Source organism: Ochotona curzoniae, unplaced genomic scaffold (genome assembly GCF_017591425.1).
Source record: "Ochotona curzoniae isolate NIBS_2020 unplaced genomic scaffold, NIBS_Ocur_1.0 contig_3819, whole genome shotgun sequence".
Lineage (NCBI taxonomy): Eukaryota > Metazoa > Chordata > Mammalia > Lagomorpha > Ochotonidae > Ochotona > Ochotona curzoniae.
Genome location: NW_024466004.1, coordinates 11,328,925 through 11,473,103, shown reverse-complemented (window position 1 = coordinate 11,473,103; position 144,179 = coordinate 11,328,925). Strand labels below are relative to the sequence as shown.

General features: G+C 40.9%; 2 protein-coding genes across 2 annotated transcripts; one reads left to right on the top strand and one right to left on the bottom strand.

Moving 5' to 3' along the window:
* The first annotated feature begins 42,310 nt into the window (after positions 1–42,310).
* ADGRF5 (adhesion G protein-coupled receptor F5) lies at positions 42,311–96,704 on the top strand. Its single transcript, XM_040983507.1, has 20 exons — positions 42,311–42,406; positions 49,972–50,026; positions 60,852–61,022; positions 64,037–64,213; positions 64,339–64,445; positions 65,799–65,857; positions 66,708–66,850; positions 69,660–69,881; positions 70,930–71,133; positions 74,155–74,325; positions 76,430–76,639; positions 78,779–78,991; positions 81,116–81,271; positions 83,208–83,413; positions 84,914–85,093; positions 87,545–88,939; positions 90,167–90,208; positions 90,298–90,357; positions 91,234–91,318; positions 93,207–96,704. The coding sequence occupies exons 1-20, from the start codon at positions 42,311–42,313 to the stop codon at positions 93,284–93,286; spliced, it is 4,032 nt and encodes a 1,343-aa protein (XP_040839441.1). The 3' UTR covers positions 93,287–96,704.
* Positions 96,705–108,785: 12,081 nt separating this feature from the next.
* MEP1A (meprin A subunit alpha) lies at positions 108,786–137,207 on the bottom strand. The gene is made up of 14 exons (XM_040983101.1): positions 137,139–137,207; positions 137,029–137,053; positions 136,892–136,939; positions 131,259–131,299; positions 130,737–130,812; positions 126,121–126,238; positions 123,084–123,259; positions 118,540–118,761; positions 117,320–117,473; positions 114,230–114,441; positions 113,136–113,609; positions 112,271–112,444; positions 111,573–111,873; positions 108,786–108,942 (listed from the first exon to the last, which is right to left on the bottom strand). The coding sequence occupies exons 1-14, from the start codon at positions 137,205–137,207 to the stop codon at positions 108,786–108,788; spliced, it is 2,247 nt and encodes a 748-aa protein (XP_040839035.1).
* Between the last annotated feature and the right edge of the window lie 6,972 nt (positions 137,208–144,179).

Sequence of the window (144,179 nt, the reverse complement as noted above, 5' to 3'; positions counted from 1 at the left end):
TATGTTACATGCTCAGTGAACAAACAAAACCAGAAAAAGTATTTAGTGAAGCATTTCTGCACCTGCAAATTCTTGGTTGAATTTACTGTATGCACTGCTTATCTGCTGATTACTAGAAAAAATTATGACTCTTTACAAATGGGAAATAATGAGTATGTGTCAGAGATTTTCCATAGCTCATCAATTAATGAATCAATAAGAACTTAAAACCTGTTTAAAGGAAAATCTCAGAAACATATGTATCTACATAGAACTAATCAGGAATGCTGAAGTGATTTTGCTTATAGATACAAAGCAGACCAATATCCTACCACCCTAAAATATAACATTTGGAAAAATAATTTCTGTAGGGTGAAAATTAGTTATATCTCTGCTAGATGAAATTGATATTCTATACATAAAAGTCATTTTCAGCTAACCAAAAGTAATCAAAGACAACAGCTTCTGCAGCTTCTGTTTCTACAAAAGGTATGCTAAGGGACAGTATCAATATTCTGTTGACAGGATACCCAGTAATCTTTTCCATTTTGAAGTCTTTCATGTTTTTCTTTGATGCTATTGATTCATTATGAGGCTTCACAGGTCATCCAAATGATTGGATTAATAGATATATTCAGGTTGTGATAGAGATACACATACATTAAATTTTGATTACTTGCACACAGCTAGTTTTTAGAATCTTGCATATTTTGGTCATAATGTAAGTGTGTTGTGCTGTCTGTTACACTGGCTTCATCTCCAATCAGGCAGCTTCACCTGGGGATTTTTCAGTCAGTGTCACAATTGGAAACAAGAGTGTCTCCTTGGGCCCAGCACGATAGCATAGTGGTTAAAGTTCTTGCCTTGAGCGTGATGGGATCCCATATGATCGCCGGTTCTAATCACCATCCAGCTCCCTGCTTGTAGCCTGGAAAAGCAGGTGAGGATGGCCCAAAGCCTTGGGACCCTGCATCCGGGTGGGAGACCTGGAAGAGACTCTGGGCTCCTGGCTATAGATTGGCTCAGCTCCAGCCATTGTGGCCACTTGGGGAGTGAACCCTCAGATGGAAGATCTTCTTTTCTGTCTCTCCTCCTTTCTGTACATCTGCCTTTCCAATAAAAATAAATAAATCTTTTTTTTTTTTAAAGAGTGTCCCCTTGATTCCGGGGAACCGTAAGTAGAAATCAGAACCTAGTTGCTAACATTGTCATGGAAGTGTTGAAAGCCGTGAAATAAAAAATGAGTATATGGTTTTAAAACCATTTTAAAGTCTGGGCAAAACCCAGAAGCAACTGTCCATGTTGTAGCAACAGCAGAGCAGAACATCCCTGAGCTCCCCTCTGCCTTTTGGCTTCTGGAAAACACAAATGTGACTCATCGGGGAGTGTAGAGTACCGAAGGACAGGCTGCCCCCGGCCCTCTTCCTCTCGCTGAAATCCTGCCCTGGGCCGGTGCTTTTCCTCCCACTCCCACCCACTCCGCTCTCTCACCTTCTCCCATCCTCCCACTTCTTCTGAAGCCTCCCAGCCTCCCCTTTGTTCTTCCCAGAGGTCTCCCTCCTCTTCCTCTTTCCTTTTTACTCCCCCACTTGTCATTTTCTTCTCACTCTGTCTCCTCTTCTCCAACAACTTCCCATTTTCTTCGCTAGTTTTTAAGTTTTCTTTCTTGTGAGTGTATCTCAGGCATCATTCTCTCAGTAGAGATCATTGTTGACTGAAAATACTAATGGACTTCAAAAAGGTCATGAAAAAACTGGAATAAAAACATATGTGTATTTAGATACAAACATTTCTTTGAAACCCAGGTACAGTATTCTCATGAACAGGGTCTTCAAGAACTTTCTGAAACCTTCAGCTATACAGTTGTGGGAGCAGGGATGACAGCACATCGCAATGACTATTTAGTAAGAATGAAGCACCAGTGCTGTAAGCTCACTTGCTGAGTTGTTTCAATTTGTTTAAACAGTAAACCCCAACAACCTGTACTTTCCTGAAGCAAATCGTCTCCCCTTTTCCCAGAAAGAGGCTGTGTAACTGTAATTAATACTGTTCCTCCTATTACCCATGAAATTGACAAATCATGCACTTTTGATTCCTGGGTCTTGAAGGGAAATGCTTAAACGCAAAATCCATATGGCTTTCTTGATAGACAGGAGTAGGACAACTAAGCAGACCTCCTGTCTTACAGGGCTGTGAAACAGCTAAGCATGGTTTACTGAGAAGGAATTACGTCAAAGGAACCCAGGAATAGAAGAAAAATCATTTTCTGGAGAAAATGTAATTCAAAAAATTAGGAAATGAAGGGTGGGGGAAGAGTATTCTTCATGTGCAGTTCCTGTACATGGAGAGAGGTGGGAAGGAAGGAGTGAAAAGCAGAACAAGGAGAGAGCAGGTCATGGTAGCCCTGGAGCGGGGCTTAGCCTGTGCCCTCGGAGAGTGTGTGGTTTGATCCCTATGCTCCTGAAATATTTTCAGCCTAAAGATCTCACTCTTTCACCTCCTGAAGATTGTGCTTGAAACAATCACTCTGGCTGCAGGGAAGAGAATGGATTGGGGGTGGGACAAAAGTCAGCCAGGAGGCCACTGATGGGACTTGATTAATGATGTCTTCGTGATCTACGTCTGCTCTCGCCCAACGTCTTCCCATTGCACCAGCTCCGGAGTGTACTGTTGTTGAAGGACTGGCACCTCCCTGAATAGAGCAGAGATGTCTTCGGCCTGTTGACAATTCTGCTTGTTCAAGTCAACGCTGCTCAGAGCTCTCCTCAGGCGTGTACAAGCTACACAGCTGAGTAGAGCCCTGTGTTCAGCAGAGTCCCTACATGTGGCTAGACACTTTCTTGTCACCGTATTGAAATTCCAAATTTTCAAACAAATGGTCTCCTATTTTCATTTACAATTTTTTTTTTAATGTACAAAACATGTAGAGAATCCTACTTTGGAAAATCTACAGACAAAAGCCTTCTAATAATTCTTTAAGTCCCAGCACAAAATGGCCTGAGACATTAAGGAATAATTCCAACATTAGGGAAATCATGCCACCAGCCTTTCTAGACAGGGCAGAGGGTGTCTGTCCCAAGGCTGAGAACAGGGTCTTCTTGGTGAGGACAAATTCCAACCTGCTTCTCACCAGCTGCTCTGTAACACAAAGTCTCGACCAGAGCCAGAGCATGCTCCAGCTCAGAGGTACAGGATGCAGACATTCTTGACTTTTGCAGAGTTAAACACTTGTAGAACGGCAGGAAGAAAGCACTCGATGAAGGATGAGGAAAGCTGATCCATCAGCTCCCTGCCTACTGCCCTGCTCATTCTCATTTTCAAGGTTCTCAGCGTGTTTATCCTCTTCTTCCCAGTGGCCAAAGGAAAAGTTTAAATTTCTTATTTCCTCTAGGGAGCCAGGAGGGAGGCATGAGGCACCAAATACAGGAAATCATGTGGAGAGGATCTCTTATTTATTGCAGTTCCCATATTACTTCCCTTCCCCCTGCCTCCACCCACATCTCCAGCCACGCAGTGTCTCAGAGCTCTTTCCCGCAGCAGAGGAAGGAGGCAGCCAGCTCACCTTTGCTCTTCAAAAGTCTGGAAGCCACCGATTCCCAAGCATCTGAAGTCTGGGCTGGAGAAACCCCACCCCTCTCTCTCTCCTGTGACTGAATGGGGAGCCCTTAGGTTTCACCTCACCGAACAAGTCACTGGGAAGATCTTGAATACAGGCGTACTCTCAGGAGTTTGCTAGGCACAGAGGAGAAAGGTAGGTACCTGGGTTATTTTGCTTTGTCTTGTTGAAAATGGATCAAGCTATTCTGAAGGAGATGTGTTTGTTCAGCAGGCTCATCCAGTAGGCTGTGTGTTCTCTAGCTGTGTGGCTTAGGGCAGATTTACTGATTATAGAACTCAGACTTACAAAGGAGTGAGAAAGGGAATGTGTATCTGTTTAATTTTTTTTATTTATTTATTTATATCTGTCTATCTACCTATTTATTTGAGTCTGTCTCTGACTAAAGAGTGTCAACCAGCAGAGTATACAGAGCTTAGAACTGTTTTGTACTTTGTTTGGAGGACCGAGCTTATAGAAGTTGTAATTTTTGGCTTCTGCACAAAGGGAGAAAAGTTGATCACCTGTCTTTTCTTTTCAATGTCCTAGACCCTGGCTATAGGGACAAATGCTTCTAAGTTAGGGTACTGTGGTTTGTAAGTAAAAGAACAGTTCGTTCCAGGGTCAGGTAAATGTTCATACAGTTTTCTAGAACTGGCTGCATATCCGTGATTCTGCCTGAATTTCCTGAAACTCAGTGCTGAGTGGTGACGGTGTGTGCCTGTGAAGGCTGCGGCTGTTACCCTGGGTGTGACCACCTTTAGGATCAGTGTTCAGTCCTGGATTGCTCTGCTTGGTCACCGTTGGGGCTCAAGAGGATGTGTACACTGAGACACACAGAGGGGTCTATGCTTATTCAAAAGCAACACATATTCCTCTGGAAGTTTCTCCCATGCTTTGTTTCTGTTACTTCATTTTCTACTCATTCTTCTGGGAGAACTATATCATTCTGATTTCATAGCGTGCCAAGCATTACATACACTGTGGCATAGTGAGTAAAGCCACGGCCTGTCATGCTAGCATGCTATATAGTGGCCAGTTCCTGTCCCTGTTGCTGTGCTTCTAATTCAGCTCCTGGCCAAGGCTTGGAAAAAAGCAATGGAAGGTGGGGTCCATGTACTTGGGCCCCTGCAGCCCTTGGATGATACCTGAGAAAAGCTCTGAGCTCTAACTTGGGCTTGGTACAGCTCTGGCTGTTGTGGCCAACTGCGGGAATGAATAAGCAAATGGAAGGTTTCTCTGTCTCTTTCCCTCTCTGTGCCCCTCTCCTTCCCACTCTGCCTTTCAAACACCTTAAAGAGTCAGTAGTGAAAAGGATTTATAATTTGGAGATTTCCCAGGAGATTGTCAATGTCTATAACACTTTGTACACTGTCTTTTCGGAAACTTTTCTAGACTCATTAAATTACAAAATCTATATTTTTTTAATTTAAAAAAAATTTTAAAAATTATTTTTATTGAAACGGCAGATATACAGAAAGGAGGAGAGACAGAGAGGAAGATCTTCAATCTGTTGATTCACTCCCCAAGTGGGGAGTGGCCACAATGACCAGAGCTGCACCAATCCAAAGCCCTAGGAGCTAGGAGCTCTTGCAGGTCTCCCATGCAGGTTCAGGGTCCCAAGGCTTTGGGCTATCCTCAACTGCTTTCCCAGGCCACAAGCAGGGAGCTGGATGGGAAGCGGGGCTCGCCGGGATTAGAACTGGCATCCATAAAGGATCCTGACATGTGTAATGCTAGGACTTCAGCTGCTAGACCACATGGCAGGTCCAAATCATAAAATATATTTTGAGAACAAGCCAAATGCTATACCTTTTAGAATCTATTTCTTTGTCGTTGGATAGGCTATCTCATTTGGTGCTTCCCTCCCAGTGGCCCTCGTTCACAAGCCTAAGTTAGGGTCTCTTTATTTTTATGTTTTTACCAAATATATATTGAACAGCTTCTGGATCCCAGGTGGCATGCCTCATGCTTGGGGAACAAATGGAAAATGATGTGAATCTTGCCTCTATGCAGCTCCTGGTCAGGAGGATGTGTATTTCATCTCCTCTATCCTTCTCCCTGGAAGAGCACTAAGGAAAGCAGAAGGATGCCTGATTTCTAATCAGCATTTTCACTTTCAAGTAAATGTCCAGGAGCTTGAACATAATGTGGTTCAGCTGGACAGTGATTTAGGAATCTGAATTTATTCCTGCACCTGCAACTTTCTTTCCATGTGACCTTGAATGACTTTCCCACACTTTGTTGAACCTTGATTGTGTAAGTGGTGAACAAGATAGCTACCTGGGACAGAAGTCCCTGATTTCACAGGAAGTACAGAGGAAACTGTAATCAAGGGCACTCTTCACCAACATTTTTTATATTATTTTAAATTTTTTCAATTATTTTTTATATGATGTTTACATAGTTGATTAGGTGGGAAGGATTCAGGTTTAAGGAAAAGTAAAAGATTTACTTATTTTTGTTGGAAGGCAGGTTTAAGAGAGAAGGGGAGACAGAGAGAAAGATCTTCCATCAGCTGGTTCACTGCCTAAGTGGCTACAACGGCCGGAGCTGAGCCAATTGAAAACCAGGAGTTAGGATCTTCTTCCCGGTCTCCTATGTGGGTGAAGGATCCCAAGGCTTCGGGCCATCCTCGACTGCTTTCCCAGGCAATCAGCTGAAAGCTGATGGAAAGTGGAACAACTGGGACACAAATCAGTACCTATATGGGATCCTGGCAGTTGCAAGACAAAGACTTAGTCAGTAGGCTATTGCACTGGGCCCACTAACATTCTTGCCTAAGGTTGCAGGGCTGTGCCTTGTAGTTTCTTCAATGAAGTAAACTGACAGAGATCTTTATGGCGTCATGTCATAACTATGCCTGGTCTTTTGCTCAGTCATAGATGTTATCATTGATCTTTGGTTCCTTTCCTAGGGTGCAATGTAGCAATGGCTCCCAGGGAGTAGTGCAAGGAGTTTAGAGGACTCCACCAATAACCATTAGTTATTCAAGGCTGAGGAACGAACAATATCATCCTTAAGTAATCTCTACTTTGCAAAAACAGTCAAAAGATCGATAGAAGGTAGCCCTGTGAAGCAGTGAAGTGAAAGATATCTAGACACTTGTAGGGATTTAGCCTACACTGACTTCGTCTAGCACTCCTGCAAGGATTCCTTTCTAAGTGGCAGATTTTCCTTTCTCCAAGTAGAGATTACAGTCTGCCCGATTTCACATAGAATCAAGTGTTGGGGCCAGGGACAGTGTCATCTGTTTTACAATATGGATTCTCATGCAGTGTATGAACAACCAGGAAAAATAATATTTGTATTTGCTCTCCCACCAGGTTTAGACTGAAGAAAAATAACATTTGTATTTGCATAGTCACCAGGCTTGGACGAAATAAAACTGTATATGCATGCTGAAAACTCTTCCTGTCTTTAAGCTTCTTATCTTGCTCTCCCATCATCAGTGTTTCCAAAGAGCCGCCCCCTGGACATCTGGAGGCCTTCATGCTTGCTGCTGTTCCCCCTTCACTATCTTCTTGCCTGCATATTTCCTGCACAGGTATCTTATCTACAGCTGCCTTTCAGCCACTCAAGTGTTTTCTGCTCATCATTTCTGTACTGCCAAAATTCACATTCATTGGATAAACTCAAGTTATAGCAACCAAAGGGATATTAATCTGCATAGGAAGTTATTAGAGGCCTGGTAAAGACCTCCAATTGTATCTGAGACTAATCTTGGCTTAATCTGGCTCAATTCTTGGCTTTTAATCAGAAGCATGTGTTGGGCTCAAAAGAGGTTGAAACACCTTTAGCTCTCCCATCAAATATCTCATTAAGTAATGACCAAGTTTTACTTTTGTTTCTGAAAATATGTGCTACTATTTTGCATTCAAGGTCATAGAGAAGAATGATTTACCAAACTGTCTAATCTTGCTTCAAGAAATATACCAGATTTCAAAACAGAGGGCTAGTTAAGATGGTAAAAATTACCATTTTTAGAAAAACAGAAGGAATTCAGGGGATATTATAATAAAGTAGAAAGTAAAGAGCTTAGCATGCAAGGAGTCCCCTTAAAATAATTAAAGATTAAAATAAAAATTTAAAAAGAAGAAATAAATCAAAAGCTACTTTGTGTAGGAAAAGAGGCCAAAAGAAAGTCATTGAATGGAAATTTTAGGATGATAGATTTCATCTCAACGTATGGACGCATTTGCCCACCAGGCAAATTATCCGAAAGTAGATGAGCTTGTGGTGTGGTGAACGCTCTGTCCCAGGCAATGTTCCAGCGTCCTGGAAGACCAGTGACCTGGTGTTCCCAAAGGGATTCCCATACTGGGTGGAGAACCGGGGATGACTTCGAAGGTCCCTTCCCGCTCAGAACTACCAAGAGTCTCATGATGTCAGTGCCCTAATCTAAGCCACCAAGGAAAGATCTGCAAAAACAAAAAACAAAACAAAGCCAAAAAAAAAAACAAAAAAAACATCAGGTTAGAAGGACAAGAGCTGCTCACTTCCTTGCTAGCCCTACATATCTGCTGCAGTAGATTTAAAATGGAGGTCTTTGTCACAACAATGGAGTAGGCTGGACTTCCAGGAAAACACAGACCAGAACTGAAAACAATGAGGAGGGAAAAGTTCACTCCCAACTGCTCCTCTTGGGTTACTCTTTAACTACAGCTGTGGGTTGCTTCTTGTGCTGCAAGTACATTCTCATTTGATGGAAAATGTTCACATTTCTGTATATTTTCCACCAAAAATAAGTAGCAGCAGGGCTCCGAGCTCTGACCTGTTATCTTCTTTATTCATCCAAGGGAAACGCTCTCTTTACCATTCAGAGATCTAGTTTCCTAGGTTAAAAAACACGTGGTTCTACCAATCGATTCAACTGCACGTCTACGTGTGATGTATTTGACTTTAGGGAGGGAAGGGAGCTGCGGCTTGCAGCTGGCTGCCTGCTCTGCAGCAGGTTCATCAGCATGGCCTTTCACCCATCTTTCTTTTCCTGCTAAATGAGCTTCACTGACAACAACCGTTATGCCAGATAAGGACTGGAGATGTGAAAATTAAACTAGCCCTATTTACAGCCTTGAAACCTCTAGGCTGTGTTATCTTTCAAGGACCCAAAAAACCTGGCTGGTTTTAGGATTTTTTGGACCCACACATCATTTCGGAGATGCTTCAGGAACATTTCAGTACGTCTCCCTGTTCTTTAATCTTGTTTTGAAATGTCTGAAGAAAAAGCCGCAGTATCAACAGACATGGGTATCAGCACATGCCAGTCGGTCAAATCAAAACAAAGCCATGGTGTATTTTATTCTCAAGGTTTACCTGTGTTTGCATTCTTAAAAACAACAACATGAAAAAGGAAAAAAAAAAGTCCCCTTTCAAATATAATCAACTGTGCAGGGCAAAAAATCATAGAAACCCTTGCAGACGAGAGCAGTGTGTTTATTTTTAGATGCGCATCAGCCTACCCAGCATAGCAAAGCAGCTGTCTAATGTCCAAAGTATGGCCCTGGGAATTTCCTCTGACAAGCCTGAGTTTCCGTCCATTGTTATAGCACAAAGGACAGAAGGCGGCCTGAATGGAAGCCTCATGCTAGCCCCACCTAGAATGCAACTGGTCATCCTTTTTGTCCATTTGGGCCTGAGTCCTGGGGTCAGTGCTCTGGGCAGATGCAAATGAGGAGATACTTATGCAGATTTCATCCAAAAATAGCACAGTGAAGGCATTTCAAAAATAAAGACCCAGCTGCCTATAGCCCAGGAGGATGTTACCCTTACTCATGCTATGAAGTATACGTTTGTGCAGCTCCGTAACAGGGAACCCACGAGAGTATCCTGGTTTGATTGCAATTCAAAAAGTGATAAGAAGTATGTTTTAATGGAATAAGTGTAACTTCATGTACATAGCCAAGTGTACACACACACACACACACACACACACACACACACACACACACACTTGTGAAAGCAACTCTGACATCTCAATCACCCAGAATTTAGCAACTATCCTAGGACAGTTTTTCGCTTGATTTATTAATCTACCAAATGCATGCAGCAGATCTCACATCCTGCTGGTGAGGGTAATTTTTTTGTTTTTTGTTTTTGCAGATCTTTCCTTGGTGGCTTAGATTAGGGCGCTGACATCATGAGACTCTTGGTAGTTCTGAGTGGGAAGGGACCTTTGAAGTCATCCCCGGTTCTCCACCCAGTATGGGAATCCCTTTGGGAACACCAGGTCACTGGTCTTCCAGGATGCTGGAAGTACAATATCACAAGCAATCTGATCCGAATTAGGATTTTGATTAACATTTTGCATTTTGATTCTAATAGGCATTGAGCTCCCTAAAAGAGATTTTTGTGAAAGTATTTACCATCAAACTATCAGCCCAATTTGTTACCTAATTGGCACATTTTGCTAGTAGAAATTTTTATGCCTTTGTCAAGGTGTCCTCTCACCTGGAGATCATTACATTATTTTTTCAAGTTGCAATGCTCAAGCCTGTGTCTGGGGTTTCTTTAAAGATGAAGAGTTGGGTCTAAAGTCTGCACATAGCGGTCAGTCCACACCCATCTGTCCCTTTATTGAGTTTGTAGTCTGCATCCCAGCAGCCTCATCTCCATCAGTGCACAATCAAAGGCTCAAGAAGCAAAGGGACCCTGCACGTACAAACATCAGCAGGTGGATGTCCAACCCCCCTCCAGGTCTGCAGATGCAGGAAAACGTGTTCTAGCTCTCTGGTGAGAATGCAAGAATGTTAGTAAAAATGCCTTTATGGATTGTTTTGTTTGAAAGTGTTTATTATCAGACACCCCTCAGGGGTTCACAGGGCAGGGTGCGAATGTCCGAAGTGGAGCCTGGGAATTTCCTTCCACAAAGGCTGCGCTTCCTCTCTTTGTTACACCTCAAAGAACAAGCTGAAGCGCTACTAGGGATCCTTATTTAACCCATTCTTCTTCCTTGTGGCACAATGCGGCACAATCATGAAGCCAGCCGTCTAAGAACAAAAAAGGAATCTGCATTTCAATTGTGTATGTGCACCTGCAGATGTGTGTATACATTTGAATGTGTTGTGTGTGTGTGTGTGTCTGGGTGAGTGCTGGTGTACGTTAATGAAGAAGCAGCAAATAAATCGTAAGACTTTTCATCTTAGCTTTTCCACTCAGTGACATGCATGCATCCAACCATTGTCAGATCAAAGGAAACCTCTACATTCTTTGACATAATGTGCATCCCTACTAAGTATGTTGACTTGATTTCATTTCTGTGCTGGGCACCAAGGAGAACTGAAAATCTTACCTGTATGCAAATTCTGGTGTGCATGATGTGTTTATAGACATATGTGGACACACACTCTCAAGCAGGGTAAAGAAGCCAAATAATGATATGAATCAAGTCTAAGAAAAATTTCGAAAGTGGTGGAGAAAGAGATATGAGCGCTAACCCAGACAGAAACCTTTCAATTATACCCAGATGTGTCCATGTTGTCTCTACTGTTCTCTAAAGGTTCTAAAGTACCAGTAAGTACACACACACACACACACACACACACACACACACACACACACACACACACACTCACACTTCCGTCTCAAGAGACAGCTTTACCCTGGCTGTGTCACCGTTATCTGCACACAGGTATCAGCAGCAACACCTGCCTCCTTCTCCTTCTCTCTTTTATGGCATCCTGAGCTCCCCTTTCAGGTTTCCTGCCCTCCCAGTAGTCTGGGTGTACTCTTCTCTTACAGATGCTCTGCCACAATAACTTAATGTTGCTTAGGTCATTCTCATCTTAGAACAATAGGAGCAGAGGTCCCTCCCATTTCATATTCTCCTTCAGCTGCTTTTCTAGTTTTCTCTCCTTCACCAACATTTTTGAAAAAATGACAGAAGTTCCCATCTTCATATCACTCACTCCTTTGTCTTCCTTGCTCCCTGTGCACCTTAGCAGATGCTCTTGGCAAGATTCCTGTGATCGCTTCTTTATCCTCAGCTGCATCTCATTCATTGCCAACATCATTGACACCTTTGATAGCTACCTCCTCTAGTCATGCATTCTCCTTCTGGGACACCCTATCTGATTTTTCTGTTTTATAGATTCCTTTCCTTCTGTGGTTGCTTCACTTCCTGATGTTGTGATCCTTTTTGTCTTTCCTTCTCCACTCTGCTGTTTCCCCGCTGTAGTTCATCTTTCAGACTTAGGGTCTCTCTATTCCCTTCTCTCTCAAGTAAAGTAATCCTTCTCTAAAGTCTGTCTTAAGGGTCAACCCATTTTTTATTTTTTGCATCTTTCCTCATCCCTGATGTCTGTTCTTGCTGCTTCACAGCATCTAAGACAAGCCTCCTTTTTAGTGCCTTTGGAACTTATGTTGTCAGTGATCAGTCACATGAGTTTCTTTGCTAGTATGTCGGGATGTCATTTGATTTATCTGTATATTCCTACCCTCAACACAATGTTTGATAAAGGGTTAGCAATGCAGAACTATTATTCATAAATGGTCTACATCTGTTTTGAATTTGAAATAACAGGTTATACTCATTTTAACATACTCTTGAAGATCTTAAAGTACTCAATTTTAGGCTGCTAACCTATTCCATCTCTTATTTTATTTTATTTTTTATGATGATTACATGGTGGATCAGAGTCGGAAGGATCAAGGTTTAGGGAAAATTGGGTGTATTCATTGTTTCCAAATTTGCTATTTCTTGTTGTTGTTTTTTGGGGTAAGGGAGAGACAAAGGGTGAAACCATTCACAACTTTCCACTGGTCCAAGTACCCAGGGATGAAGAACCACCACCTCATACCAACCCAGAGTCTCATTGTGTACATATTCTGAAGGTTCTGTCCAAGTGGTTTGGATAGCTCTGAAATGCTACAGATTTCACCTATCTGAGGATGATGGTACCCTCCCAATGTCCATTGGTTCCACTCACTATACCTTTTATCAAAATTGAAGTCTTAAGTCTTAACCATTTCTACTTGAGTTTTCCAGCCTGTTTAAATGCAGTCATCAGCAGAAAAGCAGATTACCTGGGCTTTGTACTGTGTTTAGATTTTCACTAATGGAGAATCTCTTAATGTGTCATGGATGGTCCTGTACTTGAAGTGCAGTTGCCATGGTGTAACAAAATTAATGTTTTATCAAGGTTGCCATTTCACTGTGGACACTGGAGTTGCATGAACTTTCTACAGAGGCACCCACAGAACTTGCCTACTCTTTCAAAGCCAACAGAGGTTGGTTTACTGAGTTGTTTTAAGTAGAACGGTGATGACCATGACAACACTGAATCAGTACAGAGTCCACCCAACCTCCTGTCTCTTAAGATAAAATATGTCAGGGATAGGTGGGACAGAAACTCACCTGGCTCTTGGTGAAAGGCAACATGCAACATCCTCAACTGGGCTATAAGGAAAACACATGCTTCATTTTTAAACATCTCATCGCTTTCAAAATTTCTATTGAGGACTTTAAAATAATGTATGTAATACATTAGTGCAAGGATATTGTAAATTGTATAAAATACTGGAGATACAAATTGAAATTTATCCATTTGTTAGCTACCAGAAGTAGACAAACTGGTGAGGAGAGCTGGTGAAAATGGATTCCCAGATACCACTAGCATCTATTCAATTAAAATCTACATGCGTAAGAAAAATGGGGACAGATGAAGGAAAGCCATAGCAGTTCTGCTGAATCCATACTGTTGACTCCAGACAGTACGTCTGAAGACTGAGGTAGAAGCTGATCCAGGATGGCTAAATATGGTGTAGCCATGCTGACTTCAGTTGCTCTGGTATACCAAAAGAACAAAGGAATGGCCGCGTTTTCAGGACTCTGACTGGTGGATATTTTCAGTGAAGTGACTATGCAAAGAAGACTACGTGGAACAAGAGGAGGGATACTGCTGCAGATAGAGATACTGCTGCTGGTCACATGGCACAGGCAGCTAAATTCTACCAACACAAGATAGGAAGAGGTGTTTCCTTTTCACCTGCAACCCATCTTAAGTAAATAATTTCATAAATGGCAATTTCCTGAAGCATACGGACTTTATTTATCATAACAGATTAACCTTCCAAAATAAAACCTCTAATTTAGGATTTATTTATTTATTTATTTGTTTCCTATTTACTATATCTTAGTTTCATTTGTAATCTCAGAAAGCAAGCCACTAAACCAAGCAATCTTTTATGTATTCAGGCACATGCACCATAACACAAGATGGTTTTGGACATGGGATTTTAGTTGTGTAATTGTAAAATTTTGCATCAAAGAGAAGATGAATGGGGAGAGAATTAATCGTAGCCAAGGGAAGAAATAAGTAGCTTTGGAGAGGAAAGAGAGAAAAAAAAAAGGAGGGAGAGAGAGAGAGAGACAGAGAATATGAATCTAAGCCTACCCAATGTGGAGATTTGTAAATACAAAAGCATCATCAGATCTTCTTGTCCTTTCTGTTGCTAACTTTAAGACCCTAATATTCACCAAAATCTGACTTAAGCACTTTATAGCAACAATCTCTGAAATATGAGATAATTGCACCACCATTATTTCCATTTTACAGACAAGAAAACCGAGGAACAAAGAGGTTAAGTAAGTTGTCTAAATGCCCATAGATCAAAAATAGTAGAGCTATTACTTCAGACTCAGTTGTCTGGTGCACATCGATGTTCCTAACCTGTTACAGCACCTCCAATAAAGTACTGCTTGAGGATGCATTCAGAACACTCATTGACATGATGCCATGCTGGGTCTAGGTGCACACAGTAGACAAACAAGGACCAGTGGAGGTGATGGTGATGCAGGGCAGGGGAAGCTCTCCTAAGGAAATGGGAGGGAGGTGCACTCACAGAGGAAGTTAATGGAGGCTTCCTGCAGGCATGACCTTGAGCTGAGCTGTGAAGAATCAGGATGCAGAGAGTGGAGAAGGGTGGCAACTCAAGGCCTGTATGAGACACGCATACTGTTTTCCAGGTGTTAGAAGATTCACAGAGGTGAGAGTAAGATGAGAAGACAGAGAAACTGGTTTGAGTGAGTTCACCATTTCAAAATATGCACGTGTTAAAATATCATATTTTACACATAAATGTAACACTTTTTATTTGTCCATTGTACCTCAAAAACGATATGTAGAAAAGCATACAGACAGGAAGTAGTGAAGTTGAATATGCAGGTAGAAACCCTAATGTCAGGTGTTACAGCTGAAGGCCACTGTGTGTGCTTTTTCTGGGTGAAAGAATGATGCCTGAGGACTAAGGCAACAGCATGTCTTCCTACCAATGTTCCTCTAAGTTTATGTGCATGCAAAGGTTCTGATTCACCTAGCCTATACAAGCCTGGGGACCAGCATAAACATAACCAATTTTCCAAAGTGGTCTATTGGGTTCCACTCCCAGATTTTTAGATTCTGGAAGTCTGAGTTGGGATCCTGAATTTTCATCTCTTGCAAGTTCCCATGTGTCTTGGGGGTCCAAACTTAAGAGCCACTGTGTTATCTACAAAGCACAACCTCTGAGTGTGAAATCAGGAATGTAGCCAAAATGACTTAAGTATCCTTTTATCATATTAAAACTTGAAATTTTATGGAAAGAATAAGAATGTCTCCTCTTTGCTGTAAATGTTTCTCATTCTTTTAATTACTTCTATAGTTCAGGAAAATCCAACCACAGTATTCTTGATGTACCTGGTTTGTTCTGGGTCCATAAATACTCAAAATACAGTGAATTGTAGGGTTCTTTGGAATCTTAAATATCAGCCCTTTGAAACTTCTATTTGCAAAACAGGAAATCACTTGTGCAGAACAAATACTTGAGTCAAGAGTTTGCCCCATTGGAGAGCCTCGAGCTGTGGCTTTTGAGCAAGTTTCTCTGTTTTAGAACAGTTTGGATTGGAGTCTTTACAGAGTGGGCTGAGTGTGGAACTATAAGATTCATGTCTCTGAGTGTGGTCAGATGGCAAAGATTAAAATAAGTCCTGAGGGTTATTTCCTCCCTGAGAGATAAGGCAGGAAGATCGGGAAAGCCTAAATCACCTCAGACAAGTGGGGCCTGGAAGGGTGGCTGAGCAGGAGGAGACCATGTGTGCTGCCTCCCTTCTCTGCTTACCAAAAAGTCCCAAAAGAGTGCTAACAACAACTGAACACAACGCCATGGTCACAAACTGAGTTTCTTACATGCATTTCTTAAAAGAAAGCTCTTCTGGAGAAAAAATAACAAGTGGTCAACACAAATGAGTAATAAATTAGAATAAGGCAGGCTCGTGGGAGCTGAAGAAGAAAGACAAAATACAAGAAAACAAGTTCTTGTGAGGATTTTTATAATCCGTTTAGCAACCTAAACTCTGTAGATTGTGACGGATGTTAGAGGATTTTGTTTTTGTTTGTTTTCAGTACTGCAAGGGCTTTCACCTTTAGTTTACTGGTGAAGCTAATTGGTTGGAACTCCATGCAGGCCATATCTTCACAAGCAAACTTCAGCCCTCGCTTTGGACTTTTCAAACAATCAACTTCAAAGGAAGTTACTAAAAATAATTGGGATTAACATTCATTGTATAAAAAGGAAATAAATGGAAATCTACTTTCATTGAGTCTGAGGAACAATAAACTTTTTTATTAACTTGCTCTTTATCCCCATTTATTCAACTTTCACATGACGATTTCAGGTGAAAGTCTCCTAAATATATCATTTGGTTGTCTTTTTGCTTCCTACATGTTTCCACAAATCTCCACAAGCTTCCCAACTCGGTTCTACTTTCCCTCCACATGTTTTTTTTTTAAAATAAGTTTTATTATTATTTTTAATAGTGATTACATGGTTGATCAGGATGGGAAGGATCAAGGGTTAGGGAAAATCGGGTGAATTCATTGCTTTTAAATTTGCTATTTCTTTTTGTTGTTCCTGGGGAAAGGGGATAAACCAAGGGGAAAACCACTCAAGACTTTCCATACGTCCCCTTACTCAGGGATGAGGAGCCATCACCTCATATCCACATGTTTTGACTATTTGAATTCCAACCCCCAATTTCAGCCAGCCCACTTTCATTCCAGTGATGCCAAGATGGATCTGCAGGACTCCCACCCCAGCAGGTAGAAGAGAAGTACTGACTCAAGGAAGAACAAAAAGATCTTGCAATGGTACTTTGATTTTTCTTTTTGATTTTACTTTTTGATTTTAGAAAAATCAAAGTACCAGTACTTTGGTACCATTAGAAAAATCAAAAGCATGGACCAACAAGGCAAGTTGTCAGGAGAAGTAAGGGCTCCCTGAGACGTATCTTGCAGTAGAGCCTATGCCTATAGCCAATTCTAATGATAAATTTCAGCTAAGAGTTAGCTGGAGAACTTGTTAATGATGAAGATTCAGGGATTCTTCCTCAAGGATCTAGGTAGAAGGTCAACGGCAGGGCCCAGAAGTCCTGCTCAGTAGGTACCTCTGATACTTACTGAATATCCCACCCATGAAAATCACCGCAGCCTAGTGCAAGAAGCCGATGTCACCCTCAAGGTACTCTTCCGTGCAGTGGGAAGAGGAGGTAAGCTCCAACTTCACCAAAGCCTTAGAAGCCAGTTCCCTTCCAGTGACCTCAGAGAACAGAACGTGCCTCCTTTTCGACAGCAACCCCAAAATTCCTAATGCTCACAGCCTTTCTAGTTGATTGAGTGAGAAAGAAAATATGAGAAACAGATGAGAGCTACTTGCTAGTCCACAATGCTTACTGAAGGCCAGAGGAAGGTCAGAGGAAGGAAGACTTCACACTTAACTCTGATTTGCTGTTTTTGGGGTGGTGAGAGGTGGGTTCCAAGGTCCGTAGAAAGGAAAGAGAGGGGGATGTACCCAGAATAGTGCAATTCTTCTAGCAAGGATCTGTAAGCACTGAAATTGTTCTGGGAATAAAGGGTTTCTTTGTTACCCAAACACATTAAATACAAACTTTTGTCCAATCACAAGCCACATGTAATACAAAACATTTCTAGTTGTCAATAACTTCTAATATTGCTACAGAGCTAGAATGGTAACTGATGGAGTGCACATTGGAATGTAGGAGCTAGCAGGGCTTTATCTGCACTGTTTATTCCAGATAGGACAATTGAAGAATCTGGGTAGGGATGGGGTGAGGGTTAGAGCAGGATTTTCAGTAACATGGAGGAAGACAGGCTTGATGTCACCCACTAACACACACACACACACACACACACACACACACACACGCACACACACACACACAATTACAGGCACACACACTCTGCATTGTCTTTAACGTAGCATTTTTGCTCATCTGATATTTAACTTACTTGCTATGTCGTGACAAGAAAGGTTAAGCATAAGGTGGGTTAAATCGTCTAGGCATCAAGCAACCTTTAATCGCCTCCACATTAGACAAAAAAGGGCAAAGTGGTGGGGTAGGGGCTGGATGGGGTGTCTGAGGAAGCTGGCAAGGTCTGTAGTGGAGAGATAGGGGATGCCCAGGATCTGAGACAGAGGGTGGAGAATCGCAGTCCCTGCCAAATCTGTAGCCTGACAGGGAGAGGTGGGAATGAGAATAAAACCTTGGCCCCTTGCCTTTTGTCAGCTTTCTCCTCCTGGGACCTCTCTTAGGTACTCTCCCATTGCCCTCCCAGGAGGCAAGCTGCTTGCTGTAGTGGGCACTGTTGGCATCTAAAGGCATCAAATAAGGCCAGTGCCCCCTCCTCCCCAGCAACTAGAATGCAAGCCTCTAGGACTCAGTGGTTAGAGCTAATGCTTATCTGCAAGATCTGGAACAATGCTTGGTATGCAGGTTCTCAATGAACATTTGGTGGTGGAGTGAATGTCTGTGTGACCTAGAAGACAAATGTTGAAATAAGATTTGAGCGGTTTCCCAGGGTAGTCAGATGTAAACCCACAAACGGCCTCTTTCCTAGTCATTTAAATTCAACCATATGCCTGATCCTTTGAAGAGATGTTTGGTGGGAGGTGGGTGCCAGGTACTGCAGGCAGATCTAGAAGAGAAAGAATGAAAAGACACCTGGTATCCTCTAGGATACATAAGTTCTATTTAATTTTGTTGTATAGATTCCCAAGTCATGCTTAAAAATGTTATTGTGAGGAGAAGAAATTCAAGCAAAATCCCTGGTGCTGTATGTCCAGTGATGCAACCAGGAATGCTGTAAGATTAGCGCTCTGGGTTCTACAGCTGCTGGATTCAGCACAGTGGCCAGCCCCAGCCAAGTACTGCCCCAGGCAGGAAGGCCTAGGATAGGAGGCAGCTCTGGGTTCCTAGCTGACCAGCCCAGCTCCTGGGAATCTGAAGTCTCTTCACTGTCACAGTAGGATATTAGTGGCCTGTCCTTCACAGTCTAAACAGTCAGCAGTAGCCTTAGGAAGAATTGTTCTTTTGCACAGTGTAGTGTGAAGTCTCTGATTTTGGAAAAGAAGTAGAAATTGCTGGTGAGGCTCCAACATCGTTGTGCTGGGCCCACTCATTCAACCAGTCTTGATTATGGAGAAGGTCAGGAGGTGATAGGACAGTCTGTCCCAGAGGACTGCTTTACCCCTGTTCCCCAGCAAGGCTTCCTGCTTCCTTCCTTCCTTTAGGGGCAAATGGAGCCAAGACTTGTTTCCCTTCTGACCCCAGGTCAGCACTACACATCACACTTCTGTTTTCTTCAGGTGGCCCAAGGGCCAGGAGGAGGTGGGTAGAAGGTGAGTGGGAGGGGCTTGGAACTGTAACTAGAGAAAGCAGTACACGTCTGTCTTCCTCTGGGTTGGGGAAATGTCTCCACAAGAAGCTGAAATCAGGAGTAGGTGGCAAGCAGAGAACTGAAGGAAGCAAGACTAGTTTCCTGTGAAGATAGGAAATGCCTTAGAGAGCCTTGGGAGCTGCCTGACCTTCCCCCTCAGCTGCTTCTGCCTGCATGGCTTCGGGGGCGTGGCAAGCTCTTCCTCTCCCCTGTCGGTGTCTGCATCTGAGGAGAACTGAAGAGAGAAGAGGGCAGGCTCCAGAGCGAAGTCTGCTTGCCTGAGAAGTCCATGGCACCGTCTAATGCCCAGATGGGGTGGTGGGACGGCCCCCACAGAGCAGGTGATAATAAAGTGGTGTGTTTAAAGAGAACATCAATAATAAACATTGTTCTTTAAAAGTTATTACTATATACATTTAGTTCCAAACAATATTGTTGATCCAACACTTGTTCTAAAAATACTTTTTGTTGGTCCGGGTTCTAAATAGCTGTGGCCATTATTGGTGAGTTTCAGGACCACAAGATCCAAGTTTAGATCATTTTTATCAGGTATCTTTTAATAAACAATGTAATCTACATAGAAGCTAATTCAGAAAGGTCTTGGTTACAGTGGCTCTTGACACAGGACTCAAAAATATGTGCATGTTTCAAGAGACCATTCCTGCCTGTTTGCACTTGTCTCTTGTGTTGCTAGCCACTGTAGTGTGTCAAATCCCTGCCTTTGCATAATATATTAAATTAAGCAGTGTTATCACAGCAGCTGTAAAGATAACAGCACTGAATAAGAGTGGCTTTGAATCTGTCACTCCCTGTGACCTTAGTCTAGCTTTAAATCGGTGAACGAGGGTGAAGACATTGAGCAATGCTGTTTTTATTGAACAAATTCATGTTTTATTCTACATTTAAAGGCTTTACCAAATTTTAAGAATATTTTTAAATGAAATGTGTTTTTGGGAATTGATTGCTTTAACTCTTAAAAACATACTATAGTTTATATTTAAAAAGTTCATATAAAAGAAGGGGAGGGTGTCAAATATGAATGTACTTCAGAAAAAGACTTGGAAGATTAATTTGGTGAAAAAAATTGAAAGCCATATTTTTTAAGAATTATTTTTATTTTTATTGAAAAGTCAGATATATAGAGAGGAGGAGAGACAGAGAGAGAGGTTTCTGTCTGTTGATTCACTCCCCAAGTGGCCACAATGGCCAGAGCTGCACCAGTCTGAAGCCAGGAGCTGGAACCACTTCCAGGTCTTCCTCACAGGTGCAGAATCCTAAGACTCTGGGCCATTCTTGACTGCTTTCCCAGGACACAGGCAAGGAGCTGGATGGGAGCAGGGCAGCTGGGATTAGAACTGGCGCCCATGTGGGATCCTAGTATGTATTTTTCTGAAGTTATTGACTGCCCCTTGGATAAATAAATTACATTTTTTTGTGTCCAAATAAGCTTATCTCTTAATACTATTTGACATGAAGTTTTTTGAAGTGTCTCATTAGCTACGTATGTCCATGACCAAGAACTGTCAAGCACAGAAGCAGGAGGAGTATGCATGTGTGTATGTGTGTATATGTGTATGTATGTGGATGTGTGAGTAGAAGTATAGATTAAGGAAGTCAGCCTTTTTCTCTTCAGATCCCAATTAAATTCTTCAGGAGCTCTTACAATTTTAAACAGAAACATACCAAATACTTGTCATGTTAGTACACACAGCTAGTTCCTGGGCAGGCATCTGACATATAATGTGAGTCTGACACTTGGGATGGATGACATGGGAACCTTCATAGGTCAGGTAGATGATCCTCGGGTTGGAGGTCATTCACAACACATTGCATTTTTAAATTGTAAAATAGAGTGTGTGTCTTAAACAGGTGTACACACTGGCATTTAAAATGTGAATTCTAGATCTAGATAAAATGAAAAAGTGAGCAGTTAGGGAAATTCCGAAAGAATTCCTATTGATTTTTCCTCCTCCAGTGTTCCAGGTCCAAGGAGGCAACTCCCAGAACTGTGGGCTTGGAATAATCACGTCATTGTTGCTATGTAGCTGTATTTTGTGTACTATGTTTCAGATTCAAAAATAGTACGGGCAGGTTCTAATAAATAGGAAGCACCCTAACTAGCAAAGATCTTGAACTCTTGGGAACCCCATTGTGCTGACATGGCCGGGGTGAGCTGTAGAGGACTGGGAAATTGTCATAAAGTAAGGTGACAATTGGTAGAGTGCTAGGACACTTCAAACAGCAACAGCTGCCACTGTGAATGCCTTTCCCTTTAATCTCTTACTTCATCTTTTTCTGAAAAACTCAAAAATCACAATTAGAACCCAGGGCAACTTGCCTTCAGGTTTAAGAGCCTGATTGAGTTAAATAGCAGTCTTCAGAGTTTGCATTAATGGTATGAAACCACCTGTGTCCCTGTACTTTTACAAGGTGCTGTGTTTCATCTTCCCCATGGGTTGAACTTCAGAAATTTTTATTTATATCCATGTGTGCTTCATTTTCCATTTTCACTGCTTCCTGCAACTCTGTGTTTCCCTCAATGAGCTTATTTTTGGCCCCTTCTTGGGTTGAATTTTGAAGCCATTGTGTTCATAGACACGGACATCAGCCAGTATTTTTAAGATTTCTGTCTCAAACAAACTTCCATTGTGTCTGATAAATTATGTACTCTTGAAAGGGCATTTAACCATGCATGCGTCATCACTCAGAGGAGTTAAGAGCAGTGTTAGTACAGGACACAACTTCTGCGCAGGAGCACTGGTGCAAAAGGGAAGTGAAATATGCTTTCCAGCATACGGATGGTCTTCTCTGCATGACCAGAAGATATTATCCTATTGATGCTAACTCTGGTACTGTAGGTATCAGAAAATTTATTGAATATCTGTTATGTATGTCTTAGATCATTCTAATTCTTCCCCAGAGATCACCTTCACTCTGGCTTAAATGGTAGACACAGTGAGAAGATCTCTGTTCCCCTATTAAAAAAGTGGGGCTTTGGGGAGTATTGATGGGCACAGAAAGTCTTGTGTGGATCTCTTAGAAATAAAAAAGGTTGTCACTTTGCTTTCAGTTCAGCATATTCTAATATGTTAGATTCACTTAGCTTTTTTCCATGAAAAATACAGGTCCTGAAAAAAGTGGGTAAATTATTTAGTCATTTCTCAGTATAATTAAATAAATCACCAGTTATAAAAACAGACTTTGCAAGTTTAACATGAGTTTAATATTGTCTCTCTGTTCAATAATTTTACTCATAGGCATTAGTTATACAGCTAACCATGTTGTCTCTACCAGAAAAAATGTCCCAATTTCAAGGTAAGAGCAAAAAAAATCTTAACAGTTTTCCTTGGGAAGGAAATACTATTTAAAAAATGTCTTGTTAAGCACCTTGGAGCAATGGAAACTCTGAGTAGAAATTAGAGACCTCCAAACATGAGCGGAATACAACCTGTTTGCTGCCCCCTGAGGGAAAAGCTGATGTTCGAGTGAAAACTGTGGGGAAGGGAATAGAGAGGTTGATGAAGTGGAGGAAGGATACCGCTGTAGAAGAGGGCCTAGAGAATTACTTCTTGATGGGTTAACCCAGTGTCTTGTGGAAATGGTACTGTCCCTTCTCTAATCATAAGGCGGTACTTTGCCCAGTGGTAATTTGTAGATTGTCTTGGCCTATCCACTCATCCTTGAATCTGTATGTTGACCTTCATAGTGTATAGGTTTTCTTGAGATGCATAAAAGAAACTGATTCTCATTTATGCAGACACAATGTAAGTGGAAAGTAGAAGTCCTGTGGGTAGAGTAGGCGGGTGAGTACAGGCATCTTTGGTAACTCTGTCTGAGGAGGGCTGTGGATTTCCACAAGTTGGGATTGCCTAGACGCTTGAGACAGTAGCCCAAGACAGCATTTAGAGTACGCTTGGTTCTGGAATGCAGTCCAACTTGGATTATTGTCCTGTTGGTGGTGAGCACCCCAATTTCCAATATCTCTATGGTTAGTCCCAGGTAAGAATCTAACAAAACATTTTAGCCAGAGGAGAGCCTATAATTCTGAGTAGGGGTGGTGGTGGTGGTGGAAATAATTAGCATAATGTGAACTTCATGCTTGCATGGGTAGGTGAAATGTGAACAAATTTCAGGGGATAAAGTTTGCTTGTTGACATCTTGATAGGGAATGTTTGCTTGAGAGCATTGCAAATTGGAAGCTTCAGGCTGTTATCATACAGTATGATACTGTTCTGAGTGTCCTATTGAAGCTGCAACCAGGACATGTGGGCGGGAGTTACGGTTGTTGTTGGAAGAAAAGTCTGCTGAAGTGGCACTGGCCAGCCCCAAGGACATTGTTGCTAACAAGGGAATCCTTTGTCTTGCAAAGGAAACATTATCTGTGTTTAGTAAACAGAGACAAGATCAACACTGACAATATTTGTTCATTCTGTTCAATGCAGATTTCAAATCTGGGCGTTTCAATGATTCTAAAATCAGGGGCATCATAGCTAGGCATTGTGGGTGACACTTGTGCCGGGCACATTAGTAAGTGCCTCCTACTATGTGGCATCATGTTGACGCTAGGCACTGAAGATAGAGTGTGAAGTCTAGTGTTGGCTCATAGGGTGCTGGGAGTCAGCCTTTCACAGGAAGTTTTCATGAAGGATTGAGAGTGGCTAGCTGCTCATTCCTCTATGGGGCCATACCTCAAATCTCCCTCTATCTGGAAGAGGCAAGGAAAGTCATGCTAGGAAGATTCCAAAATAGGGTTCCCCTTGGAGTGTGCATTGGATTTTTGGGCAAAGCTGGGACCATCAGTGGAGCCTAAGAGGTGACAGAAGGGAGCTGTCAACTGGGTCTGTTTACCTCAAAAAGATGGAAGCATTGGGATCGTCCAGAGTGAAATAGTGAAATAGTGAATTAGTGAAATCAGTGTCTAAAAGCGGCATATTCAAAAACGGTGGGTGTGATGACACTGGGGGCGCAGTCACAGTGAGTTCAAATAAGACCTGAGAGGCTGCAGCTGAGCATAAATACAACTAATTCTATTAGCAGAGGTTCTGCCAAAACATACACACCGAAGATAAGGATAAGACCATTTGCATAGTATAAAACTGCCCAATTATTTGTCAGTTCCTTCCTTGCATAAGGACAGGTCAGGGCCAGAGAAAAATTTTTTTGGCCTCTGTATAGAAATACCACAAGGAGCTGACCTTTGGCCACACTGGGTCAAAAAGGTTACCATCTGGTTGTGGATTTAAAAACAAAAACAACAGCAAACCAGGGCTCACCCTGCCAACACATGGAGTGGGAGTGCTTGGCCACTTGACCATTCATTCTGTGCTCTTCAGTAGTATTCTTCCATTGCTGTGGTCTTAACTATTTTGCATGAGCTCCACTTTCAAATTACCTTCTTAATGAATCTGTCTATCAGGAATCTTTTTCTCCTGGGATTTTGCATTTTAGGGGTACAGTGACAAATGGAGACAGCCAATACAATTTTGAAAGTAAATTAGATTGTATGGAGGTGACATGGAAAAATAATAAAGCAAGGTAGAGGACCAGAAAGACTGAGATATGTACAGTGGTGATCAGTGAGGACCTCACTTGGAAAGCAGTATTTAGACACAAGTGCAAATGAAGGAAGGATAAATCATAAGATATCTGCAGAAAGCGCCCTTGCCAGAGAAAAGAGCAGGTAAGAAGACTGTGATTAGTGTCTCTGGTGATCAAGGAAGCCAGCACCGCTGGAGAGATGTGAGTGATCAGGAGAGAGGTACGGAGACTTGGGATCAAATGTTGCAGGGCACACCAACTATTTGGAGGACTTTGGCTTGGGCTGCCTGAAATGGGAGCACTGGAGAGTTGAGCACAGGTGGACTTGATATAACCCATACATTGTAAAGATCTTTGTAACTTGAGGACGGTCTTGGACAAGAGCAGAAACGCAGACAGCACCATCACACTATCCAAACAACAATGATGGTGATTCAAATTTGGCTTAGTGGTGAAGATGGGATACCCACATACTATGTAGGAGTGTCCGGGTTTGAGTCCTACCTTAGCTCCCAGTTCCATATTTTTGATAATATGCACTCTGAGAGGCAACAGAGGATGATATGAATGCTTGAGTCTCTGCTGTCCGAGTGGGAGTCCAAAGCTGAGCCCTAGGCTCCAGGCTTTGACCTCAGCTGTCACAGATATTTAGATACTAGAAGATGGATCATCTCATTCTATCTCAGTCTATGCCCTTTAAATACCTAAATATTGGTGTCTTTAATAAAAGATGACAATGGCTTAGAATGACAGCCGTGGAAGGTGCAAGTAAGGGATAAAATGCATTTATCTAGAAAACATAGCTGAAAGGATTCGATAACAAATTAAATGTGAAGTGTGCAAAAGAGGATTTAAGAACATCTTGGATTGTGTGTCTGGATAACTAAGGGGATGGAGACACCTTTACTAATATGGGAAAGATATCCAGACTGTTTTTTGGGGGGGATTGGTATTGGACATGTTTCATTTGAGGCTGTGGAGATGTCAACTAGGCTGTTGGGTATAGAGTTAGGAGTTTATATGGGAGGCCTGTGATAGAGGTATATATTTGGAATCATTAGGATAAAATTTAAACTCAGACTAGTGGAGATCATCTAGGGAATACATGTCTACAGAGAAAAGCTCCAATGTCTTAGCCAGGGGAAACTCTAATATTAAAATGAGGAAACAGAAGTAGAAACTGAGATGAAATGTTTTTACTTGGTTTGCTTTTAATGATCACCTGTTCTATGTCAGAACTCTACTAAATCAGATTAGTCCTTGCCTTCAAAGTACTTATGGTCAATACATGAAAGCTATCATTTGAATGTAGTGTGATAACATGAAAAAGGCATGTATCTTACATCATCGTGGGACCAGAGGAAAGAAAACATTGAGCTCCTTCTGGGGGAGTTAGAAGGGTCTTTGAAATAAATGACACCTGGAACTTAGAGACAGACTAGAAATAATGTGGGTGACTTGTACTGCAATTTCTATTTGAGAGAGTCAGAGCACCGTTTCTAATGAGGTTGTTCCTTGAATACATAGGAAACACGTCACCGAGAGTATGTGAAGTAGTTACTCTGGAAACATTCGTGATCGGGTTGAAGAAGCTTGGGTTCAACTTGCCAACAAAGTCAACATTTTAGAATTTGAGAGAAAGGCTTCTAGGACAGTCACTTCCACCAGGAGCTAGGGCAGAGCAAGCTCTTTCCATCAGCAGCTAATTCTGGATTCAGCTGAGACCATATGGTGGTTCCATTTTTCATTTCTTTGTTTTCATCACAAAGTGTGTGCAACAGCACAGAATGTTCCTAGCAACAAGCAGGTCCTGTGGACGAGAGGAATTGCTCCTCAGGGAAGGAGTGGGACAGCCGCTTTGACAACGCCCTATTGCATGTCAGAGCCAGAGGCACCTGGCAAACGAAAGGCAGAGAAAAAGAGCATGCTTAAAGAAGCACTTGTTCAGGAGCTCTTTCTGAGGGTGGGATCTTTCTCAAAGGCAAGATTTTTCTAAATTCAAGCTATAGAAGAAAATTGAGAATCAGTATCTGAAGGTGCAATAATGAACTAGAATATTAATCTTTTTACCCAAATACTTGGCTTTTGTTTTGGTCCAGAGTGCTATTAATGGTGTGCCTATGGCAATGCATGACAAAGGGGGAAGGCAGGCAGGAGATACAGATGCAGTGTGCAGCAGGAAGACAGATGAGCTTGCAGGCATTGGTGATCAGGTCTCTAAATATTAACTACCATTTCAACAAAACTGATAACCCCACACTCAGTATCCTTCCACACATAGTATTTGTGAGCGACGACAAGGATGCATATGGCTACAGTTTGAATCCTTGTAGTTTGGCTCTGGGGTTGGACTTTCTGTAGGTTTCTCTCAGTACTATGTTGGGATTACCTGTATCAGATTCAATCAGAGCACTGATTTCTAATGTCGCTTCCTGGGACTCAAGCAAGGCCTCATTCAGCACACTCTTTGTGGATGGAGCTCCAAAGTAAGCACTTGAGCAGTGTTCCCCAGGCCCAAGTTCAATAATAATTAGATGATAATTTATTCCTCCCCATCTGTGCTCTGACTGTGGGCAGGTCATTTTTTTTTTCTCCCCATGTCCCAGTTTCCTCACTTATGGGCTCCAAAAACAATGGATTGAATTCCTGTTGCCATCTGCCAACTAGACTTTCCTGTTTAAAAACCAGCGTAAGCAAGATGGTATTTAAGTGTCACTGAATTTATAGCTTGATGCACAAATATTCAGTTTGCCTGGAAATCCAAGAGAACTAACGTCCCTCTAGTGTGGTGTATTTGGAATATAGCCCTCTATGTAATCCAGGATCCACGTTAAATGATTTCTTTGGGTCTCTCTTGCTTTAGGATTCTAATATTCTCTGACTTGGTTCCAAACTCACTGATCATTTTAATTCATACACAGCCAAGTTCAGTGGTGCAGCCTGCACCACTCAGCAGCTCTAACTTACTTGTGGCTTGCTTTGGTTTCATTTCTCTGAGCTTTTGTTGGGAGAAAGGAAAGCAATAACAAGAGGCATTGGCCAAGCAAGTCCCGCCACTTGGTGGAGAGCTTTCCAGATAAGAGGGACCTGAAGGACTTCCCATGGACGTCAGGGAAATCACACGCCATCCGGGGAAGGGGACCGGGAAATTGCTTCTTGTTTTCCAAACAGCAGTGAGGCTTTCGGCAATGGCTCTGTGAGGCTGGGTGGATTACAGCTCAGGGAGTGCCTGGTGAGGTTACAGTTGTGGCTCAAGCTCCCAGTTCAGCCTGCAAGTTCAGAATGAGACCCGCTTGGCAATCTGTCCACCAGGAGTGAGGCACGCCCCAGGGGACTGCAGGGCAGATGACCCTGTAGTGGAAATCAGGACACTTTCAGGTGGCTGAGCAGAAGAGGAGCCAGAGTGAGATCAACACTGCTGCACAGGTAATGGGCATATCCCATCCAGTCACTGTCTTCCTTTGTAGCTCTCAGGATACAGCGAAGTCACCCTTCCACCTCTCTTCCATTTGCCCTCCTTGCCTGATTTCCTCTTGTACAGCCGTGATGTTCTCTTAGGAATGCGAGGTGTGTTGGGCAGCTGCCTTGTGCAGACTGCACAGTCAAGTTGCTGCAACTATTTTAGGGTGTTGAGTATGAGATAACTAGCCATATCTTCCAGGATTTTTTTTTTAAAAGGAATTATTCGGTTTGGTTTTGCATTAGAAAAGTAAATTCTCCCATTCCTGAGCCAGAATGTGCTCTCAGGATCAGAGTACATGAAATACTGCACTGCTGCTCATGCTGCCGGCATGCCTGTGGACCAAGGGCTGTGATGGTGGCTGGGCTGAGGAGGGGGGAGGCTGTGTAAGGACAGCAGGAGGAGCTGGGGGTCTTCTCTTAACTCCCAGACAGTCCTCAGGCAGGGCCGGGGATGACCTCGGAAATGGAGAATAGAAGTGGCAACCTCCTACCCAGGACGGAGGGGAGAAGAGTGTATGGTCAGCCCTGGGGAGGAAGTCAGTAGAAGTGTTGTGGCTAAGAGCAGGGCAGGCTTATTGTGAGCGTTCTAAAGAGGATGGAAGGCTCTGTGAGGGTTGCCTTGCTTGCGCAGCACATTTTTACATTTGGTAGAAAGCCACGTCATGTTACTTCTGTACCTTTGCTTCGCCTGTCATGCAGGTGAAGCAGCTGATTTTCCATTTTGGAATTACGTAATTATTGCATGAATGTATTTTTACCATGAAAGAATTGTTGTCACCTTTCAAATCCTGCACTCCTAGTATATATTCTTTCCCCCCAAAAAAGGGAAGGACTTCATATGATATATTCTTCTGGGATCCCTGGGTGAACTGAGGCATGGGCATTGAGTGGGTCCCCATGGTTAAGTTCTTGTGACAACCCCTCAACAGCACCTTCCTCTCGGAGAAAGGATGAAACTTAAGGGAGGGATATGAATCTGTTCTCCAGCACTTAGAAAGGTCAAAGTTTTGCTCGTGTGTGTGTGTGTGTGTGTGTGTGTTGGTTTTGGCTTTGACAATCTCCCAAGGACTAAACTGTAGATGTGTTAACTAGTGGTTGGAAAAAAAAAAAAAAACAAGCCACAATAAACCTCAGGAGACACTGGTTTTATCTCTCTGCAAACAAACAAAAAACTAGTGGTTGGGATTTTCCCTTAAAGTTGATAAAACATAGCCTTGTTCTGGAAATGAAGAAAAAAATAAAATTAATTAAGATTAGATTTATAGATATAGATATATAGATAGATAGTAGATACAGATAAAGCACTCATCCAAAAGGCACGAGCAATTTTCTTTTTATTCAATGAGTAATAAATGTATTTAGCAGAGGGGTTTACTTTCTATTTCTTTTAATCTGAAAATCGGGGCCTTTTACATCATCCCCTCCATGTGCCACTAACACATGAGTGAATAAGAGACACAGAGTTGATATGGGTCACAGAGGAAACTTTGAAGAAGGTGCAAATACGCAATGCCAAACTCAATAATAATTACAAAATACTTTTGCAATTTTGCATTCTCTTACCTAGTTTTTTGTATTCTAAGTTGTCATTACTTCAAAATAAGAATGCCATTCTGCTCTGCCGGTTTTGGACATTCTTTAGTAGACCACACTATTAAATTGTCCGCCTTTGATAAATACACCCTGGGGTATACTAGACTAATGCTGCAAAAGTGCTTTACCCCTTTCATGAAAAATGCAACTCAAAGATAAGTTTTTTGATACAACAAATATTTTAATTGTACACATAGCATTCTTCCAAAATGCACATTTGCTGTGACATTAATTTTAAGTATTTATTCTATCTTTATCGGAAAGTTAGACATACAGAGAGGAGGAAAGACAAAGAGGAAGATCATCTAATGACTCACTCCCCAAGTGGCCGCAATGGCCAGAGCTGCACTGATTCGAAGCCAGGAGCCCAGAGCTCTTCCGGGTCCCCACTTTTATGCAGGGTCCCAGGGCTTTGTGCTGTCCTCAACTGCCCTCCCAGGCCACAAGCAAGGAACGGGATGGGAAGCTGGGCTGTCGGAATTAGAACCGGCACCTATATGGGATCCTGGTGCATGCAAGTGAGGATTCGAGCTGCTAGGCTACCGTGCCAGGCTCTCCATGATATTTTAGAAGGCCTGTCTTATTTGTCCAGCATCACACATTAAATATCCTAGGGGCACTGGCATGAGAAGAAACCTAGGTGGTTCCAGTGGTGTGATGATAAGAATGAAAGGGTTAAAGAATTGTTGTGGTTGCCTAGATTCTGTGAGCTTTGTAGCAATTTGGTGGCTGCATTGCCAGTAATCTGCACTGTCTAATCCAGATGCTAGCAGATTTTGTCACTCATTAGCTTCACCCCAGGAGCTTAACAAAAAGTAAACAATGTCCAGATACCCCCTGGAGCATCTGAATCAAAACTTCTGAGAAAGGGACCTAGGCGTGGTACTTTATTTTTAAAATCTTTAAGGTAGGTTCTATTATGTTCCTGGGATTGTGAATCCCTGAGTTTGGCTTATAAGAGATAAAGTGATTAAACTGAAATGCAGAAGCAATTGCCGTTCAGGAAGCTGAGAAGTTGGGGCCAGAAGTGACAACAGCTATAGAACTCATGTGTTGGATTCTGGCTGCTGCCATTCATCAGAGGAGCCACGCATCTGCTTATGTGGATGAAAAAATTATCCCTGGTTACAGCACTGTTTCTCCAGTTAAAATGGACACGGCTTCACTGAAGTCGGTGCTTGTGCATTGGCTCCTTGTAACCAATGGATTTTGCAAGAATCAAATTAAACATTCCAGGTAAACAGAATGTGTACTCTTTCTTCTATTGGCAGATGACTGTAGGAGTCCTACAATGACTCAAGGTCACTGACACATATTTTGTCTAATCCTAAGTTAAAGGAAAGCAAGAAGAAATACTAATTATTGAGTGCAGGAGCAACCACTTTCTGGGTCAAACTGAGAGGAAATAAATAAGTCATAATTGTTTTGTAATCACAACAGTGTGTACCTAGAGCCGTTTCCCCCTCAGTTTGGATATATTTTGCTATTATTTGTCCACATGATGTTTGATTCCTTTACTGAGAATAATAGCAGGGGCTGTTCCTGGGAGTTTCTGCCCAAAATGTGTGCTCCAAGCAGGCTGGTTGAATTAAATATGTGCATTGGCTATGGGCCCACTAGGAATTCATGAGTTGCTTATCAGCACAGCATATGAGTTCATATTGTATGACTCTGGTCATTATGATTAAAATAGTTGGAATCTTACCTATTCCCAAAAGATAATCCTCAAAATGAAAGCTTTAAAACCACATCCTTGTGCAATCACCTATGCTGGGGAGACTTGCCAAGTGCTGTGGAGTTACAAAGGCAGGAAATTATTTTTTAAGTCACTTTAGATTCTTAACAGGAGACAAGAGAGAAGCACAAAGAGTTGTAATAAAAAGTAGTGTCTATAGAGTATTAATTTATGTATCAGGCATGGTGGCTTGTATGTTAAGATTTTTAACTCAGTTATTCCAATAATTCTATGTCTTAGGTGCTATTATAGCCCCTATTTTTTAGATGATCGAATACATGAAGGTTTACGCAAATTGCTCCAGCAAGTAGTGGAACTGGAGTTCCATCTCTGTTTGATCTCCGAGTCGAAGTGCCAGTCCATGGTAGAGCCATTTGAATAGCAACAGAGGAATATTGTGCAGTTATGGAAAGCTGTATGTCCTGAGAAGACAAGAACAGACACCATATTCCTGGGAGTCAAGATTAATTGTTCAGATTGTGGTGGTAGATTTGATTGTGTGGCTTGGAATGTATAATTAAATTCATCCAAGCCCTGGTTTCCCCTTCTGTAACAGAAGGGATCTTGAGACTTCTCACAGCATAGGATTAGATGGATCCAATGTGGCTTGTGTTTGCAGAGTGCTTAATTTGGGGCCTGGCATGGAGTAAGTGCCTTGCAAAGGATAGCAGTTGTCATTACTAAATGATTAAACAGGACTTGAAATGATGAGTTAAAGGTCAGAAGGAGGAATAGAACTTCACAGGTGCCAAGAATAGTGTGAGAAACTCACAGGTAGCAAATATTCAACCAGTACCTTTTGGTAATGTATTAGTCACAAGAAAAGGCCTATTTATTTTTAAAAGATTTGTTTAATTTTATTGGAAAGGTAGATTTGCAGAAAAAGAGAAAGAGAAAGATCTTGCAACTGCTGCTTCACTCCTTAACACGTTGCAATAAGTGGAGCTGAGCCAGTCTGAAGCTAGGAGCTTCACCCAGGTCTCCCACATGGATGCAGGGTCTCAAAGCTTTGGGCCATTCTCCATTGCTTTCCCAATCCACAAGCAGGGAGCTGGATGGGAAGTGGAGCACCCAGACACGAATCAATGCTCAAATGGGATGTCAGACTGGAAGTGGAGGATTAGCCAATTAAGCCATGACACCAACCCTAAGCCTATTCAAAGTATGTGAGGGATTTAGCATGTTTTTCAGCCAAATTTTAAGGGAGAAAAATTTGACAGAGCAGTAGGTCAGTATCAGCCCTTGATAGCTGCTGCATTTGCAGCTCTGGGTTCTTCCCTTGCCGCCTGTGTCTGAGAGCACCTGCTGGACTGTGAGATGGGAACCTAGAGCATGAGGCCAGCAGTTGGGAGAGCTGGAAGGCATGGATGAGGCAAGAGGGAGAACAAAAGGTAAATTCACATCTTGTTTTACTTATTTTTGTTTAACTTCGTATTATTTGTATTACCTCATTTATTTTCAATGGATGGTGAGAGGGAGAGAATGTGTGTGTGAGAGACAGAGACAGAGAAAGAGAGAGATCTTCCAGCAACTGTTTCACTGTCCAAATGTTTACAGTGCTGGGAGAAACCAAAGCCAGGAGCCCAGAACTCCATGTGGGTCTTTCATTTGGGTGTCAGGGACCTATTTATGAAGCCATCATGGCTGCCTCTCAGGTTGCTTACTATCAACAAGCTGCAATTGGGAGCAAAACCAGGATTCCAGACCAGGCACTCCAAAAAGGGAGGCAGGCATCCCAAGTGCTGTCGTAAGTGCTGTGCCAAACTCCTGCTGAATTCACTTTTTAGGTAAGCTGAATTTAGACCCAGACAAAAATGTTATAATGAGAGAGAAGTGCTTAATATTCAGCAAATAGGCCAAAGTGAAAAATGAAGTTTTATTAATCCTCACATGAATGGATAGTTCAAACTCAAAGCAGGCAAGCTCCCTAAAAATAATGGTGTTGAGAAGGGAAGCCAACTACTAGCAAGAGGCCTGAAATGGCAGTTTATGCGAATGAAGAGAATGGAGTTGTAGAAGCAGGAGGCAAGGAACAAATGACAGGACATTGACGGGATCAGGAAAGGTAAGGGGGAGCCACAAGAGAGATGGCAATAAATACAGCTGAGGCCATAGGATGTGAGAGGCAAAGAGGACCAGTGACAAATCCTGCTTGGTTCACCTATTGTTTTTTTAAGACGTTTATTGCAAAGTCAGATATACAAAGAGAAGGAAAGACAGAGAGGAAGATCTTCTGTCTGATGATTCACTCCCCAAGTGACCTCAATGGCCTGAGCTGTGCCGATCCGAAACCAAGAACCAGGAGGTCTCCCACATGGATGCAGGAACTCAAGGCTTTGGGCCGTCCTCCATTGCCTTCCTAGGCCACAAGCAGGGACCTGGAAAGAAAGCAGGGCCACTGGGATTAGAATCAGCGTCCAGATGGGATCCCGGCATGTGCAAGGCAAGGAATTTAGCTGCTAGGCCACCACATTGGGTCTCTTGGTTCACGCTTATTAAGGACTTTTCATAATGAGGTGAAGGCTGTAGTCAATCTGTGCAAATTAGGAATGTCTTGGCATAGGTACCTTCTAAGGTATCGCATATTTGAGCATACACGCAGCCACTGTGCAGGTGCAAAGCCCTGGGCTCTCCTGCTGGGCCAGACCTTTCTTCACTAGGTAATAGGGAGGTCTAAGGATCAATGTGGAGCAGCTGGGTGGCTGAGGCCAGGGTTAAAGGGTCCATAAGGAACAATAATTATTTTTTTTTTTTTAAACTTTTTTTTTTTAGATTTTATTTTATTATTTTTTCATTGGAAAGGCAGATATACAGAGAGGAGAGACAGAGAGGAAGATCTTCCGTCCGATGATTCACTCCCCAAGTGAGCGCAACGGGCCGATACTATGCCGATCCGAAGCCAGGAGCCTCTTACGGGTCTCCCACGCGGGTGCAGGTTCCCAAAGCTTTGGGCCGTCCTCGACTGCTTTCCCAGGCCACAGGCAGGGAGCTGGAAGGGAAGCAGGGCTGCCGGGATTAGAACCGGCGCCCATATGGGATCCCGGGCGTGCAAGGCGAGGACCTTTAACCACTTGCGCCACCGCGCCGGGAGGAACAATAATTATTTTACCACATGGTTTAAAGTATCCCAAAGTTTTAATAATTAGTAGGATCACCTTTAGCTTTCGGTGAGTCCCCTTCCCCTCCTTTTATTTTATAGCTCTTGGCTACCTGAGATGACGAATTGCTTTCCTTAGCCATGATTTTATTTCTCTGAAAACTTTACCCTTCTGCCTAGGAATTGTTTTAAGGCTTTAACAATAATCAATGAGCTACTCAAAATGAAAAAAAAAAGTGCATTGCTTTTTCTCATTCAAATATAGTTTCCCATAGGGAAAAAGGTCTCTTGGCTATGTGTATCCTCTCAAAAATTCTAGGGAAAATAGTTAAAAGATATGCTTATGATAAGACAAGAAATTTTGAAATCCATATGGGGTTTTCATAATATATTTTTCTGTGGGTTCCAGTGAACTGTAGTATGGGTTACACAGGCTCTAAATTTGCTTTTGCTGGGGGGGGGGGCGGACAAGTTGGCATCAAAATAAACTTAGCTTTTCATTCCCTTCCCATAAACTTTTGAAAGTATTCTTCTACTACTGTTGTTGTTGTAGATATTCCAGTATTTTGAATCTTACCTAACAAATGGTTGGACAAGGAATTGTACAGTTTAATGCCATTCCCAGACCCTCTGGTGATCATTCCAGTACGACAGCCCCACACAGAGCTACCCTCCATCTGCAATTGGAATTCATCCCTGGCTTTGTTTTACCAGTGCTTAGGGAAACCCCTACACATGGTAAATTAAAGCGGTGAGATAGACTAGATAAGAACAGAATTAGGAACTTAATGTTTTCATACAGATGGTTATCTCTTTCTTAAATGTTAACCTCACCCGGCTCACCCCCTGTGACTTACAAGGAAAGAAGGATAAAAGGTTATCAACACTGCCCACATGTGTGGTGTGTTTTGGAAAACCTGACCCCATTGTGTACAAACAAATGTTCCTCTGTAATCTGATAGTACGGAGCCACCCTGACACAATGCTGCTGCGGGGCCTTATTTCAAAGCAATGGAAAATTAAACGGCGAATTTTTTTTTCTTCTTCAATGAAGTTCTTTAATTGGTATTGTGCTTCGTGTTCATGTTAAATAAATATTTAGCTTTTAGAGCTCTGCATGTGCAGGGGATGAATCACCTAATTAAACAAGGTCAGCAAAGATAAGTCTTATCATCTTTACAGTTGAAAACGCAGATCTGTGAAGGCTCCTAAAAGTTAGGTTTCAGGAGTTTTATCTTGCACTCCTACAATTCAGTGGTTAATTTATTGCAACCAATCCTTACGGAAACCCAGTGCTCATGGAGATTGAGCAAATGTTCCTATTCTCAGCAGAATTCCCAAGGACAGTTCTCACATTCGGTACCACCATCCACTATCAATAGGAACTCTGGTGTGCGTTATTATGGACTCATGGAATGATGTTTTTGTGTATCTACATTCTGTCTTTCACCTAGTCTCTGTTTTGACAAGGGTATATTTTATAAAGATATGCCTGATGACAGTTTGCCTAAGAACATACCCTTTATTTCCTCCCAAGAGTACAATAAAATGTGTGCTTAGGCAGTGCAAGCTAAAGTTTACTAAGAAACGTAATTTCGGGCCTGGCACTGTGGCCTAGCTGCTAAAGTCCTCACCATGCACCTGCCTGGATTCCATATGGGCACCGGATCTGGTTGAAGCGGCCCCGCTTCCCATCCAGCTTTCTGCTTGTGGCCTGGGAAAGCAGTTGAGGATGGGCCAAAGCCTTGGAACCCTGCATCCATGTGGGAGACCTGGAATAAGCTTCTGGATCCTGGCTTCAGATTGGTTCAGCTCAGGCCATTGCGACCCTAACATAAATAAATCTTAAAAGAAAACAAAGAAACATAGCTTCTGTTGATGTTATGCCAAAGGCAACATAGGCAATTCCTTTCCTAGAGAGAAAGCTTTGCATGCACCATATGCAACATGAAAGCTAGGCAGCCTACCTGGGGGAAAAACCTCTGCTCTCTGTTCTATTGCACAAACTAATTTCTTGAGTTTCATGTGCTCGCCATTTCTAAATGGACAATTCCTACCCACTCTAGAGCTTGTTCCAGGTGAGTCTCACTCGCCATTCCAGTTAGAGCCCTCTTACCAAGACCTTAGCTCATCTATAAATCCCCTAAGCTAGCTCGGTTATCCGCTGAACAACCTCTCAGCACTATTGGAACAGGTACCACACCATTTTTCTGGAACCTTGGCCTTCAGTGGTTCCATGAGTCTCTGCTAATTGTGCTTTCCTCCTTCCCCCACTGGTCTGTCTTCATCACCTTGACTTAATCATCTTTGATGGGACCTTTGATGATTGTAATTCTGTGAGGTTTGGGGATTAGGCTTTCTTCTCTACTCTCTCAGCTGCCTTCCTAACCCATGTTGCTCCACAAGGCCTGTCTGCTCTGACTCTGCTTACTGCATCAGGCCCACCTCACTTTTGCCTGGTTTTCTTGAAGGTGCTGTACTTTCTCTCCACCTCAGGACCTTTGCACGTGATCCTTTCATCTGAAACTCACTTCTTCTCTTTATTCTAACGTCTTCCTTGGTTTTTGGTCATTTCAAACCCTGCTTCTTGTTTTGCCTCAATTAAATACCTTCCTTTATAACACTTTCCACAAATTCTGACGATGAGGTCATGTTCCTCTGCTACAGAACTTTATTAGACATTGATCAAAAGGCTAGGCTCTGAAGTTAGACTTCCTTGGTTCAAATTCTGGTTAAATGCCTCTGATTTCAGGTAAGGCATTTAACCACTTTGTCATTCAGTTAATTTGACAGTAGACTATTAATAGATCTCATTCTAGAACCAGTTCGCTGCTGTGACAGTTGACTTCAGCGTCTGGTACATGGTAAGGGTTCAACAAACATTAGTATTATGATTATTCTCTTTGGTAGCACTTCTCCAGTATTAATTAAATGATAAATTGAGTAGCTGAGTCTTTAATAATGCTCTTCTACCCCATTAGACTCTAAGCTCTGTGGAGACAGGGCATGTTGTCTTGCTTACTGCTGCTTCCTCTGTACTCAGTGGAACACCAGACACTCAGCAGGATGCAACAAATGTGTGCCATGGATACATGTGTGTGTTTGCGCACGATGGTGTATTTGCGTGTGGGGGTGTCAGAGTAGATAGATTTAACCTGATGGGATAATTTATGACAGCAAATATAACTCCAGCAGGAAGGCTAAGAGGTCTACTTTAAGTGCATGTAAGCTGTCAGAGGAAGTAGGAACTATTTATAGCAGAACACATGGGGGAACCTCCATCTAAGGAGGCAGCTTTTGTCTAGACTCAGAAGGAAGGACAGAATTTTTTTAAATGCAGCTTTTTTTCCCCCTGAGGCTATGGGACAAGAAAGGATGGAGATTGACAAAGCAAATAAATAGAAATACTGTTTTGGTTTTGCCAAACTCTAAAAAATACTTATGCCAAGATCAATATCCAAAGATTGGTTTCAGAATCTTTACAAAAACCCAGTGCTTGAGCACCAGGAGCCCTCTTGTTTAAAGTTATGACAAAGCAACTGATTTCCTTAGTGGAACCAGGAGGGATGCTTTGAAGTACACTTGTTCTTAAAAAACAAAACCCAGCTCTTAAAGGACTTGGGTACTATTGAAAGTGAGCTGCCTTTACTTGAATGCAGTGAGGAACACAAAAAGTGGAGCATTTGTGAAATGAGCCCTTCAAAAAATTCAATCTTCCACCACATACAGACAGGGCAGAAGGAAAAACATGGTAGCCTTAGCTGTGATGTGTGTGTTTGAAAGGCAGGGAAGTTGTGGGCTGGCCAAATTTAAGTTGGTTACTATGAGACTCAGAAATTAAGATAAGTGAGGTTCAATCTGAGATTATGGAATTATGGGGAACAATAATGGGACCTTCAGAAGCCAGCTCTTGCATTGCAATTTTTGAAATTAATGACTTTAATCAAGTCCTTAGCTTTGCTTGATAAAAAAACCGAATCTGGTTTTTGGCATTGTGCTATAGCAGGTTGAGTCTCCTCAGGGGTTGCCAATATCACATATCAAAGTACCAGCTTGGATTCACAGCTGGTCAGGGAGCAGGGATTCCTAGGAGAGGAGTGGATCTCGATTGCTGGCTCTTTCTAAGGTGTCAGCAGGCATAGTCACTCTTCTAGGGAGCCTTTCTCCATCAAGTGCAGGGCTGCTGAGAATTCTCACCACCTATTCCTGGCATATGATGTCAGGGGATGCTCTCTTTGCTTCTCTCCCTCACTTAACTTCGCAGACAGGAAAACGGAGTCAGAGGAGACCAGGAAGTTACTCAGTGCCATAGGGTTAATACCAAGGATTAAGTCATATTTCTGAGCTTTTTCTTCAGATACAGCCAGCTCACAAAGGACAGTTAATAATGATAGATTTCAATTTCAACAGAGGACATCATTGGAAATGACACAAAATGACTTCGTAACTCTCTGTGCTTCTGGTTCTGTCTCTCAGTCTTTGTTCTTTAGGAGGTTCAGAATGAAGATGAGTGCTGATTGGTTTTATAATTAAAGTGGGGAGGCTACAGAAGACACACTGCTTAGAACTGGGGAGGCTGCTTCACAAATGTGGATTTTTTTTCCATTACCAAGAACAATGTCCACTGGTTTCTCATGGATGACACTTGGTGTGCTAAGGATTTATCCAAGATTAGTGTTGTACATAAGAAACTTCCATCTTCATATGTCTCCCACATACATTAGGAAAAACCTATGCATACATTTTAAAACTTTTTGCACCTAAATAAACTCATCTTTAACTCCATTTTAAATGATCTTGTTTTATCTAAGAAACAGAAAAAGAGAGAGAGTGAGAGAGATTCCTGCATCCATTGATCAACAAATTGATTCCACAAATGTCCAAAATCTAAGGGCTAGGCATGGGTCAAAGCCAGGAGCAGGGAACTCTACCCAGGTCTGCCATGTAGGTGGCAGGAGTTTAATCAGTTACTTGAACCACCACCCGTTCCTTGCCAGGGTCTGCATTAGCAGGAACCTTGAATCAGGAGAAGCATTTTTGCATCCAATCCAATTACTTGAATATGAGATGTTGGCATCTTAAACAGTCTTCACCTCCAGGCCAAATACCTGCCCTTCCACAATCCTTCTCTGCTGTCCGCAACAGCAGCAGCCACAAAATTGAAAACGATCACTTAGCATCACGCTTCCACTAGACCCAGAGCATACTGGCTGTCAGATATTTTGAGTATCACCTTCCAGTCTAAGGGATGGCATTCTTCTTTCTTTGTCCTCATCTTGCTGTAGAATTGAAAAACAGGTATCATTCCTCTGCATTCAGAGAATATCTTTTCCATCGTGGATCCTCCCTCCATCTCTGTCTCTTTCTACTTGTGACTTTGTAATCAACAAACACATCAACAAAGAGAAGTGGATTTGTTTTACCAGCTATCTTAAGCAAGACAAAGCTGGACAAAGATGGGAAGAATATTGGTCAATGGCTTATTCAGAAGGGCCAGGCGTGACCATATGGGAAAATTATAATTTCTACTGATTCTGATGAAGGAGGCACTGCCAATATCAGGAAACAGCAAGCCGAGATGGAGGCTAGTCCCTCTGCTCCCAAGTCTCTCCCTAGATGTCAGATACTAAGGGACGCTCACTAACTCTTCCCTTCCTCAGTCTCATCCCCTCCAATTTAGAGAAAACAAGTACAGTGCATGTTGAAGATAAAATAACTGCTTAAGCGTATGATACCCAGGAACAGTTGTTGTCAGCAGGCTAATTTACCTTGAAAAGAAACTTTCAAACTAGAAACTAGACATGCCTTGCTATGATTTCTCTATAGCATTCCGACATGGTCTTGAACATCTATTCCTGTAACTGAAATTGTGAAGTATTTTTTTAAAAACAAAACATGAAGCTGCAGAATTTTAAAAATGTATTTCACTTGCCAGATTTGCAAGTTGGGTCAGTTTTCCAGAGCCCCAGTGCTTCCCTCTTTTCCACTGGGGAAAAGGAAAAGACAGCAGTCAGCAGCTGATGATGGAAATATAATCCTGCCTGGCATGTAAACCTGGGCCGGCATCAGGCACAAGGTCTTGGCCAAGGTTGGCCAGTCCTCATGGTTGCCTTTTGCATTCCACAATAATCAGGTTACAGTCATCACAGCCTGAGTCCCTGGAGCTCCTAGATGCTTTTAGTCTCATGTGAGCCTCAGAAAACTCAGTTGGAGAATTACAAGATGTATAATTATCTGTATTTTACTGATGAGGACATTTAAACTCAGAGTCCCCAAGGATGCAGCTACTTCAGGGGAATCCTGGATGCTGGTATGGGTCTTCGGGCTCTTAGTCTTATAACAACACTTGGATCTAGAAAAATCTAACAGGAAAGAATTCCCTACAAAGTTATTATCTTGGTCCTCATACCTAGTTGAGTTGGGCTTGTTCTATGTGATACTAGAATTTTTTAATGCAATCATGATTAAACTAGCCACCATAAATCTCAGCTTTCATTAATAGCATTCTAATTAATTTTCAAAAATCAGCAATTTTAAGTCTGTTCTGTGTTATTATAACAGAAAATGTGATACTGGATGATGTTCAAAGAAAAGAGGTTCGTTTGGCTCTTGACCTTTAGTGGCTGGAAGTGCATGGGGCAAACCTGATGAGGCTCCCTGACTACAACACAACACAGTAGACGAGTTGAAGGGACTGAATATATGTAGAAGTAACCAAATATGTTGGGGTGGCCTCAGCTGAGAGTAGCCTGCTCTCTTGAGAACTAGTCCAGTTCCGAGAAACTTAACCAGATCTGAAGAGCTAAGTCTTCATCCTTCCTAGGAAGGTGCCTCTGTGATCTGATCATCTCTCACCTAAAGGTCACTACAAGGTAACTACTATTACCCTGAGGACCAACTTTGTTTTTTTTTTTGTTGTTGTTATCTCTTTTTAAATTTTATTATAATATTTATTACAAAAATGAAGAGGTTGCATGCCTACGTGGCTCTCGGTTTAGGATGGAGAGGGTCAGGGTGGGGCAGGGAGAAGGTCGGTAACATAAATGCTTCCATTTTCCTTCCTGTATCTGAGAGGTGGAAGGAATGGAAGTGTACCGCTCCTCGCTGTCAGACTACAACAAGGGGATGGAGATGGTGGGGATGATGGAATAGGAGAGAACTGAGAGAGAGAGAGAAAAAACAAAGAAAAACCACATTTAGCAAAACTAAATAGTGTTCTCTGAATTCTTTTGTGCATGTTTTACTTGCTTTGGGTCACATTGTTAAAGGCTTTTCTTGATGAGCTGTCTTTCCTTTCCTTGGCTTTCCTCTCTCTTCTTCATTCCTCCTTTCATTTCTTTTCTCTTCACCTGTGCAGAAGATGCTACCCCCTCCTCCATATACATGTGATACCCCTTACCTCCCCCCCGGACACTATTTTTCCTCCTCAGCCTTCACAGAGATCATGCTCTAAAGGTAGGGCGCCTGGGCTCCTTCCTCTCCCTACTCTATCTGAAAAGGATCTTTGTGTAGGACCCGCTGGTTCTCTCCTTTTCTAATAATCAAGTTGCTCCAGCTCTAAACTATTGTATTTCCATTTCAGGCAAAGCAAAGTTGAAGAAATGAAATCCCCAAGGAGAACCACTTTGTGCCTCATTTTTATTGTGATTTATTCTTCCAAACTTGTGCTGAACTTAGAGTCTATAGTTTATCCTTTGGTGAGTAAATCCATGTTTGCTCTATTTCTCTCTGTTTCATTTCTTTGATTTTCTGAGCATATTGTAGATGGAAAATGTTTTCAATAAACATAAGTTTATTAAACAGGGGTGTGGGAGGAGGTGTACTTTAAGAATAAGCAGGGGGTGAGGGAGGAGGTGTATTTTAAGAAAATGTTGCAAATGGGAGAAGGGTGATTGAAAATGGATGGTGGTGTGTATACTGGGCCACAACTTGCCATCCTCTGAAATAAGTCATGACACATCATCATATCTTCAAGGGAGATTTCCCAGCCTTCTCACCCTAACTCAACTGCAGTCCCCGAGTCAGAGGCTTCCACTCTGTGAAACTGACAACAGTGACAGTGAACATCTTTAGAGGATTGAGCAGAACGTATGGTCTCATGGGATTCATGCTAACTTTAGCATCAGTCTAGAGCACATTTCAAAAGACATGAATCTGTGTGTCAGGATGTCACAGTTATGGATCGATGTGTCGGAGGCCAACACAGGTACCATCTAAGATCTCTGCTGATGAGTTGTTCCGGCTAGCTTGTCTTTGGAACATTGGAGGGAGCTGCGTTTGAGTAAAAGGGGTTGATAAGTAATTCCTTTGTCCTCCCAGGAATTACTAGGTTATTCTTTATCTAGGCTTCTGCATGTGTCAGAATTAGGGTATACTGTTGATTTGAATCTTATTTGATTGATGATAACAATAGCAGTATTGACTTCTTATGCATGTTATGAAAATGAAATCAGTTAATATAAGGATACTTCAGAAAGTTTATGGAAAAATGGGTCCTAGGAAAAATGATATGTAGATTTCAAAAAAAAAATCTTTGCATTGACATAAATGTCTTCTAATTCCATTTTATTCTGAGTTTTTTACAGTGACGTCATATTTATTAAATGCCTTAGTACAATGCCTGGAACATGACAGTGCTGTATAAATGTTTTCTATTGTTATGTCTCTCCTTGCCATAGAACTTTTTCTGTTGAGGTAATTTTCCTTGTGTTAGATATTTTAGTTCTCTTTACTTCAGTCTGCCACTGTTTTTAGAATGGCTTTGCTTAATTTTATCATTGTAGATTATGTCTCTGGCCTTCCTGGTACTTTTGAATTTAAGTTTTCTCTTCTATTCCAATTGTCATTCGTGTTTTTGTCTTTGAGTTTGCCTTATTTTTGTCATTTTCCTGTTTTTGTTGAGAATCTAATATGCCATTTTTCTTCAGTTGTTATCTTTGAAAAATACGTGTGCTTGAGGTTTACCCCTTTAAACCAAATTTGAAAGAACTTAACTTGGATTAAGTGAGTGTCACTTATTTATATGGATATCGTAGCTGATATGTTTAGTCTCATTTTTAGAACTTTGCTTTATGACTTCATGCATTTTCTCCCTCTTTTGGTTGTTGGGATGCTCCTTGCTTCAGTGAGGCTTTCATTGTCTTGTCTTTATTTTTCTTGTGATTGGGGGCGGGAGGGGAGGGATGCACAGTGTGTCTCTTCCAAACTCCAGTGTGAGCGATACAACCTTTGCCATCATGTGAAGTAGCTTGCTCATATAAATTAAGGGTGGAAATCTTTGCACATTTTGCGAACTCACGAGACTGGTAGAGAGCCCTGGTTATCCAGTGTGTGTGGAGGGAACGTCCGGCCTAGAGGTGATCTTAACAGGTGGGATTCAGCTTTGTCTCTGAGCAGTTTCTCAGTATTCATGGCTGTAGCAGCACTCTCTCTGTGTGCCAGGTCTGCCCTGATAGTAGTCCTGGCAGAGTCTATCTCTTTGCCTGATGGCATACACAGTTCAGGGAATATGAAAGTAAATCTTCTGGAATTAATAGTAGCATTTGAAGTTCATTTTCCTAGGAACTCTTAACCTTTCCCAGATCCAAAGTGCTAAAGTTTCCTCCCTAGGATTGTCCTTCAAGATACAAAATCCTCATACAGAGACCAAGGACTTCCATTGGAGAGGGGCGCTTGGGTCAGCCAGATTAGTTTATGCTGCCCTAAGCTGCTACCCAGTTTCCACAGCTGACAATTTAGCACCTTAAGTGTAACATTTTGTGATAGGTTTAAGAGAAGGCATATTTCTTAAGGCAGAGTTACTGGGTATGGGGTAGGAAAAAAAGGAGGGAAAAAGAGAGGGAGAGAAGGAGAGAGAGAGCGAGAGAGCACAGTTTGTTGATGCAGGCCAAATAAGGAACCAGGAGTTTCATCTGGAACTTCCGTGTGAGTGCAGGAGCACAAACACTTGGACCATCTACCTGCTTTTCTCAGGCCATTAGCAGAGAGCTAGATTAGAGGTGGAGCAACCAGGATACAAAACAGCATCTATAGGGGATACCAGCATTGCAGGTAGTGGCTTAACCCACTAGATCACAATGCCAGCCCTCCCTCTTGTGGGCATTTTTACACTGTTTTAAAATGCACGTAAAATAAATAAAAACTGCAATCTTAGCTATTTTTACAAGCAAAATTCAGTTTTGTTAAATATATTAACATGGTTTTATATCCGGGACTCCAGGACTTTTTACATTGCAGAATGTAATACACTAGTTCCTCCTGTCTGTCCTCAGTCCTGGGCAAACATTATTTTACTCTCCATCCTATGCATTTGACTACCTATGATAGCTCGTGTAGGCGAAATCATCAAGTATTTGCATTTTTTGGGGGGTGGCTTATTTCACTAAGAATAATATCCTCAAGGTTTCTCCATGCTGCAAATTGTGTCACAATAAACTTTCTTTTTAAAGCTTGCATAATATCCCATTTTCTGCATGCACCACATTTGATTTACTCATCCACCCATCCATAGTAGCTTGGATTGTTCACTACTGTGAATAATGTTGTTACATACTCAGGTTATAAAAACAGGGTCTGAGCATCTGAAATGCAGATATGGAACCCAGAGACTCCTACAGTTTGAAAAGAACGTGAATCTGCTTAAGACTTTCTTACAATGTAGATTTTAGTAAGAATGAGATGTAGACTCAGATGTGTCCTGCTGGCAACACTTGCTCCTCTCCAACAATTACCTTAGGAGCATCGGGGCTCTATTCTCTATTTTGAGATTGGTCCTTGGGCTTAAGTCTATCTTTGATCCCTGCTAACTCTGGAAACATCATCACATTTCTCCATTGCTCCAAACCCATTTCCTCTATATAAAATGGGAATATATGCTATCTCCTTCACTGGTTGGCTGTAAGGATATTAGATTCTCGTACACATTACGCTTCAGCAGTGTAAAGAACCCAATAGGTTATTATGTTAAAGACACTTCCGTTAATGCCCTTATGAGAGGAGACATTCCAGCAAGACTCAGGCTGAGGCAATTGTCTGACGCAAACAGTAAACTGGGATTCCAGGTCAAAAATGACAGAGTGAGTCCCCAGGATCTGGCAAGGAGGGTGAGGTTGGTGTGCTGAGGTGACCATTTGGTTGCTCTACATTTTGCTCCTTCTCCACAGTCTCTTGAACTGGCTATCCATTCCTCTGTCCTGCCCACACTCTAGGCTGCCCACCCCAACACCAACAGTTATTTGGAAAGTCATCAAGTTTGACAGGTGGGGCTCTTCCTGGAATTGGTGACCTTGTCTCTTCTGGTTGAAGCTCAGCCATCAGGAAATTCCCTCTGGCCAGAGCTGGCCATTGTCACTCAGATCTGAACAACTACATAGACATGCTGGGGGCTAGGAGGCGGGGTTGGAGGTTCAGATAGGAGCTCTGTTTTCTTGTTTGGAGTGAATACACAGGTGAATCCTAGGAGCTCATGGTGAGTGCCACCCTGCACCTAAAATGTTGAGGAAAAGACAGGTGCTAGAGCTTGACAAGTTCCCCCACACTGTGATGGCATGATGGCTCTGGCAGTGTTTCTTTTTCTGGTGGGCCCCAGGTCAGGAGGACCCAGGGGCACTGCACACACCACGCTGGGGACTGCACAGAGCACTCGATGTGTCTCAGCACAGACACTTCATAATGTGGGAAATAGAAGCTTACAGAGAGTCGCTGACTTTCCCACCCAGTAAGAAGCTGAGTTGCAGGAGTGCCATCTGCAGCATGGCTCCTGTCCTTGCTCTACTCAAATCCAGATTGCCAGAATTGACAGGAAGCTCTTTGCCACTTCTCAAATCTTGGAAAACCAAGGTCATTTCCCTCCACCCCTATATCCCCCAGAAGCTTATTTGCTCTCAGGGTGCATTTCTCCCCGCTGTCCACCAACCATCTCCCACAATGATTGGATTGAAAAGAAAAAGTTATTTCCCCCAAGAAGTTGTGAATTCTCACTGGGCATCAAAAAGACTGTGAGTGACAGACTATGGAAGCCATTGTTTGCACCGGTGCCCTGAAAGCTTCAGAAGAGAACCACAGAAGATTGGCCTCACATCCAGTGATATGGAGTTTTCCAGGGGAGTATGAAGGCAACAATGGGCATTGTTGGAAAGATGTGTAAGACTGAATTAGAAAACTGAAAAGTCCTTTGATTTTCATACACAACTGACAGTAAAACTGGAAAACAGAGCAACCCCTCCTGGGAAAGCTGTCCCAAGGAGATCCATGATAGGCTCATTCTCCTGGATTGTCCAAGTCCTCGCTTCCTGGCTCTGAGAATAAGATGGAGAGATCACCAGGAGCCACTCATTCCCAGGACCCAAGGAGGGTGGAGGCAGGAATGCAGGAAGAACCTTCCTCTGCATGGGCACAAAGCCAAACAGGCTCCAGGGGGAAGCTGGATGGGAACCAGCTCTATACATTGACTTGGCACCTTCAGTTCCTGCTTAGCTTAGTTCCCTTAGAAAACCTTAAGTGCCAATGAAGCAAAATTTGTGCTTCTGAAATTACACTCCTTAGTCATCATATCTGCATTTGTTTCTTCAAGAAATTATTAGACATTCCATACAGATAAATGGTGAATCCTGTCACTTTGTTAGGCTGGCCTACCGATGTGTATTCCAATTAACTTTCATGGTTGTCTTCATCATACGTTTTGTGCATTCTTTATGAGGTTTATCCTAATGTAGTCTATGTTTTATTGTTGGGGTTGTAAATGAATGTGTATTTTTCATTACATTGTCTAATTTTTTTAATTCTTAGTTTTTGACATTCAATATGGTTTGTGGATGCAATTCTAAAAATATCATGATATTTTCTTCTTTCTTCCTCTTACCCTCCTTTCTTATTTTTTTTAAATCTCTGTAGTTTTTGAGATTGCATATTTTAAATTTGTATTATACGAAAAAGGCTTAATACTTCACCAAAACAGAACTTCAACAAGTAAAAAGTAAAAAGGCTATAGTTGAGAGAGAATATAGACAATGGCTATAAGCCACAATTAAATGACAATTTTGCCTAGATACAATGAATTTTAAAATACTCACAGAACATAAAAATACAGCAGCATAATATTCTTAAGCAGTGGTTTGACATAGATACAAAACAAATTTCACAAAATTATGTCTGCAGCAATACTGATGCACACAGATATTTCTTTTTCAAACCATGGCTCCAACAGGTAAGGTGGAACATACAGTATTTGTCTTTGCTTATTTCACTCAGCACGATGTCCTCCTGTTGCATTCATTTGCCTACAGATAGTAGAATTTCATTCTTTCTTTTATAGCTGAAAATATATCATTCTCTTTCTGTATGTGTATCACACTTTACTCATCTGATGATGGATATCTTGGTTGGGTCCATATTCTGATTATTGTGAATAGTGCATGTTTACAGCCAAGTGTTGTAACACGGTGGTGTGGGTATCTTTTTCATACGGTATATTCCTGTCTTTCAGGTATATACTTGGGTAGTGTAACTGCTGGATTATGTGGCGAGTTTATTTCCAGGATTCTTGCTTGCTTGTTTTCAAAACTCCACATTCTTTTTCGTAGTGGCTGAACTAGTTTACAGTGCCTCTAACAGTGTATAAGTATTCCACTTTCCCCACATTCTTACCAGCATTTGTTAATTTCTGTGTTTTGGGTTTTAGCTGACAGGGTGAATTGATATCACTTTGGTTTTGATTTTCATTTCCTTGTGTGCTAAGTGATATTGAACATTTTTTCATATTTCTGTTGGCCATTTGTATTTCTGAAAATATGTTTTGAAAATATTAAAGCCATTTGCCAATTTCTTAAGTGGATTGGCTATTGCTTTTTTTTTCTTTTTTTTTTTTTTTTGAGGTTGTGGTTGAGTTTCTTATGTTACTAATGTATTCTAGATATTAATCCTTTGTAAGGCACCTTACAAATTTTTTTTCACATTCTGTTGATATCTCTTCACTTTATTGACCATTTCCCTTGCTGTGTAAAAGTATCTAAGTTTCATACAATGTGATTTATTTAGTCTTACTTTTATATCTGTGCTTTGGGGGTCTTGTCCAAGTAGCCATCCCTTATGCCAATGTCTTGGAGTGTTTCCCTTATGTTTATTATCTTTTAAAAATATTTATTTATTTTCATTGGAAGGGCAGATTTACAGAGGAGAGACAGAAAAATCTTTCATCTACTCGTTCACTGTCCAAATGGTTCTAACTGCTGGAGCTGAGCCAATCTGAAGTCAGGAACTTCTTCCTTGGTCTCCTGTGTGGGTGTAGGGTCCCCACGTAGCTTTTTGGACTATCCTCCACTGCTTTCCCAGACCACAAGCAGGGAGTTGACTGGGAAGTGGAACAACAAGGACATGAACCAGTGTCCATATGGGATTCTGGCACCTAGAGGTGGAAGATTAACCAGTTGAGCCATTGTGCTAGAGCCTTTCCTATGCTCCAATTTTGTGGTCTTAGGTCTTAAATTTAGTCCTTTGATCCATCTTGAGAATAACTAAAAATTTGTAATAGCTTACTGTATGTTATGTCATGGTACACTTAGTTCTCATAGAAATCTTATGATGCTAGAACTATTTTTATTTCCGTTATACAGAAAAGAAAACTGAGGCACATTAAAGATAAGGAACTTCCCACAGGTCATAGAACTGGTATGTGGTACAGCCTTCTGCCCATAGAGCCTGACTCAACTCTGGAGGTGGCGTCTTAGCCCTTATCACAGAAACTAGCACTAAAACCATCCAGAATAAAGAGGAACAGAGGAAGGAAAAAGACAAAAACACCTCCCAAACATACACAGTGATTAAACGGCCCTTAATACAACAAAATTAGTGAGATGGGCATGGGCTAAGCTCAGAGAGGAGGTTGTGACTCTTGACTAAATGGTCACTGAAATGACTCAGGGTTCATGCCTTAGCCAGAGAGCACAGGTTTACAACATCATGATTTATGGTTCTTGACAGGACTCAAATGGCAGGAACACTGAGAAGCTCAGATATGAGGATTTCTTCCGCCCCCGGACCCACAGGCTGGTCTATAAAACATATACTTCTAGGTCACAATGCAGAATTGACTCTGCTTCCTCTCCCCACCAGTTGTCCTTTGCCTACCACCTACTGGGCACTTGGTGCTAAACCAAATCTGCAGCCTTAAGCTCAGCTCTAGCACTGAGGACTGTATGAGTAGCAGGCCCTAGTGGAAAAAAACTTTTCTAACACGAACTGATGATTTTCAACAATGTTCTTTCAGAGTCTCCATGAATATGATCCAGCTAATGAAGAGCTACTAAGGCACAAACGAGTCGGTAAGTGAAATCTTTGCTTGGCGATATCTTCTGTAAACACAGTCAAATAAGACAGGTTGCGACTTTTTGGAATCCTGTGATGCACATACTTTAATTCCCCAGTATCTTCTGGTTAAATAGTACAATTCTACTGCTAAAATAATTACAAAGCATTCCATCTTCTATTAAATGACTCTCAATGGACTATAGCAACATGCTAGACTTTCCGCTTTGTCTCCTATCACCACTGTCACTCCCCATATCACCAAGATTTCCCTAAGACTTTCTCCTCCACTGCCCTCTGCCATCACCAAAAGATGTCTTTTTCTACACTCAACTCAGCAGTCTTTCCTTTTTGCTTTCTTGCTCTCATTTTATTTTCCCAGCTACTTCTCTCACTCAGCAGTTTATTTTGTGGCTCAACTTGAGCATGAATCTCAAGTCCTAAAGGAGTTTCCCACTCCATTTTTCTCCCCTAGACCCTGAGGAAATGGTCTGGACAATGTCAACCTCTGCCCAGTGGAGGGTGGAGACAGGCAGGCAGTGATCCCTGCCAAATTGACTGTCAGCATCTCTGGCCAAGTGTAGTACCCAGCTTGTACATCTCCAGGCTGTTTTGTTTGTTTGTTTGTTTTACTTTTCTTTCACCAGGACCTGATTCTACTATTCCTAGCAATAACGACCATTGAAAATCTGCCATTACCCAGGATGAAACCAATCCTGGACTCCCCGTCACCTCGAATCTGCAAGTCAGTCTTTTCGTGCCTCATCAAGTCCCTCATGCTTTTCCCACTTCATCTCTTTCAGTCATTCTCACATGGTCGATGCCCGGCCTGCTGTTCCCTTTTATGTATGTGGGAGATTCCTGCTTAAGACTTGGGTTGCACTGGGTGCTGCAAACTCTCAGGCTGCCAGCGACTGCTTTCGTTGGGTTCCTCCACTACCCGTGATGAATTTCCCTATCCCAAGATTTGTCCCAGTGTGTATTAGTTCATTTTACTTCCTGTTGGCCTTCCCAAGTAGATGAGGACACCCTAACTACTCTTCATCTGCATAACAGCCAGTGAAGTTTCTCTTTCAATTGGTGAAAAAATGAAGATCTTCCATATTATGCCCTAGCTACCTCTTTCTGAGTTCCTATTGGTAAGGTCCTGTTGGGCTCATGGCTATGCTAAATTTTTAGGGGGTAAAGTTTCTTAACCTATCACACTAAGATTGTCTTATCTTCAGAGAGGCTGAGTCTTGATCCATATAATGATACAGTTAACAAGAGATATCAAGCTATTCCAAGAAAGCATGGTCAAAATAGAGGCATTTGTTAGAACTCATAGCAGTGCAGTAACCAGACACAGCTGCTGCTTAACACTTTAAACAGAATTTGAACACGGTGTATGCAGCTCTTAATATATTCATAGATCCCTCATTCTTTCCCCTCCCCTCCCGTCCCTTTCCAGCCCTCTCCTTCCCTCCGCACCCCTTCATAGATCCCCTTTTTACTCTTTTCTCCTCTCTTCTCCTCTGTTCCCAGCCTCTCCCCTTGCCTCCCCTCTTTTCTCTTCTCCTCTCCTCTCCTCCCCTCTCCTCCCCACTCACCTCTCCTCCTGTTCCCTCTTTATCCCTTTTTTCTTTTCTTTACTTTTCCTTCCTTGCTTCTCTTCTTCTCTTTTCTTTTCTCTTCTTTCTTTTGCCTTTAATTAATTAACCCATGACATCCCCCTTTCTGTTTCTCTTCTTTCCCTGAGTGCATGGCAGCACAACCTAGCCATGCTGTGTTCTAAAGCCAGAATCCTTCTTACCTCTGCCTCACACTGAAAACCTCTTGAACCCTCCCATACCCCATGGGGGGAAAAAAACAGAGCCAGAAATGTGCCCAGTTGGTGTTAATTCTTTTAAAGTCACAGTGTTTTCCCCAGGTTTCTGCCAATTTCTTTTAGAGCTCGGGCTCCGAACTTCCTCTGGAGCAGATGGTGACCCTACAGCTGTAAAAGTAACATCTTTCTGCCCTTCCGGACTCAATTGGTGACAGTGTGAGGAGGTAGCCTTTGGGGAGGAAACTGCTTCTACATCTAAGAATTTTTCCAGAAATTTTCCAGGCACAATTTCATTAAAAACAATTGCATCAATGACAAATCACCATGAAAACATGTTTTCCATTTATTAGACATGGTCATCTGTTCTCTTGGCCTTTTAGAAGGAAGTAAAGAATCGATCCATTATCTGCAAAACAGGGATTGGCTTTGATACCTTTACAAATCCACTGAAGTGAGGAATGTCATGTGAAGGCCCAGGAGCTAGGTCCCCAGAGATCAGGATTGTAAATTACAGTTTAGAGCATGACTTTCCAGGACAATGAAGAAACAAGGCAAAGGAATGTTATATTGGGCAGGATGCCATAGGGAGGTGTCTAGGCTCTTGGTGTGTAAACCAAGTGAGGTGTTATGGTTGGTCTCTAGTTTTCTGAGTGGTATTCCCTTTCACATACATGTTCATTGTTCTGACACCTTGATGGCACTCGGAAATGAAAGTCCAAGAGAAAAATAATTGAATCAAGAATTTCCTCTTGAGTCACTGAACTGAATCTTTAGAGTTTGAATTCAGTAATTTTAAAGTTATACTTACATTTATTCTTAGCACAATATGAATCTCCACCCAGGTCTGTTCCATAACCTTACTTGCCTATTGATACCTGATTTCTTTGGTTTGCTGTGAGATCTGCATCCACGGAATCAACTGCAGGTTGAAAATACTCAAATTTTATCTCTGCAAACTTATGGATCCTTACCATAATTTTTAAGCGGTACAGTATAAGAAATATTGATATAATACCTACATTTTGTTGTGAATTTTAAGCAATTCTGAGATTATTTAAAACACAAAGGAGAATGTGGATAGATAATACTCAAGTACTACACTGTTTTATGTAATTTGAGCATCTCCAGCAGGTCCTGAGTCCAATCTCCTGCAGGTCCTGAAGGATGACTGTACATATATTACATATTTTCCATTTGGGTATCCTGCTCACATGTCACACACATACACACATACACACATACATCTTAGAGTTGCTTCCTGACAGGTTATGGAGGGGATCAGATAATGTAATGTCCAAATTGCTTTAGAAATGGTAGTAACATTGTCTGAAGTTTATCTTCTTCTTATGACCATTTGTTAAAAAATGAAAATAAATCCCAAACCAACTGATTTCTTGGTGATTATTACATTGCCTTTGAAAGGTGTGATGCATCCTTGACACAAAGAAGAGTCTAGTTAAAGGCAAGAAGGTGGATGTCATAGAACCTGAAACACCACTGTGATGGAAATACCTGCACAAACACTCCAAGGCCCATTGCAAGCAGGAATGTGGAGCTCTCTCCTCAAGCAGAGTGGCTGCTGTGGAGCAGATGGGAAATCAGAGTGGACTAAAGATCCAGAATTAGGTTGTTAATATATCAGGTAGTGGATTGTAGGTCAATCAAGGGATTACCCACAGAGAAGTGACTGAAGAAAGTCACCCTAAGTAAAAGCAATGCAGATGATTAGGGCTGAAGGAATCAAAAGAAAAAATCAGTACCTGGGAGACTGGCTAGGAGGCTCCGTAACCTGGAGATGTCTCCATGGACATGATGTAGGATAGAAAAGATGCAGAGGAATGTTTGCCAAGGATAATTCGAAAAATGGAATGAGAGGGTGTGGACACAGACGCAGAATGAAATGAAGGAGACCGATGATCCTCAAGATTCTCTGGAAATGGATGGACCTGAGAAACTATAGGGGAAGGAGGCCACAAGTAGAGTAGGGGAAGGAAAGGCTTACACTGGGGGTTATGCATAAGCTCAAAACTTAGTTTTTAAGGGGATCTTCATAGGAAACTGGGCATATTTGGCTGCTTAGAAATAATGCTAATGTCAGGTTGCTAAGTTCTTCTCTCCAAGTTCCTGCACTTGATTGGAAAGTGTCTTGGGCCTGGCACTGGAAGTTCCATCATTTGTGTTTTGGCTTAACTGAATGATTGGTAGGAGACAAAATAGACAGGGAGGTTCAAGATGTCCAAGTCTTTCTTTAACCATGCTGCCCTTTCCACACCTATTTAGCCTGTGCAAGATTCCTGGTTGCTGGCTGCCCACATGGACATTCTGACCTGCAGACCTTTTATGAACTGTGCATTTCCCAGCCTGAGGTCACAGTTTGGGTTTTTCATAGGCATAGTAATGTCAAGATGCATTTGGTGCTCTGGGCAAGTAGTGATGATAGAGGAATGAGAGGAAGGGATCAACGCTTTCTGGCAGGGGCAAAAATTTGGTGTTAAGTTTGACACTGAGGGCTAAGTGTGCTTTGATTTAAAAAAAATATCCTGCTTAATGCTATTTTTTTCATTGAAATATTTATTCTATGTGATAGGGAGAAAGACAAGACTGAGATAGAGTGGTTCACTCCCTAAATGCCTAGAAAACAATCTGGCTCTTGTACATGGATGCAGGGACCCAAGCGCTTGAACTGTACCCTCCTGTTGATTGGGGTGTGAATTAATTAGCAGGAAGCTGGAATTAAGTGCAAAACTGAGACTCAAACTCAAGCATGTTGATGTGCGATAGACACCCAAGCTGTATGTTGACTACTCACCAAACACTCACTCCTAATGTTCTTGTTTGTTTATTTCTAATTGAGACCTTATTAGATTAGCGTTTGTTTTTATTGACTTACCTACACACAACTGCATAGACTATATTGTGGTATTTATTAGAACTGAAGATTTTACTACTGGTTGTTGTATGTCAGACACTTTGAAAGAGATTTTCATATAGGATTTCAACTCCTGCTGAGAAAGTATTACACCTAATTGACAAATGAACAAAGGGTGACTCCTGGAGTTTAAACGAACTTTCTAGGTAAGCAAGCATTCCACCCCATTGTCTCTGGCATGCTCTGAGATAAGAGTCATAGTTTTAACGTGTGTTTCTGGTTTTTGTGTATGATTCTGCATGTGCATAGAGGCACATGAAGACAGACAAGCTTGTCTTTATCTCTTGAAGGAATGAACTGTATATGTATACCAAGGTAACTAGATGAGCTGAGTATATGGACAACTATAGGAATCTGTTCTCTTCCGGCTTCATGTGCTGTGATGCAGTGCAAACCACCCACTCCTCTACCCACGCCTGTCAAGTTCTGGTGATTTTCTTCCATATGAATAAACCTCTCTAAAACCTAAAGGAAGAACATACTCAAATATATCTGCCATGTAATAGCACAGGAAGCAAGAGACAATGCTGCCAAGTTGCTACCCTTTAGAACATATGAGAAAGATAGTTTTTGAGATTTACTTGCTGTGAGAAAGAAGAGTGATAAATTATCAGTGATAATGAAGTGTTGTCCTTTTAGGTCCAGAGAAAACTACCCCAGTCCTACTCCAGCCCTATTTTCTTTGGGTGAAATTAGGAACCTCATTCTCTTGGACATGGGAGATTAATTTTATGTGTCAACTTGGGCTTGAGGCTGAGAAACCATAGTTTCCATGAATGTTGCCAGGCAAAATCATCTTGTTTGCTTAAACAGCTGTGATTAAGAGCTGGAGTTGCTTGTCAAAGTTTGTGGCCAACTTTCCAGAAATGTCTCTTTAAGATAAGTGCTGTGGGGATGGTGATGCTTGTGGGAAAGGGGAAGGGGGAAATCCTGATTGGTTTGTGCCTCCTGGGTCTGCTGATAGGATTCCAGCTATAACACTGGTGATACCTGGAATTTGGTACCTTCCATGGCAGGGTACCATTCAGCCGGAAATGTCCAAACAATCCCTGAGGTAAAGGAACTTGGGAAAAAGAAAATAGGTGTAGTCATCAGGAATCAGGTGGTACAGGGCAGCCAAGAAGGGTAGAAGGGCATCTAAAATACACTCAGACAAGTGGAGGAGTCATTCTTGTGTGTGTGTGTGTGTGTGTGTGTGTGTGTGCGCGCGCGCGCGCCTTGTAGCTTGGAGCAGGGTGAACAGCATTGCTTTCCCAGGCTCTGAAGGTTTAAATGGGAGAGGAAGGTGAGGAATGGCATTTCTAAGCCATGAGCATGAGCTTCTGACTCTACCCAAATGGATCTTATGGCACTTACATTCAACAGTCTTTCCCTTCAAGCCAGGGAATCACACTGTTTCTATGACACCATTCTAGAATCTGGAGGAGAAGGAAAGACCCTCTGGAGGGTGTCTGTTTGATGTTCCCAAAACAAGCTAGGATGGCTGCCGTCCCAGAATTTTTGTGCTTGTTAACTCTTTTTGAGTTATAATTCAGAGCTCCTCTTGGTTCACCCTTCACTTCACTCCAGACTCTGTTCAAGGTTTACCTTCTAGAAAAGTCTTCTCTGACCCTTCCATAGAAAGCAATGCCCTAGCCATCTTGTCTGTGTGCCTGTAACACAGACTTCTTGGCCCTCTCATAGTCCTTCGTGCCCTAAGAAACCACCTGATATAAAGTATAAGCTTATCATTTACCTCCAGCATAAGGATGGAAGAGACCAAAAGACTTGTCTTGGCTTCTTTGGTTGACATCCAGCACGGTTTCAGGAAATAAACAGTAAGTAGGTAAATTACAAGTTACCAGAAAAGAACAGAGTAATGATGCTAGCAAGACTTCTTGTCAAAATCGTTTGTATACAACAGAGTCGCAAAGCATTTTTCCTGAATGTGCATCTCTAAAGAATCTGTTATGCTGAATAGAAGCTTTACACAATTTTTCATTTATTAATAATAAATCAGTGAATTTGTCCTTGAGCTTGATTTCCAATTTTATTTTAGTAATTATGCATCAAATTCTAAAGACATTTGACAATCATGCTTTATATGTTTTATAATTTATAAAATGACCATTTTTGTTATCATTTTCCATTTGAATTATGGCTTGGAATTATTAATAACAAGTGAGCTTTGGAGTCAGCACTTGCTTTTAATGTGGCTTTAACTCCTGGGATATCAGTTTTTCTGTCTGCAAAAGCTAAGTGTTCACACTGTTCTCATAGCCCTAGAAATTGTTGTGTGATGAATAAATTGTAACTAATATTATATTCATCTTCCATTCATCCATTCTTTATTGAATGAAGTAAGCAAGACCAATTCATTCAATTTAAGCAAAATTCAGTTCCCCTAAAGTTGAAAGAGGGAAATGGGGGCCCCTGCATATATCTGAGAACTACAAGATTGCCCCAGTCGTTTGGGTAGGCAGTGTCTGAAACAGAAAGCAAAGCAAAAGCAACAATAAAAATGAGGCTAATGGCAGCCGTCCAAGATTGTTTCTTCATTTCTTCATTTGATTTAGACTATTAGACCCTGGGTCGACATGATGTCTCAATTGGCTAGTCCTCCATCTGAAAGCACCATCACTCCATATGAGCACCATTGCATTTCCCAACTACTGCACTTCCCAACAGGCTCCCTGCTTATGGCCTGGGAAAGCAGTGGGGAATGGTCCAAAGCCTTGGGCTTCTGCATCCCTGTGAGAGACTTGAATAAAAGTCTGGGCTCCTGGCTTTAGACTAGCTCAATTTCAGCTGTTGAGGCCACTTAGAGAATGAAACAGCACATGGAAGATATCTCTGATTCTCCTTCTCTCTGTAAATCTGCCTTTCAGGCTAAAAAAAAAAAAATCCCTTAAAGAATGTTAGATCCCAAACCTGGATGCTCATTAAATGCTCAATAGGAAATGGAAAGAAGAGAGAATACATATTTCTGGAGCTAACACACTGAGATTCTACTCAGATTTATGCACAAATGTGTATAGAATTTCCTTATGTTCCTGATCATCAGTTAAGTTTGGGGATCACTGGAGAGATAATTTTCAAGGGTAAAACCACAAATGACTAGACGACAATGGGGTTTTTGACTCTTCTTTTAGGAGCTGGCTGTTCTCAAAGGGAATACATTTCCTTCTATATCGTAGCTTCCCCATCCTTAGCAGCTTCTTGGGGAAATGATGTTCTGACTGAGGGTTTCTCTGAATCCTTTAGACATTGCTGAACAACATAGATGATAAAGAGAAAAATAAGTCATTGGAGGCCAGAGCTTAAGTTAACATTTGCATGAATCCCACAGACAAACTTGTTAAAGCCACAGGAGCCAGTACTTTGTGTTTAGGGCTCAGCTCCAAGTAAATCAGGGTAGAGTAACTGCCATGGTTTCAATGGGAAATGACGACATCCATGAAATCACCATGTGCTTTCTAGGCATTGGCTTGCTGTACGTTTACAGCTGCAAAGAACACATGGAGAGGGGCTTCAGGCCAACGAGGCTCCCCCACTCAGACAGGCACAGATATCAGTCTGGGATCAGAGCTTGGGAGGCAACCAAACAAATGATGAAATAAGAGGTTGTTACCAACCCCACCCATCTCAAAACCAGCCACTGTCCAGGAAATCCTGTTTACATTCCTGGGAGGAGAGCAGACTGGCCTCAGCCAAAAGGATCCCAGGGCCGGTGAATGCTCTGGAGGAAATAAACACTGCAACACTACTTTTTCAGGGAAAGAGAATGTGCTGTAAGACAGAGCTCACAAATACTGTGCAGCCATTCTCCTTGCGAGTGTTCCTGGGGACAAAAACAAAATGTGTGCAGAGTTAGAATTTTAAGAACTGAAATGAGCAGTTCTTCTAGGAAGTTTGTTTTCATCACAAAACCCATGTGACAACCAAAAAGAATATAGGAAAATTGAAGTAGTGTTGTAGAACCATGATAGGCTGAAATTGTGCATCAATTTTTTTTTAAATTGTTGTTATTATATTTTGACAATCTTTACCTAGTCAACCGGGGTAAAATGGTTCAAGGGCTACAGGGAAGTGGGCAACACCAAGTTTTATTTATTTATTTTTTAAATAATCTGCTATGAGCTTGTGTGTGTGTGTTTGTTTTATAGGGATAAATTTTGTTTGAAAGGCAGAGCAACAGAGAAGGAAGGAGAGACATCTTCTGTCTCCTGGTTCATTTCCTAATGAGTTTTATAGTCAGGGCTGGGCTGGATTGGAGCCATGAGCCAGAAACTCCATCTAGGTCCCAAATATTTGGGGACCAAATATTGGGTCACCTTTTGCTGCTGCCTCCCAGATGCATCAGAAGGGGCAGGATTTGGCGTGTAGCAGCCTAAACTTGAACAGGTATTCCAGTAAGGGATGGCTACATTACAGATGATGCATCTCAAGCCTCTGCAGCACAGTGCTAGCCCCACACATCGGATCAAAGAATTCACTTCCATTTCCCTGTGAAATCTCCTTATAAAGAAGAAATATACCTATACCAGTCTTAATTTTAGGAAAATATGCTCAAGATTTTGAGTTTGAGTTATTACCACCAAGTTGAATGATTCCAAAATGAAAGAATTCGCTCAGCAAAGTTGACAGCTAAAAATGACCCAATAAGATAAGCATGGTTTCTAACTCCAAATGGACAAATATCACCATTTTCTTCAAGAAACATTTAACAACTGGAGATTCCTTAAGAAATTTCATATGTTTTAATGGTTCTTGTCAACAACCCTCAGAATTTCAACAACAAATCTTGCAATTTTAGGAGAAAATTATTTGCCCTTTTAGAAAACAAACATATAACTTAAAATTTACAGTAAAATATACACATCAGACTTCCACATTTGACAGAAATTTTAGAAAAGTAGTTTTACAAGTGTCCACAGATATTTCCCTCATTTAATTAATAAAATATGATATTCTCAATGTGTCTGTATAAAATTTCTAATTATTTAAAGATTCTTCCTTAACTATTAACTTAGACTACAACTTCCATTCCGGGTATATACTCTGGCTAACACTGGCTCAAAGATTCTCTCAGTGCAAGAAGGAAATTTGCAACTTGACACAGTCACCAACTTTGTAATAAGTTGACTGGACACGTATTCTTTATGTGATGTTCTCAGTGCTTTATGAGTAAGTCTTGAGAAAGGAAGGAAGCAGTTCCTGCCCTTGGGGTGCTTACAACTATTGGTCTAGACATGATGTAATATGAGAAACCATGAGATATTAAACTGTGAAGGAACAAAGACGTGTGTGTGTGTGTGTGTGTGTGTGTGTGTGTGTGTGTGTTTCTTGAAGAAATGCAAGGCAATTGAAACTAAAGTATAAGCTTATTTTGATGCCTAAATATTGAAGTCTGTGGGGAGGCATTTATTTTATGTAGTGGTTAAGGTACTCCTTGGAAGCTTGCATCCAATATTGGAATACTTGAGATCAAGTCCTGGTTCTCCCTCCAATTTCCTACTAATGCACACCCTGGGATACAGATGATGATTCAAGTGCTTGAGTCCCAAGCACCTACAGCTGGAGATGCAGAAGAGTCCTGGAGTTTTGGTTTTGGCTGGCCCAGTCCTGGCTATGGAAGGCAATTAGGATGTGAACCAGTAAATGGAAGATCTCCCTCTTTCTTCATGCCTGTCTCTCTCTCTCTTCCTGTCTCTGTGTTCATTGTAATTCTTCCATTTAAATAAATAAATAAATGAACAAACAAACAAACAAATAAGTATTCTAAAAAGAATTTGTGTAAGTGAACTAAAACATGCAGGAAATGCTCATTCTGTGTGTCAGGACACTGTGTGTCTGAATGGTTACTGAAGTCTGCTAGTTCTTCCTGCTTTCATATTTGCTCATTATTGTCCATTTTCTACATAGCTTTCCTTGTTCTTTATGGTGGGGGACAAAAGTTGGTGGTGAATACACTAATTTTCTTTTTTGCCTTAAATGAAAGTTTTCATTAGAAATTCTTAAGGACAGATAAGCTCAACATCCACCTATATGTTTTGTTTATGAAATCGCCATGAATCCTTCTCCATCTGCTGTGGTTAAGTTCTTACCATCTTGTACTTTCATTCAGTTGCCACTAGCAGTCCTACAGCCGAAGAGTACACGGTGGATATTGAGATCAGTTTGGAAAATGCATCCTTCTTGGAGCCTATCAAAACCTACCTGAACAGCCTCAGCTTTCCAATCCCAGGGAACAGCAGTGTCCCAGCTGCTGACATTTTAAGCATGGAGGTGACAACAGGTGAGTGACATATTGCTTTGTCATGGATGACTGGGTACACCAGGAGGAAAGCTAAACTGCTTAGGGTTGGAGTATTTTATACCTAGAGGGCAGGTGAAATGATCTAACAGGTCTGTTGTGCAGTTTTGTGACTTCAAAGCCTTCCTGGATGGATTTCCTCTTTTAAATGATGAGTAAGGGATTTCTTGATAGTTTATATAATGGTTTTCATAAAATGGTTGCAACACATGTTGTTCATGTCTTCAAGACAATCCACTATATTTTCTTTCCCTGGATAATAGGTATATAAAAAACTGGTCCAAATTTTCAAAAAGAAACAAGCTCCTCTCTTTTTGGCATGATAGGTCAGAAAGTAATGAGTAGACACGTGCCTATGTTGCTAAGAGGCATTAAGCAGAAGCTCTTGGGCCACTGACCAGGCTTTCTGGTTACTGTCTCTTCTAGGTCATGCTAGTATCAGTATATTTCATTGAGTTATCACTTGAGACTGCCATGGAAGCTGTGAAGTAAGACTGCTTTTTGCAAAATGTTGCTGTTCTGTAAATTGAACAACACTAATAGATTTAGATTTTGTTATTTTTAAATGGACTAACAAATATATCTTTGTATTTGAAATTGTTTTTGAAGGATCAAATATTAGTCTATCCCGATATTAATCTACACATTTCAATTTTTGATTCTGACTATATGCTACTTGAACCTCATTCCATTTTCCATCAAATTCTATAACTAACAATTTTCTTTGGTGGTTTTCCAATTAGATATCAATGTTCACTATGAGTCTTACTATAGGTTTGAGCTAAGACTTTGTTTACCAAATGATTTTGCTTGCATAGCTCTTTCTCCACAGAGCATCTCACAAAAATGGGATACTTTGGAACATGTGGAGTAAACATCCCTCAATGTCGCACTTAGCACACACCCTCTGCCTCTGAAATCAGTTCCCCTGATTATAGAGAAAATGGATTGATCGAAAGATGGTTGATCAATTTTATTTTGTTTCTCAGTTTTTAAGGGAAGCCTTTTATGTCTGTGTGTTGCTAGAAAGAGAATCTGGTAAATAAACCAGGTCAATAAAAATGAAATGTTAACTTATTTGTTTTCCTTGAACAGATTTTGATTATGAATGCTGGAGATTGAGTTGTGAATTTATTATATTTATTCAATATAGGTATAAAAACAGTATTCAAAATATCCATGGAAAAATGCAGATTACAAAAAAATTTGTATTGCAATGCACTTTATTTTGCCCCAGAATGAACTTACATTTCATTTTATTCCTGAACAACATTTTTAAAAGTACTCTCAAGTTCACAGAAATTCCTGGATTTAATTGTGCTACTAGAGAACACACCAAGGGGCTACAGTAGGTGAGTCTTTTTAGAGACAAGGGTGAACAAGGATCTCCTGAAACATGATCAGTTTGATTCGTCCAGAAAACTCATCACTGACATGACTGAGCATGAATATTTCTGATATGAACTGTGAAAAAGGTTGGACAAAATGGATGCTTAAGCATCACAGATTAGCTCTAACTCTTATGTAACTCAGGACAAACAAGAAAAAGTGGGGAGTGTTGACCCGCAGGAGAGGATGGATGGAGTGAATATGAAATGAAGGCGGGATGTACAATGTTGCTAAGCCTGAGGACCCAAATTAGCACCTTCTCCCTCTTCTCATTCTCACACAACTCGTCCAATAGCTTACCTTATAATTTTTTCAAGAAACATATTTTTAGTAATAATTCTAAAACAAGATTTTAAAGCCAGACACTGCATGTATAGCACTGAATAACATCTGGAATATAGTAGGTGATCTCCAAATCATAGTTTCTCCCCCCCATCCTTCTAAGACATGCTTTTATTTTCTATGGGATGCAAGCATTCTTCAACTAGTCTCCTTAATTATCCCTTGCAACGAAGAAAAAAAAAACTGCTTTAGCAGTGGAAGTTCAGATGAGAAGACAGAGTTTGACAATGGAGTTTCTGTTAGCAATCCTCAAAATGACCCTGCTGGTCCTCACCACCCTGCCTGGCAGCACAGACTTCTGTCCCTAATGGTGCTTCCTCCAGCCTACAGTGGGAACATGGGTCTGCTTTTGTGTCTCAGGAATCACTGGGACTTAATTGTCCCTTCAATCTCAGAAACAACTGTTTGGTAACTTTCCATTGCAAACGCACCTTCTGAGACACCCACTTACAGGAAAAACAGTTCTCAAGGATGTGATTGGGTCCGATTGTAGAAACTGATTCAGAGCACTTAGTTTTCAGAGCACACAGGCTGTCCACATTTGACTTGAAATGTTAAAGGTACATCCTCTCACTTTGTTTGTCACATGGTCAAAGGTTCAATCAGGCTAGAAAATGGTCTTCTGAGCTCTTTCCTGTGGTTGCTGGCAGGTCTCAGCTCCTCACTAGCTGTTGGCTGCAGACCTCAGTTCCTTGCCATGTGGGCTTTTTCTGATCATCCTCATGCTGTGGCAGCCAGCCTTCCAAAAGTGAGTCAAGTGAAAAGAGAGAGACAGGAACACCTGAGGAAAGCTACAGTGTATTGCATTATTAGTCCCCAGAAATACTGTGCTGTCATTTCTGCCACATTCTATTTGTCACCTAAGACCAACCCCAATACAGCATTAGAGGTACCAACTCCAAATACAGCATAAAAGTACCAACCCCAATATAGCATAAGAGAAATACCAAAGTGTACTGGAATCCAGAAAATAGCATGGTCAGGAGCCACTTTGCTGCTAGCTATACGTATTCTGTGTCTAGGAATGTGGGAGCAGAGTAACTGGATGATTCGTCATAGACGTTGTTCAACCACGTACTGTCAGGCGTCCTCACCTAAAAGGTGACTTAACTGAAATCCCAGCAGTGATTCCTACAGTAGTGGGGTGCTTCATATATGCACACATGAATACTGACATTTGCAGAAAAGCAAAATGGACTTCAGGTAGGATGTATCACAAAGAGATGCTTGCCCATTTGCTTCCATCACTTTCTGCTTGATGATAGTCTGCAGACCTGCTGGAAATGAAGTTTGGTGCTCCTGTGAGAAAGGATATGTGTGGCCACAGGAAAGGTGCCTCCATCATCTCACCTGCCAAAAACACAGCGGTTCTGCCCCAGGACACCACTGCAGTTGCCTCAAAGAACTGCCTCCAAATGGACCTTTTTGCCAGTTCCAGGGAGGTAAGTAACTGCTCGTTAAGTGTTGAGTAGCAGTTTAACACCTGCTGAAGCAAGCGTTTTCTCTGTTCTTTGTGTGCACAAACAGTAACATGAGGTTTTCAATATGATCCTGTCATTTTCAGCAGATGTTATCCTGAGAATGTCAGTTAGGCTAAATGTGGCCTTTCAAGAAGATCTCAGGAACACGTCCTCTGCCCTCTACCGATCCTACAAGACTGACTTGGAAACAGCTGTAAGTTTTGGTCCCAAGACCCTCTTAGGGTTAATCTGAGTTCATTTCATACACCATGGAGTGTGTGCTTTGCTTGCTTGCAATTTATGAATGTGGATTTCAAACTGATTCATACCCTTCTGTGTTGGAATCAGTGTTCTGGGGAGAGTGTGAAAGCAACTTGAATTACGGATAGAACTTTCTTGGGTAGATTGGTTTGGACAAGTCAGCTGGCTTCATTCACTGAAGTCTCTACTGAGGCACATAAATCTAGAAAACCAGTTTTTTTTTCTATACGTTTTTGCATACCACATAAATAAAAACACTCATATTTTTGAGCATAGAAGGTTTAACCCACTGTGTACTGTAGGTTGATAGACACTTATGTGACATGTTTATGTTTGCATATGGGAAAGCAAAGAGTATCCCATGAGTGTAAATTGTATGCCAGACACTGGGCACTGACTCAGGCCCAGAAAAGCCTCCTACTTATCCCAGTGGGCCTACAAATATTACCACTTCCCCTAGGTGTCATGAAGAAGTGCTGGTTCAGAAATTTGTTGTGTCTACAATTGGCATATCAGCAGGGATAGCTACGCCCAGCACAAGCACCCTCCTCATACACACCACACACTAGGTTACATATTTTAAGGGAAGAGGATTACATTGGGTCCCACCCACCTAGGTACCTGGCATTCTATTTGACACATTATGGTCCCTCCTCCCCCTATAAATATAACTTGTATTAAACAGAATCATCAGGTTGTTGTTTAAAGGATCAATGTGGGATAAGAGCACCATTAAAATCCACACTGGCTCAAGTAATGCTGATGCACATCTGATGGCAAGCACATATTGTGGTGGCCATGAGAATTCTATATCTCCAACTATAGGGAATACGACGGAGCTAGGGTCCCTAGATGCTGCCTCAAATGTGCTCCTTGTCATTGACTAAAAAAACCAAAATGGCAGAAACAGGGATTCCTTGGAAGGCCTCATTGAACCTCAGCCTCATCTCACATGTTTTTATACAATCTTCCTTCTTTCTGTGCTTTATTGGGATTTGATGCTTCTCCACATCTTCCCACTGCCTCACCATTTTCTTTCTCGGACATTTCCTTGCGTAATATGTACTGTAATGCACAAAGAACTGTGCCATTTAATCTAGCATTTGCTTTTCAGGGAATGGAGACTAAACCCTATAGCTAGGAATTACTTCTTCAAAGATCTGTTAATGCCAGTGCTAATAAAATATACAGGTGGATTTTTTTCCCAGAATAAAAAAGAATATTCATTGTTCACTCTGTTTCAACTCTTTTCACATACCTCTCAATACACACTGGTACATGACAGTTATCTTGCTTTATATTCCAGTTCTGGAAGGGTTACAGAATTTTACCAGGCTTCAAAATGGTAACTGTAACAGGATTCAGGTAAGAACGTCAGAATTTGCTAATTTCTATTTAATACAAAGGAACACCAGTGAAGGCAGAAAAGCTCATTAGCATGGCATCACCTGGAATGCTCGACTGGAGGTTTTGGTAGAGTTGCACACCGAAGTGAGATTGTAGAGACATGAAGAGAGGATATAATGAGTAACTTATGCCTTACCTATGCACATCCATGCAAAAGGAAGGGGAAAATATTTGTGTTCCTTATATGCATGCAAGAGATTTTAAAAAATAAATATATGGGATAAGTTTGTACAGTAGAGGACCAATACATATAAAAATGAAACAAGTCAGGCAATGATATCTTCAAATGAGAAGACAATTGTGGCTGGAACAGAGCTGTGTGCGGCAATGTGAACAGCACCCCCTAGTGTTGAGTGCCCTGGCAGCTCAGAAAGGGTTTGCGCAGTATTTCTAACAGGTGCTTATCTTAAAAAAAAAAAAAAAAAAAAAAAAAAAAAAAAAAAAGGAATCTTGGGTATCTGCAGGGACATCCAGATTGATTTTTGGTGTCACATAATATTCAGAGTATCTGATAATCTCAGACTGACCAATGTTGCTGTGAGACAGATGTCAGTAGTTTCTGCCTATAGGAGTGGTTATTTGATTCAGTTCATTGGTCCCCATCTGCCAGCCTTTTCCAGTGATTACCTGTCCACACACACCTCAGTATTCGAGCCTTGACTTGTGTTTCCAACTAGAGCTTGGGAACAGACTTAGATCACTGAATCCAAAGGATCGTAGTACCAGGCTGTCCCTGTTTGTATTCCTATGATGCAAATAACCATAAGGTTCTAGCTTCTTACAGATTAACAGAGTGGTTTCTGTTCAGGCCTGGAAGCGTGGTTGTAAAGTATGAAGTCACAACAACAGCAGTATCACCTGAATTAATACACAAAGCCAACGAGCAAGTCCTGCAGAACCTCAGTCAGACCTACAAAATGGATTACAATTCCTTTCAAACAGTCACGAGCAGTAAGTGAAACATTGTTGCCTTTTCCTGAAAGCAAATTCTGCTTAGCTGTGGCCATGGTGTTTATCACTGTGCTTCGACCCAGGAGCGATGTCTTCACGTTCCCTGTGAAAGAGACCTCCCATTTCTGTTCCCAGTGCTATCTTCCCTAAAAAGCAATGTGTCCCAGTCTGGATAATATCATTGCATCTGGTGCACAGGAGAGAGGGTAGCAGAAGGTTCATGAGAGTGTACTGCTGTTTGGATTTGTGGAATTTCTAACTTACTTACTGAGAGTGCTGTATTCTGGCAGGGTGGGTTAAGTCACCACTTGTGATACCAGCTTTCCAGAAGCCCAATTCCAGTCTGCTTCTGATCCATTCCTTAACAAAAACAAAAACCCTAAAATTAAACACATGGCCTTCAAGTTTGGCTCACGTTGGGGGAATCAGCAATGCGACCCCTTACCAATGCCTTATGTCACCCAATAACCAGTAGATTCACTGTCTTTGAACTGAAAACTTCTTTTATTTTGGAGGCATAGAACAATATTCTTAAGAATGCTCAAACTTCGATTATGATTTATTTTTCCCCAAGATTTCAGTGTGCTGAGAATGGTAAGCTATTTAAATGAGTAGGTGTTCAGCAGTCTTATTGATAGAGCTGACTGTCAACCAGGCATGCACTGCCCACAATATATTCACAACACTGCTCCTGTCTGTGACTTGTTCTTCCAAAGAGCTGTGAGATCATTGTGACCACAGCATTTAACATCTTCGGTTGCAGATCGTCTGCACTGATATCTGCTCTCCTCTGAGGCCAGAATATGAATCTCTGATGTGCACAGGTCTAGAAAACTGAGCTTAGCTCAGGTGCAATCTTATGGAGAAAGTGTGATACCATCTTGGTCTCCCAAGGTCGGTGCTGCTAACCTGGACCACAGACATTCAAAAATACAGATGACTCAGGTTTTCCTTTAGTTTCTTGTAATTTTAATCATGCTTAGGATTGAGGAGGGCAACAGGAACATTTTGGAATGAGTCAGTTGTTACCAGGATTTCTTGTTTGTCTATCTGTATGGCATGCAAAAGGCCCATGAGTCCTCTGAATAGTGCTGTCTGATTTTTGCATATTAATCATCCGGGGACATTTAATCAATCACCATGTCCCTAAGCCACAGCACCATTTTTTTTCTCTCGTTTTACTTGTTAGATTTATGTTCAGTCCTATATAACCATGTAATACTGAAAGCTCATCTAATGTTCCTTATTAATAGCAAGAGTAATAGAAACAGTGACACACTACGTCTATTCTATATTAATCTTAGCACTTCCATACACTAGTGTTTCATTTGCGTATGTCTAGTGAGTTCGACATGCTACATTAAATACCCACAGAGGATCGTGATTTCTACTGACTTTTAGTTTTTAGAATCCTGTTTTAAGCAGGGACCTAAATGAAGTGATAGAAAATATTCATATATCTTAATGTTTAGATTAGAACATCCTACCACCACAAATTAATTTTGTAGTGTCTTATTCTCATATTTATAGTATGTGGGGCGTCTGGCCTCAGCCTAAGCTCTCCATGTACAAGAGGACAGTTTGAGCCTCCTTACACCAGTTCCTTTGATTTTTTTCAGCTCACAAAACTTCCACAAAACATCAGAGTTTAGAGAAAATACCCCCTGTATACTGTATAAGCAAATGGCATTCATTCAACAGCATAGAAATAACCAATGTCGGTTTCAGTTTTTATCTGGGAAATGATTCACTGCATTGATTCTTTGCAACCTTATTTCTAAAACAATAATAATAACTGCTTTCATCCCCAAGTCATCTCCCTAGATAGCTCTCACTGCTCCTATTTTCCAGGAAAGAAAGGTGAGATTCATTGAGGCTAAGCAGGTTCTTCAAATCTACACACAGAGAATGTCCCACCTTTAAGGAGTCATAGGTATTAGGCGTTTCAAAAAATCTTATTTCCTAGGGCTGGCATTGTGACATAGCTACTTAATCGTCTGTTTGTAGTGCCAGCATCCCATATGAATGCCGGTTCATGTCCCAGCTGTTTCACTTCCCATCTGGCTCCTTGTTAATGGTTTGGGAAAGCAGTGGAGGATGGCCCAAGGCTTTGGACCTCTGTACGCCCATAGGATATACAGAGGAAACTCAGAGGAAAACATACAGAGGAAACTATCCTCAGATAGTCTCAACTCTGCCATTGAGACCTTTTGGGAAGTGAATCAGCAAATAGAACATCTGTCTGTCTCTCCTTCTTTTTGTAACTTTGCCTTTCAAATAAAAATACAAAATAATGATTTACAACTTTTTTTCTTATTTCCCTGGAATTCTGTATTATCAGTAAGTCATTAGTGTTTTCAAGGATTTAGGTGAGATGTTTCAATGAGCAGGAGGTAGCAGTGCTTGGTAAGAGCCTGTTGACATGATTCTACTCAGTAACAAAACAACTTGCAGTTTTTATTTGCCTATGTGACTTTTTTTTTACAAACAGAGGTATAATTTTCAATCAGGTTTTCTGAAATATTGGAAATAACTTCAGGGTCCCCCATCTACCACTATTAAGTTATCTTTGGTTTCCTAAGTCATACAGTACAAATCCCGCAGCCTGGAAACTGTGTCTCTGGAGACTGACAAGTGGTCAGTGGGCTTTGGACACAGTGAAGAGGATGGAAAAAGGTAACATGTTGCCTTATCCAACACAGCTCAGGCACACTGCCCATAAACCGCTCTGTGGTGGTAGCACTCTGGGAAGAGCATAAATGTCATTTGTTTGCTTCGGTGTCCTAATATCTTTCCTTTGGTTTTCCAGATGAAACTAAGTTCTTTGTTACACCAGAAATCATCTTTGAAGGGGACACAGTAAGACTGACATGTGAAACTGAGGTTATGTCTTCCAACGTGTCTTGGCACCATGTAGAAAGGCGCTTCGACATTCAAAACAGCAGTAGATTCTCAGTGTATACCACCGTGCTCAACAACATGACCTCCGTATCTCACCTCACCATTTACAACATCTCAAGGGGTGATGCTGGTGGGTTTCCAGTCAACAACTTGTGTGAGGGGATAAGGGAAAATCTCATAAAGACACAAGTCATGTTATAGGATAGCCAGTGTGTTTTTTGTCTTCAAAAAGAAACCTCCTGGCTTATCACAATTAAAAATTAATTCCATGAAGTTAATTTTTATTATTTTACCTATACAAAGTATTCTTTAAAAAGTTCATAGATGGTACATATTACTAAAAATGAAGCATGTAAGTAAAGCAATTGCACCACAATTGTCTTCTGGTTCAGTTTTTTCAATAACGCATTGGATGTTCACTTTTGTATTATTGTTGTTATTAATTCATTTTCAATTTTCTTCTTAAAAGTTTAAAGTAGTTTTATTAAGGTAGAATTGATGTAATAAATTTTGAATACTCTGAAATACATGACTTAATAAAGTTTGACACATACACACCTATGAAGCCCTCACCAGAATCAAGGTAATGTTCTTATCCATTGCCTTCCCTCTCAGATTTTCTTACATTGCATTGTAACCCCTTCCTCTGGCTTTCCTGTCCACCTTACCATTCCAGGAGATAGCAGAATAGTATTTTGATTCTTGACCAAGGCTAATACTGAGGAAGATGCATTTTTAACTCCACAGTAGCCCCTATGTCAACAGGACCATTTCCTTTTCTCTGTATGATAAAGTGGACACTTCTGTCCCATCTTTGTTGATTCTGAGTTTTCAAAGAGTTAAATGGGACACCAAAACTGTTCATGTCCTTCTAATTCTCCAAAACTTCCTCATTTTTTCCTATCTCTTCTATTCATACACATGTTTATTCTTATTAGCTAAATTCCCAGCAATGCTGCTACTGTTTCTACTAGATCTCTACTCCTTCCCTTGTGGAACCACAAACACCCGGTGACCTCCGCACTTCCTACATGTTACTCCAGGAGAGTGTAGGTGGCATCTCAGATGACTTTGAAAATTATGCTTCATGGAACTCATTAGGAAATATGAAATGAAACTGTTATTCATCTAAAGAAATACATTTATCTAACAATAATAATTTTATGTATCCTGTGCAGGTGAATATGTCTGCAAATTGATATTGGATATTTTTGAATATGAGGCCAGGAAAAAAATAGATGTTGTACCTATTCGAATTTTGGCAAGTGAGGAAATGAAGGTGATGTGTGACAACAATCCTGTGTCGTTGAATTGCTGCAGTGAGAATAATGCTAATTGGAGCACAGTAGAATGGAAGCAGGAAGGAAAAATAAGCATTCCAGGTAAGAATGCAAGATAAGCCCTTTTGTACTTTAATATTTATGTCTTGAGCAAGTTAAAATGGGAGACCTAGTGAGTGGAGGGAAAAATGTCAAATGTCTGCTTTCCTTTGTATGGCAGACTGGGAAGTAACGTCTTGTATAATGCCAGTTCAGGAACTGGAGCACAAAAGTTCAAAATACACATGCGAGTGTTCTGCTTGGATTTCAATCCATTCCCACTAGCAGAAGACCCAAGTGGCAGTGATCCTAAAGACTTTGGTCTATAACCCCACCAGGCTGAAGAAAAGGCCATCTCCAACCTCCTTCCCACCCTGAGCAGTGAGCTGGCTTTTCAGTGCTATCTGACTTGGCACTTCTCAGTTCTGTGTTTCTTCTTTTGTTGTCTCTCCCTTTCACTTCTGTCTTTGTGATCTCACACACTTTAGTGTGTTCTGCCTCTGTCTCCTGCTTAATGTTTCTGTTTGTCTTTCAAGTGTTTCCTATCTATTTCAGATCCTGTCTTTTGTTTTAGATCTGAGATCTTAATTTTGACGTTCCCCATCATCTGCTTTATATTGATGAAGAATGGTAACAGATAAAAGAACATATTGACTCTGTGATCAGCTAGAGTCTATGATTAAACTCTTCTTTTAAAAAAGCTGTTGTTTTGAACCAAATTCAATCTTCACCTCTTATTTGCAAATAAGAAAATCAGGTGCAGAATAAATGACTTATCAAAGATTGTCACACTGTGATAAGAACTGGATTCAACTTAGCTCTTGTTTCCAGTGTTTATTGTGGTCAAATTACCATTTCTGGTGAGTCAGAGTGGAGCTATCTGAACACAATGTTTTGTATCTGGAAACCTTGAAGTACAAAGTCCACCTCTTTTGAGAATAAACAGTACTGCATGCTCACCTTTAAAGAGAAAAAACAATCTTCAAAGCAAAATATGCCTTTGTCTATGAGAAATATTAGTATTGTGAGCCTCAGTTTGCAAAGCTCTTGATATTAGACCATGCTAAATGTGAAATAGATGACCAGCTTACATGCATGTTTTCCTGAAGATACCTATTTTGCAAAGTATTTTCACCTGCATTGTCTGTAATCAGCTTCACTCAGATGAATGGAAAAAGCATCTGGCAACTGTCAAAAATATTAACATATAAGGTGTTTAGTCACTTTCCTGATTTTGGGGGAAGTGGAGGTGTATGCATCCTGAAGGAACTACCAGATGGAGAAAGACCTTGCATAATTCCCCCTGGTACTGACTTTGAAGCTTTCAACTTGAAGAGGTGAAAAAACCCTGCCCTCTGGCAGAGGAACCAGGAAGTCTAGTGCAGATGCTTAGGGACCTCTTTGGCAACCATTTCTTCGGACACTGCCAATGCCCAGTGTGTGCTGAATCCACTCTAGAACAAAGGATTTCCTGCCACCAGGCCAGCCACCTGAGGATCTGCACAGTCAGTTCTCTGATGCAATTAGCCTCTGTGTTGGCACCCTGCCCTTCTCCCTCCATTCCTCCTGGCTTGCTCTGTGCAGCTTTCTTGCTGCAAATGCCACACATTCTTTTAGTGCCTGTCCTTCCAGGTCAGAAAGAAGCAATCTAGCAGATAATTCTCCCTAAAGAATTTATACTGATTTTACAATTTATTCTGACAGTTAACATTTTTGTTTTTTTAAGATTTATTTGTTTTTATTGGAAAGGCAAATTTACAGAGAGAAGGAGAGAGAAAAATCTTCCATCTGCTGGTTTAATTCCCAAGTGGCCACAAAGGCCAGAGCTGAGCCAATCTGAAGCGAGCAGCTTCTGGATCTCCCACCTGGGTGCAGGGTCCTAAGGCTTTGGGACTTCCCCGACCGCTTTCCAAGGCCACAAGCAGGGAGCTAAGTGGGAAGTGGAGCAGCCAAGACATGAATCAGCACACATATGGTATCCTGGCACATTCAAGGCAAGGATTAAGTCACTGGATTATAGCAGTGGGCACAAGAGCTAACATTTTCAAAGTATTATGTAAAACAATAAGATTGAAAGAAAATAATTAAGAATAGTAGATTTTTAAATCATTTTTAAAGGAATAATATTTAATGAAAATTCTTGGCCACATTGCAAAAAAGCAAAAGGGGATGTTCTTTCACAGTATCATCATTAACTACAAAATAGCTGTTGTGGCAGATTCAGTGTATTCAACTCTGTTTCCTGTGCTTACTTTAATCAGTTAAATCTTTCTTTCCCAAGGTAAAAATCTTGTGAAGTACACATCATTATCATCATTTTTTTTCAGATGAAGGTCCTACTTTGGTTTTCTGAGTTTGCCATCCTTTTGGTGTCACACCTCCATTTTCATTCTGCATTTTTAAGCCCCTCATAATTATCTGTTATTTCCTGAATAAGACCTATGTGTTGTTGCTTTGTGCTTTTGCTTATACTAGTTTTCTAATTTAACTGTTCAATCTCATCTTCAAGCAAAAATATTTTCAGCAGCTGCACTGTTGACATCCTGGATTAGATTATCTTTTTATGAGCAGCTGCCTTGTGCATTATAGGATATTTAGCACCAACTCTGGCCTCTAGCCACTAAATACCAGTAGTATTTATGATTCCCAGCTCTGGCTGCTGACTCCAGCATCCTTCCAGTTAAAGTAACACCCAAACATTTTTTCCCTCTTTTATGTTTTCACATTCCAGTTTCAACCATTGAAGATCTTCGAAGGAGCCATGTCCAGGGCAGTCACTGTCCATTATCTCATGACTTGAACGTAGTCCTGGGAGCATCTACTAATTGTTTATCCCCATTTGACACCCAAAGAGATGGAGGCACAGTACAGACTGAGTGACTGTTCTGCTCATGAATAGTAGAATTTGGGAAGCCAAAACTCCTGAGTGCAGCATCTGCCAACCCATCCCCGGGACTATCCCACCTTTCCATTCGTAGAGTAGAAATCTAATTAAAACAGTAACTCTTACCGATTTGACATAGTTACCACTAAAGCCAGAGTCATTTGGGCTTGACAGCACAAGAATTGTTTTTGTCATTTCAGGAGAGTCTGAAACAGACCTGGAGTCTAGTTGCAGCAGATACACCCTCAAGGCTGATGGAACACAATGCCTGAGTGGGTACGCTGGAACAACAATCACCTACACATGTGAGTTCGTTAGTGCACATGGAGCCAGAGGCAGTATGAACATAGAAGTGACATTCATCTCTGTGGGTAAGTACCCCTTGCTACAAATCTTAATCACAGAGTTGGTTGTATTTTATAAAATATAATGCACCTCAGGTAGTTGAGATATTACACCATGGGGCATAGAAGAGGTTTCTCTCTCCAACACTTAAATCTGGAAAAATTCTTTTTACAATGAGGAAGGGGAGTGATGGGAAAGAGTGTTTACAGAGAAGAAACTGGCTCCACTGCATTGGTAAGGGAGAACATGATCTGGGAACTAGAGTTTCCCACCCAGGTTAGTCTCATTACTGTTCAATCAATGATGAGATTGGCACTCTTAATGCCCCTTTTGCTCACACAATCTTATTATCCATTTCTTGGATTCCAACGGCCTGGCTCACTCCTTATAAAATCCTCATCTGCCTCCATCCTCCCTGCCTATTCTAGAGGTTATGCTGTCTAAACTTTGATAATACGATTAATGATAATTATTTTACAGTTGAAATAGGTGTTTTTAGTCCCCTTATCTATTCAGTACAATTGGGTTCATAAATCTGCATTTCTTTTCACATCACAAAGTGTTAAAATTTCTACTCATTTGCAAAAAATGGGAAAACCAAGCTTGGTTTTCCAACTTTCTTGGAAAAATTGTTTAGGTAAATCACCAGATTTTGTTTGAACTGAGAGGAAGGACTAACATAAAAAATACCAGTTACTCTGGTTTGTATATTTGCTATTGTGATTTAGCATTTTGGAAAGGATCATTAATAGGTCTAGGTAAGCATATATTATCAACACAATTCCCAAAGAGGAAACTGGAAGCATTTAACTGCTATCTTTTTGGAAAACTTCAAATCACTCAAAAATACCTAGGATTTCTTCTAGGTCAATAACATGTCAAAGCTTGACTTTTCTCCAAATTGTGCAAAGCGGAACATATTTTAGGAAGATGGTTAGCCTTTGCTGAAAAGTCACTGGCCAAGAGAAAAAAAAAATGCATGGTTCCACAAACCTTTTCCTTTCCACTGTCAGAAACAGCTAACAATTACAAAGAACACTACATCATGTTTCAGTGACTTTTGGGCCATGTGTGACCATTTGAACTCCAGTTTCTTAAAGGATGTAATGAAAATCCTGGATTCTTTGTATTATGCTTAAAATTTCACAATGGTTTGAAAGCAGGATAGTGGAAGTGGACTTAAGGCATGAAACTGTACACCATTGAAAGTCTGAAGTTAATGACATTTTCTAATGTCATATGAAAGGAATGCTGCAGGACAAACAGAACAGCTGAATAGAGGCAAAAATGGGTGGAATTCATCTTAAGCTTTTCTATTGGTAATAATTAAGTTGATAATTTTCATGAATAATCTCTCATAAGCCTATGAGAAACTTCTCAGAAAAAAGAAGGAAATATGTAGTTGCTAATAAGAATCATTCAAAATGTATAAAGAATTAGATTACCATAGTTATATAATTATAATTGAGGCATATGCCCACCCCAGTTTGCCTAAGATGGTCTAAATGTAAATATTTGGGCAATAAACTCTGTGAGTCCCCTACCTAAAACATGGTTCTGGAACTCACTCTTTTGTTTGTTAAGTACCGAGTGTGTACTGGACCCAGCTGTAGGTGCTAAGCATGCAAAGACAAAAAAGCAAAAGGCTTATTCTGGAAGGCTCACATCTGGATGGAGAAGGAAGAAAGGAGAAAAATTAATGTACAGTATGGCATTACAACAAAGTATTTTCCAAGAGCAGAGGATGAAGTTGTGGAGAAAGCCAGTCATGTATTCTTCATTGTGGTGTCACAAAAGAGGTTGGATGGGAACTCGGTTATGTCAACACCCCTAAGTTTGCAACCTTTTGCCCTGCTAATCATCAGGAGATAATTCCAGCCACAAAAGGGAAGTGCACGAGTTCCTCGGGCATGTGATGGAAGTGAGTACAGTTCAGAGCACCACCGGGAACAGCCTAGAGACAAGTAAAGCCCAGGAGCAGCAAGGTACCAGTCCCGCGTTGACACAGCACAGTCAGGACGGCCATTTGTCTCTGTCTAAAATTTCATCTGTGTGTCAATACCTCCAGAAAGACTAAACATGGCATTTGTTGTTGGTTTTGTTTTGTCTGTTTTGTTTGCATTCTTTCAGCCAACATAACAATAACCCCGGACCCAATTTCTGTTTCTGAGGGACAAAACTTTTCTATAAAATGCATCAGTGATGTGAGTAACTATGATGAGGTATACTGGAACACTTCTGCTGGAATTAAAATATATCAAAGGTTTTATACCACGAGAAGGTTCCCCGATGGAGCAGTATCAGAACTGACAGTCAAGACGTCCACCAGGGAGTGGAATGGTGAGTGAAGCCCAGCTCTGTGCTATGCTTCCTGGTCTCTGAAAGACACAGTTCTGGGTTGCCTTTCATAGAGGGTCTGTCCAAGGACACACCTCTGCCAACTGTTTGACATTCAGTAGGATGGGGCCTCATAAAGATTGTGGAAGAATAATATTAAAGCATGTTTACCTGGGTGCAAAAAAAATGTGTACACATGCATTGCTTCTCTACAATATTATTTTTTCCCTGAACTTTTTTTGATGATCCCTTGCATGCATGCATTTGAAAGTTGTTTTATACCAAAACAAACATACCTTTAAATTTTATTTTCTGTCAAGTTTTCAGACTTCTTATGTCCTCATACTTGAAACAACAGACCTTTTGAGGAGAATGTTATTTCCATTTTCAAAAGGTGAAAATTGAGGCTCACAGAGGCAAATAAATATATATAGGTACACACAACTTATGCTGTGGACCCAGAGTTGGAACTAGTCTGAATCTTTTCTCTTTCCATTAAATTAAGAGGATATTTCTATTGGTCTCTGGGACACATTCACACAACGCTACCATAAAAGCAGAAAAACCAGGTAACCTTTTAGATGTGGAGTTTCACAGAAATAACTACTTTCATTTTCTAGTTATTTCTTAGATTTCTTTTTTGAAATGCAAAGTTACAAAGAGAAAGAGACAGAGAGAAGGAGGTCCTCCATCTGCTAGTTTACTCACCAAACTATTTGCAACAGTTAGGTCTGTGCCAGGTTGAAGCTAGGAGCCAGAAACTCTGAGTCTCCATGTGGGTGGCAGAAGTCCAGGTACCTGGGCCATCTTCTGCTGCTTTCCCAGGCACATTAGCAGGGAGCTAGATTGAAAACAGAGCAGCCAGTACTCCAACCAGTGCTTCAATATGGAATCTGACATTACAGGTGGCAATTTGACTCACTATACCATGATGCTAAACCAACTTTCAAGTTGTTTCTACACATTATTCATGTTAGAAGGAAATGCATTCCTTTGAAAGAGGAGGAAATTCTGAAGTCATAATAATAGCTACCCCCATTGCCACCTTATTATATAAAAGGCACTGTACAAGGTATTTAAATGTGCTTATTAATTAAAAACAGTATATAGAGGACAGTGCTATTATTATGCCTATTTTACACAGACAAGAACTGAGGTCCCAGGAGGTTAAGCAAATATTCCCAGGTCATTTATCTGGGAGGCAGATTCACATTGTCTGGCTCCAGGGGCCAATTCTTCCATTTTATTTAGAAGACTTTCATTAACATTAAGGTTAATCATTCCAGATTTGATGAGACCAATGGCGTTATCCTTTCATGTAAAGTTTAAGCAACACTGTGGAAATTACTAGTTACTGTTCAGCCTGGCCTTCATAATACACGATCAGGACATGGGAGCATTTTTCTCCCAAGTTAACTTCAAACCTACTCGGTTGAAATGCACTCTCCTGCTGGGGAGTCCCTAGGAAGACCTGTCTTTTCCAGTCATGGTTAAAACATTAAGAAAACCCAAGTAAGAACTGAAACCTCTAAATCTGCATTTTCATTTTATGTTAACTTAAATTCCTTCCTCTCCCAGCTAGAATCAAAAGAACTCTTTTTCTTTCCCTGTTCTACTTCTTTTCTTTCCAGAGTTGAAGAAAAGAAAGAATGTAAGGAGCATCAAGGTTCTTACTGCATGTGTCATTATAATCTTGTTGGTGGCTTGTCCTCTGGAATCTGAAGGACCAGCTCACTTACTGATGAGGAGAGAATTAATGTCATGACACTTCAGTGCTCTATCTGGGCAACATCTCTCTTTAAAAAAAAAAAGATGCAGAGCTTCATGTTCCCACACTCCCATTTGTTTTCTGCATTGGGGTATAAATAGGTAGCCTGGTTCAAAACAATTTTACCCCTAATAGGCAATGTGACCTGAATAAACCATTTAATTTGGTTTTTAAGTAAGCACATGAATCCTTCAAACAGATGGGGTCCACAGGAGGGAAGTCAGTCGAGCATTTTCTGCACCAGGATCCAGAAAGTCGTGATGTATCTTTACACACACTTGAGAGGGAGAACCATGTCCTTCTTAATGTTTATAGCAAATGGCTTTTGGGAGCAGTTATTTCATTCCATCTCATTTCTGTTTCTTTCCACTCAGGAACCTATCACTGCATATTTAGATATAAGAATTCATACAGCATTGCAACCAAGGATGTCACTGTTTACCCACTGCCTCTACAGCCAAACATCATGTTGGATCCTCTGGAAGCCAGTGTTTCATGCGGAAGTTCCCACAGTGCCAGGTGCTGTGTAGAGGACGATGAAGATTACATAGTCACTTTCCACATGGGTCCCTTATCCTTTCCTGCTGGTAAGATGCCAACTTCTGGATTATTAGAGTATACTAACTACTTCACACATGCACAGTCTAAAAGCATACTCACAAACTATGGATTATAAAGCATAGCAAATGTATCAGAAATAGAACACCAGAGCAGGACCCCATGAGCCTTAATTTCCTTCTACTGAGTGATAGACCTGGGGTTCATTGGTTTTTGGCAACACTCTGTGGGTCTAGGAGGGTATAAAGATTTTTTTTCTTTTTTCAGCAAAAACTGCAAAAGATAGTATTAAAATAAGTTTCTAGGATGTTTACTTCCTTCATATGGTGGCGTGGATATTCTCAAGTCCCCCCCACCCCCGCCATGTTATATAATAGAATGATATTAAAGTGCCACAATCACCTTCTACAGCCCTCCCTATTCATGCAAAGCAATAGGGAGAATTAACCAAGTGCCAAAAGCATAGAGGAAAGGAAACGAAATAATATTTTAGCTGAGACTTTGCTGTAGATAGTTGCCAATATTAGAAACTCAGCACTTTAGCTTTTACGTTTTGATGTGGGAGAATGAGATATAACACAAAGTACTCCCTAAGCAGTAACTGTGACACCACTATTCCCATCCGCCATCAAGACAACATCAGAACCTTTAAAGTGAGACATGTTCAGTAAGAGTTGTAGAAAAGCAAAATCCATCTCCCAGTGAAAATTTGGCCTCATCTCTGTGTAGGGGACACTTTTCCCTGAGAATTAAAACCATATTTTATTTACTTAGATTTGCGCTTAACTTTTAAATTATTTATATTTAAAGCCAAAATTACAGAAAGGAAGGAGATGTCTTCCATCCTCTACTTCACTCCCCAAATGCCCACGATAGCCAGACCTGAGCTGATACAAAGCCAGAAATCAGAAGCTTCTTCTGGGTCTCCCACATGGGTGCAGGTTCCCAAGGCCTTGGACCATCTTCTGCTGCTTTTCCAGCCATAAACAGAGGGCTGGATGGGAAGTAGAGTGACCAAGACACAAACTGGTACCCATATGGGATGCCAGTGCCACAGGCAGAGGCTTAGTCTACCAAATCCAAGAGTTGGCCCCTTGGACTTTAAGTTTTTACTGCCTAGGTGGTTTGGAATTCCAAGCTAGGAAGCAATTGGGTTAAAACGTTTCACTTTTAGCATCTGATGCCATCTGGATACACACACACACACACACACACACACACACACACACACACACACACACGTGTGTGTGTGTGTGTGAGAGAGAGAGAGTGTGTGTTTATACATATATAATTCATCCCAGTGTAGTGTACTCTCAATTCAAATATTTCAGGATTCTCAGGGATTAACATCAATAAAATGCAAGTTTACAATTCTAAATCTCAAAACACAGACACCATCACAAGGAATTTATAAGCTCATTCCTTCTTTCAATAGCTAGTCTTTGGGATTGCTTCCTGCACAGCATTATAGTAAGCAGTGAAAATGAGACAAAGGAAGTACTGTGCATATTTTAATATCTATGATGGTCTATGTCATAAAGAGCAAAACAGATAGCATTACTCAAAGTAGCAAAAAAGTAAGAACAATGAAAGTTCAGAAAAGTCTAAATTCAGTTAAGGCTGGAAATTTAGAGAGTTTCATGGTGGGTGGAATGGCATGAATCTGGATATTGAAGATTCCAGTATTCCAGTATTCAGTGTTTCCAACAGGCTTGCATTCAGTGACTTTCATGTGGCAGATTCTAAGCTAAGTTCTGGGAGATGCAAAGGTAAATAAAACCAGGTACTTTTCTCAACAGAAAGTTATGGGCAAGTGGAAAATACAGACCCAAAAGAAGGTGACCAAAGCCTAAAGTGAAGAAGGTAGTGGAATAAGCAAAATGCACAGAGCATGATGGGTTTTGGGTAGGTAGAAGATTTGGATATTGAAAAGGGATTCCACTTGTCAAAAATATGGGAGCATAGGTTTGCAATCATAAATGACAGAAGTGACATTTTGGCTAACACACATGTAAACCCTTGTTTAAAAATGATGTGAAATTTTCCTGTAAAAACTGTTTAGACAATCTTATACATATTCAGCTATGTTAGCAAAATGTATACTTTGAAAACTCAACACTGAAACATAATTATTTTAACAACTCTGTCTTTAGCAAAAGAAATCAATGGAAAGCAAGTGTGCTACAAACACGATTTGATGGCAAACTCAATTTCGCGTTGTCCAGAGAGTATCAATATGTTTTGTCGCTTTACTAATGCTGCTAATAATTCAGTCCAGAGCCAAGCTATCAAGCTGAATGTGGTCCCAGGTAAGTTGTGCTTAAAATTATTCTAAAACTTTGTAGTCATTATCAGGTATCATATATTCACATCTTCATCTATTTCATAAATAGATGTCAAACACTGCAATTTTGGCAAGCCTTGGGCTAACCATGGGAAACTAGAAAATAAATCCTTGAGCCTAAGGGTCAGGTAGCAATGATTTTAAAAATTGTTTTATCAGTTGCAATGTGGTACATTCAGAGCTAGAGATACCACGGTAGACAGAAAAAGCTGATGGTGGATGGGGAAGGAGAGATCAGGAAGGACTTGCAGATGGAATCATGGTTCTGTTAAGTCTGGAGGGCTAAGGTGAAGAGTGGGTACTATCTGTGTGCAGCTTAGATTGCTTGGAGATTTCAGCAAATTTTGTTATCATGAGCACCCTTTTCCTGAGACAGGCTACAGGAGAGTAATTGATCTAAAGATTGGCAATTGCCTTTCCCATCCCTTAGCATCTCAGGATCAATATGCCCCCTCCATAATATCTTTAAGGAAAAGGTTATGATTCATGAAGCCATTTCTGTGATCACACATGCTGAAGAGACCTCTACCATACCAGCACAGGGAAAGGGACTAAGCAAAGCCCTGCCTCATCTGAATCTTGACACTAACAGACAGGCAGGATACCTGGTTTCTCCACCCTGCGGGTCTGTTTTAGTGAGTGGTCTGTGGTCCTGCTCCTCTGTGTAAGCACAGACCCTCCAGGTGGCAGCAATGATTACTCTTTAACTGTCCATCTGATTCAGCATGTTCTGTTCACTTGATTCTGTTCTCATTCATTTTCCCAGTACACATTTCTTATTTAGTTCAAGACTGTATGCAATGGTTGAAATCTCAATTAACAATAAATAAATATGCTGGGAGTCCAGGATCTGTTCATCAGAGTCAAGGTTTTCTAGAGACTCTGCAATAGATGTCATTTGCCCATTCTTATCTAGTCATATATAACACGAAACAAATAGGACAAAGTCACACATGTGGGGAGTCAGAAGGATCAAATGCTTAAACATTTTGCTAAGATTCTTTAGGACACAGGTGCTTGGCAATGTGGGTTGGGCTTTTGGCTTAATGGGCAAGATGCTGTGTGGGATGATCATATCCAGTACTGGAGTGCTGTGGTTCAATTTCTAGTTCTGCTCCTATTTCTTAGCTGCCTGCTACTACACACCCTAGGATTCAGCAGGTTGCATATCTGCTGTCCCACATAGGAAGCATGGATTAAGTTCTTGACTCTCAGATTTTGGCCTGGGCTAGCCATTGCAGGCATTGTGGAAATCAACCAGCATATGGTATTTCTTTATCTCTGTCTTCTCTCCTCTTGCCTTCTCAAATATATACTAAGAAATATATAAAAGGAAGTATGGCAGTGCTTCTTAACCTCAGAAGTGTATTGGAATTACCAAGGAAGCTTAAAAACCTGCTGATGCCTGAATCCCATCTCTGGAAATCTTGATTTACTTGGGCTAGTATTACCTAGGATGATGGCAGATTCCAAACATCTCTCAGGTTATTCTCATATACCAAAGTTGAGAATCCCTGGATTAAGGTTTTGTGCCTACAAGATTCTTGCATAGTTGGTGTCTCTTATGTAGATGAATTCACATTTGGTGCTCACCATTTTAAAGATCTAGATTTTCTCCATAGTAGAGAGTATTTCTGGGAATTGGAGATGGAAATTGAATATAAAGAAAATAAATACTGTTAGAAAACACAATGCAGGTTGGAGAAGTTGGTTTGTGTGAAGATTCATGAAAAGTTTTGGAAAATCAGGAACAAAATTAAGAAATTACATAGCTCCAGAAAGAGCACTGAAATTGAAAGGAAATAATAATTCAAACATCAGAGTCTTACGTCTATCTGTTCCTATTTCCACTATTTTTCTTTTTTTCCATTGTCCCTTTTAATTATGTGTTTCTAATACAGGAAAGAACATCACGTGCCAAGATCCCATCATAGGTGCTGGAGAACCTGGGAAAGTTATCCAGAAACTGTGTCGGTTCACCAGTGTTTCCAACAGACCTGGCAATCTCGGCGGGGTCATCACTTACGAATGTGTAGGCTCCAAGTGGAAGATGAACAGGAACGAGTGCATCTCTGCCCCTATAAACAGTCTACTATCGTTGGCCAAGGTGACCCTCAGACATTTTACTCAGCCATGTGGCAGGAAGATCTTTCTGGCTTTCCATATTTCTCACTACTTAGGGAAATGGTCTTTGGCATAGTTTGTGTTGTTCCAAAAGATATTTTCTTTCCAAAGAAGATGCACATCAACAAATGCATAAAGAATCTGGATATTTGGCTTAAATTCAAATGTGAAGTCAATGAAACATATGTTCTGCCCTAAGAACAGGTGAACACCTGAGATCTGGCTTCTACAACTTTGTATCCAATACATTCAACGGGCATGGTGGTATTCTCTCTCTTACTGCTTTCCTTTAAATTATCTTGATGTCCAGAAAATAGCTATCCTCTTTCCAGAAATGTGAGTAATATGAAAAAATAAGGTGTATCAATCTAAAAAAGACGTGGTTGGGCTCTATGTTCTTGGAAGTCTGAGATTTCTTCAGCTTTTGAAGTTAAACTATACTAACGAAAAAGGGACAACCCTGCTGCCTGTCTTACCTAAAGGAGAGACCACAACCATGTAGCAAGGAAGTATTCCTTTCATTCTGTCAAAACAAATATCACTTGTACAGCTAATTTGTTGTAAGTTAGAGCCACTCAAAACTCAACGACTTATACTAAATAAATGCTGTTGACAGAACTGGGGGGGGTTATATCTACTAGGAGACCAGTTCCAAATTCTCTCAACCAATGGAGGAAGATTGAGAAAAGAGCTAATAATACTGACTTGTGTTTTATCAAACTATGTTCTGTCTCTCATCTTACACCACATTAATTAAAGTTTCTGCTACAGAAAAAGTATTATTCTAGGTTCTATCAAGATAGAGAGGCCAACCCAGAACTCAGACTCTGATTTGTTTCAGAATACAAACCAACTAGAGGGGTATATATACTTTCTTTTTTGCTAGGATAAACCAACAAATGTTGCTTGATCTCTTGGCATCAGTTTGACCTTGATAGATAAGGGATATAAGAATAGAGGATATAAATTAATCTATAAATAGAAAAATTATAATTTGGTCTGAATATAAGCCCTGGACCTACTCCTAGATACATTTTCAATGGAAAAGGATTATTTGATTCATCCATTCAACATAGACTTATTAGATAATATACCAAGTTATGTATCTTGCACAATGTTGGGCTTAATTGAATATGAGAAATATGTGAAGGAATATGCACATGGCTACTGAGGTGCTTCTATTTAATTGGAGAGAGTCTGCAGTTAAAACATTGAAATTCTGCTAGTAGATGTGAGGCATATTAAATTAAATAAATTTTATACATTTAGGGAAAGGTGCACTCTTACTAAGTGCACTAAGGTGCACTCTTCCTAGACAAGACAGAATTTGAGCTCATTCTTTAAAAGTATGTTGTCTCCTGGGATATACTTATGGAATAGAGTAAAGTATGGCTAAGTTAGGTTTTGTCATGTGTGGTCATTGGGGCTTGATGGGTGAACTCCATAACACATTTTTTCCTTGCTTTGGCTTTTGTTTTTCTAGGCCTTGATCAAGAGCCCTTCCCAAGATGAAAAGCTCCCCACATACCTGAAAGATCTTTCAACCAGCACAGTCAAAGCGAAACATGAAATCAGCTCATTTCCTGGGAGCCTGGGAGCCATTATTAATATTTTAGATTTGCTCTCAACAGTTCCCATTCAAGTGAATTCAGAAATGATGATGGTAAGTTTGCTTAAGACCGAACAGAAGGTGTTTGTTTTCCTTTGTTTTTAGAGTGATATTTCATTTGAAAAGTAGATTTTACAGAGAGAAGGTGAGACAGATAGAAGAGAGCCTCCATTCACTGTTTTACTCCCCACATGGCCACCACAGCAAGAGCTGAGCTGATCCAAAGCTGGGAGCCAAGAGCTTCATCTGGGTCCCCAACATGGAGGCAGGGGCCCAAAGACTTCAGTTACACTCTACTTGTTTTTCAAGCTATAGGCAGAACTGAATTGGAAGTAGAACAGCTAGATACAAACCAGTGCCCACATGGGATGGCAGCGTCACAGGGAAGAGGATTAGCCAGATGCACCACCATGCAGCTTCTTATCAGAAGTTTTAAGTCTTACTATTTCACTTCTCAGAATATTTTTTAAGAAACATAAATCCTCACTATTATTATGCACCTTTACATTATTGTCATCAAAATACCTGGGTGAAACTACTTATGAAGAAAGGAGGTTTATTCCGATTGATATTTTTAGAGGTTCAATATTGAAGGCTCAGTAGTACCATTGCCTTGGTATCTGATGAGGGTGGTGTGGGACAGGACCCAGAAAGCAGAGAGACAGGGAACAAACTCATCCATGTTATTGTGGCCTCTTATGGTAAGCAGAATAGATGGAATTGTGGTGCCTTCATTATAGTAATCCAGTTCAATTTAATCATCTTCAAAGGGACCCATTTCCAGACCCATAGTTGAATTAAATATCTACACTTAATCCATTAACACAAGGTTTGGAGGACACAAAAGTTAACACATACAGGCCTTAGAAGGCCATTCACATTAGTATCTAAACTCCCTTTTGCTCCCCTTTGAACAGTGTCTGGACACATGTGCTGTCAGCCACATGTGCTGTCAGCTATGGCTTTTAGGCTATCAGGGTTTGTTCCTAGCTTTCAGCTTTAGACCTTCAGAAGAATTTTTTAGCGAGTTTTTGCTTTAATTTTTTCATGAAAACAAAATAAATTCTTAACTATTTTCTGGGGAAATCAGGAACTAGATATTTTCAGAATATGGACATAGCAACAGTCCTCCAGGGTTAAGCACTCCAAGAACTTTGAAGCAATCTGGGTTTATTAAAGACATAAAACTCACCCAAACAAGTATTCCAATGAAAAGATGCTTACAAAAATAAATCCAGGAGTTAGAAAGAAACAAATAAAAAGGTCATGGGGCACCTTGTCACCTGCACTATTGATTAGCCATTACCTGCCTCTAAGGCAAAGAGAAAAAGTGCAGCTGGAGGCCTATGAGAGTTGAAGGTTTACAGGAGTGGCATTCAGTGGGAGGCACAGTCTTAGACAGCCAAAGCTACTTCCAGAGATGTACTAAGAACAAAGGAGATGAGAGACAGTGACAGGAACATCAAGGAGAGAATCTCAGCTTCTCTTTCATCCCTCCACATCGCTTGCGAGTGCCTCCCCAGTCAAATCTACCAAGAGGCCAACTGCTCAGGAACTTACTAACAACATGCCAAGAAGTCATATAAATATCCTATGCCTGCTGTAAAGTAAGGAGCATGTAATGTCTGAAATATGTTCTGTCACAGTTCTGAAGGGTAGAAGTATGAATTTAGGATATTAACTAGAGACACACCCTCCAGTGCTCTGAAAAAATTCTTCATCCAGCTTTGTCTAGCTTCAGGCATCCCCTGGCTCTTGGTTGTACCATTCCAATATCCTGTGGCCTCCATCAATCCTCCATTAGTGTTCTCTTCTATCTCTTATAAAAACTTGTGTCATTGGTTTTGGATTCACCCAAGGATTCCAGCATGGAACTTTGAGTAATTCTATCTACAAATACTGTTGGCCTCAATAAGATGACAATCACGGGGTTTGGGAGTTAGATATCATTTTGAGGGCTACTACTCAACCTACTTATACTTCCAGAGGGCAGTAAGGCAAAGAAAGGCACAGAAATCATTTGTGGAGAGAGTCATGTGTGAAAATAGCAAGCCCATCTTCATGTGGGAGCAAATCAAGCTGCTCCACAGAGAAGAAAGCTGTTTCTGACACTTCCTTTGATGCTCCTGATTTGAGAGAGCCTTCTAGAACTTTTTTACTCTTTCTGCTAAAATATCACCGTAAGCCTTTGCATACTTGATATTTAAAACACAATGGAGCAGACACTAAACATCTCTTCTTGCCTGCCAACTTGTCCTTCCTGACTGGTGACTAGGTGCTTCTCACCATGAGTAATACTCCGTGTTTAAGGAATCTACACAGACTAGGGTCCCATCCTTCATTAACCTTTGCCATGAGAGGCATAGCTCCTCCTTGTCTGGAATGCTCCATACTTCTCTTCCATCTTCAACTTACCAATAACCACTCCACTAGGTTCCAGGGAGGTAAAATTTATCTTTTATAATTGAAAGAATTTGATATAATGCCATTCCTTGTTATTTACAGCATGTGCTTGCCACCGTTAACGTCATCCTCAGCAGGAATGTCTTGAGCACCTGGAAGGTTTTACAAGAGCAACAGAGCCACCAAAGTTCACAGCTCCTGCATTCTGTGGAAAGATTTTCCCAAGCCCTACGGTCTAGGGATAGCACCTCTTTGTCCCTGTCCCATCCTAATGTGCAGATGAGGAGCATGGTGGTAAAATCTGGCCACCCCAAGCCCTATCAACAGAGATTTGTTTTCCCAGAGTCTGACCTCTGGGGCAATGTGGTCATTGACAAGTGCCAGCTGGAAAATATGCAGCCTGACTCATCTATTGTCACTGTGGCTTTTCCAACTCTCAAAACCATCCTTGCTCAGGATGGTCAGAGAGATGATTTTGCAAATAGTTTGGTGATGACAACTACCGTCAGCCACAATATAGCCACACCATTCAGGATTTCCATGATTTTTAAGATCAACAATCCTGCAGTGGGGAACCCGCAGTGTGTCTTCTGGAATTTCAGTCTTGCCAACAACACAGGAGGGTGGGACAGCAGTGGATGCTATGTCAAAGAAGTGGACAGGGACAGTGTCTTCTGCACCTGTGACCACCTGACATCATTCTCCATCCTCATGTCCCCAGACTTGCCAGACTCTGACTCCCTCTTGAAGATACTGCTGGATATAATTTCCTACATTGGATTGGGATTCTCCATCTTGAGCCTAGCGGCCTGTCTGGTGGTGGAGGCAATGGTGTGGAAATCAGTCACCAAGAACCGGACTTCCTACATGCGCCATATCTGCATAGTAAACATTGCTGCCTCCCTTCTGGTTGCTGACACCTGGTTCATTGTAGCCACTGCCATCCATGACTATTACTACCCACTCAACAAGACAGCCTGTGTGGCTGCAACTTTCTTCATCCACTTCTTCTACCTCAGTGTCTTCTTCTGGATGCTGGCGCTGGGCCTCATGCTCTTCTATCGCCTGGTTTTCATCCTGCATGATGCAAGCAAGTCCATTCAGAAAGCCATTGCCTTCTCTCTTGGCTATGGCTGTCCCCTTGTCATCTCAGTCATCACAGTGGGGGCCACCCAGCCACAGGAAGTCTACACGAGGAAGAATGCCTGTTGGCTCAACTGGGATGACACCAAGGCCCTGCTTGCCTTCGTCATCCCAGCCCTGATCATCGTGGTGGTCAATGTGACCATCACAGCGGTGGTCATCACCAAGATTCTAAGACCTTCCATTGGAGACAAGCCAAGCAAACAAGAAAAGAGCAGTCTATTTCAGATCAGCAAGAGCATTGGGGTCCTCACACCACTCTTGGGACTCACGTGGGGTTTTGGTCTTGCTACTGTGTTCCAAGGGAGCAATGCTGTGTTCCATATCATATTTACTCTCCTCAATGCCTTCCAGGTAAGTTCTGAAGTGCCAAGATTCTCAGAAAGCTTCTGTTTCTGTGAGACACACTAATGACAGAAACACAAACAGGAGTAGGAATGGGGAAGGACTTTAATCTAGAGGATTAGCCCTAAAAGGTGGTAATTACAAGAATTCAATGAGACAGAAACACATTCTTCTGCTCCCAGGAACCTCATGTCTCAACCGCATGCATGACTTAATTGTCTAAGCCAAGATCTTCTAAATGCCCTGGTAGTGCAAGGAAGAGGAAAGAACTATTTCTAAATTTTGTAATTTCTGTAACATTATATTGATGGAGTCTGTTATCTCCTAAGTGAAAATACCACAATCTAAACAGGCAAAATCTCTGATTAATTTCCATAGGAACTTAGTGAATGCTGTGTCATACCTACAGCGATCACATCTTTCTTACTGATTACTACACCCCAAGCACCTCGTAAAGATCATGTACCAGAGCAGACTCTCAGTAAACAAATGAATGAAATGAATGCCGTGTGTCACATAATAGGTTCTCTGGAAACATACGTTGAACAATAAATAGCAGACAGATTGTTGGATTATTTATAAACTGGAAAGAGTTCTTTTCTCTCCTGTACTACAACACATAATTAATTGCAGTGCAGGTCAATCTGTTAAAAGAATTATTACCGACATGCAGGCTGGCTGACTTTGGAATACAGGGAAGGGAGTGATTTATTCTGTTTCAGCAAGGAGTAAGATTTAAAAAAGTAATCATCCTGCCCCAGAATGTGCACTCCTCTGAGTTAATGAGGAGGCAGGAGGTCTTGAGGTGCAGTTGAGATACAACTTCCTGGTTTTTGCTCCAAGATCATATAACTCTCACTTCTTCTACTGGACCTACAGCTCCAAGCTATAAGGCTCCTATCTAATGACTTTCAAGATATCCCTGAGTAAGAAGAAAATAATCATCTCACTCTATGCCACGGTTTCTCTTCACAACCTGTAGCAATGGATGAGAAATACTGTAAGCATAAGAGCAGCCAGCAGGATCTCCTGTTCATAACTGCAATTAGAAAATGCTCTCCCAAGATTATAATATTCAGGACCATTTATTGCTTCTCCTTTAAAGTTATTATGCCCTAGATTAATTCAATAAACTCATATGGGAAGATGGGCAGCAAATACTTGTCACAAGGCTAATAATTGTACAAAACAACAGGGTATGTTTAACATGCACCTTTTTCTAATCCCTTTTCCCAGGGATTATTCATTTTGCTGTTTGGATGCCTCTGGGATCAGAAGGTAAGAACAAGTACACTTCCATATTCTTAGAAAAGTCCAAAATGTGCATGGCATGATGAATTTATGATGTTGTCTTTAAAATAATGCAGGTTCAGGAAGCTTTGCTGAATAAGTTTTCATTGTCAAGATGGTCTTCTCAACACTCAAAGGTAACACTTTTCTCTGTGGAAACTTCCTATGTCATATCCTTGCTAATTTCCCAAGTAAGAAGTGGAGGGCTTTATATTTTCTCCTTGGGATTTATCAGTGGGCTTATTTACATTGTACCCCTAATCCTTCACCCTCCATTATTAAGTTTTTCATGGGTTACCCAGAAATTTTTGCTTCTCACCTCATTATGCCTGTTAGGCACAACCACAGAGCTATCCTTAAGATGCTACTCCATGCTTTAAAATTTGAATTTAAATGGCGAAGTTTATAAACTTAAAACTAAAACTTTGCACAAGAAACTGACTACCAGCAACATTTAAGAAATTAGAGAAAACAATTTTAAGAATGGATGCAATTTTCTGCACTTAATTTTAGAGTATATATATTGCCCTTGGATATATTTGACATATATATTTGACACACACACATATATATGTCATATATATGTCAAATATATATGTAATATGCTATATGTATATGTATAATATATGTATATATGCTAAAGATGTATCAAACAATAAAACATTGAAAGGCTTATTTTTTCTTCCTTCCTCTTTCTCCCTTCATTTCTTCTCTCTTTATCTCTCTTTCATCTCTATTTCTAGTTTTACTTCCATCCCTATCTGTCTATCTCTCATCTATCCATCCATCCATCTTCTCTCTCTTCTCTCTGTCTCTTTCTCCCTCCCCCTCCATCTCTCAAGGTTATTTTTCTAATATAGATGATGGAATTCTAGAACATCAAGGAGACCTATTTGGATTGGGTTAGAGATACAGAAAGTGACCAGTAGAAGACACAATTCCAGTCTTCCTACAGCTCAAAACATTATAAATGTGCTTTATGACTGTTTTCGTTTTTCCTCCCTGTCTTCTAGACAACATCTCTAGGTTCATCCACACCTGTATTTTCTATGAGCTCTCCAATATCAAGAAGATTTAACAATTTATTTGGTAAAACAGGTAAGTAATGACCTCCAAGCGTTTCTTAATGTGGGGCCCTCAACACCCCTGCTCTTGTCCCAACTTTCTGGAATTTACTTGGAATGGTTTCATTTGGGATAAAGGTTCAATGTAAAGGTCTGCTTACATTTTCGCAAATCACCAGGATGCTATACAGGGGCAACTCTCTTCAATCAACAACTAATGGTCCCTTACAATGAATCAGATATTAAATTTAGACCAGCCTTTGGAAAATGCTTCTTAAACTATCCACTGTCAAGATGAGGGCTGTAATTGTTTTCCTCGCCGCACAGAGGCCCTTTCTGTTTATGGTGCATAGGAATAAATAAGTCACATTTCTGGCTTATGGTGCAACAATGAATATATTTTGAAACTTCTACAGCATCCAATTTGTGACTTCATCTATTATTTTTTCCATTTTCACAGATTCTAGTGTACATGTGAATGTTTATTAGCCACGTAACCCAAGTTAGCTATTTTGTTATAAATGTTCATGGGTAATATACCTCATTGATGCAAAATGAGTAGTCTTAATGACTTGGGCAAAGGCTCTCACCTATTTATTGCTGTTCACTGAATCCCCTGTCTAATATCACCATCGTCTCTGGGAAAATACACTCCTGGATGTATTTCAGCTTTCTGGAACTGAACAGAGCTCACGAGTGAAACCTGAAAATGTTCCAAACCATGCTTTTCATACAAAAGCAAACTTTGAGAGTTATTAAACCTCCAGAGAATTTGGTGTTTTCTGCTTCAGTTTGATGAATTGCACATGAAAGTAGTAGATTTTCACTTTTGATTTTGCCAACTCACTGTTTCTACCTGGTAAGAAAAGAAAAGAGGAAGGAGAAGAAGAGGAAGAAGAAGAAAAAGGAGGAGAAGAAGAAGGAGGAGGAAGAGGAGAAGAAGGAGAAGAAAACCTCAGTTGTGTTAAGACAATTACACTTCAGTAGAATGTTGCTGGAACATTTATCATTTGTTAGAGAGAATGACAAGTTGATGAAAGAATTCCATAAGTCAGAAGTATGATGTGTGAGGCCAGTAAGATGTGTTCCTTGTTTCTGAATCAGTTGGATGAATGTTGGGTGTGGACTCAGATTTCTGGCCATGGCCACTATCTCCAGGATCATGAACGCAGCTCCACTTGTACTTGTTTGGGGGGTTCGTAATACTCTCATTATTGTTTGTGTTGTCAGCCTCCCCAAAGGTCCCCCCAGGCAATGATGGAAACCTTGTTAGCAGTGGCAGTTCACCAATGTAATGGTAGGGTGGGCCCTTCAACTCTCTCCTTGCTCAGCAAGCACTACCTACTTTTTCTCTCTATGCACAATTGCCCGGCCCCCCAATCTGCCCATGCCAGCTGTGCAGTTGCTCAGAGGCTGGCCTTCTTCCTGTACTGGTTCTGTTGGTGTCCTTGACATCTGCTTCTTTCTGGTCCTGCCTTTTCTTCTCTTGCCATTTTCTCTCTCCTTTCCTTCTCCTCCCTTTATAAACCTTGACCTTCAGTGCAACCGCCAGATCCCTTCAAAGAGCTTTCCCAAATCACCCAGGGAGCTGCTCTCATGCAGATCTCCCCAGGCCTGCGCATGTGGTGGCATGTGGAGAAGCTTTCCACGTAGTGATCTTCCTGTCTTTTGTGAAAATCTGGCTGCTGGGGTGATGTGAAGTAGTTAGTGCTTGTGGGCTGCACGCATGCTTGAGAACCACAGCTCAGTGTGTTCTCTGGCACTTCCGGGTCTTGGGAGGAGGGCAGGCATGGCGGGTCTCCAGGTATGGACAAGCTTACCTGGCTCCAGGACTAGAGCGTCCTTGGTCCATGAGAAGACGCTCGTAGTTCAGGGGTCAAGAAGACTGGTCTGCAGGGCTGAACTGCTGCTCTGTTTTTCAGGAACGTATGATGTCTCCACCCCAGAAACAACCAGCTCATCTGTGGAAAACTCGTCCAGTGCTTATTCTTTGCTCAACTAAGAAGAGCAAAATCCAACCCATGTGACCTCTTCAAAGATGGATGTGTCTCTGAGAACCAGGCCTTCCTGGAGTCATGGTAAAGTGTTCTCTCGCAGGCCTCTGGGAGCAAACCCTGAAGACTTTCTTGCTAAAGAAGACACTTCCTTTTGTAAAGACAAACTAAAAGTCACTGGTATTCTCCTTTCTGCTCCCTCTTCCTGCCCCTGGTATAACCAAATGTGTATAGTATTTAAGAAAACTCAAGTCTCTCATGTCCAACTTCCTGTCTATATTGTAAAATAACATTTTAAAGAGACATTTTCACTTTTCACATGTGGAACACAAAGATAAGCTTTTATTAAAATAATAAGTAAAGAAGTAGAGGCTAGGAAATAATTCTAGTGAATTCTAGGAAGGGAGAGAAAGGTAGAGGAAGAGGAGAGAAGGAGCAGGGAAAAAAGGAAAAAGAAACAGAAAAAATAACAAAGGAAAGCAACATTAAAGATCACATGTTATGATCTAACATAAGCTCTCAGATACCAAACCATTAAGAATTTTTCAGTTGACTCAAAAATGGAAACCAGGAGTAAGTCATTGAGAATGGGTTTAATGTCATCCTAATATTTTCTTAGCCAAGAATGGGGGGAAAAGGAGGAGGAAATTACATTATCAGGATGTTTTCATGTGGATAATAATATTTCCAAGAATTGCAAGTGGAAGGAGACTTGATTCCCCTGATGCTATACAGGTGCATCTGTTCCTGTGCACATCCAGGCTTGGGCTAAGTTCACTGAGTGTGCAGAGGAAGTTAATAACAATTCCTGATCAGAACAAAGCAGGTTCAACTGTGATTAGCTGTTTTACATTTTATCAGAAAAGCTTTATGTTTTATTTTGCTCCACATTTTGAAAGCAAAATATATATATATTTTTATACCCATTAATTGCCAACTTTGATATATTGCAGTGAAAACAGATGCCAACTGTTTCATATGTAACAGCTTTAACCAGGTACTTCTCTGAGCATTATAGAATAGATTTTAATCATCTTAAAGCACTGTATATTGTTGTTGTTGTCACTTATTATTGTTGCTGTGTATATAACAGCCCCTAGTGTGTGTACAGCTCACTCTGTATTATTTCTTTCAGTGTTTAGATTCTGAGACAAATATCCATTATGCATGCTTTATAGTCTAATTTATCTTTCAGTCACTTGGAAAGCTTCCAGAAGGAATTTATAGCTGATTGCTCCGTATTCCTAGTGATACTTTATCTTGAAGTATAAGTGGCAGAGATTTTCTGAAAAATTTGATTGTGAATTATATGCATGGATGTTTTGATTGTGTGTGTGTACTTCATACAAAATGCAAATATTTATTATAATGCAACCCATAGCAGAGTTCACCATGTGCTGTAGACATGGCAACCATGCTCTCTTAATCAAACTTTGATCCAAAAAGGAGAATGAGACAGAATCAAGCTGACCCTTTGGAATGAGTGGGCTTTGTGGTCTGTGTAAGGACTGAGAAACAAAAATGGTCCACCACTAGGAAGGCAGGGACACAGGGTATGAGAGCTAGTGCCTTGTTTATTGAGGTCCAGAAGTTTCCTTTGTAATATTTCAGTCCCTTAAAACTTCTCTTCCTTTCATTATAAGATTTTATTCGACTGCCACTGCACCTTCCTTATGGAGAATGCGAGGCACGGGAAGCAGAGGTCTGAACAGTGCTTTGCATCGAGCTTCTGATTTCTGCATGTGCAAGTGACATTGATGCTAGCCTGAGAATTGACACATCCCTTTCTCTGAACGAGTCATTATGTAAAGTTACTGGAGGAAGTGATTGTTAGGATGCCTGTGTAGAGCAAATTCTCAAGGTAAATACCAAACTTATCAGAGCTCAGTACTGAGTTAGGGCATCAACCGAATTAAAACTAAAGACTCGAGGAAGAGTGGCTGTGACATAATTCCTAGGATTATATTGAGGAGGTTTGATGCAAGGTCATAACAACACAAGGGCATGTGGGCGACCTTGACATGATCAACTAAGGAGAGTCTGCTGGCTGGGACAAGGCTAAGGTCGTCATGTTCAAAAAATGCAAGACAACAAGAAACAATGACCTTCCACCCACTTCAGCAAGCATCCCTAGGGAGTCATTGTGTTGGAGGTTGTAAAGGGAATCTGGATAATGGCAGGAACCGTCAGTTGAGTTTCATAGAAATGCAAGGCTGGCCGCGTGCCCATGTTCATTAATTGAGGCACGTTCCATTACTACCCCTTCTCCCCTCCCCCAACACACACACACACACACACACACACACACACACACACACACACATTCAGGAGTGTGTGTGTTTTCCCCACTTGCAAACCTCAGCACACAAGTGGATCCAAATTTTAGTTCATGTTTCTTTTTGTAAAAAAACAAAACAAAAAAAAATGGGGGAAAGCATCTTCTGGCTGTCAGCCCATTGCCCACCACTACTCTTTGCCTAAGTAGAATTCTAAACTGTAGAAGAAAGTAGTTGAGAGGTCTGTATATGATGGAAAACAGGAGACCCATGTGGTTCTGAGATCGCCAGTTTTGAGCAGCCAGTCTCAGAGGGCAGGAGACACATGGGCTCAGACATGACCCTGGCGTAAACCTAGTGGATAGTGGTCTACTTGGCTGGGAAGTTTTTAAGCTTCCATGTTGTTGACCTCTAAGATTGTCATGGCTATGACTTTTTCTCATTCAGCTATCTTTCAGAGATTGGGAGGTTGGGCACTCACAGATGAGCAATTAATAGAAAGAGCAGGAGTGTTTTCAAGGAACAACACAGCAAAGTAGCACATTGTGTCATGAATAAGCCATGTGTCTGCCGTCTCCTGCCTTGTCTTATTGTTTAGATAAGAAAAGAGATCAATAGATGCTCGTGAATTATTCAGGGTGTAGCTTGTAAAGACCAGAAATGTAGAAACACTAAGGGGAGCCACAGCCTTCTTGTGGTTTGGGTAGAACATTTCAGAGTGGTATATATTGGAAGACTTCAGGAATGTAAGTGACATGAAGATGAGGTGAGTAGGGCAAAGTCATGTAAGAATGCACAGAAAACATTTCAGTCCTGGAAATGCTGCTTAAATGGAATGAATTTTATTTGTATCATGGGATTGTAAAGTACAAGGGGGCCTCTGTTCTGCAAAGATAAAGCTGGTCACCCATACTAGCAGAAATCTGATTCTTCTAACATCAAAAATAAAAGAGGAGCTTCTTGCGGGCATAACTGCCTTATGCATTTTTAAAAGGTAACAGGAATAGCGTCCTATCCTTTCAAGGAAGATGCCAGCTTTGAAACTGGATGCTTTGCATTTTGATAATTAAGACTTGCGATCTCTTAAATCATGTCGTAGAATATACCAGCATGCAATTATATTTCGTTTCCATGCTTGTAAAAATAAAATATCTAATACAATTTTGTGAGCCTTCTTTGTGTGAATGATCTACTCTAGGGCAAGACTGTGTGGCTAGAGCCTCGGACTTAGCCACATCCACCAGCGTTTTGTTCCATCTTCCAAACAGTGAGCAATCTTTGCTGTTTTCCAGCCATGAGAAATGCCAGAGCTTGCTGCTGAGCCCACCTGTTAACAGGGCTGGTGGCTTCTTACCCTGACCTTACCCACAGTGTGTGACGATCCAGCACATTAGCTCGATTTAAACAAGGATCCTGGAAGCCATACTCTCATTACCTAATTGCCTGGGAAACAAACGCATGCTCTGCCCAACAGTCGTGTGTGGGATCATTGGAATTTTCACTGACAGCTTAACGTAGAGTTCTTGAATCCTGTAGAGAGGGATGCTTTCCGGCACATTCAAAATAGCAACCACATTTCCTGAGTGTGTCTGTGTGTCCCCCTCAAACTTCAGGTGTTGGAAGTTTAATCTTCAAACTAATGCTAATAGTGTCTGGAGGTGAATCCTTGGGGAGGTAGTTAGAACTACATGGGGTCATGTGGCTAGCACCTTGTAGTTGGCATTTGAGGGTTTACAGGAAAAGACCCAAGCGTGCTTACTCTGCTTCACTGTAGGACGGCGAGCACCACGCAGTGATGCAGCAGGAGGCCCCTGCCAGACACAGAGCAGATGCCAGGCATGTCTGCCTCCAGTGTCACTTCTTCCTAGTTACCCAGACTCGGATATTTTGCTATAGCAACAACAAATGGGTTGACACAATAGGATTCTGACTGTCACGGAGTGTGGAAGGCACAGAGGAAGACAGAAAAAAGAGAGAAGCAACCATGCCAGTTGCAGTGCCACATACCCATTACTTGTCCCTAAATACCACTCCAGGTGTTGGGACAGGGGAGAGGACTTGGTTTGGGAGTCCTGTGGTTTAGCCACAGCCATGCCATTTTTTAAGTGGTAATTTTATATTTACCTATTCTTTTCATTTTACCTGTGAACTGTGAGATGAAAGAGCCACTGTCAGCAGTATCCATGACAAGTCCCCAGAAGGCACAAATGAGGCCTGCAGAGACACAGGGACCTGCTATGAGAAGCAGCAGCACATGTGTGTGTTTCAAAACACCATTTATTTATGTGAAAGAGAGAGGGGGAGGGAAGAAAAGAGAGAGAAAAAGATCTTTCTGCTGGCTCATGTCCCAGCATTTGGCGCCAGGTCAAGCTGAAGCCAGGAGCCCACGACTCCATTTGGGTCTCCCACATGAGTAGTATTTGGGTCTTCATCTACCACCTCCCTGGTGCACAACAGCAGGAAACTCAGAGGAGTCAGGACTCCCAATATCACTCTGATACTAGATACAGATACCCCAGGCTGGCATCTAAGGCACTAAGGAATAGCATCCTCCTTTCCTTTCCTTATCTCTAAGGTTTATTTTATTTTATTTTTAATCTGAAAGGCAGAGTCAAAGAAGCAGAGACAGAGATGTTCCAACCGACTCACTCCCCAAATGGCTGCAAAGGTCATAGCTGGGCCAATCCAAAGCCAGAAGCCAGGTGCCAGTAACTTCCTCCAGGTCTCCCACTTGGATGCAGGTTGTTTGCAAGAACTTGAGCCATCCTCCACTGCTTTCCCAGGCTGTATGGAGGGAACTAGATCAGGAGTGGAGCAGCAGTGACACAAACTGGCACCCATATAGGGTGCCAGCACCACAGCAGAGCCCCCTTCCCTTTGTTTTTTTAGTGCAGAGCCAAGTGAGGGATTTTGCTGGTAACATTTGTGGATGAAGTCCACGGGGTGGGGAAGCCACACTAACACTCCACTTCTCAAAAGGTGACAGGGGCAGGTTTGTCATGTAAGAGGAAAATTGCCCTTACTCTCCACTGCCAATTACTCCACTAACTCCACTCAGATCCAAGATCGACTTTGGATCCTGTAGCCTGTTTTGGAGTCTCTCTCCTGTCTCCTGCCAAGAGTTGGGAGGAGAGCTGTTTGATTTTGATGAACCGAGGAAAATTGTACATCCACTGACTGCTTCCTGTGTCCCAGGAGCCTCTCACAGCTGTCATTCTGATCAAAGTCTTGCCAGCAATTTCCAGCTGGGCTAATAAGCCACAGCTGGTCCCAAAAGCCTCAGAGCCTGCACTTCTGAGGTTCTATCTCCACCTAGTGGACACTGCGGGAGGCGCCTCCTTTAGGGTCCTTCCTCCTGTCCAAGATGACTGGCCTTGCTTGACCAGGGGATGAAGTGCTGGATTGGCAACATACAGGCAAGTAATTTGGGTCATAAGAACAGGGTGAACGCAGGGCATACTGCAGAAAAGCAAGCAGGAACAACGCACCACAATCACTCCCTAGCTCCTAACACTTACTTTAGGAGCATGCAGAAAGTGATGGAATACAGAGAGAAATCAGTGCAGTCACATGGTGCTTCGCAAGCAAGTGTACATTTCTGAGAGATACTAGCTGGGCTAGCTCCCTGCTTCTAGTTCTTTCTTCCATCAATGAATGAATCTTATTCATGGAAACAACAACATAGCTAAAATTGGCTCCAGAGGCATCCCAACCTACCTACTCCAGATTGACTGCTGAGAGATAACTGAAGGAAATCGCATGCATCTTTTCTGTATTTCATAGGACAATTACACCTTTTCCAGACACGCGCTGCAAAAGGATGAACTTGGACTATCCCCTTCCCTGTTTCAACTCAACTAATGGGAAACTATTGTTGGACTGGATTTTCATACTCCTGGCATCTTGCATCTGTCACTGGGCCTGGGTCTGATACCCAGCCAGCAGCTAAGACAAGGTGCTGAGTTTGATCTGAGAGAACAAACAGGCCAGCGCTGAAATGGTTGTGCTCAGAGCAGAGGACCAAGCTAAACTGGCTCTATGCCACAGGGCAGCCCGTCCCAGGGATGAGAGAAGGCCCTGTGTGATGGGATGCTGCTCAGATCCCTAGAGTCCCTACACTGTGCATTCTCAACAGAGAGGGAAAGTTGCTATGCAAATCCCTCTGGCAGAGGCACACAGCAACTCCATTGATCCTAGGATGAAAATGAAAACTATGTGAGAAACACTTCAGAGCTCATGGAAAAAAAATGAAATTAAGTTTGTTGGGGCTGGCATTGTGGTATCTCAGATAAAACCATCACCTGTAACTCGTTCATCTCACATGTGGGTGTTGGTTCATATCCTAGCTGTTCCACTTCCGATCCAGCCCTCTGGTAAAGATCTGAGAAAAGGAGAGGAAAAAGACCCCTGGTGTTTGGGACCTAGCATCTGGGCAGGAGATCCCAAAGAAGCTCCAGGACCCTGGCTTCGATCTGGCCCGGTCTGGCTTTGCAGCCTTCTGGGGTGTTAACCAACACATGGGCAATTTCTTGCTTTTTGTTTCTCCCTCCCTCTGTAGCTCTTTCAAAGTATACAAATAAATGTCTCTTAAAAATATTTCTTTTGCTGCAAACATTTTGGAAATCCCTGCAAGTTTTGTCTATAATACACATTTTCATGGAGTGTGGAAAGATGCCCCATATAATTATGCTAGCCGACGAGTATTGAGCTCTAATTGTGTACTTGGTGATTTTCTAAGATACAGAGACATAGTGTTACCAGGAAATCAGTGCAAAGGATGGAGGCTACCTTGGTTCTTGTCCCACATGAAGGAGGATTTTCTAGGTGGGCAGATCAGCGAGCAAAGCAAGGTTACTTGAGAAATCGCTTGTCACAATGTACAGGATGGGGGCCAGTAAGAGAGAAAGATCCCCAAAGCTGGTTGAGATGGAATCTTTCCAGCACTATTTTGAGGGAATGAATAAAGCAGCAATTAACAATCAGTGAGAGGGTTCAATCTTGCCCAGTTTTTGCTCAAAACAAAGCTCTGTTACAAGAACCGGGTTGACAATGTTCTATTCTGATGGGCTGAAAGCTCAAGTGAGCTGGCTCACTACTTCCTTGCTGTTCTCTTGATAAGACTGGAAACCCAGTGGAATGAAGAATCACATCCCAGGGACTCCACCGAACTGTCTTTCACCGTCGCCTGCTATTCCAGTGATAAAACTAGCAGCTCTGAACGGGACCAGCACTTCTGTCTTACTAGATGCAGCTTTTGGAGAGAAACAGCATTTTGCACCCTTGTTAAAGCGACTTTCTTACTTCCTTGCTGTTCTCCTGACAAAATTGGAAATCTCTGGGACAGAAGTAAACGTCTTGTGCACGTTTTAAAAGGGCCTAACTTATTCCCATCTCACAGCGACGCAGTCCCGTGGACTGTTACTTCTACCTCCTAACAGTATGTTCTCTTCTAGACTCCACAGCAACCCAAGGCTGAATCTTTTTCTCTCCATTTTCAGCACTCTAAGCACGGAAGGTTGAGAACTTCTCCTGGGTCACACAGCTAAGAAGCAATAGGGTCAGGTATTGAAAACCAAGTGTCTGACCTGAAACATGAAGCATATTGCTACTCTATATCAGTGACATTCTTAAAAGTTGGCTTGCCTTGCAGGGAGAGTTCTATGGGTACAAGATGAGATTAAGAGAAAAATAGTGACAGAAAGGGTAAAGGAGTTAAGACCTTTCCAAACCAAATTTCCCTTTATAATTTCATGCAGGGACAGTCTGGGATGTCCTGACCAATGTCCTGGGCACGTAGTCTCTCAAAGGGTTTCTGTTGTGTTGCCTTATTCAAGGTAAAGCAGCCACCTTGTAGATTCCCTGAGTGAAAGCGTGACTATACTTGCTATTCTCATCTTTAATTTCCATTCAAATGAGCTTCCCATGAGGTTCCAATTGTCAGTGGGGTTATTTCCATTCTAGTCACTGCTCCATCAAGAGTTCTCAGAGTGGGGAATGTCATTCAGACATTCAGGAGGAAAATATGATTTACCAAAAATAAATTATGATCTGGGAGCTGTGTTTAAGCAGATCAAGTTCCAAATTGAGACATTTGTCCTAATAAATTTGGCTGAGTCGTGCTTTTCCTTATGATGGGCAGATGGAAACAGAGTTGATCTGCTGCTGGAATTGTTTGGATTCCATTTGCATGGGTCAGGGCCCAGGGGCTGTTCTGTAACATCAAATGATGGTTGATGGGTGAGTGCAGGGTGCTGATTCAGATCATAGTTTATCTCTGGATTTTCATAATTAATCTCTGATTTTCAACTGTGGGTTCACCATTTCTTGGCTTGTCACCTTGGGTAAAGTAACTCTCTTGTGCTCCAGTTTTCACATTATAAGATAGGATTTATTTATTTACGTGAAAAGCAGAGTTTGAGAAAAAGAGATCTACTGGTTCACTCCTCATATATCTGAAATGGTTGGAGCTGAGTGAGGCCAAGGCCTGGAGTCAAAGGCTCCATCTGGGTCTCCCCTATGAATGGCAGAGGCCCAGGTACTTGTACCATCTTCTGATTCTTTTCTAAGTACAATGGCAGTGAGTTGATTTGGAAGTGGAGCAGCTGGGATTTAGCTAGTGCTTGTATGGGATACCAGTGTCACAGGCAGAAGCTTAATCCACCATGCAACACAACAAGCCACATGTTCTGAAATTCTTATCAAGGCTCACAGATTAGGACACAAATATATACTCATGAATAAAATTAGTCATTATTGGGTTCAATGTGATGGCCTAGCTGCAAAAATCCTCACCTTGCATGCACCAGGGTCCTGTATGGGCATGGATTCTAATCCTGGCAGCCCCGCTTCCCATCCAGCTCTCTGCTTGTGGCCTGGGAGAGCAGTCAAGGACGGCTCAAAGCCTTCGGACCCTGCACTCTCATGGGAGACCCGGAAGAGGCTTCTGGCTTCAGATCAGCTCAGCTCCAGCCGTTGCAGCCACTGGGGGATTGAATCAATGAATGGAAGATCTTCCTCTCTGTCTCTCCTCCTCTCTGTATATCTAACTTTCCAATAAAAAGTAAAATAAATGTTTAAAAAATCAGTGATTATTTTGTATCGTACTGTCTTTATACTGAAATTAGACATGTGCTCACACACACACACACACACACACACACATACACAAAGGAGAAGGGAGAGAGAAAATTCAAATCCAGAGACTATTCAGAATGAAAATAAACGTATCCTCCAATTTTTTGCATTTGATTCAAGTTAAGAGACTTTGAAAAAAAAACCCAAAGATATATGATCCTCTAGACAGTAACTTCACCAAGGTTTGAGTTGAAATCATGCCAGTATGAGATCAGAATGTGAGAAAAAATCATGTAACAAACCTAGTTAGATTCCATGTTTCTGCAGCTCGAGTCAGCTTTGAAGGTCTTATGGATTACATTAGTTTATTTAATCCTGCAGCTAACTCCATGGCTTGCCATCTTTATGAATGAGTTAATTGTGAGCCGCCACAGTAGTAGGTCTCCTAATTACAACTCACAGAAGCACAGCTCATACTAGAGTAAAAGTGGGCAGTTATTGGCTCCGTAACTGGGAAAGATACTAGAGAACATACCTTCAGGCACCGCTGGGTTCAGGGGCTAAAATACTGTTCTTGCTTGACCTTCAGTGGCTGTACTTCTGTTGTGTGCTTATTCACTCTAAGAAAGATTTTCCCCAGGGTTATTGTATGGTCCCAGGGAGTATGTCCCATCACCTGGTTCGACCTTCCTCGGTCCTTAGCGTGGAGGAAGGGACTAGGAGTGTGCATCGCTGAGACTTCTTTCCAAAGCCAACAAGCAGCATTTCTGCTTCCACTGTCTTGCAAGTAGATTGCCTAGCCCAGCTACCTGCAAGAGAATGAGAAGACTGTGAGCTACATCCTGAGTAGCTGTTTGGCCACCTAGGATCTGTAGGTTCTCTTTCCATGAGACTGAAGGAATGTTGGTGAGCACTTTGACCAGGAGCTGTTACTCCGCCAGTCTCATCTTTGGACTCCCTGGCCTTTCAGTCTCCCCTATCTCCTCCACTTTGCCATTCTTTGTTTTTCCCTTGTCCAGACAAGAATCTTTAAACATGACTGAGTATTTCCACTGAGTTGGTGAGTCACACATGGGTCAGACTGTCCTAAGGGAAGCTGTGACCCAGATGAGACCATTGAGACCATGTCTCAACTCATAAGTCAAGTCAGGCCCTCGGAAACCATAAAAGGAACAGAGGGGTGGGTCTTTTCTTCAGTCCCATCTCACTGTTGGCTCCGTTGCTTGTCCGTACTTACATGAAAGCACACATGTGTGTGCGCGTGCACACACACACACACACAGGTGCACACACACAAACCTTACTAGGCTGCTCCACCCTTGACAAATCTTTTCTTTTTTCATTTGTGTGCTCATTAGCAGGCACCAGTGCCCTACCCCATTCTCTACCATCGCCACCCAGTAGAGTTTGCAAACATTTGTCAAATGACACCTATGGGATAAATGTGGCATTTCTTTTTGGGAAATCCATCACATTTATGTAAAATTAATATAGCAAAGTTGTTTTAGTGATGCTGTTATGCATTTGAAAGAGTGGGCAGGTGACTAATGGGATATAAAATGGCATCCATAAAAAATGAAGAGCAAGCAAAAATGGTGTTGACATACTGTTCGGTGGAGATTAGCCTGTATTTCTTGGAAACCACCCCCTACACCACTACTGACCTTTTTAAACTTCTCCACTACCAAATGAGCATGCTGGATGCTGCTGATAAGTGGCTCCAGGACCTGTCTAAGATACTTGCCCTTTGCAGAATTGCTTCAGGACACTCAAGTGGAACAGCTGGGTAATGGCCTCCTATAATTTTGGAAAGCTATAAAACAGATGATCAGATTCACTAAAAAGGGGGAACTCAAGATGAGATGGAATCAGACTGAAATTGTATCGGCGTGGATACTGGTCATGGTGCACTTTGGGTGACTGTAATCCATACGCTGGAGGCAGTTTAACTGTTCTCTGTAAGTCTATGGGCTGGGACTTGGATTCCAAAAGCAGTTAGCATTTGAAGGCCTCTTATGAGAATTATGTATTGGGCCAAGATTTTAAATACACAGGGCAAAATTTTAAGCCTTCAACTTGTTTGAGTGGAGCTGCAAGGAAGACATTTTTAACTCTAGCAGTTTGCTAGAGAAACCAGAAGCACAGAGCCCTTCCCCACTTATGCAAAGCAGACTTGGTGACTATTCAGACTTTGTAGGGGCAAGATGGGAATATGAAGCAGAATTTAGCCCGAATCTTGATCATGTTAGCCTTGTTGTGGAGCTGGGTATAGTTCATACCCACCTGTAATTATTGGATGCTCCAGATAATACCTAAAGTGCCTGACATTGAGGAGGGTCCAGATTGTCTCAGGTCAATTTACAGAATGCACTTACCCAAGGGATGAGCGTAAGGGATAGGGTAGAGGGAAACATGGCACTTGGTCAGATGTTTAAGCCACTTTGACTTTCTTCTGCTAAGCAACACCAAGAAAGCCAAATTCCCGGGCACTAGGAAGACTTCATTTTTTTCTGTGCTGTGCATTACTTTTTACATATAATGTATGTTTATTTGGAAGAAAGAGTTACAAAGAGAGAGGACACACACATGCACACATGCACACACAGATTTTCCACCCACTGATTCATTTCCCAAATGATAACAATGGCTAGGAACCTGGAATTCCATCCAGTTATTCCACATGGGTGGTGGGAGTCCAAATTCTTGGTCCATCTTCCATTATCTTCTCAGGAACATTGGCAGCAATCCAAATAGGAGGCAGAATAGTTTAGAATCAAACCAGTGCTTATGGTGGAATGCCAGTGTTCCAGGTGGCAGCTTACCCCACTTAGTTACAATGCTGGCCCCTTATGTTGTTCATCAGAACGCTGAGTCCTATACCAGCTAGGTATTATTAAGTGTTAACTTCTCTACCGGTCTCCCCATCACATATGAACATTTTTCCATTTTCTCAAAACCTTAAAAAAATTATCTGCTAGTCCTTTTAGGATTTTTCAGATTTTGGTATTCAAACAGCCAAATATAATGTCTGATCTATAATGAGTCTGAGTACTGGTCAATTAACAAACATGATCAATATTCACCAAGTGATAAACCTAGGAAGAAGACAATGGTGCTAGAGAGAATCTGCAGAAAAAGATAAAAATATTTCACCCTCAGGTTGGCCCTATGGTACTAGAACAAAATACTAGGTTACCATTCACATTTGGACTTGCATTTCCTCTAGAGAAAAATATTGTTCTTGGGTACAGCATGATGGCTCAATGGCTAAGCCCTCACCTTGCAAGCACCAGGATCCCATATGGGCGCTGCTTCGTGTCCTGGCTGTTCCACTTCCCATCCAGCTCCCTGCTTGCGTCCTGGGAGAGCATTCAAGGACAGCCTTGGGACCCTGCACCCGCATGGGAGACCAGGAAGAAGCTCCTGGCTCTTAACTTTGGATCAATTCAGGTCTGGCTGTGGAGGCCATTTGGGGAACGAACCAGCAGATAGAAGATCTTTCTGTCTCTCCTTCCCTCCTTAATCTGATCTGTACACACACACACATATATATATATATATAAAGAACATCACCTTTGGCTTGAAATAGGGCCTCTCCCACTGAGATGATCAAATGTAAACCAGGAGTGGCTCAGGACGTAACCCTCTTACTAGAACCAAAGGAGAAGCAGTAGCAGTAGCAGTAGCAGTAGCAGTAGCAGCGATACCTGGAGCTTACCCCTGAGCTAGGACACTAAGCAGAGCATTAGAATGACTTCCTCAAGACCTAGTTAGGAAGTAGTTCAAGAGTCAGACGCACATAGGAAATAAAAGCCAGAGACTACTTTCAATTTTGTCTTTGGACACATGTAACTGAGCTGGTAGCTGAATGGTTTTCTACTTAGCACAGAAATTTAAGAGCAATGCTTTCAAACTTTTTAACTTAAAAAAAGTATGTTCATATCCATAACTCCATTTTATTTTTCTGCATGCCTGTGGTTGGTAAGTTCAGGTGGAAGGAGGTAGCTAGCTATTGTTTCCATTTAACAGATCAGTAAAATCAAGACCAAGAGCTGAAGTGATTTCTTACTAAGATGACACAGCTATTTAGCTGGTCAATCTAATCCTGCAGCCAGGATACCCACTTTCAGACTCATTTTCTACCCACTAGAGCAGTGGTTCTCCAAGTGTGCTGAAGGCCCAGAGGACCAGCATGGCCCGAAGACGCATTTGAAATGCAGACCCTTGGACCCTATCTCAGATACGCTTAACTAGAAATTGCTGCCATGGAGTCCTGCCCAGCAGTTTCAACAGCCCACCTGGGCGTTCCGCTGTACCTCATGATTCAGTCACAGTCCACGAGGCTGTTCTCATGCTGTTCTCATACCTTTGCAGTGAAGAGACTTTCTCAATCTTCTCTATGTCTCCAGTGAATTTTATCTCTAGGAAATTTCCACATGGTGTCTACTTTGGAAGCCTGGTAACATCCATTCTGGACCACGGAGGCTGTTTGACTTCTGTTGTTTTATTAAACTTGAGCTTGGTCTTTACTGACTGGAAAAGGAAACCCAGCTTTTCTCATTATTAACTTGACCTTGGACCTCTTTTACCGCAGGTAGATTGATCCCCTTAAAAGTTATGAAAAGAGGGCCTGGCGTGATAGTATAGTGATTAAAGTCCTCGCCTTGCATGCACTGGGAGTCTGTATGGGTGTCAGCTCTGCTTCCCATCCAACTCCCTGCTTGTGGCCTGGGAAAGCAGTCAAGGACGGCTCAAAGCTTTGGGACCCTGCACCTGCGTGGGAGACCCGGAAGAGGTTCCTGGCTCCTGGCTTTGGATTGGCTCAGTTCCAGCCATTGCAGCCGCTTGGGGAGTGAATCATGGGATGGAAGAGCTTCCTCTCTGTCTCTCCTCTCTGTATATCTGACTTTCCAATAAAAATAAAATAAATCCTTAAAAAAAAAAAAAAGACCAGGTCTTCTCCTGGCTCTAACACAGACCTTAAAAAAATTAGGAAAAGAACCTGGTCTTAAAGATTTTTCCTTAAGGGGCTAGTACAGTGGCATTCAGGCTAATCTTCCTGCTACAAGGCCAGCATGGCACACGGGTGCCAGTTCATGTTCCTGCTGCTTCGTGTCTGATTCAGCTCCTTGCTTGTGGCCTGGGAAGACAGAGGAGGATGTCTCAAGTCCTTGGGCCCATGCACCCCATAGGAAACTTGGAAAAGGCTCTTGGCTCCTGGTTTCAGATTGGCTCAGCTCCAGCCATTGTGGCCATTTGGGGACTTTTTATGGCAGATGGAAAATCTTTCTCTTTGAATCTCCTTTCAGTTCATCTGCATTTTAAATAAAAATAAATACATCTTTAAAATATTTTCTTGAAATTCTCTGTGGAGTTATGTGGATAGTTAGTATAATATTTTATGCATGAATAGCATATAAGGCATACTTTAATACAGAAAAGATCTGAGAAAGGAATTTTGAACACCCTCTCCCTCAACACATACTGACACAGCCATGCTTATACACAATTCTGGACACATAAAATGTACTAACCAAACATTTATTTATTGAAGTTTTTTTTTTTTTAGAATCCAGGGAGGAAACAAATCTTAAAAGCCCACCTGCCAAAGGAATTAATCATTATTTCAAATTCTTTGACAAGACATTAAAAGAATATAACATTACTGTGCCTGATGAAAAATTAGTATTGTATTCTAATTCAACCAACATATGGTTTGCATTTTACATAGATAATTTAAGATAGAAGTGAGAGTTGCTCTTATTCATTTACTGATTGTTTCATTCATTCAAGATTTTCTTTTTACTGTCTCACCCAACCCTCCCATTGTGTGTCAGCCAGACATGCCCGGGGTGAATAAAGATAACATCTTCCTGCCCTCACGAAGCTTCCAATCTACAGGAAAGACAGTGGGTGAACAATGACTTAGAGTGAAATGTGATGAGTGCTGCCAAAGGACACCGTAGGTACACTGGAAGCACACACTGCCCCTGTGAGGGGCAGAAAACAGTAAAGCTGAGAACTAAGGTGAAGGCCTTGGTCCTCAGAAGCCCTGTTCAAAGTAGACTGATAAAATCTGCCCCTAACTGTCTTGACCACAAGAAAGGATGATCTGTGAGGAGGCACATGTGCAGGCTGGACCGTGCAAGCAAGTACATCAGTGCTTCGATCTTTGGAACAGGATGGACAGGATGACAAATGTCAAGACGATCGTCCCAGCCACGCCTCCGAACATCAGGCCCATGACACTCCCATGGACCTGCATGGTCTGGCAGTGCTCTCCCGTATAGAAGAGGGCATTTCCAGAGACGCACCTGTGGAAACAAAATGAGTATTGGAGCTACTTGGGTCTCAAGAGCTTCCTGGCAACTTATATCACCTGAATAATGGCTATTAATAACTAATGAAGAGTTCCACGTGCCTGACCTGATTTCAAGCACCTTTTACGCATCAGTGAACTTAATCTTGTGATAATCCTTCAAGACACAGGTTATTACCAGGTCCTTCTTATCATCTTCACTTTACAGAAAGGTTGAATAACTTGCTCAGGACTACATAGTTAGTACATTTTTCTCAGATGAAGTTTAATGCCAAGAGGTAAGCTATCAAACTTAATATTCTCAGACAGCACATATTCAGAAGGAGAATTCAGAGCACTTAGCATATATGCTGTCTAATAATAGCTCAAGACTATAAACTAGACGGTGTCTGACTTAGTGCATTAGTTGGAGCCTGAAACTCTTGACTATACCAATGAAAATATTACCGTAAATAATGTACTGCCAGCAATCTAATTGGGTGACCCTGAAATCACATGGGATGAGGATATGGGGCCTATTCAAGTGCTTGGCACACAATGGCCAGAGCAGCGTTTTTTATTTCCATGTAGTTTGGTATACAGATTAACTAATCTCACAAAAAATGTATTAAGGATGATGTTTCTTTTCTGTTTTTTTTTTTTTACATTGTTACATTTCAGCATTCATTTCAAACAATACTTCTACTACAAAGTCTACTCAACAGAGCAGAATGAAATGCTCAGAAGTCAACAACTCCTTTCATTAATTCTGAAATTATTTAAAGACCTTATCTCAAGACTGGGAGATTGCTAAAGAATAAACAACATGATCATTCTCCAATATAAGGAAGCACAGTGCTCTTTGTAAAAAAAAAAAAAAAAAAAGGTTCATTCTAGGGTTGGCATGGGGGAAAAAAAACATGAGCCTGGAGTATCCTCTGGTGCAAGAAAGTAACATTTCACTCATAAAATTCTGGGTGACGGTTAAAAGCACAAGCGCCAACCTAGAAGAGCTTCCGAAACCCAAAATTAAAACAATATGAGTAATAAAATAAGCAATGAAATTATTAAAACATGATCCATACATTAATTAAAGCACTTAGGGTTTCTTATTGATGTAAGCAAATAATTCACTGAGTATGAACCAATGAATGAGCATAGGAAACAATTATCCTCTATGAAAGAATTCTAACTAGTGAGTGTGGAGGAATTTGATGAACTAGGAAATCACCATGATAAAATCACATTGGTGATTGCTCTCAGTGGACAGAACCCACTTGATAGACAAGGAAATTGGTGGGTGTGGGGTTGGGGAAAAACAGGAGGTCTGTATGATCCCAAAGATGAAGTGCATAGGAAGGAGTGGTAGCTCTTTCGGTAGAGTCCTGGTGAGCCAAGTGTTGAAGGTTAACATCACCAGCAATGATGTGAATGGAAGTCACACTTCTATCTGTACGTACACTGAAAGGGCAAGTCACGCTCAGTGACTTTGCTTTTGTTACCCCAAATGCATAACCTTAAATGCCTTCCCAAAATGTACAAATTTAACCCAAAGACAAAAAAATACATCATGGAAAAACATGGTGAGATCTTGGTAAGATTTTAGTTTGCTTAGAAGTGTTGTACCCATATTTATTTTTTGTTTGTTTTGCTAATCATATAATGACCATTTCATGTTCACATTAGGGAAAGGTAGGTGAAGGGCATAGAAGACATATCTGTAGAATTTTTGCGGAAATATTTATGTACAAAATTATTTCAATTTTGTGGTGAAGAAACAAAGCAGATAGTGAAAAACATTCGCAGGAAGCGCAGGTGTTTTGAGATACAGACATTATTCCCAATTTAGTTCTTGTTCTGTGACATGAAGCCGGTGCTTTGTATTCATACTTTCATTAAACTTATTTTATGTTCTTTATGCTAACAAGCATTACACAAAAATAACTACTGACTACAACAAATTGTGAAAACAGAACTGGATGTAAGTCCACAAAGGTCATGCTAAGAAAATTACCTAGCCTTTCAACTTCCTAATGTACTAAATGGGAGTAAGGAAAGCTCTAAGTCACAGAATGATGATGAAGACAGATTTAGATCAAGCCCGCCTCATGGTCAGAAGGGCAAAAACCACATAGTGAGCGGGGTGATCTTGATGCTCTTATTGCTATTATTGTTTTCGTTATTATAATCGCTGTTATTGTTCTTATTAATATTTCATCAAGATTGGATGTTTTACTGTTATTATTGAACACTTGAGTATGAGAAGAATAGTGTAACAGAACTGACAAATGATTGCACTAAAACAATAACTTTAATTAATAATTAAGAATATCATTTGTGGTTAGTGAAAATTTAATCTTGGTCCTGAATCCCACAGCGATTAGCCATGGTATAGCTAAAAGCTATGGATTAGGGGTTAAGAGCAGTGGTAAAGTCAGAAATTCCTAGAACATTCAAGATGTCAACAACGACCCAGATGGAGAGATATGCAAGGTAAGAAGCAGAGGACTAGGCTTGACCAGGACTCCTCTGCCCTCTGCAGGTCCAGGGAGCCCCCTTTACAGAACCAAGGAAATCCACCTACAGCTGACCCCCTGAGGCAACTTCCATTGACCCAGCATCTGCCTCCCCAGCTACACAGCTTACCTGCAGCTTGCCATGCCCTTCACATTCACACAGATGCCTTCATTTTGGCAGGGGTTTGGGTCACACGGGTCACTGAGGTCCTGAGGCCAGTTGTGGTCGTCCATAGGACCCATGTTCTTCACAGCCCGCTTCTGTCGGCTAGGCTGCCCCTGGCTCAGACTGCCAGTGGGGACTGCCTCGGATTCGGCCGTTTCTGAACTTTCTCTTGGTGTCTGCTGCTCCTGGCTTTGAAGAGCATGGCCTTGGGGGGTCTCACTTCTGTCTCTAGTGCTGACTTCAGTCTGTGAAAGGTGGGTGATATCTTCAAGATACAGATAAAAGGTTGTAAGGAAGACTTAGGCATAATACCACACTACAATTAACTTCTAGTTCTTGAGAAAATTCCCCAGACATCATGTTGAGTAATATGGAAAAGAGTTGTTGAATACAACCGATATGCAGTACATGAGCTATTTCTATTTTAAAGTACTTCCACCAAGCTTTAATTCATTAAACTTGTAAAAAGAAATATAAATTCAGTACAGGTGAGCTGAGCAAAACTAAACTGAGACTAGCAATCTTCCATAGTTGGTAACTTACCCAGACCTAACACTTTCTCCCAAGGACAATGGAAAGAAAGATATGAGTCCTTTACCATTCAAATCAAGCAACACACCTACACCATAGAATTATCTACTCATGAAGACCAGAAAAAGTACCTTCAAAGTTCACAAGAATAATGAGGTCATCATTCTTAAGGAAACTCCTCCTTCTCAGCATTTGGTGCGAGACTACACTGCTCCAGCCGTAGTCAATGGTTCTATAACAATCACAGTGCGCATCATAGGTGCCCACAGTGGATGGCCTGTCCCAGATGACAGAGCCATTGATTGCTGCAAGGTATAGGAAACATAAAATCACATTACCTCTTAATACTTCATTTTCCAAATTTTTGTAGGGTTTGTTGATCCAAAACAAAATGTTGAAAAGTGGTTGGGTCATTTACTGTTTCTTGGAGAATTAAAATGAAAGGTTTTAGTAGGGAGAGACAGAGAATCACAGTTCTGAATGGTCAATTGTCCAATATTGGGTGATTTCCTTAAGGAAGAATGAGGAACAATATAGCTTCTTCCTTTTAGGGCTTAAAACTTTCCTTTGAAAATAAATGGAGTTGTCTTCCTTTTATTGATGTAAGTTTAATTCAAGGACACACTGATGATCAGGGTGACAGCCTCAGATCAGTGTGATATAGTTCTGCATAGTGAATTATGAGTATTTGATAAGTGATCACAGCATCTGTCTCCCTAGAACTAACGATCTATGAACCAGAAAGCCCCTGATCTACTTGTCTGCTAAGTACACTACAGCCTTCAATGGATATCTGATGGGTAAATTTAGGAGCTAGAAGGGAAATAAGATTGCACTGAAAATGTTAACCAACTCAATCTCAATGTGACTATGCTGATAATATACCCAAAGAAAAAAATGTGAAAGGACTATTACACTCCCGTACATAGTTAAGACTCACATCTATTCTTCCCTTTGGGTTAAGGAAAAGCTGTCATTTATGCTCAAACGACCCACCTGAAGATGTATGGAGGCTGGAGGTAGTTAAAACCATGCTTGATGACATCCTATTCATGACATCAGGTTCTTGGTCAAGTATGGTCATAATTGCCTGTCTGTTTTCCACTGGCCACTCCAGGATGGCATCATTTTCCCCACTGCACAAATGGAAAGTCAGTCCCACATATCCCGTTCTTGTGGAGGTTAGCCTGCCATGAGGGAATAAGGACACCCCAAAGGCATATCCCTCTGAATTGTAAAATCGAGGGCTCTGGATTCTGTCGCCCAGAACAGTTTCCTGGAGGACCTGGGAGAAATTCCGCACTGTCCAAACACCTGCAGGGCACGGGGTTTCTGTCAGAGTGATGTCATCCAGGAAGATTCCCCCAAGCGAGTTCTGAGGGTCACCTCTTGTGCCCTGAAAAAGGTAGCGAAACTTCTTGTCTTCCTGGAGTGTTACATGACCAATTTTCCAATTATGATCAGAATCTCCTATGGACAAAGAAGTAAGTGGAAATAATTTAGCCAGGACTGTATGAGCCCTCTTTGTGAATTTGGTACTGGCCAGATGTCCTACATAAATTACCTCAGTTTGTCCTGACAGCAATCCTACAAGGTAGGTACTATTAAAAATGCATAAAACATATACAAAGACACATTTTCAGTAACAGGAAGTATCTGGCAGAGATATTATATAATGTGTTTTAAAAACTCATCTTCATATCTTAATCATGAATTTCTTTTCCCCTATCATTTAATTCTACATGTTTTAGTTTTGCTTCTGTTTGCCGACATAACTGCACCCCATTCCTGATGTTTAGCATAGAATGCTAAATTTTATGTTGTGATTTTTATGTTGTGACTTACAAACAAATATCTAAGCCTCACTTGAACTCTCAATAGTGCTTCTAATTTCTCAAAGCTCAAAACATACACAGAATGATTATAACATGCCAGATACATTGTTAATCTCTTAGAAAGAGGAGAAAAATGAAGAAGAAAGAAAAGTGGAGGAAAGCAGAAGGAGGGGAGAAGGGGTGAAATGAGAAGAGAAGGAAAGTAGTCCAAGAATTTAAAGCAAACCAGTCCCTTGGGTAAAGGCTTCCAAGTACCTTGAAAGGTTGCGATCTTGACTAGCTTGCGAACGGTGCCCGTGCTGTCATCTCTCCTGACCCAGACAACCAGTCTGTCTGAAGGGCTTCCTGTCATTTTATAGAAAAACTGCAGGCACTGCTGGTTCCTCTTTGGGTAAAGAATCCGAGACTCCAGTAGGGCTGCCTCTTCTATTGTCCCAACGCTGGTGTTGAAGTACATGAAGTAGCCGCTATCTGTGGAAAGAGCACCCCAACATCCCATCTTTGACTTCTGATACCCCAGGCTGCTATCCTCCCAGGTCAAGTAAAATAGGGAGCAACAGCCATTATCCAGGCACTGAAATCTAGAATTTTCCTGGGGAAATAAAAGGAAGGTCATTTGTCACTAGGGAGTCTCCATTTCATTTGCCATACTCTCTGGCTAAAGCTGTGACTGAGCACAATTCTTATAAATGCTTTTGTTCCCAAGGCTGTGAGACACAAATCTCTGGCTTAAAGAAACAGGCTTCAACCAAGGATTGATGACATTTGGTGTTAGTAAGATGAATTTTTTTTCCAGTGATCTCATTAGTGATTCATTCTTAGGAAGCAAGTTGGTCTCCTGGTCATATAACAAATCAAGGGATTCAGAGATGAGGATTTGGATTTCAAATATTCATCATGATAAATATCCTAATAACCGGATATGTATCTTATCAGTGCGAGCAATCATCTTTACTATATTTTAAGAATGAATTTTCAAGATACATAGGGATTTAGGATTTCTCCAGAAGGTAATGGAAAGCTGTAAGGGAAAAATACATCAGCAAAAGAGTATTAAATGAATCTGTAATTAGTGTCAAAGCCTGGGGTTTGTCTAATTTGAATGTCTCAAAATTGTTTCTCCTAAAAACAAGTAAGTGGCTAAGTAAATTTATCATTTGGAAAATCAGAATATTTTTCAAGTCAAGCACAAAAAAATCTTGATATATAAAACAAAACAAAAAAAGGTTTGCTACACTGTATTCTAGTGTCCAAACTCTTACCAAATGACATTGTGAAAATTTTCAGATTGGGGTTGATAAAGTGACATGGTGGATTAAGTCACTGCCTGCAGCACCAGCATCCCACATCGGTGCTTAACTTCCAGTTTAGCTGCTTGCTAATGCACCTAGAAGAGCAGGAGAATGTGGCCCAAATGTGGGAGACCAGGAGGCTCCTGGGTTCAGCCTGGTCCAACATTGGCTGCTGCAATCATTTGGGAAATGAACCACAGATGGAAAATCTCTCTCTCTCTCTCTCTCTCTCGTAGCTCTGCCTTTAAAATAAGTTTTTTTTTTTTTTAACAGTTTTGAGAAGGACAACATGATGTAAACACCTAGTGCAGTTCTTGGTTTTCTGGCAATGCTCCCTGGTATTCCTTGCTTTATTATCCTGCCTCACACATGGTAAATAACCCTCTCTGTTGGCAACAACCCTTGCCTAAAGGAAAATTACACTTTATTGCATTTGTGTGTTCTTTGCAATACTTGAACTTGCTAGTCTGAGACTTCTGCACCATGAATTACTGCATTGTTGGGTTATAGAGAAGGAGAGCCAACAAGACTAAAAAGCTTTCATATTGAAGAGCAATATAAAATACATTGAAGACAGAGAGGTGGGAAATAAGTAAGCTAGACAACTTTCCACAATTTCCCTTACATGCAAATTCAGCACATTCATTTTCCCATGATGCACATGAGTTTCCTCCAGGACCAGGAAGAGGATATCATGATAGCATATGTAAGTGGAGTTCCACATATTTCTTCTGGAGTATAATTCTTTGCTTTAGCACTAATGTTCTAGAACATTATTCCAGATTCTTCCCACCTGAAGGTCATTTTTCTTTTGGGGATTGTGTATTAACCTAGCAATAAGCCCACAGGAGAGACTGGACTCCAGGCTACAGTGGATGATAATTTAGAAAGAAATTCAGGCCTGGGTCACTCTTTGGACACCTGGAGTGATACACCTGATAATATGATGTGTCATTGAGATTCCCACTCTCTGCCAAGGCCAGAGGAAGAGTGCCAAAGACTTATGACCTGGAGGCATTCTCCCTGGAGGTTTGGCAGCCGGGTGTCTGCCTGGGTTTCTTCTCGGAAGGAAGTCTAACCAATGTTTATAGGTGTGGACTTAGGAATTTCACCATCATCAAGTATATTTCAAGTTTTTGTAATATGTAATCCGAATCCACTTTTCAAAGAAATAGAAATGATCTGAGTGGCAGGTGTACCTTCAAAAGATGATAAAATGGAAATTTTTTAAAAATGGAAGCTCTACAAATAGAGGAGGGTGAAAGAAATGTATGGAGTCAAGCTGCTGAACTGGAACATCTTCCATCCCCACTGTTATCAATAACTTGATATTTTATGAAGCCTGTAAAAGTAAATGCTTGTAAAAAACACATATTCTGCAACAGCAATTTCCATTGATTAAAGTTAATACACAGCAGAGGTAACTTTCAAATTCAAGTGTTCTGATTTTGTGGCTTTTTCACTACACAAACCATATATAGACATTACCCAAAGCTGTGCTATCTGTTATGGAAGCTACCAAACCTGCATGGTCATTTAGTGCTTTAACTGTTGTCAGTCCAAACTGGCATTTGCTGTAAGAGTGTCAAGAATTTCAGATCTCAAATATTTTATGCAGCAATATATAAAAGGTATAATATATTGTAAATTTTTATATTGATTATATGTGAGAATGCTAATATTTCTGATATATTAAGTTAAATAATGTTTTAAAATTAACTTCACATTTTCATGATATATGTTACTACTAGAAATTTCATACTATACACATTATTCAGATTACATTTCTGTTAGAAGAGAGCATTCTAGAGTCATTACCTGTATTTACAAAATTATGCCTTAACAACTATTCATATCTGTTTTGTCATCACTTAAATGCATACTTTGTATGCTCAGAGCCTGGATATTTTTTATGTAATAATTATGATAGTAAAAATGTTATTTGGTTTTGTTCACATTTTCAAGCTTGATAATCAGTGATCATTTGAGGCAAAACATGATGGCTTCCATTACTGAACTGATAAATCATAATGTATTTACTCTCCATCTTCACCGACCTGTACACTGTCCCCCAAAGGTGTGGTCTGCTTGTCCGGGTAGAGCACTGTTCTCATGGACCCAGTCAGCATCATCTCTGGTACCCTGGATCATCCCACAAATGTTTGCTTTCTCAAAATCACAGTGATCCAAAAAGGTGTGTGTCGTAGCTGCAAAGAATTTATCAGTTGGTTAAAAGTGTAAAGCATCTCATTCCAAATCTATATAAAGTCTTAAGATGCTGATATAAGTCAACCTTCCTGCAAAATACAGGATCAACAGGTACATAGTTAAGCATGTACATACATATATTTATCTAGAGGATCTGTAAGTATATCATGCAAGTGGAGATGCATTGCACTATGCATCTCTAATTCTGAATAAAAGATGGACTCCAGGTGAAACTATTAAGTATATCTTGACACTAGAATGCTGGATTTTACAACATTCTCTATACCTACAATGTCAGGATACACTTAAATAACAGAATGATGGACTGTGACTGTTGTTGAGGGACTAAACTGTTGTTACAATATAGGGGAAAGCAGTGGGGGAATGATGGTGGAAAGGGAAATCCCTGAGCCAAAGGAATTGTATCATGAAAAAATAATTTTAAAAAAGATGTTGAGACATCTTTTTTCAAATATAGCAGGATCATAAGCACTTTCTTCTTTTTTTCTCAAATACAAATCCTACTGTCATCCAATCTTAGCACATATCAACTCAGATGTAAACCTATCCACCTCACAGAGTTAAGATAAAAAGATCTCTAATCACACTTTGCTATGTAAATGCTAACCAAGAACTCCCTAGAGGGAGAGCTTTGTACATTGTGCATCTTCTGTTCATAGTCACTGCATAGAACTAAATATGGTGTCTCTGAAGACTACAGGGGTCATTTTAGGAAACAACCCACCTCAAAAGAATGAGTAACTCTAGGTAAATAACCTTATGGAAACTTTGCATGACACAAAACATTTTAAAGTCTATTATCAGTCTTGAACTTCAGAGAATGCTGTACCCTTACAAGGAACAACACCATAATCAGTATTCAGACACTGAATAACTAGTAACCACTTAGTAACTAGTGGTCTAGTTACTAAGATTATGTAACTTGCTCTTGTTCCCGTAAGTAGAACATTGAGGAGGAGAAAAATAATAAGTAAAGGAAAGCGTGAAGGATAAAGGATTCAGCTGCAGCCAGTCTGTGGCTGCTTAGCTCCAAGGCGTACTTACTGCAATTGTACATTCGGTTCAGCCTCTCTAAATCAATTTCACTAAAATCCAGACGTTGCCCAATGACGGAATCAAACTCAGGGATCTTGGCCGTAATGGTGGGAACATTTTCATTTGCATTAAATGATAAAGGTGCATAATGCATCACAGACTCATAGTCATAGGGTGTGTTGAGGTCTGTGATGTAATTATCATCATAGGTGTTAAAGTTGTGCTCATAACCTGTTAGGAAGAGAAACCATGGTCTTGTTCAGTCACATTACTTCCCCCAACATTCTTTGATGGAGCACCAAAGATGCTCATAAAAAAATAGTACAGCCTTAATTTATTTGTATATACACTATATATGTATACAAATAGATTATAAATAAACATAATATATATTTATATACATTGTATATGTTATTACTATAGTGAAGTAAGCCTTTTTTATTTGTCAGTTGATCTATTAATAAATATCATGTACAGATTATTGATGATGCTAGATACATATTAAAATGCATACACATGTTAAAATTATTAAATATACACATATATTTAAGTAGAAGATTGTTATAAATATATATACAGTTAGCATTGCCAATCCACAAATCAGAAATCCAAAATGCTTCAGAATCTGAAAGCTCAAAGCCTTTTCACAAGACTGATAGAAATAAATGACTCACACAGGGAAGGGGAAAAACAACTTCCTCCTTAGATCCTAAGGTGTCATTTGAAGAGAGAGATTTGCCAAAAGCATCAGTGGAGGTGAAGATTGTGACTCGGGTCTAGCGTCTCCTGCTGGTTCTCAGCAACACCTTGTTTCAGGTAACTTGCTTTGACTCACTGTGTGTTTTCTGTCATTTCCCATACTATTGGCAGGCTTGGATAACACCAATACTACACTACTACTACTACTAATAATAATAATAACATAAAAAACAACAACAAATTTGTCCATCTGGAAATTGTAGTATAACTGGGCTTGTGAAGATGGAAAAAGGAATGGGATTATATGTCAAAGAACTGAATAATAACATATTATTATTATTATTATTATTCAAGGGGTCTTTTCTAAATACCCTTTCAAGTAAATGGTCTGAATAATTTTTAAAACTTTATTCAGCAGTGCCAGCATTGTGGTGCTAATACGTTAAAGCTGCTGCCTGCCATGTTGGCATCCCACATGGGTACCAGTTCAAGTTCAAACTGTTCCTCTTCTGATTCATCTCTTGTGAACGTGACTGGGAAAGCAATAGATTATGACATAAGTCATTGCATCCCAAGTCTTTGGACCCCTGAGCCTATGTGAAAGTCTCAAGTAAAACCCTTGGTTCCTGGTTTTGTCTTGGCCCATTGCCTGTTCTGTAGTCACTTGATAAGCAAACCAGCAGATAAAAGAGTGCTCTATCTCTCTCTATCTCCTGCACTCTCTGTTTAATTCTAAGTTTCAGATAAAATAATATAAAACATTTTAAAAAAAGAAACAATTCATTCAACAGATATTTTCATTGTGTCTGTGTCTACCTGGCTCTGGGTGAGGTAGCTGGTAACAGCCAACACTAAATAAATAGGAAAACAGTAGACTCATGTTCAGGGAACCCACAGCTAGGAGCCTGTGTTAGAACGTTTTTCTACTAACTATTAGGTAGCAGATATGTCTTGCTGTGCAAACTGTTTTTTCTGTCTCAGTTATTGAATTCTGTCATGGTAGCACAATCATGAGCCATATCTAGACAAATGGACATGACTGTGTTCCTATAAAGATTTATTTACAAAAGCAAGCAGATGTGTCCCATGGGCTATCATTTGTGACCCATGTTAGACCTTGGAAGTTGAGTTTTTCTTCAGTAAAGGGAAGCAGATTTTGGAAAGACAGTTGTGACTCTAGAAATGAGGATGGACTTGGGGGTGAAAACTATATTGCCAGTACATTGTCTTCTTAGGTTAAACACCAGACAATCATCAGTTGAAAATGGCATGCAATAAAAAAAAAAATAAATTACCCTGAAAAATTATACTGTCCTTGTTTATTATCTAATTAGGTTTGATATAATTGAGAACAGTTCTTCACTAATTGCAGGTAATTTAGCTACATATAAATTATATCTGATGAAAATATAGATAGGAGATGAGTCAATGTTCATATCTATTGAGCAACTCATGCTAATCTCAAAGTTAGGCAAGTCTTTGAATTACACTAGCAAATATGTTGACTCGGTCTGAAAAAGGGGACTTTATTTGGCCTACAGTATGCCATATTGTGACAGCTTGAGTTCTAGAAGATCTCCTTACAATCCAGCTCCCTGCTAGAACACCAAGGAAAGAAGCAGATGCCCCACCTACCCACCTGGGAGACCCACAGAGCTGTTGCAGCCCTTTGGGGAGCGAACCAACTGAAAAAGAACTCTTCTCTCTCTATCTCCCCCCACCTCCTCTGCTATTTTGCCTTCCAAATAAATAAAATAAATCTTTTTTAAAAAATCCCTTTAAGTATTTTCTTCTTCAAGATATAGAAAAAGAAATATTTTCTACTTTCTCATAAAAATTTCAGTAAAACAAAGCATACCAAGAGATAAGAAATCTAGGACTGTAGGCAAACATAGGCAATTCTGATAGTAATGGTCGTTTCACAATCAGAAATTCAGTTCTTTGACCTGTAATCCCATTCCTTTTTCTATCTGTACACGCCCAGTTACAACACAATCATACCTGAAATACAAATATATTAAGACTAACCTGAGTGAATACTTTCCAATTTTCTTATATCAAATAGGAGGCTTACTTGACCTCTAGTTAGTTTTATTTTTATGGTAGGGTGGTTAATCTGTTCTATTTTATTATACTTTTAAAATCACAGTTTCCCTACTTTTCCTCGTTATTCTACATTGAGATAATTATCAGACTATGAGGGACTGGGAGAGATGCAATTTGAGAAACCCAAATGGTGATTTCAATATGATCAAATACCCCTAACTCATTGAGAGCCAGTAACCACCCAACTCCACAATGACCTTGTCACCTTGTCATAGCAGAAGTATTTGTTGTTTTTTTTTTTTGAGAATTCATCTTTAATTGTAGGATTTACCAGCTTTTTAAGGCTCTTAAACTTAGAATATTATTAGGATGTACAGCAACATATGAACTCACACATAAAGTTATGATTCTGATAAGACAGATAGCTACTGCTGCAGTCTGTCTCTCAGGCATTATGCTACAAACTTGGTCCTTAGGGTGGCAATATGAGAGGTGGTGGAAACCCTTGGGAGTGGGGTTTAGTGAAAGTGCCTTTCATTGATAGTGTTTCTGTTAGAAGGGAATACTGTTCTCTTGGAGTGAAGTCCTAAGAGTAAGTTCCCATAAAAGCATAAAATCTTGATTCTGATCCCTGAGTCTCCTTCCAGCCTCCTGTGTCAAGATGTGACTCTGTCTTCCCACATGAAGCTCATCATTGTGATGCTATCTGCTGTAAGGTACTAGTGAGAGTCAAGCCAATGTCAATGCCATTTGTGTCTCCCGAACCAGGAGCTTCACAAACTTTTTTTGTCTATAAAGTTGCATGCCTCAAGTATTTCATTATAGTCACAAAACAGACTAATACACCCACCGGAAGCAATTACTTGCTCTACTAAAATCCGTGTGTAAGAACAGTTAAAGCAGTTTTTGTAAATGCAGTTATATCAATCTTTCATCAACAAAAAATATAGTTTTTTCCCACTAACTAAACTAATTATTAAAAACTAGCTATCTTCAGAACATAGCATTAACTTTTCTTTCCTACACATTTGGAAATGTTTCTCTAAATAATATTTTGGTATACTCAAAGTATTCAAGACGTAGTATTAGTGGCAGTATTCAAGGAAATCAGTCAAAGCCAGAAAACATGAAATTGTTAGAATGAATGCTAATGCATAAAGCTATTTTATTGGTATGTGGCAAGAGCAAAAAGGAACAGATTAGTAACAAAGAAGAAAAAAAATTAAAATTTTAGTAACTTAAACCCAAATAATTAGCCTGAATTAGCACAACTGGCAGTGCCATTTCCGATACAGGTATTCTGTGTCATTGCTGTTGCTAAATATCTACCACTGATTTGGCAAATACACAAAGAAAAAAATCTTCTGGAGAATGTCCTGGTATCATGCTATAATCAACACATTCAGCTCTCTAAGACTATCAGAAATTCTACATTCCGAAAGATGGCAATAATATCCTCAGAAACCTAATTTACTTTATTCATCAAGCCAGGAGACTAAACAGATTTTTGGATAGATCTCGATGAAAATATCAATCCAAAGTGAAAGCATCTGCTTAACTTCCAGTCCATATCCACATTGAGTAAACCAACACATATACTCCCCAAGACATTTACCTAAGACCAGTAATAAATCAGTACAGCTCACAGGAGAAGTCAAGCAATGGCGACCTCCTTACAGTCTGTTTTCACCCTGTTGAAGCTGAATCTCCTATCCATCCATGAACTTGACCTGCTCATCCAGGATGAATTTCAGCAAGTGGTTAAAATGGCTACCATCTCCACTCAACCATGTTGGGTTCATACACACCTGGGATAATTTCATCCCACCAGATGTTGACGTAATCATCTCGGTCACTTCTGGACTGCTCATGGTAAAATCCCAAAGCATGCAGGATCTCATGTTCAATGATGGCCTTATAGTCACAGCCCTGGCCAATGGAAAGGTTCTGTCCCCCATGAAGGTCGCCAACATAAGACCAGCACCTTTAAAAAGAAGTGGAAAATTATCTTCCTAGAAAATTCTGGTGTGGTTAAAATTTATAGGATTCAAAATTTATAGAACACAAATTAGGAGAAAGTGGGACTTGATTTTAAAAATAAATGATCTTTCTTTGTAATCAAAATATTAAAAATACCCTCTTCCACTATTCAAAACAGTATTGTTAACTACAACCATATTGTGCAATAGTAACCAAAACATTTCTCTTGTTACTTTATCACTGCTACCAATTATACAGTGTCTGTAAGCATTGAGACATTATCATACTACACTCCATTAATATGTATAATCACTTTGTAAATTAAAATGAAATGAATTTTTTAAAAAGAAATTTTTAAGTGACATTCTTAGATTCTGATAGTTCAAAGACAGGGAAACAATTAAAAAGGAACTAGAGGGAATAAAGGCCTTAGAAGTGACATTTCATTCTGACAGTAGAACATACTCCAAGATGGAAGGAAATTTTAAACAGCGGTATTCTTCCTCCCCTCTACAATCTCATGGGAACCCTAAAGAACAGCACTATTGCTCCTCTACCAAAATATTAAGTTATCTCTGACTGTTTCCTGTGGTTCATTTCGATTTTCTTTTTGTACATTAATTAACTTTTAAATTCCATATAGTGAGAGGTGTAAGTTTTAGGAGTATGTCCTTTTGAATGAGTCAGCTGACCACCTGCTAGGGGACTACTGCCCTGAAGATACGGGGTATTTTGAACCAGTCCCTTCTCTAACCCCTCTTCCTCTCTTTTCTCATCCCTAACTTGGATATAACAGAGGCACTTTCTAGCCACAGACAAGAAAAGCCCCCCATACTCAACTTTAACAGAGAATATCTCTGAAAGCAAATATGCCCCTTAGCCATGCACTGGAGTTTAAGTTAAAAGCAGAACAAAAACCAAAAGAATTTTGTTCAGAAAGAGAGAAATTTTAGAAAGTGATCATATTGATGTTACATTTTTGTTTTCTGCTTTTGAAAGATACAGTATGATTAGTGGTTGAAGAGTGAGAATGAAAGTGTTTTGGAAATTTATTTTTCCCCAGACATTTTTAGTAAACAATTAAAGGCTTTGATATATTCTGAAAGTTCAGAAGTTGCCAAGCAACAAGATGAGAAATAGATAAGACAGCCTCTAAAATGTGTGAACTTTGCAATTCCTGAGAAACACTTTAAATATTTTCCCTTCATTAAAAAAAAGCTATTCAAGTATTTTTGGCCATTTCCATTTATATACCCTGAATCAACCTCAAATAATAAACGACATGCTTCCAAACAAATTAACTATCCATCTTGCAGAGACTTTCCCAGTAATATTCAATATTCCCAATCTTGGTGAATAAAGCTACTACGTGACATTCATGCTACTCAGAAATCTGATATTCTTGTTTCATCCTTTCTGTCTTCTCCTATCCACTAATCAGATGAAGTTGGTTGTTATAAGTATGTCTCCTCCTGCGCCTATGGAACTCGTTGCCTCTTTCTAGGTTGACCACCTCTTCTTTAGTGTATGTCCCTCTCAGCTTTCCTGGCAGATTAGAGCATCCCTTCATTACTCTTCCATCATCAGCCTTTTTCGTTCAAATACTTAGTCCACAACTAATCAGATAATCTTTCTGAAATGGAAAACCCAAAGAATCTAACAAATGTCGTACAATGCAATAGGTTCTCACACTTACAGTTCCTATTTCTGGGTCCTGTCTGCCACCCTGGATCCCTGATCCATCATTCTATCCTTTGCACACAAAGCTGCAGATAAATTAAACTTAATACGTTCTCCAAGTAAGCCAGCTTCATATTCATCATGTTCTCTTCTTTTATTAGTCTTCATCTTCCCTTTCTTCCCTTCTTCTTCTCCCTTTTCTCCATTTTCCTTCTTCCATCCCACCTGCTGTTCATCCCTCTCTGATCCGTATCCTTCTCCCTTCTTCATTGATATAAGCATGAACCCTGGCTGGCTGTCCCTGCTAACTCATCCATCGCTTTGTACGGCTCAGGTTTGTATATAGAAATTATTTACATTTTGTTGGTTCACTATCCTCACCACCAAATGTAAATTTTGTGAGGACTAAGGCTGAATCCCATGCTTCTTTATACAAAGAGAATAGCATACCTCCTGACAAACAATAGATGTTCACAATTATATATGTATATATATATATATATATACTTATATACACACACATATATACATATATGAATGAACTAAAAAATAAACACACATAGTTTGACGTCTAATTTGTATCTTAAGTGATGCCTGGGCAGATGCCTCCATGTGGGGTCTGCAGGTACAGATATAAAAGTTGGTTAACATAAATATCCCTGAAGAAAAGGAGCTCGTGTCATCCTTTCTTAGAAACAAGTAAGTCACCTTCTATGGAAAGCAGATGTACAGCTAGAACTTTTCTAGCAGGCAGTTACAGAGTACCCTAACACTGCGGAACTACTCAAAGGATATTTATTTTTTCAGAAAACTTCACATTTTAAAAAAATACTTTAATTTAAAATATAGCATAAACCTAGAAGAAACCCAAGATAAATATCACTAAAATCCACCTGCATTCAAAATGTACTCTCTATTGAGCACCTTAAAGATTGAATAACTCAGTGAAATAATTGCTCTTAGCTTCCTTTTTCTTTCTTCTTTTACCCTTTAAAGTATTTGCAAAAACATTTATAAGCCAAAAAAAGATGCGTGTGTCAGCCAACTCCTATCCCCTACCCACTCTCAACCCAATCCATCCCAATCTGTAGCCCACATGGATCTGTAATCCCCTCACCTTCGTAATAAACATGTTTTAAAAAATAAAAGAGTGCATATTCATTTTTTGTAAAATTTCATACCTACCCACTAAACTGCTGAAATATGATGTATGTGCTTTCTCCTTCGTAGGGCTTAAAATCCACACAGGACTTGAGGCGGAACATTTCAAAGGCATAGAGAATGGCTCCTTTGGCATTTAACGCTGCATACATTAAGGAAAATGTCAATGAGTATTATTTTGATTTTGGAAAATATGCCTAAAATGGTATAGAGAAAAATCATACCACTGTAAGAAATCCACAGTTTAGCTACATTCTTTCTTGTTTTATTATTATTATTATTATTATTATTATTATTATTATTATTTTGAAGTTTGAATTTGATGGTACAATTATGTAGGTCTGGGATAGCCCCCTCGAAATCCCAACACCCTGACTGATTTCCCAATATTGTTACAATAGTATAGTCCTTCATGACAAGCTATAATTCCACTCCTTTTATGATAGTAAATTCCTTGAAAATCAAATGGTAAGAATGGTTGTAAATACAAGCATTAAGTGCATACTTTAGAAACACAATTGAAATGTGACAAGAAAATATGAAACATGCATACGTATGTGGCTAAGTCAGTTAACGTTCCCATTTTCTCTTTTTTCCCCTTTCCACATGCAAACATGTGAGTGCAATGCTTCAGAAGAGTCACAAGACAAAGCAGAAAACAGACGTGGCTTGCAAGTCACTGTGACTTTTAACATTCATTTTATTTATTCGAAAAGCAGATTTAACAGGCAAAGAGATAGAAAGGGGGAGACAGAAAGAGATACAAACAGAAAGAGAGCAAGAGAGATCTTCTGTCTACTAGTTCACTCCTCAAACGGTTGTAACATGCAAGATTGAGCCAGGCCAAAGCCAGAAGCTTTATCTGGGTCTCGAGTGCATTGGCATGGAGCTGGATTGGGAGTGGGGCATCTGAGATTCAAATTGGTTTCTATATGGAATACCGGCATCTTATATGGGAAACAACAGGTGGCTTAACTTAGCACACAAAAATGCCAGACCCAGATCATTCTGGCTTTGTAAGCAGATGTAAAGTAGATGGTAGAGAAGCTGTGAGAACAGTATTTTCTACCGAAGTCTAAAACTATCTCCTCCTGCTGAAGGAAATTAGCAGAGTTTACAGAAGTTTGTGGGTTCAGAAAGCCAAGGAGGCACACATGGTCTTCACCCCATTTTCCTGAAAGGGTCCCAGGAAAGTGATAAGAAACAGTGCTGAACCCCACTTTGGAAAAAATATTTCCCTACCTCACTTTTGATACCCAAGTGATAGAAGCCCAAAGGTCCTGGAAGGGCAGAAATGATAGCACTGGCCAGCAATCTGTTTCAATGACCAAAGATTGAGTGACTTTCCTCTCACGGATCATGCACACACTTTGACATCGCATGACAAGGATGAGAAGGGGAGAAAAGGGTTCCACCCCTCAGAGGAATTAAGATTATGTTTGACTTCATGTGCATTTTTTCCCCTCTTGTCAACACGATGGAGATTGGGATCTCAGTTAAAAATTAAGCCATGTTATATAACATTAAATCATACTTCTGGCCCATTTGATTTTCTGCATTCTCTCAAAGTGTTTATAATCCTTGGCAGTCTACCAGGTGATAACATCATGTTTTTCTGGCCTTATTTCATTTTGTCAACTGTTAAGCTGCAGATATGGTAAGATCATACCAAGATCATTAAAGAAATAGTCATTGGAATAGTCATAAATATGTGGAGACAATACAACATTGGACAACAACAAAAGCATTCATAAACATACCAGAGAATTTTCATACCTGGTTTTAGTTAGATCATCAGTAATACGGAGAAATATCAGTAATATGTAATATGTAGTTATGTCATCAGTAATATGGACTCAAAACAGTTCAGTTGTCACAGAAGCATCAAAAGAAAGCTGGTTCTAAAATCCAGCTATCTAGAAGTTTACATTGCTTTAGTTATACCTTTTTTAAGAGTTATTTATTTGTACTGCAAAATCAGATATACAGAGAGGAGGGGAGGCAGAGAGGAAGATCTTTTGCCTGATGATTCACTCCCTAAGCAGCCACATTTTTTTCTACCTAGTTTACATATAGACTCAACTAATCCTATCAAAACCCCAGCACATTTTAAAAGGAGAAATGGATAAGATACAAATATCAATTTATGATATATCTTAGACAAAAGATGAACTATAAAGTTCCCAAAATACATTAAGCAATGATTTATTAGGTAAAATCTAAAAGTATCATCAATATATAATAACATTGACACTGACAAAAAGAGTAAGTCAAAATTCACCAGAATGAAATCTTTTAAATTACAGAGTTTTTTTTTAATGAAAACTAAATCATGGTCTTTTTTTAATGAAAAATAAATATTCACAACATACACATCTGACAAGGCACTCATCCATAATAGATGAGGATCTTCCATAAACAGCTGAAAGACAAAAATACTATAAAACTCATGAAAGAGTTGAGTAGATAACTCCATAAAAGAAGTTACACAAATATCCAACAGCACATGAAATGTGTTAGTATCATTAGTCATCAGGGAAATGCAAATTAAAACCACAGGAAGAAACCATTTCGTAACCACTGGGTTAGTTGCAATTAAAAAGATTAACACACCAATGCTAATGAGGATATTGAAAAAATAGAACACGTGTGCATTGTTAGCAGGAGTGAAAATGGGACATCCTCTTTGAAAACTAGTTTGACATTTTCTTTTAAAATGAAACATGTGGTACCCTTAAGCCACACAATTATATTCTAGCCATGTATTCAAAATAAATTAAAAATGCATATCCACAAAGCCTTGTACAAGATTGATCATAATGACTTTTTTCATAATTGCCCCAAACTTGAAATAACTCAGTGTATATAATAGGAGAATGTACAACAACACAGTATATTGATACCAAAACTATTACTAAGAAGTAAAAAAGAAAACTGAATTAACTATCAATCCCACAGTAATATTTAAGAACTTCAGAAATACAACCAGAACAAGAAGCCAGACATAAAAGAATGCATGTGATCAGGCTCTATTTACCTGTAAATCAGTAGTACACCAGGTAAGCCTAACACTTAGGGGAAAGACAGAAAAATGGTTGTCTCTTAAGGAATGGGCACTGCCCTGAAACAGGCCCTAAGAATCGTTCTAGAATGATGAAAGTGTTGGTTACACAGGCTGATGTATTTGTCGACTGGTTTATGTATGTGGCTAGAGTTTCACCTTAATAAAGGAAATCTGTACGAATACTGAGCTGTAGTTGTTAGGTTTGCTTTGACAGTAATATAGGACCAGCCATTTCAACTTTTTTCTTTATGCTAATGGTGACTCTGATGTGGTAGTTCTTGAAAAATACTGCAATATCCTCACTGTTATTATCTTACTTTAGGGTATCTGTCTCAAATCTTGCTGTTTATTATTTGTGTGTTTGCTTACAGTTGGAGAGAGCTTGCCACTCAAGTTGTAAGCTTTTTGAGACCAGCAACACCAGCATCTCTTGGTGGGGCAGGGTGGAGCAGGGGAGGGGCATTGTTAGACATGCAGACTCTGGCCACAGTCCTGATCCAGTCTATAACTGAACAAACACTTCAGGGGGAGGGAACGTTCAAGTCTGAGAAGCACGACTCACACCTTACAGAGGCAAGGTGATGGTTAAAGGACCAGGTGAAGACATAGCATCTGGCATTTTCCTAGGGTGGGACAGCTGTGACAAGCAGGATGGAAAACTGTAGTGGGTAACGATCCCACTTGAAATTAAACCATGTTCTAATAAGAGTTTGCTTCCTGTGAATTTAAAAACGTGTTGGCAAACACTAGGGAAAGTAACTCAGTACTCCAAGTAAATGAGAACGATAGCATTGGTCGCTATGGGGTTGTTCTGCAGAAAAATGAGTTGACTGCTACACTGATAACCACTATGGAAAACGCTGAGACGTGAGGATGCAGCCCAGTCACATTGAGCAACCGTGTCCTGGCTTCCCCTCTCCTCTCTAATCTCCCCCATCTCTCCATTTGTTTAAAATGAACTTCAACAAGCACTGAGTCATTACAGCTGCTGAGCCACCAACCGGCTGTATGAGGATCAGCCAGTTCCTACCTCTGGTTTCTAGTATTTATTTGTTGTCACCAGCTATTATTTCTAAAAATAAATAAGATAGAACCCTTGCAGATCTTAGATGACAGAACAGAGTAGAAATGATTAATACTGATGAAGAGGAACCTCAAGAATGTGAAATACAAATTTCTCCACTTTTCTGAAGCACAGCTTGTTTCTTTTGTAACAGAAAAAACGGGGCAGGGGGAGAATTCAATATGTTGAAACCAGTATTCTCCTATTCTACCCAGATGCACTGGAGCCAATGTTAGGAAGTCGAATTCTGTTTCATGGAATTTTTAAATGTTGCTTTTGGTTTTATGAGCATTTTCAGGTGAGCTGCATTTAAATAACTCATTATTTGAGTCTCTGTATCTCTACCTCTGAAGCCACTCTGGTTTTCAAGCAATGCCTGTCATTCTCCCCGTGACATAAAGAAGGATCATGCTTGACCACCCTCACACACTGGTGATTACTCCCAGCCTGAAGGCAATCCACAACAGAGGGAGGGGAACTAAGACACAACTAATTAAGAACAATCTACATTACCCAGGTTATCAGCCAGGATGTAAGGAATGGGGAAGGTCCACCTGGTGGTTGGATCTCTCAGGGCATTTCTAGATTCCTGTGGAAACAAAGTCAAAGGTGACTGGGAAACCAGGTCCTCGGGGCTACCTTAACTGCCCAGCGCAAGATTTACACCACACAACCAATTTCACATGAGGCCAACATTTGATGGCATTTGCTTTTGATTATAACAAGAGAATTTCCTTTAGAGAAAAAATTTTAAAAATCAGATGAATTATTAAGAACGAAATAAAGGGGCTGGTAATGGCATAAAATGGAGGTAGTGCTGCAAATATATTGGTGCCCCGAATAATTATAGTTTTTAATGCAATTTGTTATTTGTTTTCTGTTTTGTCACTATCAACAACAGTAAGAGTCTTATCGATTAGAATTCTCTCATCTCCCACATAGTTCTAGTCCAGAGCCAGTCACAGAGCCAAAGTTCACAGGTCAGGGGTGCAGTCAGTCTCAAGTCACGTTATTATAACACTGTCTGTTACTCACTGGAAGGACAATGTCCCCTTGAAACAGGTCCAATCCTGCAGCTGAAGTGTAAAAAGAAAAAAAAAATCAGCATCACTGAAGATTTCTTGCATAATAAAATTAATTTAAAAAAACATTTATTTAATTTTATTGGAAAGGCAGATTTACAGTGGGACGGAGAGATAGAAAGATCTTCCTATTCACTGGTTCATTCCCCAAGTGGCCACAGCTATCAGAGTTAAGCCGAGCTGAAGCCAGGAGCTTCTTCCAGATCTCCCATACAGGTGCAGGGTCCCAAAGCTTTGGGTCATCCCTACTGCTTTCCCAGGCCAAAGACAGGGAGCTGGATGGGAAGCGGAGCAGGCAGGACATGAACCAACATTCATATGGCATGTACACTGCAAGCATTAAGTCACTACGCCATCATGCTGGGACGATAATAAAGTTAATTTTTGCAGGGAGAGTGTTTATTTCAATATTTAAGAAACTGCTTAGAATGCCCATATTTCACATCAGAGTGCCAGGGTTTCAATCCTGGCTCTGTCTCTGACCCAATTTCCTGCTAATGCATACCCCAGAAGGCAGCAGTTCATGGCCCAAGTGGCTGTGTCCCTGCCACCCATGTGGAAGATCTGGACTGAGTTCAAAATTCCTGCTATAGCTAATCCCAACCCTGACTGCTGTAGACATTTGAGAAACGAGCTAGCAGATGGAAGATTTCTGTATCTCTGTCTTTCTTCCTTTCAATAAATAGAAATTATATTAAACAATCTTTAGTGGTCAACCTATATGTGATGTAATTCCCTTTGAGGCAAGAGCAAAGCAAAAATTCCTTTTAACTAAGCAATGGAGATTACATGTTGTTACACCCTGTTTTCACTTTGGGGCCAAAAAAGCTTAACAAAGAATTTTAGAAGAGACGGGTTATAAGACATCTTATTGATCTCTGGATCTAAAGCTCTCATATTTTAAAGGAGAAGACAGAGTCAAGATACAGAGTGACATCCTGGGTAGTCAATAACCAAGAGGGCACTACAATCCTTAACTTTCCATCCAGGGTCCTGCCTGCAGTTCTGCCATCCCGCCTCTGTCTCTCAGCACACAGGCAAGCTTTGCCCTTCCCCATGAAAAAGCAATGGCACTTCCAAAAGCAAAGTTAAGTCACTAGTTATAAGAAAGGTAAAAAAAAAAAAATATGGATAGATCCATTCAACTCTGTGTCTTCAAATCCCTATCAGATGCTTGGTGGACTTCCCATTACCAGTACCACTTCACCCTGGCCTCTTGCTGCTTGCAAAAATGAGATTCCTTAAAACAGAAGACTCTTGAGGGTAAGCTCCCCAAATTGGTTTATTATTATTATTATTATTATCCATTATACAGTTTTGAGGGTATAGGGCTTCCCCCTTTCCCTCTCTTTTCTTCTTCCCTGTTCTCTACACCAAAACACTCAGAAGAACCTCACTTCTTATCATAACCCTAATCAGACTAGCAACACTCCTTAAAAAATTGAAAACACCGCAGACAGGGTTTCTGGGTTCGACTTCATCCTGAGAATATTCTTTCATGCACAACTTGGAGACAAAGCTAGAAAAACATCACCACAGCTTCACAGAAGCCACAGAGGCCCCATTTGGTAAAACCTGAGCCAGTGTGAGCTCTAGAAATGGTATCAAGGTGTCATGTCCCAGCAGGTACTGTGCTTTCCCCTGCTAGTATCTGACTAAGGATGTGTATCGCTTTGCTCCTGCACATGGTTTCTAGATTTGTGTAATCTCCTCTGTCCTGCTCTATTCATATTAAATATCAGCAATGGCATCACCGTCCCGCTGTCACAATGACTTGGGTTTTAGATTGTCTTTTCAGAAGGGGTTCTTTTTTATTATTATTAAAGATTTACTTTATTTTTATTAGAAAGTCAGATACAGAGAGCAGCAGAGACAGAAAGGAAGAACTTCCTTCCACTCCCCAAGTGGCTGCAATGGCCAGAGTTGAGCCAATCCGAAGCCAGGAGCCAGGAACTTCCTCCAGGTCTCACATGCAGGTGCAGGGTCCTAAGGCTTTGGGCTGTCCTCCCAGGCCAATAGCCAGGGAGCTGGATGGGAAGCCAAGCCACCGGGATTAGAATCGGCGCCTGTATGGGATCCCTGCGTATGCAAGGTGAGAGCTTTAGCCACTAGACTACTGTGCTGAGTGCTCAGAAGGGTTCTTTAGGGTCAGTCAAGCCATATACTCGAGCTGTCATAAGAAAAAGTGCATTTCCTGACACCTGGAGTAGCCTAGGGCATGGTGAAAGAATGCAAGGGGAATCTTCCAGGATGATGAATAGACCCCCACAGATCTTGGCCTCAGTGGCTTTTCAGTATGGATAGGTCCAAGCTATGAAGGGATGAACATTTTCCAAACCCGTGCATATCCAATGGAAACAAGCCTAGGTGTTTTTCATGTAGCACATGCTCATTAACAACATTCAGTATTACCTTCCTGACTTGGGAGAGAGACACACAAATGCCCAATAAATGTAAAGTATGGAGTTGGTAAAATGTGCAACAGGAAAAGGAATATAAAGGTAGGTGTTTGGCCTTGCTGTTAAGACTCTGAAGAAGAGTACACAAGTTCAATTTCTGGCTCTAGTTGCTAATACCACTCCTCTGCAATACAGACCCAGGAGGCAGTAGCAATGACTCCAGTGACCGAGTTCCTGCCAGCGATGTAAGGTCCTAGTCCTGGATCTATCCTGTTGAGGGGCAGCTGTTACAGGCATTTGGAAAGTAATCAGCAGATGCAAGATCTCCAGCCCTCTCAAACAGATTAATAAAAACTTTCTAATAGGAAACACAAAGTAAAAAAAAAAAAAAGGAGGAAAAACACTGAAAGGGGAAGCATTTCTCTTTTACAAAGGTAGTCAGGCTCATATCTAATCAGAAAAATGACAGAAGAGAGAATGAAGAGTATAGGAGGCAGGCTATGTATATAGAAAGGCCTAGATGCAGCGAAGCCTTGGTGCCTTAAAGCAGTGGTTCCTAAACTTTCACACCAGAATTCTGAAAAACTTAATACACACTGATGCCTGAGCCCCACTCCTATGGCTTCTGACTCAGTTCGTCTTGGACAGGGCTTGAAATGTTCATTTCCAGCAGGTTTCCTGTGAATGCTGATGCTGTTGGTTCGGGAACCACATACAGAAAACCACACATTGGTAGAGCAATCATTATAGAGTGTAAAAAGAGGACAGATCCGATCTCCTCCTTGTGTAGTCTGTGCAGGAATCACCTGGATTCTGTAGGTCAGCGGAGGACCCCTAAATACAGCATTTTCAGCAAAGCTCATTAGTGTTATAGGCAATGATGGCCGGCAGGCCCCAGTTAGGAATTAATGCTCTCAGACCTATATGCTGTATAGCAGAAGTCACTAGAAGGTTGGATGAGAGGAATGATGTTTTCTGAATGTTTTCCAAAGAAGAGCTCCGCTCAGAGTGGGGTAGAGGGTAGAGGTGAAGAGAATCTATGAGGCCACTGACCAGGCCATGAGGTGGCTTGCATCACCAGTGAAAGTGCTGAATATTTCAGCGATGATATAGTTAGAAGGCAGATCTAATAGCATTTTCTGAGCTGTTACACGTAAGGTGTAAGAAGGGGTCAGGAATTAGGAACAGCTTTGGCATTTGAGCCTGGAATCCAGGTGGAGTTGGCATTTACTGAAATGAACTAAAGGACCATAAAAGTTAGATTAGCAGTTTCAGTGGAGACACAACTTAGCCTCTCCCCAGCCTTTCTCCTTTGACTGTCTGCCTCCTGCTCCCCCATCCCACTCCACCCTGTTAATTTTGTAAAAACTGAAGCATTTTGAGTGACTTAGATCTTTATTTTTCTGACTGCATGGTGGCCGTGGCAGGGGAGAAGAGTAGTCCTGGCACATTGCTGTGTAGACTGTGTCACCTCCTTCCCTTCCCCCATCACATGGACATACGTTGGCTCCCTCTGTTAGGTCCATTTTGAGAATGGTAGAAGAGGGCAAGTGGTACAGATGGTGGGGATTCTTTGTGGCGTGAAAGCACATGGAGAAGGACACTGATTCCTGGGCATCCACTTTCCTTATTCTTGTGCCCTCTCCCAGTCCCGTTCTAAACTATGGCTTCTGTGTGGGTGCTGGGGGCATGGGGAAAATCACAGCTGTGCCCATCACTTAACTGTCCCTGCCTCACGATGTGACTGACAATGTCTGCTGGTGTCATGACTAGCCCCTATTCCTTCTTCTGGAGTTTGCCTTCCCAGCCAGGTTGCATCCCACCCCCTCAGCCTCTTCTCTGCACATTGCTGAAGCTTCAAACCCACCTGAAGTTCCAGCTACAACAATAAAGTGGAAACAACATTTCTCTAAAAAGTTAAATCAGCATATGAGACATGGAGAGGAAGTGGCAAAAAGTGACAGCTTTCCCTTTGTGATTTGTCCAGGCAATCTGTCCAGTGCTAGTGTCTTGCTCAGGGTGGTTAAAAAGAGGGGTTAATGATTCAGAATTGGGGGCAAAGCCTAGGAAGTGCCTCAGAGCCAAAGGAATGAATGTTCAAATAAATGAGAATGGGATCAGGAAAGCTGCAAGTCCAGCCCTATCTTATGGCACAATATTTATTCCTTTGAAGTAAATGTACCTTGGCTGACTCTATAAAAAGAGGTCTCTAGGTGTGCGACCCTGCAGTCTTGGGAGCCATTTACCCATTCACCTTACCAAATGGCATCTGCTCTTCCAGGCAGTACTTCTCAAGCTATTTCCATTAAACATAAACCAGCTACCTTCTCCATGAATGGCTCATAGCCAGGGACATTTAAATCTTAGGTAAGGAAAACTAAGGTAAGAATTTCCTGGTTTTACAGTCATCAAATAATACTGGGTTATTGAGGAATGAGTCAAAAATTACAGGTGTGCCTCATTCCTGCCACTTGATCTTAGAAAAGCTACGCTTGCCACAGGAGCTGCCAGTCCTCTTCTGCAGAAACAAAAGCAGCACCTGCCCTATGATGAGAATGGACAAAGAAACCCAACTGGATAGGAAAGAAGTTAAGAAATAAGGTGTTCATGGTCGTGGGTGCTATTGTTTGCAGCAGTCATAACAAAAGGCACCTGAAATATGGAAGCATCTGTCTCACTTTTCAATAATGGGTGAGAGTATTGGATTTCTTCAAGAACTATAACTGTGAACAAGATATTTAAATAGCAACACTTTTATGCATTTTAAAAGTCCAAGCCAGGCAGTTGGTAGTGAACATGATGGAGACCAGTACAGGCCGTAAGGTTTTTTTTTCCCTCCATTAAGCATAACACTGCGTTTTACTCCCTATATCTTTCTTGAATAAGCAGAATTGCCATTCATTTTTCTTTTTAAAATAGAAACTAGAAAATGAAACTTATAAGCAAAAAACATATTTTGTGTCCTTAGATCCAGCTGAAGACCCACAAACTTTTCTGTAAACTTTGACCTAAATTTCTTTCTCTTTCCATAGTCTTAATATTTTCTCAAAAACTGAGAATCTTCATGAACAACAAATACACCTCACAAAGTTACACAATGCAATATTATAAAGGTAAATGTTCTTTAGCAATTATGCTATTGGGTTTTAAATTTTTCTGACATTAACAATGCAGAAATTGTACTCACCTGCATTGATTTCTGAAATATCCTTCTGTTCAGGAAAATTTGCATATTCTGTTAAGTGGAAAAATAACTGTTACTAGTCTTGTTGGGAAAAAAAAACAGTAAGGTTCAGTAACACTATGCATTGAATTTATTCTTACCATTTCCTTCAGAAAGATGCTTAATCTAAAAGAAAACAAACACACTGTAAATGGATAACATGCACTAGAAATAAATTTCTGAACACCCAGAAAAAAACAAAACTACTTACCGATACAGCTGCTATATGGACAAAAAAGAAGGTAGAAGAGAGAATGCAAATAGTTCTGGTCCAAACCATTGTTGCGAATGAAATGATTTTAGCAAAGACAACTTCTCATAAAAACCTTTTGGACTTTGTCCTGACTGTCATATTAGTGACTTTGACCCTTCCATCTGTGCTGCAGTGTTTCACAAAGACAATGGCATCGGCTTATTTGACTTCAGATACTAAGTCTACCCTAAAAGTTTAAGCGTGAGAGGATGCAAAAAAATTTTAAAATTAATACTGAAAAATAGCTCCAGGAAGAGTGTGGGAATCGGTGACATGTCTACACAGCAGCAGTAACCATTTCTCTAGCAGGTAAATGATCCCTTTCACAATGACAGTAAAAATAACCAAATAATCTTAATGTATTTAATTCAATAAAAATGCATTCCTATTTTAGCTAAATGTTATAAACCCATCTTGAAGGACATCAAAAAGATGTATTTCTATCTGTTTCTCTGTCTCTCTACCCCCACATATGAAACAGTCACAGATTATTCTGTTATTAATCTATACATTGAATTCCATTCTTTTATAAAAATTCCTACATGGTTTTCAACAGGATTAGCCAAACTGGCAAACTGCTCTGAAATCAACGCGAACAAATAATTTCTGTGAATAGACAGGAAAAACTTGGAAAGAATGAATAAAAAGAATTTCTGCATCAAAAAATGTTATAAATGTATTAAAATGAGAGTGTGATGTTGTCAGCGAGAATGGGAGTGAGTCCACAGAGTGTGGTGGAGAATCTCAAAATACATTACGCATAGCATGGCTTTCGTTTATGAGAGAAGATAGTGCAGAGATTTTGGTCTCTTCAATAATGATGTTGGAAAATAGCATTTTCACATGAGAATAACACAAATTCTTAACCTGCATCATTCATGAAAAAGAAATAAAAAATTAAAAAGTAGACAAAAGTTTAAACTTTGAAAAGAAAAAATAGGGTGTAATTCTGAAAGCTGGAAAGATCACTTTAACAAGAGTAAGAATTGCAGAGAACTTATAAACAAAAAGAATACTGCTTTTGCCTATATGGAGACTTCAATTTGTTTATGACAAAGCATGCCAACGCTTAGAAGAAAAATGCAGGTGGAAAAAGATTTTGTATCGCATATTATATTAGTGTCCAAGTTATATAAGGAATTTCTACATTAATAAGACTAAGTAGCAATGATAGAAAAGAAGGCCAAAATAAATAGAAAATTCACAAAAGAGATGTTAAAAACCACATAGAAAATTTTCAGTATTACAAATCATCAGAAAATTCTAATTTAAATAACAATAAAATGACATTTCACATTCACTTTGGCATAGGTGAAGAAGACTATTATAACAAGTAAGTAAGAATACAAGGAAATAGAAACTCTTATACACAGAGACATGAGACTTCACGGGCTGGAAACTCCGCCTTTGGGTAAACACAACTAACACGTGCACACATTTACACATAATACATTCACTGCAGGGCTTTTATTGAAAGAACAGGAAACTGGCAAGAGTACATTATGGAATCTATTCATTCACACATAAGGAAGTGATCAACAATCAGTTCTTTGAGAAAGCGAGCCTTCACTTAGAGCATTTACTGATTTCCATGGTGCAGATATTCTCTTCAGGCTTTCAACACTAAGTCACCAAGGGCCATGCTGGGAGAGAGAGACAAGCAGGTGGGCTCAGTGGGCCCCCAGTTCAGCGCTGCAGAGATGTCCACAGCTTCCTCCTCCTGCAGGCACAGAGCCCAGGGATCTTCAACGTCAGACCAACCCTCTGGGTCTTGAGATTGCAGCTCATGGTCTCCAACCCACCGGGCAGGTGGGCTGGCCTTGCTGTCACTGTTGCCTTTCCTGTCCACTAAAGTATTTCAGCAGGCAGGGGGACTTCTTGAGCCATAAAACAGGAGACCAATCAACAAAGTGAAGTCACTGGTGGTGAAGTTACAGGTGGTGGTTAGCAAGGGCATTCCCACTACCTTCAACTGGGGGGCGGGCCCTAATGTTTTGCAAAAGAATAGATAAAATCAGTGAAGTCAGCAAATGCAATCATCGAAATTGTTAAGCATAGATGGGGAGAGATTTGATAAATATCATCTTGTTTTAAATTTCTGATTCTTTCATCTTTCTTTTTTCCTTTTTTGTAAGATTTATTTATTTTTATTGGAAAGTGTGATTTACAGAGAGATGGCAATACACAGAGAAAGATCTTCCTTTCACTGTTTCACTCCCCAAGTGGCCCCAAGAGCTGGAGGTGGGGTGATCGGGAACCTGGAGCCTGGACCGTCTTCCAGGTCTCCCATGTGGGTGCAGGGTCTCAAGGCTTTGGGCCGTCCTCTACTGCTTTCCCAGGCCACAGGCAGGGAGCTGGAAGGGAAGTGGAGCAGCTGAGACTTGAACTGGCACCTAAATTGGATCCTGGCACTTGCAAGACGAGGACGCCATACCATGCTGGGCCCAAATAAACATTGTCTTAATAAGGGTAATTGTAAGCACCAGGGAGGAATTCATTTGAGGATTTTTAGAAAGATTTACATATTTGTTTGTTTGTTTGAAAGGCAGGGACATGGATAGGAAAGAGATCCTCCATCTGCTAGCTCACTGTCTGGATATCTATATCTTTCTGGGATGGGCAGACAAATGTCAGGAGCCCAGCCCTCCATCTAATTCCATCTGGCTATGTCTGTGGCCTTCCTAGACACATTGACCTGGACCTAGACTGGAAGCATAGCAGCAGGTGCAAAACTGGCACTGATGCAGGTTGCTGAAGTGGTGGCACAACTAGCCCCCATAAAAGATTCATTTCTCAAGTTCCCCATCGATTTTGCTTTCAAGTTCTGAAGTAATCATGAGGGAAGTGAGCATTTGTCCCAGAGGGCATAATGTAGTGGTTTAACATTTTGTTTTCTAAGAGAAAAGGAAATATGCTTGTTTTATCAGTACCCCTATTTAAGTCTCAGTGCTAAGATTTCAGAGACATTACTGAAATCGTTTCATTCAAAGCCAGGAGCTTCTTCCAGGTCTCCCACATGAGTGCAGGGGCCCAAGAGCTTGGGTCATCACTGATGTTTTCCCAGGTTATTAACAGAGAGCCAGATCAGAAGTGGAGCAGCTGAGACACAAACTGGCACTTCTTAGAAACGCCAGTGCTAACAGGCAGAGGCTTAGCTTGCTGCCCCCTTCTCTCTTTTTAAAAAAAATGTGTGTGTGTGTAGTCAAAATGCAAAGAGACAGACAGAAAGAGAGAGAAACTTCTGTCTGCTAGTTCAGTCCCCCAAATTCCCACATGCCCACAACAGTCAGGCTGGGCAAGGTGGAAACCACGAGCATGAACACAAGCCATGACAGAGTACAAGCATTCAGGCCATCATCAGCTGTTTTCCAGATGCCTGAATAGGGAGCTGGATCAAAGGCAGAATTCCTGGGACTTGAGCTGACAGTCTAAGATACTGGTGGTGCAAATGGCAGTGTAACCGACTGTGCCATACTGCTGGCCTCCCGCTGCTCTTTCTACCCCTGCACACTGCCTCGCAGCAACGACTGGCAATAGGAACAGCGAGCTTAGCACACTGCTTGCTCAGCGGAACCTCCAGTAAGGCGAGTACGCAGAGGTCCTCAGCAGGCACGCTTGCCCTTTGTGATTGTTTTTTATGATCATGGTTGCAAGCGTTAATTAATTACCACTTATCTGCCATCCTAGGCACTTCTTCACCATCCTAGGGTGTCTGGGAAGTGAGCCCCGAGCCAGAGTTCTTGGTTTGCAGGGTTTATGGTTCTGCAGTTAAAAAGTAACTTATACACTCCGTGAGCAAGGGTGTATACATTTCTCTATGTGCCCCAGTGTCTGGCACACAGCACCCAAGGAGTTATCTTGTTGGGTAGAACAGTAAAATGGAATTTTCTTTGCAGGTATTGGGTGGAGTGCTATGATCGCCATGAGGACATTTAACAAACCCACCAGCTGAGAAAGTGATTGGAAACTGAAGGAAGAAAGCCAATGATGGAAAGCAGGGGAACCCTCCATGGTCCTGAGACACGTGCCAGCCTCTTTATTTGCAAAAGCAAACAAAGGCGCTTGGTTTGCTGACCCCTGAGGTTTTGAGACTCAAGAGATGGAGATAATATTAACAATACAGAAACATCAGCTGACATGTGCGTGAGACATACTGTGAACTTGGCACTGTTCTAAAGTCTAATTACCCATTAAATCCTCACAACAACCCTAGGAAGAAGACCCTGCTATGACCCGCATTTACAGGTCAAGAAACTGAGACCTGGAAAAATGGGAAAAAATGCATAAGAGAACACAAATCCTAACCGCCTGAAAAATAGCAATCCCTACCCAGGACTGGCCTCCTGGGGGTCTACAGGTGCAGCCTCCACCTTCAAGCTGCTGTAGGTAGGGCCCCAAGTTCCACAAGCCTTCATCTCCATTTACAAAGACAGAGTTGCCTCTGGGAAAAGATTCCGAAGCTATGGAGATCTTTAAATGCTTTGGAAAGCTTGCTGAAGTACACACCCCTGAGCCTGAAGTTTGGGGATTCTGATTCAGGTCAGCAGATGAGACCCAGGAATCTGCAATTTTTCTTTCTTTCTTTCCCTTTTTTTTTTAAAGGTTTACTTATCTTTATTGGAATGGCAGATTTACAGAAAGGAGGATATATATATAAAGAAAGATCTCCCATCTGCTGGTTCACTCCCCAAGTGGTCACAAAAGCTGGAGCTGAGCTGATCCAAAGCCAGGAGCCAGGAGCCTCCTCTGAATCTCCCACACAGGTGCAGGGTCCCAAGGCTGTGTGCTGTCCTCCACTGCTTTCCCAGGTCACAAGCTTGTGGAGGGAAGTGGAGCAGCCGGGACTTAAACCTACATCCATACGGGATCCCAGCACTTGCAAGATGAGGATTTAGCCACTAAGCCATTGTGCTGGGTCCTACAATTTTTCTAAGCCCTGTGACTCTGCTACCAATATGCTGTAGGCTATACTTGGATGAACAGCACTCCAAGGAATTACAGGTAACTATATGTTTGTATGCTTCTTGTTATTATTGGATAACTTTCTTCAGATTCCTTTTTTATATGAAAATAAAAGTTTAAAAAATCCTCCAGTTTCCTGGTGGCAACACAGCCAACTTTAAGAAGCAGAGAAATGATCCCATGGAATTCAGTATAGAATGGCTCCAGGGTGAGGTGGATTATCCAATATGGAACATGTGAGGCACACTGGCATGGTTGGCATTTTTGCCTTGTGTTGTACAAAGACCAGTCCCTGGGGCTGGAGGGCAGTTGGACTGGTGAAGGGACTTCTCACTCACTGGGGCCTTGATCTTCTTCCTGAGCTCCCCTCCAGCTCTAGGTGAGCATCCAGTTGATGGGGTTCTGCTCCTTCTCCTTTGTAGGACCCAACACCCACATTGTTGTCCTTCTGTGGTCTGGGGAAGAATCAGAAAAGTGCTTGTTTCATTCTTGTTCTTTTCACTGATCTTCCTGTTTATTGGACCTTCACATTGCAGTGACTTCAAAATTAACTGAACTGAGAGCTATAAGGTTGCCCTGGGATTACAAGGATTTTAAACTCCAGCAAATAACTAAAATGATCACAGCCTATGAGGCTCAGTCAGACCGCAGCATCTTGGAGGAGAGCAGAGGAGAGCCGTTGGGTGAAGGCAAGAAGCAGCTGGGCCAGGCTGGTTTTATTTTTTTTTTTCCCCACTGCCTCTGAAGTTGGAGTACCACCAAACACTTAAATACATTAAGTAGCAAAAGAGACATTTCATTGGTCATCTGAGGATTCTTGGATCCTAAAGGATTTAAGGACGGAGCCAATGTTAGTCATAAAGAATAGTGTCAAGGCTACAGGCTGAGGGTGAGGCAGGCACACACAGATGGAATTTTCTCAAAAAGAGATGGTGTTTGACAAAGAATGGGGCCAAGGTCTTTTAATGGAAACAAGATGCTGGGGAGTCATGCATGGCACTGATGTACAGACCAGAAGTCTCTGCCCTTTTTGAAAACAAATAGGATTTGTAATACCATTTCCCTTCAAGAACCACAAAATTGGTTTTGGAACAGCTGATTGTTTTGTGCTAGTGCTCAACAGTGCTGTCCAGGGCCAAGTGCATTATCTGCTGCCTTCACAGCAACTTGGCTTGTGTGCGGGGTACACATAATTGAGAATCGTCAGGGTCACTGGTCCAAGTTAACACTATGAAAAAGGAGGCCTCCTGAAGTAGAAGGTTTATATTTGTAAGTCGAGGTTTTAGGTGTAAGTTCACATTTTGATTGCCAACTGTTGGAGGGGAAAGACCAGAGTGGTAGCCACTTTGTAAACTAATGCCACATGTCATGCGCTAACAATGACAGCTTTGCACCAACATGCAAGTAAAAATAGTGGCCACTGGTGAGTCAACAGCAAGAAATGAAGAAAGCTAGCCACACTTCAGTTTTGCAGCGCATTTGTGGGCATAGCAGCTTACTGACCTCAAATGGCATTTCTTAGTGAAATAATGATTTTTACAACTAAATGGCATATTAGCACTTGTTATAAGACAAGCGCCTCATGAAGTGTTTTACACAGGCTATCTCACTTATTCTCAAAACAATCATATGGAGTTTAAGGTTTTGCCCTCATGTTACAAAAGACAGTGCTTGGAGAACATAAAGTGCATTTCCCAGAGCCCGAAAGTATCAAATTAGAGACATCAGTTAATGACATGTTTCTTTTCTGAGGACAGTCTACCTTTTTTTCCTTTCATTCTTGTTTTTAAGTTTCTTTAAGATTGCTTTATTTTTGGAGTCAGAATCACATAGCGAGAGATGCCGCAACACCAGTCAAGTCACCCCTTTAAGTTAATTAGCTAGGCTGATCACATATCACTCACTGTACGTGTTCCTCATCTTTGTCCATGCATTCATCCGTAGTCTTTTACTGAGTGCCTGCTCTGCATGAGGCATTATGTTCAGCACTTGGTCAAGCAGACCCTGTCCCTGCCCTCACAGAACCTAGACAGAGAG

Excerpts from the sequence above, each read along its gene's own strand:
- ADGRF5 (XM_040983507.1), top strand. The coding sequence starts at position 42,311 with ATGAAATCCCCAAGGAGAACCACTTTGTGCCTCATTTTTATTGTGATT. Across the intron at positions 74,326-76,429 it reads AGTGACATTCATCTCTGTGG|CCAACATAACAATAACCCCG; the intron begins GTAAGTACCCCT and ends GCATTCTTTCAG. Across the intron at positions 81,272-83,207 it reads CAAGCTGAATGTGGTCCCAG|GAAAGAACATCACGTGCCAA; the intron begins GTAAGTTGTGCT and ends TTTCTAATACAG.
- MEP1A (XM_040983101.1), bottom strand. The coding sequence starts at position 137,207 with ATGGTTTGGACCAGAACTATTTGCATTCTCTCTTCTACCTTCTTTTTT. Across the intron at positions 123,260-126,120 it reads ATATTTCAGCAGTTTAGTGG|GTGCTGGTCTTATGTTGGCG; the intron begins GTAGGTATGAAA and ends TTCTTTTTAAAG. Across the intron at positions 112,445-113,135 it reads CAGCCTCCATACATCTTCAG|CAATCAATGGCTCTGTCATC; the intron begins GTGGGTCGTTTG and ends TATACCTTGCAG.